Here is a 144,179-nt window from a genome sequence, read left to right as displayed (position 1 = left end):
CATAACTGTTTTCCGTTACGAGCTGCAGAATACATTTATCATAGCATAAGAGCAGTTGCTTAGAAAACTACTAAAATTAGAATGATTGGGCAGCATCATGTCCTGTGTGGAATTACCCAGATCTCTGAACCCCACCAAAAATACTGTTTATTCTATCAGAGTAAGTTTTGTTTCTCTCTCCAAAACATAATTCCTTATTATTTACTCAACACACTAACAATTTTCCTTATTAGAAGAGTAAGTTTTAAATTACACTGAAAGTAAGAGAAACAGAGTATCTAGCAAGAAAAAAGGATGGAATTTTCCAGAGGGATCCAAAAGGAGACTGGAAAGAGAGAGAATTCGAGATGGAAAGTAGAGAAGACATGTGAATGACTTGAGAAAGAGAATGGGCTGGCTTGAAATGCAAAAAGAATAATCATTTAAATAAAAAAGCTGATAGGAGTTCTGGAATATTTTCCAGAGTGCTTAAGGAAAAGTGAATGAGAAATCTCTCCTCTTTGCCAAAAGAACTGCAGATTTTTTTCTTCTGTTACTCAATTTTGCAAAATGCACATGTATTTTAAAAAGTAATTTGAGAAACCTGTGAAATTTGAGCTTTTATCCAGTACCTCAATTTCCTTCTATGCACCTGATCAAATCCATCCTGATACACTCCTAATGACTCCTAAGAGCATTTAACTTAATTTAGAGGCCTCCTCCCACAAAACCATAGTCTCACTGCAAGATGCTTAGGACATTGGAAGGGCTCCCTTTCCAGCCTGGCACAAGGACACAGAGGCTTGTACAAAAGAACTTTAATTCCTTCATTCTCAGGTTATGCAGGGTTGCAAAGAACTGCCGTGGGCAATCTCTATACAAGATGAAGAGAAAATAAAAACAAAGGTACAAGAGAAAGTAGGAGCTGAGCTGAGCAAAAGCTGGTGTCCAAAGATGTCTGTTTAATACCCAGTGCTAGTGTTAGCTCCTTGCATGTACTTGCTCCTGATAGACTAGGTGCCACTTTATGTCAGCTGCAGAAGGCTACAAGCCCCCATCTTGTCCCAACAGGAAAAATCTCTAGTTGATAGCTGCCTAACATAAAAGTATTAAGGATTTTATATCTATAGTAACATTTTCAAAAGAGCTGTCTCAGGCTGAGCATCCAGAATCAAAGGCTGCTTTTGAAAAGTTGACCCTGGCCTTTGGGGAGACACTGCAAAACTTTTCTTAGAAAGTTTCCTGAAAAAAAAACCAAACCCAGCTCTGGAGCCCTCAGCACAGAAAAGGCATGGACCTGTTGCAGGAGGTCCAGAAAGAAGGAGGGCCATGAAAAGGATCAGAGGGCTGGAGCATCTCTCCTATGAAGACAGGCTGAGAGAGTTGGGGTTGTTCAGCCTGGAGAAGAGAAGGCTCCAGGGAGACCTTATTGCAGCCTTTCAATACTTAAAGGGGACTTATAAGAGAGATGGGGACAAACATTTTAGCAGGACCTGTTGCGATAGGACTTGGGGCAATGGTTTTAAACTAAAGGAGAGTAGATGTAGACTAGATATATGAAAGAAATATTTTACAATGAGGGGGGGTGAAACACTGGAAGAGGTGGTAGATGCCCCATCCCTGGAAACATTCAAGGTCAGGCTGGATGGACTTCCGAGCAACCTGATGTAGTTGAAGATGTCCCTGCTCATGGCAGGAGGGGTTGGACTAGATGACCTTTGAGGTCCCTTCCAACCCAAACTATTCTATGACTCTATGATTTAGTAGTCTGGTCCTAACAAGCTCCGAAATAGCATTGAGATGAAAGTGCGGATAGGTTGGTTTGGATTTTTATTGTAGTTATATTTTGCTTGGTTTGGGTTTAGGTTGGGTTTGGGTTTTTTTTTCAGATCTTACTTTTTGATGTACTGAAACATTTGTCTCTCAAGCCCTCTGCAGTACAAATCCAGATGAAAAGTTCAGGAAAACAGGGAAAGATAGGAATTTGGTCCTTGTTTTTCTACAGGGCTTCAAAGCAGGCAACAAAGACCTCACAGACTCCCCCAATATCAGATTCATCAGCTAGTTTAGGAAGCATTTATTTGTCTTGATTTATCCTACTACACTACAGGTTTGTATCTGAGGTGGCACAAGTTGAATTTGTACTCCACAGCAGGTGTAGTCCCTGTACACAACTGCATACAACTTCTTTTGTATTTATACATCAATGATACCTTTAAAGGAAGGACATCTATGACCCAGTCTTACACACAGCTGGGACAAACCCAGCGTCTGGATATCAGATTGCAAAAGGTCCCACAAAGTGTGCTTGCTATTCAGTGTACTCCCAGCAACTGTGCCAAACAGTCAAGCCTTATGCCAACACTTAAACTGCTAAATTCCAAAACAGACATTATTTTTGAAAATTATATGTCTGACTCTACATCATTTGTATACCCAAATGTAAATACCTAAAAAATACAAAAGGTGATGCAAGATTTACTTTTTTAGGAAATTTGGATATTTACTAATTTAAGGATATTTGGCATTTGGCATGGTTTAATTTAAGTTAAACTTAACTCTTTTTAACAGTGTAGATGAACTTGAATGCAATGATCCTTGGAACTTCTATTATGACACATTCTGCTGGACCATGCTATGAGACCGTCATGTAGAGGTTATAATTTGCATAAACATATAGATAGCTTTTTAAAAAAACAAGCATTAACAACTAGATCAGCTGCAGTAGATACTGAACATTTGCAATTTCTTTTTAGACTACTGCTATCTGTAAACAGCAGGGAATTTATGAAATATTTATACAGTGTATAATGAATGACCTCTAAAACTGCTGATTATCATTCTGTTGCTCAATAACCCTATTAACGTCTCCAAAGACAAATGCTGAAACATGATCACATGCTTAAAGCTTTAGGATACATTTAGTTACAAGGACTGCATATTAATATGAAGGTTAAGTCAATGCATAGAGTATCAAAGTTGGTGATATGTACCTAACGTTCACTGCTATGGACTGGACCCAATATATGCAATTTAAAAGTAAGCAAGGACATGGAATGAAAAAAAAACCCCAAACCCAAACACGAAAACATGCCTCTCGAAAAGACAAAGTGTGTAATTGCTTGTTCAAGTCTGTGATTGTAATGGCTATAAACATGATTTTAAAAATGTGACCAGAAGAAATGAGATAAAAGATGAAGACACAGCCAGCCGTGTGAGGTCTCAATTCGTTTCAGCAATGTGTTGATTCCAAACTGTTATACACAGGCATATATTTTTCATCTTAAAAAATTGACAGACATGCCAAATTCTTGACTAACAAGCCATTACTATGAGATACAAAATAGGTTTTTCTTTTATTTTTCAGGATTCTGGCCCAAGAATTCTGATTATGTAATCCAGCTGATCTTACACCTGGGAGATGCAAAATGGTAGGTTGATGCAAAACCAGGGGTTACTTAAACTTCAAAACAGACAAACAAAAAAATCCAAGAACTGCTGGTGGTATCATGATTGCTTCTAACTCGGAAGGTCAGAAAATAAAAATGTATCTATAAAAATACGTAGAAATAGGAGGAATGTTTAAAGAATAGTGTTAGAAGAAAATCTGGCAACATGAATGGAGAATGTCATTCTCATGACATCTGTTATATATATGAGTCTGTGAATGTATATGCATGCATATGTATTGCCTGCCTATGACATTTCTACTGCTTTGTCGTCTATGGCTGCACGTAGTTAACAAACATTTCTGCATTGTATCAGTGGATAGTACATTTTTCGGTTTCATACTAAATTCACAATGTTAGCTCAGTGTTTTATGCTCCTCTACAAAGCAATTACTGATTTTCCTTCTTGCTAGATATACTTTTGGAAGCTAAGGCATTCCAATATAATCAAGGGTTTAGATGACAAGCACCTTTGTATAAGGAACTCAATTCTTTTGTAACATGTACCTTTAGGCTTATCTTATGTTGTCAGAGGCAGCAGCAGGCAGTAAGTTTTACTCACCATTAAAAATAAGAATGCTGCTGTTTTCTTTTAATCTGACATTTTATTACCAGCAAAAGTTCTATCAATATATGACTTCCAGACCCAGCACAGCTATCAAATAAATCCATGCTATCAATAACTCTTACACTACTGCTCCTACAGACAGATTCAAACATGTACACTAGTAAGTCCCTGCATCAGTATTAATAAATACTGCTGCTTACCAAACTTGGTTTCCAGACAGATAAGGTTTTAATTACCCAACATCAATCACATACTATAACAGTGCTACTGTACTTAGGGGCTCTAGTAAGATTACTGAAGAGAATGTAATATGAGAACCCCAGGAATGCTGACAGTTGCTTAGACTTTTGAAGACTATTTTTATCCAAATGAAAGACTTTGTCATTAGTTTCACAAGGATCCATCTACAAAGCGTATTTATTGACATAGTGGCTGCTATGTCCTTCAGGTGAAATCAGCCCTATGCAGGAGGCAAGCAGAAAACATAAATTATTAACTTCTTATTCTGAAGCTTTAAGTGGAACAAGAGTAAGAGTATCATCCTTCAAATACAAATGCATTACAGAACACAGAGTTTCTTGGGCTCATTATTTTGCTGAAGAACTACAGGTCTAATGATCCTGAAAGAGAGTTTCTTTTCTTTTAGTTTTGAAAATCATAATTTAACATAAAATTAACTTCCAAGAAACATTATGGAGTTTGAATTCTCAATTTTAAGTCAGTAGTGGTGGCATGCTGAAGTATGTTTTTCTGATTCTACCCATAACTGTAACTCCTGATCCCTAAGTACTGCTAGTAGCATTTGCTACACACATCAGTGCATGCACCAGCATCCATGCATGCACCAGTACAGGTTAGGGGTTGACCTGCTGGGAAGCAGCTCTGCAGAGAAGGACCTGGGAGTCCTGGTGGTCAACAAGCTCTCCATGAGCCAGCAATGTGCCCTTCTGGCCAAGAAGGCCAATGGTACCTGGGGTGCACTAAGAAGAGTGTGGCCAGCAGGTCAAGGGACCTTATCCTCCCCCTCTGCTCTGCCCTGGTGAGACCACGTCTGGAGTACTGTGTCTAGTTCTGGGCTCCCCAGTTCAAGAAAGACCAGGAACTACTGGAGAGAGTCCAGCGGAGGGCTACAAGGGGGATGAGGGGACTGGAACATCTCTCGTGTGAGGAAAGGCTGAGAGAGCTGGGTCTGTATAGCCTGGAGAAGAGAAGACTGAGAGGGGATCTCATCAATACTCATCAATATCTAAAGGGCAGATGTCAAGAGGATGGGGCCAGACACTTTTCAGTGGTGCCCGGTGACAGGACAAGAGGCAACGGGCACAAACTGGAACACAGGAAGCTCCATCTCAACATGAGGAAAAACTTGTTCACTTTGAGGGTGACCGAGCACTGGAACAGGCTGCCCAGAGAGGTTGTGGACTCTCCTTGTCTGGAGACATTGAAAACCCACCTGGACACGATCCTGTGCAACCTGCTGTAGGTAATCCAGCTCTAGCAGGGGGGTCGGACTAGATGATCTCCAGAGGTCCCTTCCAACCCCTACCATTCTGTGATTCTGTGATTCTGTGATTTGTCTCATGTCCAAGCTGTTCTAGAAATACACTGAAATTCAGGAAATTTCTAGGAAGATAATGGATCTATTATTTCCAGAAGGCAATACAGACCTCATCAATTAAGTAATCTTTTTACTGCAAATTAAAGAGTATTTTATATATATAAATATGTAGGTATAAATATATACAGAAAGATATAAATATACCCATATCCAAAATATATCTAGGTATAAATACAATAGAGACAGATAGATAGCTTATTGAATGAAGCAGCTTTACCTTTTTGAATTATCATTAAAAATAACTAAGTTACTTGCCATAGAAATATTATCTTAAATCTTTTCTGTTGTTCATAAGTAACACACTCCTCTCTGTGATAACTTTCAAAAAAACAGTATCTGACATTATCTAATAAACTCCAACAGTTTTTTATTGATCTGTGCAACACTTCTATACCTTCCAGGTTATGTGAAATCAGACTTTTGTTCTGAATGTTCTTCTTTTTAATACCCAATGTACTTGGCAGCAAGTACCTATTTGAAAGACTTCTAATTCTTTTTTTTCCCTGGAATCCTCTTTGCATCATCTTTATGGAACAGCAAATAAGAATATGAGTTAAATAAACACATGTATTTTGGCAGGTTACTAATACATATCATTGCAGCCTTCTGCAACCTTATTGAAGAGCCTGTTTGTTTGCTGGAATCCAGTGCAGCATTCATCTCTCTACAAAGTTTTCACACTGGCCACTTTATAGTATAGAATATATATGGTGCAGTCCGCACCTATACACAAAAATGTCGACAGTAAAGAAAGATATGGGGAACAAAGGTGTGATACAAAGCTGGAACAGGCAGAAGGTCCATCACCAGTGGAAGACAATATCAACTGAATCCATTATTGTTGTGCCTCAACATTTATTACCCCATGGTTTATTTAGTGATGTGTATGGAGGGGGAAAAAATAGGATATTAGTGAACTAAAAAATAGGATATTAGTGTACTAAAAGATTGTCGACTTAGTAACTTAATCTTGAAGTTGTTGGGAAGCAAGGTGCATAATATTCTTGTAAAGATGCCTATAGTCTGACAGAATCAGACCCCAGCAGAATGACTGTGAGGTACAGTATGAATTTAAGAATCATGACTGGACCTGGGAATCCTTTTAATTTGCCACATATTCAGCTATGGTCTTTCCTAGATATTATCAGTTAAAAATAAATATACAGACATCCTTAGATGTTGCAGATATTTTGGTGAGGGACAAATCCTTACTGCATTCTTCAGCTGTTCGTTATAATAATTATAGAAGCCTACAATATTATGGATTATATGACCAGGTTTTATTTCCCTCTATGGCACACAAGGTTTACTTGGGAAGTAACAGCCATGAGGAAGTAGGACAATCAATTACAAGAGCAGCAAAGATCTTAAACCTGTTGTTTCTGCATTCTAAAATGGTATTTAGAAATTCTATACTGCTGGCTAAATAAAATTTCTTGAACTTGAAGACACTGTACCATTTCTTAACATTTAACTGCTCCCATTTTAAGATGAACTGGGAAGAACAGTAGTGGGAAAAATTATGGGGAAATTTTGAGAACGAGTATGTGTAACAATAATGAATTTAAACTTTCTTGCCACTGACACAACATTCTTACAATTACTTGAGATTTTACATTTCAGATGACTATTTAAAGAGATGTACCCAGATCTCTGCCTAAACTGATCATGGAACCAAAATTACAAGCAGCATGTTTTAAAGAGTCTCTGACTAGGTAGCTATAGGCTAATCTGCTGTCTAATTAACCAGCTCGGGTTGGGATGCAAAACTTTTGTTTTGCACTCCAAGTCACAGGCTTCTGTGGCAAACTGTATGACCTTACTCTCGTTCCATGTGAACACAGCAATTATTTTTCTGGATGTGGTGGGTTGACCCTGGCTGAGGGCCAGGTGCCCACCAGAGCCGCTCTATCACTCCCCTCTTTCATTAGACAGGGGAGAAAAGGTACAATGAAAGAAAACTTACGGATCGAGATAAGGACAGGGAGAGATCATTCTCTAATTATCATCACGAGCAAAACAGACCGAACTTAGAGAGGGAATTCATCTTATTTATTACTAAGCAAAACAGAGTAGAGGAATGAGAAATAAAACCAAATCTTAAAAACACCTCCCCCCACCCCTCCCATCTTCCCGGGCTCAACTTCACTCCCGGCTTCAACCTCCGCCCCCCCGAGCGGCACAGGGGGACGGGGAATGGGGGTTACGGTCAGTTCCTCACGCGGTGTTTCTGCCGCTTCTTCATCCTCAGGGGGAGGACTCATTGTTCCCCCGCTCCAGCGTGGGGTCCCTCTCACGGGAGACAGTCCTTCACGGCCTTCTCCAACGTGAGTCTCCTCCACGGGGTGCAGACCTTCAGGAGCAAACTGCTCCAGCGTGGGTCCCCCACGGGGTCACAAGTCCTGCCAGCAAACCTGCTCTGGCGTGGGCTCCTCTCTCCACGGATCCACAGGTCCTGCCAGGAGCTTGCTCCAGCGCGGGCTTCCCACGGGGCCACAGCCTCCTTCAGGTGTCTCCACCTGCTCCGGCGTGGGGTCCTCCAGGGGCTGCAGGTGGAATCTCTACACCCCCTCATCCTCCCTCCATGGGCTGCAGGGGGACAGCCTGCTTCACCATGGTCTTCACCACGGGCTGCAGGGGAATCTTGCTCCGGCGCCTGGAGCACCTCCTCCCCCTCCTTCTTCACTGACCTTGGTGTCTGCAGAGTTTCTTACATCTTCTCACTCCTCTCTCTGGCTGCAGAAACTCTCTCTAACTGTTTTTCTCTTTCTTAAATATGTTATCACAGAGGCGCTGATTGGCTTGGCCTTGGCCAGCGGCGGGTCCGTCTTGGAGCCGGCTGGCATCGGCTCTGTCAGACACAGGGGAAGCTTCTAGCAGCTTCTCACAGAAGCCACCCCTGTAGCCCCCCCGCTACCAAAACCTTGCCACGCAAAACCAACACACTGGACCAGAACTGGCTTGGTGCTCCAACCCTGCCCCTGCTTTACTGGAAATACTGGAATCATGTTTCACAATTCAGAACTATGAGCTCTCTTGGATTAGTTTTTCTACCATGTAATTACATTCATTTTTACAATAGTGAAAGAGAGTAAAGAACTAGTTCCGTTATCTGTGGAAAATGTTACAAACGATGTTGGAACAATCAAAAAAACCTAGAGAACTTTATTAGCAGGTTTGGTTTTAACCAATGTGTGGTGGACAAAAAAATTACTGGTTAAAATTACATTAAGCTTTATTTCTTGTTAATATGGTACTAATGATATGCAGCATGGCTACATTATTTTCTTTTACTGTCACTCTTTCTAGTGTCTGATTTTGTAGGTGAATTTTTGCTGCTTCTTGACAGTCACAGAAAAATTAACTTCCTTGTAGTAAGACCCGATTTGTTAGAACAATGACAAGTTACTATTCAGGCTTTTTCATTTAGGCTTTCTGAAAAAAAGAAAATGGATAAAATACTTCCTATTTCTCAAATTACCAATACTAGGATAGTAAATTGCCACTCATGCACTCTACTGCTATGATGGTAATATCTTTTCTAATTTTTCCCTGTTGTGTTTTAATATATAAGCTTGTGGGTGGTGGAAGTATGAAGATAAGAATTTAAGAATCATTTACTATTCAGAGGATGCAGACTTTGTTTTTTGAATGTTTCTTTTTACCAAAAATATACTTATTCAGCTTTCCACATCTGACAATATTCCTGTCTTCACATTTCATACTATCATTAACTTAAATATTTTAAAGACACTAATACTACAATATGCATATGTTACAACTGATAACCTGAATGCAGAATTGCTGTTCACGTAATATGCTGGGGCACTTGAAGCTAGTAGAAGATCTCTTAAAAAATAAATGGAGTACTTCACACAGCACTGTCAACAGCAAACTTCTGGATCATGCTGCTACAGGAGACAAGCTAAAAAAAGGACAAGCTATGAATGTACTCTCTAGTATCCTAATACAAGAGCTATGAGAGAAAAGGGGAATAGACCACAGAAAGTATCTAGGCTCCCATGTTTGTCTAAAACAATACCTCTGTTTGAATCGGAATGAGGTAGATGCATCATTAGTCTGATCTGGTAGGGCATCTTACTCTCTTTTATATTTTTACATGCAACAGGTTCTCATCTCTTACTACTATAACCTCTTTTCCCTCTACTTCTGTATACTACCATTTCCGTGTCCCATTTGTAGGCAGGAGTCACCCCTTTTGTGTTTCCAAATACAGTTGAATTCTTTCTCAAAAGTGGCTCTAATTTATGATGAAGCAGAGAGCATGCTTTTGTGGTAGATAACATTAAAGAAGGCATTCCCGCTGCATTAGATTACTTGATCCAATACAGTTATCAATGCCAAAAGTAATTTCCCAAGATTGCATATCCTGCAAAACAGGTCACAACCCATGTCAGAAGCTGGGTTTCACTGCACTGTGCCATGAATGACTAACTTCCCAGTATGCTGCTTTTTGCATATGCAAGAGTAAAAGCCTTCAATCCTAGGTAAAAACATGGGAGGAGTGACCTAAAGATTTTTGCCAGAATGTAGGTAATGCTGCTTAAACTGGATTATAGCATCATAGGATAATTCAGATTAGAAGGGACCTCAGATCTCTGGTTCAGCCTCCTGCTCCAAGTAGGGTCACCCATGACATCAGACAAGGTTGCTCAGGGCTTGATACAGTCCAGTCTTGAAAACCTCCAAGGAATAAGACTGCACAACCTCTCTCAGCAGCCTGTTCCACCACTTGACTGTCCTCATATGGAAAAAGGTCTTCCTTATATCCAGATTGACCCTCTCTCATTTCTACTTACGGCTGTTGACTCGTATCCTGCCCCCATGGACCACTGTGAGGGGCCTGGCTCTGTCTTCCTGAAGGAATTGCAGGTATTGAGGAGCTGCTGTTAGGTGCCCCTAAAACCATCTCTTCTCCAGTATGAACAAGTCCAGCTCCCTCAGTCTCTCTCACAGGGCAAGTGCTCTAGCCCCAAACCATCTTGAGGGCCCTCTACTAAAATCACCCCAGTTTATCAGCATGTTTCCTCTATTGGGTGCCCCAAAACTGGATGCAAGACTCTAGATGTGGTCTCCTAAGTACTGAGGAGAGCAGAAAAATGATAACTCTAGACCTATCGGCCATGCTTCTGTTAGTACACTGCAAGAAGCTCTCAGCCTGCTTTGCTGCCAGCACACTCTGCTGGCTCCTGCCCAGCCTGCCAGCTACCAGCACCCCCTCCAGGTCCTCTTCAGCAGAGCTGCTCCCCAGGCAGTCCGGCTCCAGCCTGTGTTGTTACAGGGCACTCTTCCTTCCCAGGCATAGGACTTGGCATTTGTCATGGTCATCGTGGCTAAATTTCATAAGGTTCACAGTGACCCATTCCTTCAACCTGTCTAGGTCCCTCTGAATGGTGGCCTTGCCCTCAAGCATGTTATCACTCACACACTTCACCATCACCTGCAAACTTGATGATAGCACACTTTGTTCACCTCCTCCAGGTGATGAAGATGATAAACAGGACAGGTCTCAGGATAGCCCCTGCAGTACTCCATTTTTTACATGCCTCCAGGTAGAGTATAACCTATTAACCACTACCTGCTGAGGATGATCAGCCAGACAGATTTTTAATGTAGTTGCATACCCACCCATACCATAATGTTCTAGCTTTCATAAAAAAATATTGTGGGAGACGCTGTTGAAAGCCCTGTTCAAGCTGATGTAAATGATATCCGCTGCTCTCCTGTCATCCACAAATCCATTATTTCATTACAGAAAGCAATTGTGCCGGTCAGGCATGATTTGCCCTTGGTAAATCCATGCTGACTGTTCCAAATCATTTTCTTCTCCTTCATGTGCCCAGAAACATGTTCCAGGAGGACTCACTCCATGATTTTCCCAGCTGCGTCAGCTAAACCAGGACATCTGGTCATTTCAGCCTAATTCCACTTTCAAATTAAACTCATAGTACAGGTCATAATAAAGTGAAGCCAAACACTCACCTTCAGACAATATCGTCTGTCCCAGTGATGAAATGGGGACGATTTCACAAAGTTGGAGCACGAATACACAAGCATGGAAATGGTAATAAAGTTACCTTTAATAACAAAGAGTTATGCTTTGTAAGCAATTTCAGTGACTGAGAAAGGAACATGAACACTGGGGAGAGGGTCTAAACATTTATCAGCAATCATCTCAAGCACCCCTGCCTGAATTCCACAAACATATTAAAAAACTTATGCGCCCTTATATGATTATATGCTCCACAACACTTACACATTTTGCAAACAGAAATTCAAATGCGTTTGTATGTCTTCAAAATCAAGTATCACAACAGTATTTTAGAATCAGTCATGTACTGTTTGTAATGTCTGAAAAATTGCCTACAGAAACTATACCGACTTCTAGTATTTTCTCATTCCCCATATTCTCATTCTTCTGCTATGATGGCCATAAATAGGGAAGATGAGGGTGGAGTAATTTATCCAGAATGATAGTTCATCTGTGTTTGCAAGATGTTTGCAAGTTCATCTGTGTAACAGCTCAATATTATTTCCTCCCAGTACTTCAAGACTGGAGCAAATTGTTTATCCTATTATGAAAGACTTTTCTGTTCTCACTCCTACATTAGTGCAGTCACTAAATCTTTGGCAAGTCATAAGTACAGTGACGACGAGTATCCCCTTTGATTCATTTGGAACAGAAGGATAATGAGTTGACAGTTCAGGTTTACAACTTTTATCTGTGATTATCACACTCATTTTTATCTTTGAAGAACTTTAATTGTTATTTATTTGGAACATATTCCCAATGTATTTTTCTATTTTCTATTAATTAAAAAACCCATAAAGGAACCCTCAGGAAAAGCCTACTGAAGCACTCAGATGCTCCGATGTTAACAGAGGAAATAATGGCTGATGTGCATTTGTATATCTTTGCACTGCTCTGGGTTTTTTGGTAGCAAGGCACTGGTTTATCAGTCTACATAGCAACACGCACAATACGTAAAGTGTCAACTTGTCAGGTTTTAATGGAAGAATCTGGAACGGAACAGGAAAGCCTTGAGGAAGGAAAGGGGAGGGAAGTTTTAAACAGTTATGATGTTTGAAATGGAAAATTAATAGTATATGTGTAGGCTATTCTTTTATGTAGCTGTTTATAACATAAATGACTTCAAATCAGAATCAGTGTTAAGAGGGGGCATTGCATATTCTAGAGTGCAAAGGTTTCCCCTTTTTCTTGCCTATGATTTCAAAAGAGAGGCTTTGTGTGGCCACTTTATAACCACTCTCTTGCTACTGCATCAGTCCCTGAGATCAAAAATGTTGCTAGTCTCAATTTTGTAGCCAAAGTTCATATTAACCTAGAAGGTATTTACAAATGATCACAGCTCTGAAAAGCAGACTCTAATTGACTTATCATGTGTCCAAAAACGCTTTGACTACTAATTGCTATTAATTCCATAGCAAGTGATCCTGATTACTTCTTAATTCTCATATCTGAAATCTGTAATGCAGCTTGTAGCCAGTCTGAAACTTGCATGTGGTAAGTGATGCATTTAAAGAAAGGGTATATTAGATTGCAATATTGCAAAGTGCTCGCGGGATTGCTCATAGGATAGCAGTAAACTGAATCCAACCTAGAAAAATTACGACACTGGAGACACCACACCACATATTAATCTTTCTTGTTTCCCCTATGTCACACACCAAAATACTTACCTGCTCTACATTTTAACAACTCATCTGCAGAGTCTGAAAGGTATTTAAATGAAAAAGATTATATACATCTGTTGCGTTCTTTTTATTACAACCCTCAAATGAAGTCAATAACTATGATAGTCTATCAATCTATGTTAATAGCTGATATATATAAAAGGAGACAGCGTTCTCATTGGTTATGATGAGAAGGACTGTAATTCACCAAGATGTGAAGTATATAGGTTTTTTTGCTCCCAAGGACTTCTAGGGGAGCAATAAAGGCTCTGATTTGAACCAAAATTATTATGTCACTGTAATTTGTTCTCAGAATTACAATCAAGTAGCCTTGTTGCTGTTGATTACACATGCACAACCCTACGGTGTTCTTTTTCATATAGTTACTCAGTTATAACTGAAAACAATTTGTCCTAGTAGAGAAAATCTAAATATTTCACACTCTGATCAGTTTTTAATACTTAGTGTTACTTTTTTAACAACAAAGCAGGGCTTTAATGACTTGGTTTAAACATCATTATCATTGTGAACAGTAATATTCTTGGGTGCTAAAGCAGTTATGTTTCTCTGGAAAGCAGAAACAGATTGTCATATTTATCTTCTTTACAATGTGCATGAGCACAGCTCATGAACAGCTTGAGTTTAAAGGATGGAGTTCTCTACTTCTACCTACCATGCTTACATGCAGGAAATGATGGCCCAAATGAGACTTTAACTACCTCTTCACAGAATTGTCCTTCCCCGGTATCAAATGCTTTCTTAGTTTATGTTTCAAGCAAATTTTACATGTAGTTTTACATGAAATAATGAAGTAGTATGAAAGGGAAAGCAGTACTCAACATATGTCCTCACTGAAGAGTTCTCACAGTCACAACTTCATTTTGCGGAATTTATTTGTGGAGCTGATGAAAAAGATGAATAAAGGTTTCCCACCCTGTGATAAAAAATTAATCCTTTCTGAAGGTGTTCACATGTCACTAAACTCCTTCCATAGCGCTGTGACAAAACTCAGTGAATTTCAGTACGGATTCTAGAACTACAGAGGTTTTGGTGAGATATCTTTAATTGGTTTTCCCAAAATTATAATTATTGTATCTAATATAAAAGGATACAGGGTTGGTCTCAAATCAGTTCATATAGCCCACAGTTCTAAGGAATGATCTGATATCCCAAATTTGGCAGCGGTTTGGAAAAGACAGAGACATCCATAAGTAGTAATTTATGTTTCTTCCCTACATGCATAGGCAGACAAGGAAATGAGAATAACTGAAATATTTAGTCACTTCTGGACAAAACCTGTCCGTTAACTGGACTTCTCACATGTCACTACCAGCTGTATTTCATTAATGCAAGGATGTGATCCTACCTGTACTTATAGTAATTTTATAGAGGACTATTCTAATTCTTCATCTGAAAACATGGAAACTTTCGCTATCTTCAAAAATTTGAAAGCCTATAAAAACCAAGTATGTGTGTATATTCACATAAACAAACACCATTTCTACTTATATTTACAATTAAAATACCAAGATTTATATTACTTGGCTTAATGAAAAACAATGATTTGCAGTATGTCTTGTGTTTTCAAATGTAACAGCATTTTTACTGTAGCACCCAACTATCTAAAAGTAATGTCTTAACATTGGAATACTTTGAAAATAAATATCATCACAATAACTGCTTAAAAAATGAGGCAGATTAGGATAGCAGAATTCTGCAGTTATTTTACTAGTGCAGTATAAGAAAGAGATTATTCTAAAAGCAAAATGATTGCTGTGTTTACTATGTGCAGGTATCTGAAGTTGCGTATCATGACTTATGTTAAGAAAGAAATTGAAGATAATTATATAACTTAAATCTTTTTCTTAGAATGTACATTCCCAAAGCGGTAGAGGTTAAGCAGTTTAATCAAATTCTACCTATTTACCTTCTTTTGCATACAGTACTGAGAATTTCAAAGTTAGCTATTTAAATCCTAAACGTAAGTACTGTTTGCAACAGCCATTTGCAACTGCAGCAATCGATGAATGCTGCCACTCATTTTGTTAAGTTTGCCCAACTCTGCCTATTGTGAGGTCTCATTTTCACCTTTCCTAATTTAATCAGGCTTTAATCATTTGAATTCAATTATTTCATGCTGACTGTATTTATCATTCTGCTATAATTTATTCATTTATATGTTTTATTTTACAGCAAAATAGTGCCTATTTCTGAGAGCAGAACAAGGAGAAATATGTCTTGGTCCAGAATGAAAAACACTGCTGCTGTTTCAACTGAAATACTTTAATAATTTAATAGGTGAAAGCCTGCATCTGGGTGCTGAACCACCTTAAGCTGACAAATGCCCAGCAGACAGCAGCACTATGTTCTCTCAGAATTGCCACATGCTGCCTTCTGAGGCAACTTTCAAACTACTCCAATGTGCTCAGTACAGAGTTAAATTTCCAAAGACCTTGAATGGCCTGAGTATGTTTGCACCTTCTCACACTTTCTGGTGATGACCAGATTTCAGCAGTACTTGGTGAGCACCCTTTGGGGGTCAACACAGGAACACAAGAGGAAAAATGACAACGTGCCTTCTAACTACTGCTCAAAGATTTTCTCATCCTGGATGGGATCTTAATCTAATTTTGATTGGCTCAGGTATCAGCAGCCTGTGAAATGAAGGTATTTGATTTGTATGCAGAAGGGAAGCTGAGGGAAATAAGTAGACTGTGACCAGGAAAACATAGCAGTAGGACTAGAGGGGTATAGGTAAAGGCACAGAAAATAGCTGTACAAGAATTCCAAACTTGGAGATCATGAGTGGGAAGGGATTCTGAGACTAAAGGGATCAGAGCCCTAAAATACAGAGGCGGGAAAGTGAAGTATTTGAGAGATCTGTGCACAAGAAGATTGCAGTATTACATCATTGCCTTATTCTTTATACAGGATAGATAATATTTTGGTAAATATTCAGGGTGTGAAACAGAAGTGTAAATTACTTGTAAGATGCCCTCCACTGTTTGTTTCAGTAGTTGGAAATTACACAGCACCTGAAGCAGGACATTATGACAAAAGAAATACTATTCACAAAGATAAAGGAATTGAATATTGCCCTGAAAAATGTGCATGCCTCAAATTGCATTATTTTTTCACAGTGTTCTTATGAAATATGTAGTAAATCACACACACATTTTTCCAGAGTTCATCACTAACTTGATACTTCTCTATCCTTGAATGGCCAACTAAGTGGCCAGCACTTCTGCAAATCACAGCTCAGTACAATGAATGACTGTGCTCTAAAACAGTAACTCATCCTAAAAAGTTTAGAGGTACGAAAGATTACATTGAAAATTAGTGGATACTATTTCCCTCTACCTCTGTGTGTCCTTGAGCCTTATCTGTAAAAATAGGTCTAAGGTAAAAGCATATCTTGAGGATAAATGAATGTTCCTGAAGCATTCCCATATTACAGAAGCGAGCACCCCAAAAAATCTCATAAAACAATTACTTCTGAGTAGAATTTCAATGGTGTGCAGTAAATGAGGCATTTGGCATGCATTCAATAGTGAGAGAAAACAAGATACATAGCTGCTTCTAAAAACCCATGATTAATCAGGGTGTACGCAATAAACAGTAAGTCATCATGTAGTTAAGGACCATGCACACAAGGGAACCAAATTAAGATTAAAATTCTAATTTGATCATATCCTAACTGTGGACTGTTTGACTGTACCATCTTAATAACATTACTTGAGTTGGATGGAAATCAGGACCAATCCAGAAAATTTCTGATACGTGATAAAAAGAAAAAGAAAAAAAAAGAAGAAAAAAAAAGAAAAAAAGAAAAAAAGAAAAAGAAAAAAAAAAGCTGATTGTAAAAGAAAGTACAAAGGAAGCTGTACCAGTGATAAACTAGTAACACAAACTCTTGCACAGTGTTGCACATTAGATGACTGAGACCATGACAGATGGTGACAAACATAATGTAGTTCCTACTTTGCATACTTCTCTCCAAATGAGTTGCAAACCTACATAATTACATGGCCATCACTGGTTCTGAAAGTTAACAGTACAGTATGCATAGTCTTTTCCCCGATGTACATAGTGAAATAAAATAAAGATTTTTATTTTTTTTTAAGATTCCTCTTAAATACACAGACAATGCTTGAGGTGGATTTCAGAGCACTGAGGAGTGACCCTAATGTTAACACTGTTTCGCTGCTAACTACGATGATTATACCGACTATCCCTGAGTGCTTCATTAGATTGCTGGAAGACTGCACTGGACAGTCTGTTAGCTGTTAAACAGTTAGATGTCCATAAAACTGAACCTGAAATCTGCTAATTGTTTTAAGCTTTTCCTTATTAAAATGTTTACAGAAAGGATAAGGTAAATATATTTTCACACTGTCTTGGACTACGGTAGAAATTTGTGGCAGTTTCAATTTTCTGGTTACCCACTTTCCCTTGGCTTTTAATAAATTCCCTTATCAAAGCCAAAAGTATTTGCACATCTTGCAGAATTCTTCAACACCAAATCTATCCCAGAGGTATATCTGAATTAATTGTAATAGATTTTTTGTGCTGAAGAAATCATTCCACATTCCAGCACTCACCATCAAATGACAATGCTGCATACAGACATTTTTAATATTCTCTCCCAGTATACTCCTGTGGCTACTACTGCGAAGACTCCTTGCTCTACAACTGTTCCTGCTGGGGAAAAGGTGTTGCTATAGCTGCAGGCTAATAGTAACTGCCACGGCTGATTTGAGGCCATTTAGTCTCTATCTATGCAGATTCAAGAAAAAAACTGTCTTTGTCTCCCCTCTGCATCTTTGGAGCTAATCACTCTTCCTCATCAATATCAAAATTCTATTTTTTTTTCCCTGATGGAGCAGAAACACAGCAATTCATTACTCATATTCAGATGTTCACAACTAAACATTATGTTAATGGCGATGTTCAGATTTGTAACTCATACTTAAGGAAAAGAAAAGCACAACAGTATACAGGGTTTCAAACTATCTAACTAATCCCTAAAATAATAATTAAATTGTGAATGCTGTTTAAAACTGTGCCATTATTAAAGCTAAGAGAGGGAAGAAGTCGAACTAATGCATGTTACCTTCAACACATGATAAAGTATTTCACGTTATTCATTCTGAAGCTTGTAATAATTTGACCACTGACTGACAAAAGCAGGATCAGACTCTCCAGTACTAAGCCATGTCACAATCAACATGCCTAAGCCTTGCATGTCATATTGCACTACATATTTTCTTTTCCTCTTGATCATTACCTAAACTCTGCCCCTTGTGCTGAAACTAAGAAGTAGAATCAAAATTGTCTTCTTGTGTCAGGACTATAGAATAGCTCAATGCAAATTACTGGTATTTTCAATGTCTGACTGTTTTACAGGCTGCCCTTAAGCCCTTCGTTAAGAATTTTCATTTTTTCTGGCATAGCAATGTTTTCTGCACTTTCACCCTTCTCTTTCCTCTTCTTACCTCAGGATAACTAGTATCAGCTATCATGAAGTGCAAAATAGTCAAGAGAAAACACTTCAGTTTACCAGGAGGCAAGATCACTAAGGTCAACTCTGTACTACCACCTGGGGTTCAGCTCAGAAAGTTCACTTCACCTTCACAACTACATGCCTTTGCTTCAGTATCGGAATGTTTCCTTTGGTTTGTGGTTTTTTCCTCTGTGCATCTTGTTTGTTTCTTGTTTTACACGACTATGAACTGTTGATGTACGTAATTTATGCTTAGATTAAAATCATAGCTTTCTTTAGGAATGAAATCCTGAAAAGTTATAAAACTGTGACTCGGGCCACCTGCAGCTTGGTACGAAGGCTCCCTGCCCCTAGCACTGCGGCTGACAGCATTAGTGAGCTATGGCAACAGAACAAAGTAATTTTTGTGCATAATCTGTATTACTGTGTGTTTAAATTTCATTTGCATGAAGTAACTCTTTTCAAAAGATTGTCTTCATTTTGAAAGTCTTATGAAAACATGTCAGTACATCCACTAAATTAATCATCCTAGGCCAAGTAGAGATTGAAATTAGTTTGATATTGAAGATTTACTAAATCTTCCATTCCTCTCCTACCTTTCATGTAATACAGGATATCGTATATCCAGAATTCTATCAGCAGTTATGTTTTATAACACTGTTTGGCCTTTCAATGAGTTAAAGTAACTGCGTGTTTCTCTGGCACGGTCAGGTTAAACGCAATTTTTACATGTAAGAAATTTCAGTTAAGATGACTGCACATCTAATCCGGTTATGAATGAAGTAGAAATATTTCTTCAACTCTGCAAGCTGTCTAATAGTCATGATGCAGCAATCCTGTTCCTAGTGTTAGTCCTAGCTCATAAACAGCCAGTTTAAAAATCTTTGCAACATTCTCCATTTGCCACTTCCGTTCCAGAACTAGCTTTACACAGAAATGGCTTAGAACTTTAAATAGTATTATTTGAAGTCTAGGATTACAGACTCTAAATTTAATTCCCAGATTTGAAAGAACCACATTCTTTGAAATACTCACAACGACTCAAAGATTTCATGTAGAGCTTTTTTGTTATTTGTCTTTCTTATATTTTCATTACAAAAGACAAAAATGTGACCTTTAAACTGCTCAGTTGATCCACTGCGTAGTATTTATGTTAAAAAGAGAAGAAAAAAAAATGTTTGTTCTTAAACAATTTCTGTATCAAGGTTGTATCAAAAGAAATTGGATTGAAATAAATGAAGAAAAATATACAGAAGTTGGACAGCTGATCACAGGTGTGAAAGCGTGGAGGAGACATTGCATGTACTTTGAAAGTAGCTGCAGATGCAACACAGCACCACAAAACCATTTCTTACCTGGCATTAATTCCTTCCTTTTTATTCACTGTTATATGATACATTTTTAGTACTTAAGGAATTAAAATTTTATTTAAATATTGCTAGTGAAAATATGAGCTAAATTAAAATATCCTGAAAAAGAGATCCCATTCTAGAGATGCTAGAATTTCAACCACAGAATTGAAGAAGCAAGAAATGAAGGAGAAAACAACATACAAAGAATTTCAGATATTAGAAAGTTATAAAAGGCCTCCTTTTAGAAGTGACTTGGGGAAAACTACAATCAATATTATTCCCAGGTACAAGTGTGAGAGGTAATTAACACTCAAAGACACATGCTTTCGGAACTCAGAGCACCTTCCACAGAGGTTCTAAAGCAAAGGTACTAACAGTATTGCAATAACAGGGAGTCCAGATCGACCTTCTCTCATTTCCATTTGTGTCTGTTGACTCTTATCCTCCCACCAAGGACCACGGTGAAGGGCCTGGCTCTGCCTTCTCAGTGACCTCCTGGTAGGTACAGAGAACTGTTGTTACATGCCCCAAAGTCCATCTCTTCTCCAAGCTGAACAAGCCCAGATCTCTCAGCCTCTCTCACAGGACAAGCATGTAGCCCCTGATCAGCTTGGGGACCTTGTAACTAAGGGTGAATTTACACTCCAGATAATTCATTTGGGCCTTTCTTCTATTGAAGGGCCCAAAACTGGACGCAGGATACTAGATGTAGTCTCAGAAAAGCTGATGAGAAGGGGATAGTCACTCCCCTGGATCTCCTGGCCATGCTGTTGTTGGTATGCACCTGGTTGCTCTCAGCGTGCTTTGCTGCCAGGGCACACTGCTGGCTCCTGCCCAGCCTGCCAGCTACCAGCATCCCCTCCAAGTCCTTCTCAGCAGAGCTGCTCCCCAGGCAGTCCGGCTCCAGCCTGTGTTGTTGCAGGCATGTCCCTGTGAGAAAAACTTTGCATTTGTCTTGGTTGAATTTCAGAAGGTTGCTGGTGGCCTGCTCCTTCATACTGTCTTGGTCACTCTGACTGGCAGTCCTGTCCTCAAGAGTATCTACTCATACCTCCCTGCCCTACTTTGGTGTCATATGCAAACAACTATTAAACACTATTCAATCATATGAAGTTGATTATACTCTAGATCATTTTTTTTTCCCTGTAAAGTATTAAAAATACCTTGGAATTAGTAGTGATTGCAAGGTCATGAAGTCCTTGTGGTTAAAAAAGGAACACTATCAAAAGGTTAAGAAAAGTTTTGTAAAATGTCACCAGAACTTACTATCAACATTTTCTTCCATCACTGTTCAGCTAAAAACCTCACTGTTCTGCACCCATGTCTCCTACCAAAAGGACACAGTAGAACACAAACCGACACAACCATATGTGCTGGTTTTGGCTGGGGTAGAGTTAATTTTCTTCATAGCAGCTAGTATGGGGCTGTGTTTTGGATTTGTGCTGAAAACAGTGTTGATAACACAGGGATGGTTTCGTTACTGCTGAGCAGTGCTTACACAGAGCCAAGGCCTTTTCTGCTTCTCACCCCACCCCACCAGTGAGGAGGCTGGGGGTGCACAAGAAGCTGGGAGGGGACACAGCCAGGACAGCTGACCCCAACTGACCAAAGGGATATTCCATACCATATGATGTCATATTCAGCATATAAAGCTGGTAGAAGAAGAAGGAAGGAAGAGGGGAGGACCTCTGGAGTGATGGCATTTGTCTTCCAAGTCATCGTTACGCATGATGGAGCCCTGCTTTCCTGGAGATGGCTGAACACCTGCCTGCCCATGGGAAGTGGGGACTGAATTCCCTGTTTAGCTTTGCTTGCGTGCATGGTTTTTGCTTTAGCTATTAAACTGTCTTTATCCCAACCCACGAGTTTTCTCACTTTTACCTTTCTGATTCTCTCCCTCACCCTGCTAGGCAGGGAGTGAGCGAGCGGCTGCGTGGTGCTGAGCTGCTGGCTGGGGCAAAATCATGACACTATAACGTAGATTGGTCTGACATCCTCACACACGTGACACATTCACTTGAATACTTCAGAGAAGAAAGCTAAAAAGAATCAGCATTGCTTAAAGTTACACTAGTGTTCAGTCTTCAAAATATATTATCAGAATGCAAATTCTGGACCAGAATTAAGAAATCCTCTGACAATGTTATAAAGCTGCAACCAGAATGAATTTTTCAATTAAATAACTGCAGAAAAGACAACTGAGAGGATAACATAACATCTCATCAGGGAATGAAAGAGGTTATTCAGCCTGTCCAAGTTCTTCCATTCTTAGTACTCCACTCCCCCGTGGAAGGCATCTCATTTTTCTCATATGACCCCTGTGTTTCTGCCTGAGCAACTATGCCTGACAGCCTGTTTCACACATTTATCATTCTCTCCATGAAAAAAAGTGCTCCTGACACCTATTTTGAATGTGATTATTTTTCTTAAATCATCACTGTTTTCCTGCCTTTTTTATGTTATTCTGAAAATAAGCCAAATAGTATCAAAGTTCTTTACATTTTACATCCTTTACAGTTAAACTTTTCTTAGCTATTCTGTTCTCCTCATACAGGTTTTCCCAATTTTAGCTTATCCATATTTAGCTGCATCTTATTGCTGGCTTTAACCATTAAGTTGATATGTTTTGTATTATATTTGCTTAGTCCTGCAATATGAGTTTCCTGCAAGATAATTCATATTATTTTTTATCCTAATATTCTCATTTCATATAAGAAAACAATACAGAGCTACTGAAGCTTTCACTGGGTGTGATGCAAAGGGACAACTTCACAATTGATGTGAACTTCAGAATTTCATAAATTTCAGTTATGGTAATTTCATTTCTTTCTGCCCCAAAATATGTGGAAATGCAAGGAGTTGATTTATATGTTTGCACACTTTCAGTACGTTCAGCACATTTTTAAATATTTCTGCAAAAATTATACTGATTTCATAGACCTCTTTCTTTTTGCCTTCAGCTCAGTAGCTGTCGTCCTAATATACCTCCCTTGTCCAGGATATTTTTCGGCTTTATATTTCTGTATATTTTTTTAAATTCTGTCTTGGATGGCCATTGGAGATATCTTTCTAGTTCAGTTAAGAGTTTCCTTATGCATGAGTATGCCTTTCCAAATGGTTAATCAGCACATAAAGTAATTTACTAGAGAGTGGGAAGTGCTGTAAACTTTTTCCTTATTATAGCAAAGACAGATCAAAAAAGAGAATAAATCTCCTCCGAGACCTGATTTCCTACCAGTACTGCTTGCAAGAGGGTACCCTAGGTACAAGACTGAGAGCAGAAGTGTAATTTTACCTTTGGTAAAAATTTGCTTTATCCTAACAAATTTTCTTTATCCTAACAGCTCAACTTCTATTTACTTTCTGCTGTATTATATGCATGGACTATGTATTCAAAGGTGTAGTAATTTTAAAGTGCAATTGTGGCACTTTAAACACACTTTCATAGCTCACCTCTGATTAAAAGCCAGTGGAACTTCTAGAGTAACTAGATTAATTAAAAAGTTTGACCCTCTTCAGCTGTTGGTACATATTTATACCAGAGAAGTGAGTTACATTGCCTTTAGTCCATTGGGTTAAATTTCATATTCTAGAACAAGGGACAGATGTTCAGTCTTTCCATTTTTAAAATTCTCCTCAAGCCTCAGAAGAAGCACTTTTAAGTGTTAACTTGGGAAAACATTAGAAAACCTTTTGAAGCAGAGAAAATCCTCTTCCCTCTATTTTTGCAAGGACTGACTCTTGTTGAAAAAGAACTTCAGATTTACCCCATGGACTTACAGAGGAAAGAATAAAACCTTTTTTTTTTTTTTTTAAACTCTCCACTGTTTATTGGTTTTTATCCTCTGTTCAATAATTCCCATGGTTGCTCACATACATACTTTAATATTTCAGAAACATTTTCAAGGGCAACTATCCAACATTAAGAGATTCTGCATTGCAGCCACTTTTCTGACAGGCTGGCTAGTTAGGTTAAGGGTCCTCTTATTTACATTTGCTCTTGAGCTTCAGTACTTCAGATATTCTGCTTCCACAGCTGGAGTCACTAAATCTAATGCACATGACATTCCAGCAATCTTTTAACTCAAATACTCATTTAACACACAGAAATCCCATTTGAAAGTCATCTTTTGTATAATATGAACAGAATAATAAAAACATAATAATTACAAAATACCATTCAAATCTTACCTATAAAAGCTAAGTCAGAACAGAGTTCAATCTACTAAAACAAACCATACTTAGCTTCCTCATATTTTCCTTATTCACTTATTTCCTCATTTATTTAAATTAAAAGAAGTCAGAACAGAGTTCTATCTATTACAACAAACCATACTTAGCTTCCTCATATTTCCTTATTCACTTATTTCCTCATTTATTTAAATCAAAAGAACTATAATGTGATTTTAAGAGAAAAGGGAAAAAGATTTAAATTGAAGGAAAAAAAAAACTCCTCTGAAAAGCATAAGAAGTTTCTGTCCAGTATCACTAGCTGAATTTAATCCTCAAAGATCAGTCATTCCTAAATTTAAAATACTCATGTTCTTCTAAGGTAATCAATGCTTAGTTACCTATTAAAGGTTAAATCTGCCACACTATGCAACCTGCTGACAGAAAAGGCAAGGAGACTGATCCATTAAAAACTGGACCCAGAAGAAAGGAGGCCATTCCTCTCTCTTGTTTCTCTCTACCACCAGTATCAGCAAAGTCTTTCTTTGCAGAGTGCGGGGGAATTAAAAAAGAAAGTACTGTTGACCACTTTAAAAAACAGGAATAAAACAAATGAATCTGGCTCTTTCACTCTAGGGAAAGGCAATATGCAAGTGCAAGCAAAAGAGGCAGAATGATCATATATTCATTCTGGTTGTTTCTATAGGTGTACAAGGTCCCCTTCCTCCTCAATGCCTCTATAAATAGGTTCATTATATAAAATGTGGTGAATAAACTAATGTCAACAGCAGATTTACAGCACTGAGTTCAATAGTTTGACATGGCCTCTAATCTTTCAAAAGATATTTACTTAGAGAATCCCTTGAAAATATTTATGTCTAGTCTTTGTCATCAAGTTTTCTAAGACTGGCTCTGTCCTTTTAAATCATTTGTTGTTTCTCTTGCTGGGTACACTGGAGAAAATGCTGTTTCATAGGACCAATACAAAGTAATATGTTACTGTCAGACATGATTCAACACAAATTTTTTGAAAAGGAGGTTTCAAACAACACCTCATTAGCACGAGCAATCACCCAGTCAAAGTCATCGTAAGGCTGACTTGTTATCTGCGAACCTGGAAAGAGCTTTTGGTATAAAAAATGCCCCTTTTCTAATTCCTGCTCTCTCTCAAAGAACCACACAGATGTCTTCTGTCAAAATCAGAGGTCATCATTTCACCAGATTTGCTGTTAGAGGGACACAGTACTTCAAGCAACCCTGATTGCCTGTAAAGATCAACCTTGTGATTTTCTAGACTGGCAGAACTTTGCTCTGATTCAGTAGACTTTTTCTCATTTTGATCCGCAGCCTTTGTTTCATTTTTTTTTTTGCATCTGTTTCCTAGATTCTTGAGTATATTATAAAAATCCAAAGACACTTCTCTGCAAAAAATAAGACTTAGAACCCTAGAAGGATGTGGGTTTTCTTTGATTCTTTCAGTTCTCTTTTCTGGGCTCTTAGGAACAAGCCATTAACACAAAATTTTATGTATTGTTTCAATCCTGGGAAGAAGAATATAATACATAATCCACTTGTTCCTGCACCTCACAAGTAGCATTTTTGACCTCACAGCAGGTGCTTTTCGATCAAAATGTATCTTACAGAAGCACCTGCACTCTCTTCACCACTATGATTACAGTATGATTGGCATGCGATGGCTTTTTCCGTGAGTTAGCATTTAGTTCAAGGTTTCACAGCTTCTTGGGTGAGAAAGGCTGAACTATGGCCTATTGTTGACTTTTGTCAGTTTACCCACCTGTAAGCGATACAATCCATATAATATGAATCATTAAGGAGAACTGAGAGCATCAGCAGATACTGCTGCCCTCTAAGTTCAGTAAGTCTCTTACAGAATGTGAAAGCTCAAATCATAGTCTGAGACTACATGAATTTATGGATCTCTCTGATTTAACTCATGTCAACATCTGGCTTGTATCCTGTCTCAGTTATCTTTGTTCTTTTGTTTCCTGACACATAGAAGTATAACACAGACTGAATATTAATTTTTTCCCATGCTCAGTTATTGTATTTTATATTTCTATAAAATAGTATAGATAAATGTATATAGACAAATAGGTTTAGGCTGCAGAAGACAGCTTTCCAGGAAAAAGAAAACCAGACTGATGAGTTATAGAAGAAAAAAATAAGAAATTCAGAACTGAACAACAGCAGAGAAGTCTCGAAACCATGTAATCACAAAGGCCTGGAATAGTAAAGCACATTTACACAAGTAATTTTTATTTTCAGTTTAAGCAATGTCCTTATTGATCCTGTGTTTCTGATGCACTGCGAAGCAAACCTTAACTGTGTTCCCTGCTCCCTGGTTAGCTCCTTCATCCTTAATTTTAGTTTTCTTTTCCTGCTTCTCTTCTGTTTTCTATTGATCAGATTCTTTATACTGCTCATATATACCTCTTCACAGATTCATTTGAAAAAGCTTTTGCCTGCCTTCAGATCTGAAACATTTTCATCTGTGTGGCTTTATATGGATGAAAATATAATTTCTAAGAAAACCTAACAAAGTAAAGAACAGCATATCTAATATCAAGGATTGTGCATTTCATGACCATTCAGTAAACTTGAAGATTTTATTGTTGTTGTAATAGTTAGAGGGCAAATATAAATTCTTAAGAGCATATAAATCTGCATTTATTAAAAAATGCATCCCTTTCAGCATCGCCTTGTGGATGAGTTAATTGAAACACTTGGTGGAAACTGGGTCATTTAAACATAGAATTGCTGTTAAACTACATACTAAATTAAAAAGTTGACATTTGGGGAAACTATACATGGAGATTTTCCTCCTACTGACACTGTAAGTTCTTTTGAATACTGCTTTATGTGTCTGGAAGGCTAATCTTCTGCTGTCATTCTGCATTTATCAAGGTCACATTGCAAATGAACTTTCATTTACAGTCTGTGTGTTGTCTTACGTACACGCTACTGGATTTTGAGGATGGGTCTCCCATAACATTGGTTCTTTATGAGGTGTATTGCTGTTCCTTTGAAATGTTGCAAGCACATGCAGATTTGCCTTTATGTGTGTCTTTATGTTAAATTTGATACCAGATTAAATAGCATATCATAACTAGACTAGATTTTAATAGAGATTGTATTTTCTACAACTGTACTGTTTTATTTCTGTTGAGGGTAAAGAAAGGAAAAAATTTAAAACTCTATACTGTTACCTTTATGTAAAGTCCAGAAAGATCTCATACTGGAAATATTTAAGCCTCCTACTTCTGTAGAGACGGCCTGTGAAAAGTGTTAAGATCTGAGTCAGAACTGGCCAAAATTGAAATGAACACTCCTAAACTGGTTTCTAATTTCATTTGGAAAAAAAAAAAAAAAAACAATCAACTTTCTGCCTCCTCCTCGTTCTGATACTGTGGGGCTTGGGGGTTTTGTTTGCTTGTTCGGCCGATTAGTCCATTGGTTGGTTTAGTTTGGGTTTGATTTAATTTTTCTTGGTTTAGTACAATTTCACAGTCAATCAAGTGAATAGCTGGGTATCCACCTATAATGGGAATATTCTACAGAAACCCAATGGACCAGCTGCTTGGCAGACCTGCTTACTTGCCTTCCCATCTACTGCTTTCCATAAGGTACCAAGGTAGATGGACCTTTAATCTGATCCAGTATGGTGGTTTTATGTGCTGTCAGTTGTTGAATGTCCTGTTATAATACTTATTTACAGTATCTTTTGCAAAATGGTATTACACAGATACATGTAATTCTGCCAATTCAGCTGATTAAATATGTAGTATAGATTCAAAAAAAAAGAAGATCAGGACCAATACGATCCCCTGATTTTATATTCTGTACAACAAAGACACCCATAAATTATCTCCTGAGTGAGGTTCAATAGATGTGGATTAGTTAGAGTATATGTCCATCAGTAATACGATGCCTTTCACTGTCTAGAACTGCAAGTTTCTTGGAGTCAGTGGAAGTGCAATGAAATTAGCATTTCTTTTAAAACATGAGACAAACTTAAGCACAGAATTTGAAACTCTACGGATTGTTGTGGACATAGGTATTTTTGTAACATGAAAAAAGGAAGCATTTAGGATTTTTATGCACTTGTGAACACTACATTAGTCCTTTGCTTTTAAAGTTTGTTCCATTTTAAAATGGAAAAATTTGTTCTCTTTTAAAAAGAAAGAAAAAGCTACTCATAGGAATGAACTTAATGAGCTTGTATGCAAAATGCCTTTTTTTCAGCTTTATGAAACAACCTATTGTACTATCAGATGTACTGTTTGATGCATGTACATGCATGTACTAATGTAGGCTATAGTGCTTTCTGTTAGCAAGCACCAATATGTAGAAAAAGGCTGCTCAGTTGAACAGTGTAGTTTCTGTTACAGGAGATCCTTTTCCAACAATCAGCTGCCTTCTATTCATGACATTTCACTGTGAATTTGGAAAAAAGAGATTCCAAATCTATCAGATAAACATCAACGTATTTATATAACAGGAATCTCTCCCAGAGAGAGATCTATCCAAGAATGGCTTTCTGCTGTTGATTAGAGCATTTACAGATATCTGTGACAGTTCAAGGTACAGGAACATCAGGTAAGGCATGTTTCCATCAGACTATTAAGGATTTTTTTACCTTCATCCTTTTCTAAGCCTCACTACTTTATACTTTGAATATGTTTCAAAAAGTTTGGTTTTGCTTCAGTGCAGAAGCAAAGAAAGAATTTGAAATCTCCAAAGTTCAAATAGTATGAGAAAATATTTCTACACAGGACTCTGCTGGAGACTGCCATTCAGCAGAGACATGAATTGCTGTAGTTCTTGTCAGTAGAAACATGGCTTTTTAATAAAAGCACTAGCAGCTTCTTCTTTCTAAATCTGGTTCTGTCTCTTACTTGTCAGCCAATGGAGTTGCTATTACATAAGTAAAAGATTGTATTGTTTATAGAATATGACATTAATTTGTCACTAATTGTAGCAACAATTTTAAAAAGTTAATTATTTTAAACTTTTCACTTAGAAATAAATATTCTTCATTTAAACAAGCAGCTTTAAATGAATAGCATAATTGAAATGAATAGTGTAACTCTCACTAAGCAGTTTATATTGGATCAAGACTGAAACAATCATTCTCACACCCTGTACACATCATTTACTTCTAAAAATTCACCTCCACTGAGACATATTGATTTGACTACATTCATTCAAAATGTCAATACAAATAACAGAGATTTGGCAATTACAGATGAACATAAAGGACATTCTAGATTCACAGTTTGTGAAGATAAATCCCAGCATCTCAGAAACACAACGTCTTCATCTTAGTTTTCACTAACAAGAATACTTCTCCTGTCAGGTTCCGATACTTTCTTGAAATTCCACTTAGTGTACAAGAATGTAAACTATAATAGGAGCTCATTAGAATGAAACTCTCTTCCCTCAGAACCATTGTTCTCAATGTGAATTTAATTGGCTGAATGACAGACACGACAAACACTAGAGTTCTAAGAAATGTGAAAACCGAAGGCAGGAAATTTCAACCAGTATGACAGTCAAACAACTGAGCTAAAATTTATTTTAATCATCTTTTTGTAAAATAGCCTCACCACCTTACTTTTCTTTAGATAAAATGGCATTTTTGTCATTCATGGCAAAGGCTTCTGATGAAATGCTATGGCAGTTTACTTAACTAGAAATAAATACACCCGCAGAAAAAAGAAAAAAAAAAAAAAAAGGAAAAAAAAATTGTGGGAAAGATGTAGGAACGTGTTAATTCCTAAGCAAATCAGAATTTTTTTGTTTTCAAGAAAAGATGTAATTTATCCACTAGACGATATTTTTCTTTTGTTCTTATGGACTCTGCACTCTGTAGAGTACGGATGCATGTGCCTGTGAGCAAAGATGAGATCCACAGAAATGCATGATAGACAGGACTGTAGTGCTATCAGTAGAGGACATAAGCATCATGTTAGCCTCCTGTATGTGTATTCCTTTCTTTGCTCTTCAACAATGAGGCTCTCAACATTTGCATCACAGACTCAAAATAGCAGATGCTATCCAAAAACTGGTAAGGCTACTTCCATTTATTTCACTGAATCTCTGCCCCCGAGATGGTTTTCCCACAGGTGCTGGCAGCTCATTTCTATGAGCTAGAATTCTTATATAATGACACAAAGAACAGGAGAGCCCTTTAGATCTATAATTATTTCTCATTACCATCAGGTACTACAGATGCATGGCACAGGGTAAAGTCCCAGGTATGTGAGACCTCTACTACATCTGCTCAGTTCTGACTCATTAAACTAATCCAGTACAAGCTGGAAAAACAGTTAAGGAAGAGATTAACTTTGTTATGGAATTGTTGCTACCTCCTCACTTTTGTGACATATTTGGGGTGGGAAACCAGAACACGTTAGAAACTATTATGAAAACCATTCACTGACCTTTGGCATGGACAATGTTGATGAGACTAGCCTGGTGTCACACAACCTGCCAAGCCATTGCCAGCTTCTGCCAACAGTCTACTTTAGAAACCAATACATAGAATCATAGAATCATAGACTGTTTTGGGTTGGTAGGGACCTCAAAGATCATCTAGTTCCAACTCTCCTGCTGTGGGCAGGGACACCCTCCACTAGACCACATTGCCCAAAGCCTTATCCAACCTGGTCTTAAACACTTCCAGGGAGGGGGCATCCACAACCTCTCTGGGCAACCTGTTCCAGTGCCTCACCACCCTCACAGTAAGAATTCGACCCTCCTTCAGCTTAAAACCATTACCCCTTGTCCTGTCACTATACCCCTGATAAACAGTCCCTCACCATCTTTCCTGTAGGCCCCTTCAGGTACTGGTAAGCCACAATTAGATCTCCCCGGAGCCGCCTTTTCTCCAGGCTGAACAATCCCAACTCTCTCAGCCTGTCCTCACAGGAGAGGTGCTCCAGCCCTCTGATCAGCTTCGCAGCCCTCCTCTGGTCTTGCTCCAACAGCTCCAGTCCCTCTTGTATTGGGGCCCCCAGAGCTGGACGCAGTACTCCAGGTGGGGTCTCACAAGAACCGAGTAGAGGGGCAGGATCACCTCCCTCGGCCTGCTGGTCAACTGCCCTCTCGCCACATCCAAGATCCTGCAGAAAGCTGAGCCAGAGGTGCAAGTACTATGCAAAGGGGCCAGGCCACCAGCCAGGACTTAGGCCTGCTGAGCAGCTACAGTGAATGTCCAGTTTTCTGCATCCATGGTGCTGGTCAACACTAGCCCAGAGGGGCTACAGCCCTGGTCTCTGTGAGACTACAGCGCAAGTGCCATAAGAATAGAAGTCTTGGAAAAAAATCACAATGCACCACTCTATCCATCTTTCCTAGTAAATGAATTTTAAATGACATACCACTGAGTGCTTCTGTTCTTGCCTCTGCCCTACCTAGAAGTTCTCCTGTGACACACAATTACTCTTATTTTCTTTGAGCTTTTCGAATTTCAGACCTGCAAAATGATAAACCCATAGGAGATGGAGGAAACAATCATGGTGAGAGACTAAAAGAGGTTGAGCTTTTCTCTGATGAGATAGAAGGTATGAACAGCAAAGAAGTAAAACTTCTGAGCCAAGAAGCTTGCTTCAAGAATTATCACTCAGCCAAGCACAGAAGGAAGTTACAAATTCACCTCAGATTCATACATCGTCCCTGTCACTAACTCACGGCTCATTATTGTTAGAATGTGCAATGAGTTTATCATCTTAGCAAATATGTTTTAACAAGTTGGTGCAACTATAAGTTAAATTATGAGCTACATATTTAAACAGTTTGACAAAAGTCAATACAAATTTAAATAATCCAATTGTCAAATTCAGATAAGAAGTCAACCCTTTAAAATCAAAGAGTATCCTTAGGCTGAGCTTAGCAAGATTACCTTCCGTCTCCAATTAGCTGCACTTTAATATTATGAAATGCTCTTTAGGAAATCATAGCCAGCTGAATATGACCATGTGATTAAAGAACATATAGAGAAGACACCACATAAGAAAGCTGAGTGTGGTAATTATTCCAGTCAATTAATTGGTAAAAAAAATCAAATGTTTTAATTATCTACTTAAATGTTCTTTATTCTATCAGCCATTAGATACTTTAAACCAGAAGACAGCTGGCAGAATGCACAATGTTCTCTGTCTTCCTTTTCATGGAAGTCAAGCATGTCATGACTTTAAGGTCACAAAGTTAATTTTCTATTGAGTAGTTAAAAGCAAGTAATTCTGGTTTACAAATTCTCTGCTGTACCAGCATAAAGTTCTTCGGTCAAGGTTACAGGCTAAAAGCATATCTTAAAATGAGGAAAATATTTACTATTGTTTTTTATTTCACACTAGAGTTGATTTAATTCTGACTATTAAGTTGAATCACATGCAGGTAAGTATTCAGTTCTTGAAGATTTTTACATTATCTGTTTCTGAGGTATTCTTTCTATTCCTTATCTATCATTTACTTCCCATTATCTCCCCACTTCAGTAATTCCAACCATTATTATAAGATGCAACGTGAAAAAATGTAAATTTTAAAAATTGTTCTGTTTTTGACAAAAAATTAATCCAACATAGGTACCATTTACTTTTAATAGCCACAGTGATGAAGGATAACCTGAGAACTGGATCCTATTTGTTGAGCACTACAGAAAATTCACATTCCTTAAGGAGCTTATATTGCTTTTATATTTTTAAGTGGCCTTTTTATACTTATGTCACTATCTATCTGACTTATCAAACTCCCTGGAATACCTTCTGGTTTTGGTATATTTGCAAAAACCTGAATTAACTTTTATCCTTTCTGCTTTATTACAGTTTTATGTATAATAACAAACAGCATTTGAACATTATCATTTTTTTTATGTTACATTCTTACATCTAACAGTTTTTCACTATGTTGTTTAATACTAATGTTTGTGCACTCTTTTTTCTATTTTGGATTTTATTATATTTATATATTTCAGAGTATATGCATAATATCTATGCTATTAAATATTTACTATATCTAAATTATGTTTATGCATATTACATACACTATATTGTAAGACATGCACATATACATGACAAACTATTTTAAACATTGGTCACATTTCTATCTATAATTTATTCCAAACTATTTCATAACATGTCTGTAAACAGCTGCTGTAGCACTTGCAAATATTTCGTCCTTGTTCATTAATTATCCTTGCTCCTTAATTCTAACTAGTGTATAGGGTTTTTCATTTGTATGCAGTTTCACTTGTTTAAATAGCCACTTTTCATTCTAAAAAAAAGTTTGTTTGCAAACACGTTGTCATTTCTAAAAGAGTATTCCATACAACTACAGTTTGAAGTTAATCCTTGTGTATTAATGAAGATTTTGATTATGATGAAGATCAATCTGTATCTCTGATCATAACAGCTATTACATTTTGTACCAGATTTTGGTCTTTCTGCTTCACCACATTCTCATACTCTTCTTATAATTGTTCCCTCATCCTTTCAAAGGTTTTAGGAATAATTGTCAGTACTGAAATTCCAACAAAGAGTTTGGAGTTGCACAATTGAGGTACCAGATCAAAACTAGTTTTTGTCCTCACTACACAGATAAACGTGAAGAGAGCATTAAATCAAATGTGCTCAACCACTGAAAAGCCAAAGTTATTAAACTGCATACAGAAATAAAACAGTTGAAACATGCCAAATTGTAGTTGTTATGGCTACTAGTTCTTCCTTTGAAGTGCTCTAATATTAAAGTTAAAACAAAGTATAAATATAGATTAATGTGTAAAAAGGCCTTCATGCTTAAAGTGCCACTGAGTGACCTCAGAACCTATGAACTTCAATGAACAATAAATGTATACAACACTAAAGTAATATGAGGTCCTAAACTATTTACATGATAGTTGTGCTCCATCTTGGATGCTCACTAGAAACCATTTACTTATATAGAGGCTGAGCTGATTATTCTAAATAGAAACTGCCGTTAAAATTGACCTTTTATGGTAGATACAGTTTCCCTAATTATTGTTGTTGCATTTTTGCTGAGGCATGTACATATAACTAAAAATAGTTCACTGCAGTAGCTGATAGAAAATTGCCACTCAACTTATGGAAGAATACCAGATAAAGGGCAGAGGAGGATAGCAATGATGATTAAGGAGACAAAAAAAGTCTCATGTGAAAGGAAACTGAAAAACCTAGGACCTTTTTTTTTTAAAATCTTAGAAAGGAGAAGAGTAAGAGGATATACAACAAAATAAGAAAGTACAGAACAGAAACAATAACCTGCAGAACATTCTATTCCTATCTCCTAAAAGAAAAAGACAGAATAAAACACTGAAGGGAAATTAAAGCAATTAAAGCACTATAATTGAGATAGGAACATAAACAGATTCAGAAAGGGATATTCAAAAAAATAAAAATTTAACAGAAAGTGGGGTGCAGGTTGGGAGGGGATGGGGACATAGTTAAATTATTCAAGTCTTATGCCAGCTTTTAGTTATTGTAGCTCAAGATAGGGTCTTAATAGGGCTACTTGACTCTAGATATTTACATTACTAGATACTTGCATACAATCATGAAGCTTTTTACATCAGTCAGTATTACAGTCAGGATACTGGACTATAGAGACTACTTCACTTCTCCACACCAGGATATTTAAATCAGTTTAGAACAGTTTCAGAAAAAAGTTCAATATTCATTTTTGCCAAGTCGTCTCCCCTCCTCCCTGAGAATCTCTCTAGATCAGAGATATTTCTGCTAACAATTTATAACATATTGGCCATTATGAAGAGAATGGCTAACAAGCAATTAATTACCAAATTTAGCTTTACAGATCTTATAAGCTTATGAGTGATTGCAAGAAAATTTGAGTTTCAGTTTATTTGAATAAATAAAGATACATATACATTTAAGGTAGTGAATTTAATCTCTTTATTGTGAGAAAATAAATCAGAAATTACATAAGCTTTGGAACAAATACTAATGAAGTGGCTCTTCATAAGATATGCATTAGATTCTGAAGCTCTTTCACACTTTAGAAAAGAAATCATGGAAAAGAAGTCTGTAAGTAATTATTCCATCAGTTACTAAATGCAAGGACTCCTGGCTTCAGGAATCGTTGAACTGCCAACTGCAGAAAACAAGGAAAGGATGTAGGAAAAACATCATTGTAAGTTTTGTATCATTCTTGTATTATTTCTAAGTAGACAGAGAGGGTGCTGGGCTAGACAGACATTCAGTTTAAACCAATATGACTGTTCAAACATTTTCATGATGTATCTTATCATCTTCACTTCTCTGGCCTGGCAGTTGTAAGTTGCCCATATGCTGAATTTTATATATATATATATCCACACACACACACACCCTGCCCCATTACTGAGTTCTCATCAAATAAGAATTTATTTGATGGGCTAGCAGTTTAATGATTACCAGTCAAAATTTTTATTTTAGCATATCTGATGCATTTTGAGCTACCAGAAATTCAGACTTAGATGTAGTGATCTGGGCCTCTTCATTGTTTTGGGTACTTGAAAATCACTCTGTATGTTATCTTACTGCTTAGCACAAAAAATCAGATACATAATTCCTACAGCAAAAGGAATTCTTATAGGAATTATTTAGCAGTTCAAGCAGGACACGGGCATACTGTAGCAAATTCAGCAAAGAGCCATCAAGAATATTAGGGGGTCGGAGTATTGACATATGAGGAGAAACTGAGAGAGAGCTGGGACTATTTAACCTGGAGAAGACTCAGGGGAGACCTAATCAGTGTGTATAAATAACCAAAGTGGAGCTATAAAGAAAACTGAGCCAGGCTCCACTCAGTGGTATGCAGGGAAAAAAGATGAGGCACAAACTAAAATACAAGTAATTCCACTTAAACGTAAGAAAAAACTCCTCTACTGTGACAGTGAATGAGCATTGGCACAGGTTGCCAAGAGCGGTTGTGGACTCCCTATCCCTGGAGATATCCAAAAACCATCTGGACATGGTCCTGGGCAACTGGTTCTGGGTGGCCCCAGAGAGGGTTGGACTAGTCAGTCTCCAGAGATCCCTTCTAACAACGGCCATTCTGTGATTCACTTATTCAAGATTCAGAGGAATTGTGATACCCACAGAAAACGCCTGACTACAGAATCACAAAAGGCAGCAAGTGCACCAAAGAAGGCAATTTGGTGATTCTGTACTATGAAGAGGAAGTTAAACCTCACTGACAATTATGAAAGCTAAAGCACAGTATGTCAAGGATGAAAACTGGTGCAAATAAATGTTATCACTTTCTGTAATATAAAGTTTCTAGTATCTTTCATAACAGCTATCTCACATCATGTCTAACATCTGATATAATGCAAATTAGCTCCTCTTACCAAAGAATTCTGCTTTTTTTCTTTTTACACAGAAAATTAGAGTTTATGTAAATGTATATATACATGTGAATACCAAAATAAGCATGAAGACCTTTAAACTATGCAGCATAAATCAAAGAGTGTTTGAAAATTGTCACCAATTACTTACTTAGGTAGTTTCCTATGCTGTAATTCTCTTATTCGGGGGGGGGGGGGGGGGGGGGGGGGGGGGGAACCCCAAAACAGAAAACCTGCATGTCGACTGAGTCTTCTAAACTTCAATGGAATGCCACATGAGCTCTGAAAATTGCACTACTAGTGCACTGGTTGTATAACTTTCCACTATTTTTTTTATATACATATAATAGGAACAAGCAGTGATTTAGTGGATTATGGTATCTTTATGTTAGTAAAGTGTTACAAGATTATTTTAGCTTGTGGAAATTTTATCTTTAATTAATATACATTCTGTTCGCTGCAAGATAAACTTGACCTTGATTTTTATTCACAACAATATTAAGTTTTCTGGGTTTTTTCCTGGTTTGTTCTGTAGTTACTTTTTTGTGTTTTCATGAAAGACACTTTCTTTTTAACAGATCTTTAGGGATTTTGCTTATATTTATGGCTATATGATAGTATAAAATTGTAAAGATTAACAATCTTTGGGGATTAATGTGCTTTTTCATCAGTGTAATTGCTTTTTGTGAAGAAAAAAAACTTACAAGGAAAATTCAGGAGCTGGTTATAAGTATTCTGATTACATTCTGTTGAGGAATTTCGGAAGTGCCACTGCCTCCAGCAGCCTTGGGGCCCAGTAACTCTTCCTGCGGGCCCCTGGAGTGCAGCTCAGAGATCCAGAGATGTCCATCCCCGGACAATGGATGCAGCTGCGGCTTTCTCATTTGCAAGTTCAACCAGTCGTGACGCTAAGCGTATCCCACACGCGCACACACAGGGGACACCAACAAGGCCAGCTACACAGGCTGCCACAGCCAAGGTGCTGCCTGCAACATCACCTACGTGCAGGACTGACATGAACACAAGCACAGGCAGCCAAGTCCTCCCCTCCTCTTTGGATGGTAGAAAATGAGGCTCACTACTGACTGAGGCACCCACTCAACGCTCGCTCGATTCACATGCACTTCAGCAGATCCCTCAAATACTGGCATGACCCCTCTGTCCATCCAGCACCCCTGACCAGTTCCCAGGCTCTCTTGCCCTCCCCACTGGCACCCTACGCACTGGCTGGTCCAGCTGGGGGCTCGCTAGCACATACACATGTGCACTCGCACACTCACCTCGCAGGTACTGCACACTGTGCTTCCCCACCCAAACACCAGCCTGGGCCCTTCTCCACCTGATAAGCCTACCAAGACCCACAGCCTCTTACTCACCAGCTGATGACATGCTAAGTTTCTGGTTAGTATTCATGTTTTTTATTTTTTGTTTGTGCCAAATATCGTATAGAATTTCTTACTAATTTAAATTTAACAGTACTAAACCCTACTCTATTATCCAGGCCTGTCGACACTAAACCAGTCCACGTGAGAACATAGCTGCTCAGTGATGTACATCCTACTATCTTCCATTAAATCTCAAGCTTTTGAATAGGGGAATCTAATTAGCGTATAACAATTAAAAAAAAAATATAACTTGGCAATACTTGAGTCAGGCCCCACAAACTCAGGCTTCGCCTGTCTCATGCTCCAGTACAAAAGAAAACAATTAATAAAATAGTTGGAATGCAGAAGCAGGATAAGAGAAGCCGTAAATTAGGGAATAGTCCTTGGGTATGAACTAGAAAAGACACAAAGTTTGAGGCAACCTGATAAAGGGAGGCCCAACATGCCAACAAGCCTGGGACCATCTGGGCAGGATGGATAACAAGGTTGCTGAGCTTGCAAAACGGGGATAATGAAGAAGAGGTCACCCAACTCTGTACACTGAAGAAGAGGAGAAAGAGGAAGATTTGAGGAGGACGACCCCTGACGACCACCTGAGAAAGAAACTGCGCAGGCGTATCAGGACATTAGCATATATTCAGGAGTTCCCGGAATAATAATGAATATGTATTCAATGTATCAGAAACCTAATGAATATGTAAACTCTTTTGTAATATAAATCACGAACAATTTGTTTCTCGTCGAGACGCACGTTCGTGGAAATATCCCGGTGCGACTCCCAGCGCTGCAATAAAGGATACCTGCTTAATAGTCACATTGGCTATTGAGTGAATTTTCTTTGATTCAGATTGGCACCCCAGGTGGGACCCTCTCTGCCCGGCTGCAGGACCCATTGAGATTGGGACTCTCTTGGGTACCCCCGGGGATTTCTCCGGAGAGACTCCTCTCCTCAATCGGATCACTGCGGGGGCAGACAAGGACCATCTATTGAAAGGTATTCTTTAAAATATTTTGTTTTTATTTTTATTTGTTTAAGTAACTGTCTGGAGGTATTGGTTGTTTAGGAGTTTAACAGTTACTGTCACACACACACGCACTTGTAACTGTCTGGAGGTATTGGTTGTCTAGGAGTTTAACAGTTACTGTTACACACACACACACGCACTTGAAAACTAACTGTCTGGAGGTATTGGTTGTTTAGGAGCTTAACAGTTACAGTTTCAAGAATTTTCTTTTTTTTTTCTTTCTTTTCTTTCTCAAGTATAACTTGAGGTGTTTGAATTTGTGTGAGTGTGTGAGACGTACAATCACGTACGAAGCGAGTGTGGAGTCCGGATCCGCGGTTCTGTTATCCCGCGAGGGAAACAGCCGGAGAAGGACGAAGCGAATGATTAATGATACCCTTGTGGGTAATTATTTAGATTAATAGTAGCATTGACATGTAAGTTTGGATGTCCTTTATTGCTGTGTTAAAAGATTAACTAAAAATCCGAATGATGCAGCCCCTGAAGTAGAATTGTTGATAAATGTGGGAATCAGAATATTGCTTTTGACACCCCAAAAATATTGTGAATCAATAATCATTTTTGAATGTTTATGGTATAAACAGAAATTGTGAATTCAATCTGGGACAGACATAGAGTGTGCTAAGTGTAAAGTGTGAACCCCTTGAGAAAAAGGAGTGTGCTACCGAAATAGTAAAGATTGTTTGTGGTTGGCGAGATAGTAAAATGGGAAGTAATCAGAGTGGAGAAAGTTTTAAAAAAAAACAGCCCAAGAATAAGAATTTGGAATATAATACAGTGTTACAATTGATGTTGTTTTGTAGAAGGAAGTTAGAAAAGAACAACAAGAAAATGAAAGAGCGGAGACAGGCAGGGAGAGACAGGGAAAGAGAGGGTAATGTGAGAGCTGCACTGCAGGAAGCGTCAGCAAACTAACTTCAAGGGAGGACGGCAATACCAAGGGGGAGAGGCGAGACCCCTCCAGCACAAAATACCAGTAATACCTTAGGAGATCATCAGTGTGCATATTGTAAAGAACTGGGACATTGAAAATGGGATTATCAGAAATTTAAGGACCGTTTTAGGGGTCCTGTTCCTATCAGTCCAGAGGTTCTGGAGGAGGCACGATAAGCAGCTCCCTTTCAACCTCAGTTCCCCTGAACTAGGTCCTGAAGGGGACCGGGGGAAACCTCCCCAGCAGAACCCCTGGCTACAGTAGAGCTGGGAAAAAGGAAAATAGATTTTCTTGCAAATACCGGGGCAACTTATTCTGTTAAATACTTATCAAAGAAAATTGAGCGATGATACAGTAAACATTGTGAGTGCCACAGGGAAAGCGAAACAGTGTGCCTTTTCCATCCTTTAAATTTTAAGCTCGGAAAACAATGGATAACTCACCAATTTTTATATATGCCTGAATGTCCTATACCACTCTTGGGACGGCACCTATTGAGTAAATTGGAAATGCATATCACCTTTAAAGATGGAAAAGTTCAATTATTAATCCCTGAATCTAAAGCCATTGAGGCAAGAGTTTTTATGTTGCAGGAGCAACCTAAGACTAACAAAGGAATTCCCGAGGAGGTGAAGAATACAGTGACATTTTTGACACGGGCTAATGAGGTCCCGGGTAGATCCAGAAGAGCGAAACCCATAAGAATTAACAAATCTGGTAAGACAAAATAATACCCATTAAAAATAGAGGCCAAAAAGGAATTTAAAAGGTTAATATTCAACTTTATAGAATACGGGTTGCTCATATAATGTAAATCAGAGTATAATACCCCAATTTTACCGGTGAAGAAACCGGATGGGAAGAATTATCAGCTAGTACAGGACCAAATTTGGTTTACCGTACTGGACCTGAAGGATGCATTTTTCTGTCTGCCCTTGGCAGCAGAGAGTCAGAAGCTGTTTGCTTTTGAATGGGAAAATCCTGAAACAGGCAGGAAAACACAATTAACTTGGACGGTGTTACCTCTAGGACTTAAGAATAGCCCTACTATTTTTGGGAACCAGTTGGTCCGAGAACTCGAAACATGGACTCCTCCATCTCAGACAGGGACTTTATTATAATATGTGGATGATTTACTAGTGGCTACAACTACTAAGGAGGACTGCGCCCAATGGACAGTGAGCTTGTTAAATTTTCTAGGATTGAGTGGATACAAAGTTTCCCAGCAAAAGGCCCAAGTGATTCAGCAACAAGTCACTTACCTCGGATTTGAGATCTCGGGAGGACAAAGAGAACTCGGTAAAGGTCGAAAAGAAGCTATTTGCCGCACACCATTGCCGGGAACAGCGAAAGAACTTAGGACCTTTTTAGGTATGACAGGATGGTGCAGATTATGGATATATAATTATGGACTCTTAGTAAAACCATTGAATCAATTACTAAAAGATAATCAGTTAAAGTTGACCTGGACAGGAGAAGCAAAAAGAGCCTTTGAACAACTGAAAACAGAACTGATGAGAGCACCGGCTTTAGGTCTTCCTGACGTGTCTAAACCCTTCTGGCTATTTTCTCATGAGAGGCAAGGAATAGCCTTAGGGGTGCTGGCTCAGCAACTAGGCCCTTATAAAAGAGCAGTAGCTTACTTTTCTAAGCAATTGGATGAAGTAAGCAAAGGGTGGCCTGGATGTCTACGAGCAGTAGCTGCAGTTATCCTGAATGTACAGGAAGCACGCAAATTTACAATGGGCCAGAAAATTACAGTAATGGTGTCTCATACAGTTTCAGCCGTGTTAGAACAAAAAGGAGGACACTGGCTTTCCCCCTCTAGATTTCTGAAATACCAAGCAATACTAGTGGAACAAGATGATATAACTATAGTCACCACTAACATTGTGAACCCAGCTTCTTTCCTTAGCGGGGAAATCTTGGAGCCGGTGGTCCATGACTGTTTAAAAACGATGGAAGCAGTATATTCCAGTCGCCCCGATCTAAAAGAGGAGCCGCTCCACGATGCCGAGGACTCCTGGTATACAGACGGAAGCAGCTTTGTGAAACACGGAGAACGCCAAGCGGGATATGCTGTGACCACTACCCAAAAGGTAATAGAAGCAAAATCATTACCTGCAGGGACATCAGCACAAAAGGCTGAGATCATTGCCCTAACCCGAGCGTTAGAGCTGGCAAGAGGGAAGAAGATTAATATCTGGACAGACTCAAAGTATGCCTTTGGAGTTGTACATGCCCATGGTGCTATCTGGAAGGAAAGAGGACTTCTCACTGCTCAAGGAAAATATATTAAACATGCAAAAGAAATTCTAAAGTTACTAGAAGCCGTAAATCTTCCAGAAAAAGTAGCTATTATGCATTGTAAAGGGCACCAAAAAGGTAACACCGACCAAGAGATTGGCAATAAATTGGCAGACTCAGAGGCTAGAAAGGCAGCAGAAAAGGGTAAAGTGATGGCAGCCTTAATTCCAGATGGTAAACTTCAAATTCCAAATTCTGATTTGGAGCCAGATAAGTATTCCAAAGAAGATAAAAAATTAATCAATGATTTAGAAGGTAACAAAGGAAAAGATGGATGGTTTTATGTTCCAGATGGACGAATAATAGTACCCTCTAATTTGTTATGGAAATTAGTTTTAGATGAACATAAGAAAACACATTGGGGTACAGATGCTTTATATAAACAATTAAACCAGAAGCTAGTAAGTTGAAATTTGTACACTAGTGTGAGACAAGTAACCCAAAGGTGCGAAATTTGTTTAAAGAATAACCCAAATACCTCAAACAAGATTCAGATGGGTGTAACAGGAAAAGGTAATAGTCACAGACAGTTAAATATAATCGAACAGACTGTTCTAGTAACACGAGTTAGAGGATTAGATCAACCCATACATCCTTTTAAACCCGGAGACTGGGTTTATGTTAAGAATTTCACAGGTAAACCATTGGAAGAGAAGTGGAATGGACCATTTCAAGTGCCTGAGCCATGTCAGTCAGGTAGAAGGATGCAATCAAAATCTACACTTCTCTCTAGTCCAAACCATCACTCAGATGCCTAAATATTCCAGCCATGGAATATCCTTAATAGGAGTTCCGCTTCCATCTAATGTCTCCTGGACAAATCCGGTTTATTGGGCAAACACCACCCTTAGAAAAGATTCCCAGTCCAAATGGAACCAGGAATGGAAGGTAGACGTGATGATAGCGAATTATACCTCAAGTAATAGTTGTTTAGTAAGTTCAGGAAAGGGCACCTTTGTAGGAGAATATTCAAAATGTAACAAGTCCATTTCTTTAAATATGACATTGATTGATCCTGTTTTTCAAAGGTTGAACCATACTGGACTCCCGGTCCCATTAGGAACGGGATGGTATTGGCTATGTGGTACATTGGCTATGAAGATATTGCCCCTAGGATGGAAAGGAGCTTGTACTCTTGGAGCTTTAGTTCCTAACATTACTATCGTTGACAAACTATACCCACAGGATGAAAGAATAACAACTTCCCTCAAAAGGATAAAGAAAACTCATAACGCTATAGCAGATAGGTTTACTAAGTTCCATAGTTTTGTAAGGTGGTTTCTCCCATGGCTAGGGGTAAGTGAACTAGAAAAAACTATAGTGAACATTTCAGCAGTAATAGAAAACATTGAGAACAAAACCATTGATGCAATACAGGCCTTGCAAATTGAAATAACTAGTCTGTCAAAAGAAGTGATTCAAAACCGAATGGCCCTTGATTTATTATTAGCTTCACAAGGTGGTGTTTGTGCAACCATAAATATAAGCTGTTGTATGTACATAGACCAAAGCGGTAGAATCTCCACAGATTTAGACGAAATCCGTAGACAAAGCGAAATATTGCATAAAATAACTAAAGAAGATACCTCATGGGGTTTTGAAGAAATTTGGCACAAGTTAACTTCCTGGCTACCTAATTCGACCTGGCTCTGGCAGCTATTTGGTTTTGTCCTGCTTATAGGACTGATGATAATCCTGACTTGTATATTAATACAATGTGCATTTTGGTGTAGTAGGCGAACTTCAGGAGAATATGAGAACTGGAAACAAAATAAGATAAGACACGCAGTAGAGTCAGGGAAATACTTTAAGAGAACATCGCAAAAAGAGAATGTATTGTAGGCCTTCTTGCGAAAGAATTCGCAACTTTAATGAAAAGGGGGGAATGAATAGGGGAATCTAATTAGCGTATAACAATTAAAAAAAAAATATAACTTGGCAATACTTGAGTCAGGCCCCACAAACTCAGGCTTCGCCTGTCTCATGCTCCAGTACAAAAGAAAACAATTAATAAAATAGTTGGAATGCAGAAGCAGGATAAGAGAAGCCGTAAATTAGGGAATAGTCCTTGGGTATGAACTAGAAAAGACACAAAGTTTGAGGCAACCTGATAAAGGGAGGCCCAACATGCCAACAAGCCTGGGACCATCTGGGCAGGATGGATAACAAGGTTGCTGAGCTTGCAAAACGGGGATAATGAAGAAGAGGTCACCCAACTCTGTACACTGAAGAAGAGGAGAAAGAGGAAGATTTGAGGAGGACGACCCCTGACGACCACCTGAGAAAGAAACTGCGCAGGCGTATCAGGACATTAGCATATATTCAGGAGTTCCCGGAATAATAATGAATATGTATTCAATGTATCAGAAACCTAATGAATATGTAAACTCTTTTGTAATATAAATCACGAACAATTTGTTTCTCGTCGAGACGCACGTTCGTGGAAATATCCCGGCGCGACTCCCAGCGCTGCAATAAAGGATACCTGCTTAATAGTCACATTGGCTATTGAGTGAATTTTCTTTGATTCACTTTCCTTTTTTTTTTTTTTTTTTTGTTTTGTTTTTCCTTCACTACCTTGGACCCTACAACTCTAAGAATATTCTGGAATTTGGTTGAAACATGCTGTCTTGCCCATAAATATTTAAAACCAGCAAGTAATAACTACTCTTTTTTTCCACACAATACAGGTTTCATACGCAATGCAATGATATCTGGTCATTTAGTACACCTTTGAGAAAGAAAAGGAAAAATAAAACGTTATTGACAAATATGTTGTCAGCTGATGAGGAAAAAAAAAAACAATAAAGTATCTGTTAAATAGTTCCATATAATGAAGTGGAGGAAAAATTACTCAACTAAAAGTGGGAGGGGGGGAGAGCAAAACATACTATAAAGCAGTTATATTTCTGCATCCTTAAGACACTGTTCTAACTAGGCAGCTGTTTCTCGGGTGGCACACTGTATTATGGCAGCGTTTGAGTGGTTCTGAACACCTAGGAAAAGAAACAATAATGATGTGGCAAGGATTGAAGGCCATTTAACAATAATACCTACATTTCACTAGTGTCTAACTTTTGAAGTTTTTTCAAAAAAATAGCTAGATCAATAGCAGTAACTTCACGATTTATGAAGATCTATTCCTGAGCTGAAAGAATGGGGTTAGAGGCCCCTTAGCAAAACCGGAGAAAAAAAATTTGAAGCAGCAGTAGTTTCTTTATTTACAATCCCTGTATAAAAAGAAAGGTAATAAACCTGACTAGTGATTCTAGTATGCCTTAATTTTTTCTAGATATATTTGACAAGTGTTTACACTTGTATTTTGCTCTTTATATTTTCAAGGTGTTACATAAAAATCGCCTACTTAATCCTCATAATACGAGTGTTAAAGTTGGATAAAGTAAGTCTGAGGGTAAAACAACTCCTTGACTAGTGAATTAAAGATTTTATCATAATAAAAATTTGGGGGTTTTTAATACCTTCTAAGGCCATCCATTAAACACTGCTTGAGTCCTATGCCAACCCACATTAAGAGTATCAGCATAATTTGGTGTTTTGCTCAGTCTTTACTTCCCACAACCCTTGCAATGAATGCTGCAGCTATACACATTACATTTGCATACTACTGACTTCACTTACGAAGACGGTCTCTTATGTGAATCCCTTTACAAGCTCACATCTATTTTGCTTACAGATGTTATAATATTGACAGACATAAGACCTATATTATAGTGATTTATTACAGAGAGCATCCTTTAAGATATATTTGTGGGTATGTGAAAGATTACCAAGGGAGTTTAAAATCACTTCCCATTCAGTTTCATAATAGTTTGAAACTCGGAGACCTCTCTTCTCTTTTCCCATGTCAGGTTTCCAGTGTTTCAAGAAACAAATAGAAAACACCTTAATAATTCAAAGTGACATCCTGAAATTTTATATGAAGAGTAAACAAGGCCAACTTCCCTAAGCTTTCCACAGGTATTAGATTCTTTCTTGATGTTCTACTGATAGAAGCTCTACAGTGTTCAAAGTGCTTGTTTTTCCATTTCTATCACAGAAACAAAAACAAAGGAACCAAAAAACCTTCATCTTTACCAAGTTTTAAGCTAAGCAAAGTATGGCCTGTAAAAAGACATCAGATTAGCATTGCTCATGCTCGCTATCATCTTAACAAATATGTGTTATCACTCTTTTGCCTAATTCTGCAATCACAGCTTTAATTTTAAACAGAAAAATAAAGTTAATGCAAAAAATCTGAATGCTGAAATATGTATAGGACTATCATCAGTCTTGTATGGCCAGAACCCTAAATTCTGTAACATCCTAAGCTGTCCTGCTCGCCAACACATGACTCCTCTCAGTCTTTAGAGGTTCTAGTAAATAATGATAATTTATTTTGTGCAAATCTAAGCAAAGGATCAAAGATTTTCTACAAAGCAAATATAAATATTAGAGAACTTGCAAAAGAGGGTGTTACTAGCACTTTGTGATCAAATACGCAAACTAAAAACAAATCAGAAAAGATGCGCTACTCACATCCCTCAACCAGTGGACATGTAATTGCACCTTATGAGTTAATTAGACTGTTATATTGTGTATGCTTTGTGTACCTAGGAAGCTAGAACACAAAGAAAGGGTTCTGCTGTTTACCATGCAGAGCATATTGCAGCCTATTTTAAGAAACCATCATAGCATACAATTATTTTGTTTCGATTGTAATGTCTTATTTATAGAAAAAAATACAGAAATATTATCCCAGAAGGCATATGTTTCATATAAAGTTGATAAATGTGACCAAATTAAAATATCGTACAGGCAAATTACAGAGAAAATGAAACTGTTTACCAAAATGCCTGAAGGGAGCAACAGATTTTTTGATTCCTATAAATCAAGGCTGGATTGCTTTCTGGAAGGCATTTTTCTTTAGACTATTGGGCTCAATGATGAAATCCTATGGCCTATGCTATCTCAGCAGTCAGATTAGATGATCTACCAGTTTCTAGTTATCTGTGAACCTGTCAGCTATATTTAAATGAGTCCTTTCTTCATATCATCTGTCTATAATTGGATGTAGTTGAGGATTGCCTTAGACTACCCCAAGAGCAAGACTAGGTTATATTTACATGAATATTTCCTTCATATGATCCTTCTATAATTGAAATTGGTTGAGGGTTGTATTAGACTACCCCAAGAGAAAGACTAGGCTATATAACAAATTTTAAAACCTTTATGGAGATAATAAAGATGCCTAAAACTCTGTCTTTCTGGCCTTCTGTTGAATAAAATCAACAGAGCTAAGCATATATTGCTCCTGCTTCATGGCAGAAGCTACGGCTCTTCATGGCAGACATCAGATGCTGATGCTATAATGGCATCAGTTATCAATCATTTAATGTTTTTGTAATAGAAAATAGATTGCTGACCTTTGAATAGCCCAGAAAAATAATGGCATGTTTATTTCTTTCATTAAAGAAAGGAAGAGGTGGCTATGCAAACAGAAGATAATACGTGTAATGGCAAAAGATTTGGATCCTCCAAAATATCACAATTTACAGTCATAAATCAAGTAGACCTCCAAAATATTTCTGAGTCTCACAAGAATTACTTTTCTCAATCAGAAAATGCACAAAAATGCTAATTGTTGACAGACATATTACACTATATCTTTTTCTGTGAGCAGTCCCATTAATGCCAGCAGCTACCCCTAGAGATGTGTGGGCTTTGGTTTACTATTCTGAAATAAAAACAGATTTATTATTTTATTTTAAATGAAACATGTACATCTTATTACTGAAGAAAGTTCAATTGGCCATGTGTCTCAGGAAGAAGTTTACAGCTCCATTTCTCAGTTATCAGCTTCTCATCTATATAAATATCCAATGAAATGCAGACCATAAAATTACATTTTGTTAGAGAGAATACTAATCTCTCTCTAAAATGTTCTTAGAGAACACTTCCTATTTCATAAGGAAATAACTTGCTGCAAGACTGTTTCTTTTTCCTTTGCCTTTCACATATTTTAAGGAAAAAATGTTTCAGGGACATAGCTTTTACTGGTTTAATCACAGCATAGAATACAAATCTGTTAAATATAAATAACATATATAAGTATCTACAAAAATATCTATAAATACATTAAAATAGCCTCTCTAGGATAGATCCATCTTTCTAAAAAACATTTGACAATTTCACCTGCAACTTCAACTTTACCCTTCAGCCCAGACCCTGGACATACTATACTTTGACAACGATGCATTATATGCTCGTAGTTTCACAAAATACAGTGCAACATAACTCCTACCAAACTAATATTGCCCATGGATAGTGATTTTGTGTAAGATTAGCAAAATGTCCAAGATATGTGAAAAACAAAAAGTTAATCAGCAATCTGAAAGCAAAATTAATTAATAACTCTTTTAATGTCACAACTCAGTATGATACATCATATGATGGTACTATGTGGTTATATAACTAAAGAGAATTAATTTAGGCTGCTTTTGTTGAAAATGGACAGCTCGACAAAATATTTTACCTCTTACTGTGTGTTTTAAAACACTGTTGTAGAAAGAACAGAACTTTGGTATCTTTATTTTGCAGATATCTAGCCAGTGAAGTATGTGGAATAACAACAGCAACATAGAACACACATGCTCTTGACTACGGCATGCATATGCCAAGGGACACTCCAGAGAATTATATAGCCCACAGTATTGATTTTCTTGGTCTTTTTCAGTGTCTCCTTTTTCCTACACAAAAATTTATCCATCCACAGGCTCTATAAATTTTGATATCTGAATGTTCTACCTTTTTATCTTTATGCATGCAGAGGGAACATGACCTTAAAGCTAAGGAACTAACTCTACTAATTAGTTGATTTCATTTTGCACCTAAAATGGATTCATCTCACCTAACTTAATCCATTTTAAAAGCAAGTCTATAGTCTAAGCCAGTCTTCCAGCCTTAATCTGCAGTTAATGAAGACAGATAAATATCTATAGCAGCCTGTACACACCAACACACATAAAAGAAGTGTTTAAGATAAATAGGATAAATCATCCATTCTAAGTCCTTTCTCAGTTATAAAGGGAGCCTAGATAAATACCTGTCCTGGCTCTGGCTGGGATAGAGGTTTTTTCCTTCCTAGCAGCTGGTGTAGCACTGTGTTTTGGATTTAGGATGAGAATAATGTTGATAATACACTGGTGTTTGGTTGTTGCTAAGCAATGTTTACACCAAGTCAAGGACTTTTCAGCTTCTCATACTGCCCCACCAGGCACTGCACAAGAAGCTTGGGGGGGACACAGCCAGGACAGCTGACCCAAACTGGCGAAAGGGATATGCCATACCATATGGCATCATGCTCAGTATATAACTTGAGGAAACCTCACCAGGGGCTGGGACCACAGCTCGGGAACTAGCTGGGCATCAGTGGTCTGCGGGTGGTAAGCAATTGTGCTGCACATCACTTGTTTTATATATTCTTTTATCATCATCATCATCATTATTATTCTTTTCCCTTTCTGCCATATTAAACTGTCTTTATCTCAACCTGCAAGTTTTACCTTTTTTTAATTCCAATTCTCTCCCCCATCCCACTGAGGATGGGGAGAGAGCAAACAGCTCTGTGGTTGTTTTGCCTGCTGGTTAAACCACAATAACTTAACATGCAGGCCTGGTATATATGTAGCTGAAGTTAGGTGGGGTGAATTCATTCCTCATGTGGAAGATCCAAATATCATCACACACAAGACATTAACTATACAAAAAAAAAGATAGCTAACTATCTCAGTGCTAATTTACAGAAGTTGCAGGTTTACAAACAAAAGGGAATTGTATGCAAATCCCTACACATCTAACTAAATTCATACTTGTTCACGAGTCGCACTGTTTACACAATTCACACCTACACACCATTCACATCTGCTTGTTGCATTTCACAGAAGAGGATCCCTAATCTCTTTCATCCCTAAATTTCTGGTTATAAAGAAAAAATATATATCAGGTAAAAGCTGTTCGAGGAGAAAAACTAAAATTATCACATTCTTTCAGAGAGCAAAGTCAAATGCAGATCTTTCACACAGATTTATAGGAGGGTCCCCAAGCCAAAGTGCCTCAGGCCCATGCTGTGTAGAAACCACAGGAAGACGCAGAGAAAGCTCGAGTCTTCTTTCCTGTTCAACACACCCCCAACCCCACACTGATGATCTAGGCACACTGAATGGATTTTGTAAGACCATAGCTTCAATAGAAACTTCCAGGTATCCTCTCTGTATAAGAATATTTACCTGCATAACAAGTCTTACGGGTTTAAATATGACTAATTTCCAAAATGACTGATGGATTTTACAGAAGAGGTAGTTTCAAGCTATCTTTATAATTTTTCCACACTTCGTGAAAGCCTTTTACTTAGTTGCCATTCCATTTCATTTATGCATGGGGCAATAAAGACATGGGGCAATTCTTAAACAGAATTAATATAAATTCAAAATTCAGCATTAGTGCTAGACAGTGCACATTTGCAGATATAGTCAGTATTTATGGAATGTGTGGGTTATGTTTGTAGCTCTAAAGTTCCTCTTAAAGTTCATTTAATCTAATCCACTCAGTTGTCTCAAGAGATAAAGTTCCTCATTTAGTGTCATGTCAAGGCTTAGTCAAACTTTTGCAACGTCATTGGTTTTGACATATTGCTGAGATAGAACCATTGATTCAGAAGGCTGCCAAGTGGAAACATGTAACTGAAATGATTAATCAAATTATTGGGGGGGAGAAGAAAAAAAAGAAAAGAAAAAAAGTTAATGGTCTTCCCTGAATGAGACTTAGAGCAAAAAGATCAAGGACTTTCTCATTTCTTCAGCTGAATGGCTAAGTCACAATGTAATTTCTTGGCAAATGTACACTAAAAAAAATATTGGCAATGTAATTTTACCATTTTATTAGACATGATAACTGCTTTATTTACAGAGGAAATTACTTATCAACCTACATATTATCAGAAACAAATGCGATTTTCTGCAGCCATTTCAGAGACAAGGGGCTTTTGTTTCTTTATTTGTGCTGAGCCTAACATAACAAATTTATAAGTGTACTTTAAAATTGATGTACAACTTTCTTGTGTTCAGATGAATGTTTTACAATAAGGCCTCTTTTTATGTTCCATGAAAGGAGAGGGGAAGGGAAAGAGAAAGGGCTTATTGTCTGAAAAATGCATACCATAAAAGTTCGTACATATGTTTGACATGTTTAGAGTATCAAATCAACGGACAGATTTTGTCATTAATCTCAGCAAGTAGGCTATTAACATTTCTACACCTTACTTTTCTTTCAGAACTATAGTACTAAAGATTAATGGATCTTCAACTGCTGTATTAAGCATCCTCTTTCAGTTAGGCAGCCATGTATACCTCTTTATACATCATCATTTGGGCATAAGATCATCTTTCAGAATCGTCACTAAGTTTTTCTGTATGTATTGACTGTAATTCATCAGTCTATACAGAGCTGTGAAAATGATATAACTCACTGTCAGGATTTCTTGTTATGCTTCTTTTATACCATGTACAATCACAGTGTACTTCTGAGCCTGAAGTTTAAATACTATGTCTATTTAAGGCCCCCTTTTTGGATTTTACAGTTTTTATGTTCACATTTTCAGGAAGTCCAGACTTTTAATTTGCATTTTTAATGTATAAATATTTTATTTAATGTATTTTGTTTCTTTCCAGTAAAGTTCCTTCTGCACTTACAGAACCTAGGCAAATCTGTTAGACTAAACAAGATCTGACATCACATATTCCATTTATTCCTGTCTCTGTTAATGATATCTCTAGAATAGAACTACCAAAAATGTAAGCCATATCTGCTTTGTTTCCTTGCATGTTCTGCTAGATAAAAATCAGACCTTCAACAAAAAAGCCCAACCTCTTTTCCTACTGACTCAATCAGATGGGCAGAAGGTGAATATGGCACAAAGATGCAGACCATAACTTAATAGCGTGCATATATTTATTTGACAAATGTATGTCTATTATATACATATATTCTTTATTCATAGAAATATTCTTTATCTTGAAAGTAATTATTTGAACAAAGATAGAACATACTTGGTTCACTGGATCTAAGGCCAAGCCCTCTCTAAAAGATTCTCCATTAATGCCTTCTTGTTTCTTCATGGAACTAGGCTTTGGCCAGAAGTTTGTTACTACATATTTTACCTTCAAAGACAGTTCTCAGGCACTCAACGATACAGAATTTGATTATTTGAAGTGACATGCATCATTTGACGTGGCTATTCAACACCTGACCAAAGTGCTATTCTTCCTCTTTCAGAACTAATACTGTTAACTCTTATGATTTCTCCCAGGGCTACTGTAATTGCCCCTCTATAATCAGATATTATCCATGTCAACCTCTATACCCACATTAAGATTCTGCTTTCTCACTGTGTTGGTTTTGCGTGGCAAGGTTTTGGTAGCGGGGGGGCTACAGGGGTGGCTTCTGTGAGAAGCTGCTAGAAGCTTCCCCTGTGTCTGACAGAGCCGATGCCAGCCGGCTCCAAGACGGACCCGCCGCTGGCCAAGGCCAAGCCAATCAGCGCCTCTGTGATAACATATTTAAGAAAGAGAAAAACAGTTAGAGAGAGTTTCTGCAGCCAGAGAGAGGAGTGAGAAGATGTAAGAACATCTGCAGACACCAAGGTCAGTGAAGAAGGAGGGGGAGGAGGTGCTCCAGGCGCCGGAGCAAGATTCCCCTGCAGCCCGTGGTGAAGACCATGGTGAAGCAGGCTGTCCCCCTGCAGCCCATGGAGGGAGGATGAGGGGGTGTAGAGATTCCACCTGCAGCCCGTGGAGGACCCCACACCGGAGCAGGTGGAGGCACCTGAAGGAGGCTGTGGCCCCGTGGGAAGCCCATGCTGGAGCAAGCTCCTGGCAGGACCTGTGGACCCATGGAGAGAGGAGCCCACGCCAGAGCAGGTTTGCTGGCAGGACTTGTGACCCCGTGGGGGACCCACGCTGGAGCAGTTTGCTCCTGAAGGTCTGCACCCCATGGAAGAGACTCACGTTGGAGAAGTTCGTGAAGGACTGTCTCCTGTGAGAGGGACTCCATGCTGGAGCAGGGGAACAATGAGAGGAGTCCTCCCCCTGAGGATGAAGAAGCGGCAGAAACACCGCGTGAGGAACTGACCGTAACCCCCACTCCCCGTCCCCCTGTGCCGCTGGGGGGGGCGGAGGTTGAAGCCGGGAGTGAAGTTGAGCCTGGGAAGATGGGAGGGGTGGGGGGAGGTGTTTTTAAGATTTGGTTTTATTTCTCATTCCTCTACTCTGTTTTGCTTAGTAATAAATAAGATGAATTCCCTCTCTAAGTTCGGTCTGTTTTGCTCGTGATGATAATTAGAGAATGATCTCTCCCTGTCCTTATCTCGACCCGTAGGTTTTTTTTTTCCATTGTACTTTTTCTCCCCTGTCTAATGAAAGAGGGGAGTGATAGAGCGGCTCTGTTGGGCACCTGGCCCTCAGCCAGGGTCAACCCACCACACTCACGTGCCATGTTAACACCCACAATTGCTTTCCAATACAAATAGCTTAGTACTATACCCATTTTAGCAGTATTTCCAATAAGCAAATAATATGGCTGGCAACAAATGAGAACAGCCTAAAATTCTCATGTGTTTTCTCCTTTAAGTTTACTAGTTTTTCTCCAGTTGTTCTCACCAAGCACACTGAAGTGTGCTTAAACAGCTGCTCTGCAATATGTGATTCACAAGCATGATCTTGCATAGTCCCATGCCACTGCCATTCCACTATTTCACAGTGTATATTTCTTCTGGGAGCTAATCCGTGTTTTCCCAGATACAGAAAAAGATAAGATTCCTACTACACAGCTGCATGGTTTCAGATCAAGCTTTGCACCCTCAAACTGAGTCACTAAGAAAAGAGTAAGTGTAGGATATCTTAACCATTATTAAAATCCTCTCACTCAGGAAGGACTTGCAAAACTTAAATCTTCATCAGCCCATTGACAACTCTTGATCCAGCTGACAAAGCTAATCTCTTTGGAACGACTGTGTGCCAAAAAACACTGAAGGTTTAATTTCTCAAAAGCTAAAAATCACTAATTGCATTAATAGAAACATGACGTGGAGAATTAAAAAAAACACTAGAGATTCTTTGTCCTGAGACATTAAAAATTAAGAAGTGCTTGGACTTGTCTAGTCTTCAGGCTACTTCAACTATCAGCTTTTATATATCTGATTAATTTTAACTGCCTCAGCCAGCTCTATGGAAGCTGGTAGCAAAAGGACATCACCTACCCTTTTGATTCTTATGTATCTTCTACTGAAAGCTGAACTGGCTTACCTCCTAATGACCCAACAAATGCTGTTAAAATAACTTTTAAAGGACTGCCTTCTTTGTGAAACTACAAGTATCAGTAATACCCTGAAGACATTCAACAGCAAGCCAGTGTCCACCATCTTAGGCTCAATCTTTCATAGTTTTTCGCACTAGTAATACCAAGTAAACCCACAGTTCATGACAAAACCTGGCAGCCTGTAACAGTGAAGCTGCCAGGCCTCTGCTAATAAGGTGCAGAAGGTCCTCCACATACTGAAGAGTTCAACCATGTTTCTGAAATTCAGATACATATATGCTGACTTTTTTCAAACAATATGAGCATTACCCTTAGATCACTGGTGCTCTGGGAGGCTTCCTCTCTTTCTCTCATCCTGGAAGTGCAACAAAGCAGCTGCTATGCCATTATCTAGTCCCAGTATGCATTCTACCCAGAACAGGATATTGTATCATAAAAAATAAAGTACAAAAGCCCATACCAACCTCAGGACTCATAGGACGTTTGCCATCTGCTTTTTAATCGTGTGGGCCACAAACTGATTGTCACATACACAGAAAAGAATTTTGCTGTTAGCTGACTTCTGATATACCATCACTGCCATCAGAAAGGGAATAAGAGTTATGGCCCTCATAATACATGCTTACACACACCTCTGAGCCCCCGTGTTCCCCATAGGGAACAGATGAGTCCAAGTGTACTTTCAATTCCTGCTCCTTATTGATCTCCAGCTGTCATAAGGAAATCATATTCTATCATGTAAGGAGGGAATTTCAAACTCAAATACTCCTCAGATCACATAGACGTCTATTTTTCTGTTCACACAGTCCTGCTGCAGCATGAAATACCTTACACAGCACTACCAACCTGTACTCAAAATAGAAGTGCCCCAGAATCTCCACTGTTATTTTACTTGTCTACAGATCAATCTGTTACTACCTCTGGGGCCACTGGGAAGCACCACACTTTTATTTCTGCAAGAAGTTTTTCTTTCTCTCTTTTTTCAGTATCCCCATTACCACCTTGAATGCAGTTAAAAGATTAACTTTCCTCCATTTGAAATCTTCCTGAAAAAAACAGAGGATGAATCCTGACTTCTCATGTAACATTCAGATGTCAGCAGTGAGCTGAATTTTTCTCCTACTGTTTGCTCTATAAAACTGTAGAAGCATAAGTAAACAGAAGTACAGCACAAAAAAATGCACTGCCTAGCACAAAGAAACACTGCTTCCAGAACTAAAAACCATACGGACCTGCATCATGAGCCTGCATGAACAAAATGCAGTTTAGCAAGCCACACATTAAAGCCAGAAGTTCTGATTGCTGTCAGGCCTAAGTACTGCACTGAATGTGGCTGTAATTTTACCAGATGTACCTGGAAATAGAACAGGTAGTAAATCACCTCAAAGCCACCTGCCACCTTTTGGACACAAGATTCAGAATAAAGATACGTAGATTCCTATTTGTTAAATTATTGAAGAAAAACAGCAACTCTCCTTATGGTCACTTTGTCCATTATTTTTTTGTTTATCACTCAACCAATTTCTAATTAAATTTCAGATTTCTCACAACAAAATGGCTCATAGCTGCATTACATCACACTTCAAAACAAACAAGTATGCATATAGCTCTTCAGTGCATAATTCATTAGTGCACTTTGCTGAATGAAACAGGGTGGGTTCTTTATAACAATCTGCTTTATCTTAGGTCCTTCGGCAAGTGAACGAACAAAGGTGTCTTCATCTGAGGACTACTTCTACTCTTCACAGCAATTGAAAGGCTGGCTTGCTAAATGCAGTCAACATTGTAGATGGTTCACCCTGTGCCATGCATTCACGTCTGCTACAGCACAACATTCAGCCTCTCAGACTTAACACGATCCATTCTGCTCACCACTGCTTAGAAATTTCCTGTCACCAAAGGGTAAGAATATCTACTATGGTCTAACAGTCTGGATTACATTTGGTGTACACTTTTTATGTTTTTGCTTATGGATTACCTCCACAGAGGCAGTGGTTTTGTAGCATTTCTGCCAGTGATTTGTTGGAGTGAGGGTTCCTTTGAGAAATGCAATCACCATGATTTGCGCTTGATGATTTTACATAGTCATATTGTTTGACAATCTGTGGTCAAATAAAGTCTTTCCCCATGCTCTGATGAAGTCAACTTGTCTTAACAAATATGGTCATCTTCGCTTACATTAAAAGCAGCAGAGAGTTGGTGAGAACTATTAGAGGGACAATGGTTTAGTTTTTCTTATTGTTTGGTAAATGAACGTATAAGCTCATGGTAAAAATATTCATAAGGGCAAGTAAGAACTGAAAATGAAGCCTTCTAAAATACAACCATACGATTCACTAAAGATGTCCCATCTACAAAGACAGCTTGAACCACAGACTTAGTAAATTTAGTATCTCCCTTTAAAAGCCTTGTGACTCTACTGCAGTAGTTGTTACAAGTCACATACTTTGGATATATAATCTCCTCACTTTGACAATACATTACTCCATGAAAACCAAAAGGGGAAATACATAATCATAAGGAATGGGTTAATCAACATCAGATTGTGTACAGAAAATCCAGCACTTTTAGAAAATCAGAAAAAAGCGCTTTCTCAAAAGTGAAAGCAGCAATAGCTTTACTAAAATTCAATTGACAAAATATCACAATAGTCACATTCAATTTTGTAATTGCTAACCCTTCCCCACCCAGCAGAGAAACTGTAAAAAGGCGATGCAAACCCATGCAAACCCAGGATGAAGGATCTTCTTTTAAATTAAAATGAACATTCAGAGAGACCTCATACTCCATGTGCTGGGTGCTATCTGCTCTAAGCAGAACCTCCCAGTTGGAATCATGCAGCACTCTCCTGGCCAGCAAACCGGCTGGCCATCTGCCTGCATCTGTCTCTTCTATGCTAATTCCCCGCTCCCAAAAGTACACACTGCAGCTTCAATTCACTTCACTTTGCAGTTGGCTGGACCGTGTTTGTAAGTTATTTGGCTGGTACTGATACATCATTTTTTTAAGATACTGGAACGTACACAAGTGCCTGTTCTTTAAACAAGCATAAATTACTGAAAGTAGGCAAAGACGACTTGATTACAAGCACATCTAAAAAAAAAAAAAATAGTACTGGAGTTCTAAGAATGACAACTGTCCTGGTTCTGGCAAGGATAGAGTTAATTTCCCAAGGAGCCAGGACAGGTGAGCCAAGCTGGCCAGGGGCTATTCCATACCATGTGATGTCATGCTCACCATAAAAGGGGGCCAGTCGGGCAGGGGCGGGTTCGGCGTGTCGGCGTGGCTCCGGGACGGGTCGAGCGTCTGGTCGGTCGGTCGGTCGTCGGATCGGTAAAATCGTTCTCTGTTATCACCCATTGTTACTATCTGTTATCAGCACTGTTGTCGATTGTTTCCCTCTCCCTTGCTGTCCCAGTAACCTGCCCTTATCCCAACCCTCGAGGCTTTGGCCTTGTTTTTTCCGTTCTCCTCCACATCCCGCCGGGGGAGGGGTGAGCGAGCGGCGCGTGGCACTCAGCTACCGGCTGGGGCTAAACCACGTCAGTCCTTGTGGACTGCCCCACCCCCAACGTGGGGCCCGAGGGGTTGTGATAACGAGAAGTCTGACCCAAGTGTGTTAAAACAAAGTTGTTATAAGCATTTATAATGTTATTGAAACAGTCACTGGTCATAATGATGTTCTGTTTGGTCACATGGCTCTGTTTTGTAAACCCGTGTTTACTCTATGCAATCCCTGTGGTGCTGTTTATCACCTCTGGGAGAGGGGTTTGTGTTCTCATGTTGTTGTATTGTGTGATAATGACTTATGATAAGATATCATTGACAGTCATGGGTCTGAGCTGGTATGTGTATGTAGCATTTAGGTCAGGCCCGTACCTCGGTCAATATCTTTCAGAATTGATTAATAATTGGACCCAATCTATGGGGAAGACAGGGGGGGATACCTTCTCCCACTCTTTCACCTCCTCTTTTCCCTTTTGGTTGGTTACAACAATTTTTGAGTATTTTGAATACCCTTGGAATGTTCAGGCCAGTATATTCCTATTGCTAGGTCTCCTGAATGCTTTCCCACTCCTGTTCAGGGTTAGCAAAAATCTTTTCAAGAGTACCACCCAGGGATCTTCCCCAAGGCTGAGTGGTCAGGGCTGGCATGGCATGTGGGAGAGTATGGGTGGGTATCTAGAGACCTTTTCACCCCCAATGGTTTGGAGCTTCACTCCTGAACAACTGCAAGACCCTGATAAAATGGTAGAATATTTGAAAGGAAAATGCTGTGGGGATTCTAAGGAGACACAACTTACTGCGCTGTGCTGGGCCCTGGCCACAATCTATCAAACACTGCTTGATAGTAGACAGCACCATCCAGAGGGAGAGAGCGGACCCACAGGCACTGCAGCTGCCCAGGCCCCTGCGACAGGCACTGCAGCTGCCCAGGCCCCTGCGACAGGCACTGCAGCTGCCCAGGCCCCTGCGACAGGCACTGCAGCTGCCCAGGCCCCTGCAACAGGCACTGCAGCTGCCCAGGCCCCTGCAACAGGCACTGCAGCTGCCCAGGCCCCTGCAACAGGCACTGCAGCTACCCAAACCCCTGCGACAGGCACTGCAGCTGCCCAGGCCCCTGCAACAGGCACTGCAGCTACCCAAACCCCTGCGACAGGCACTGCAGCTGCCCAGGCCCCTGCAACAGGCACTGCAGCTACCCAAACCACCGCAACAGGCACTGTAGTCGAGCCAAAAGATCAACCCACACCAGTATCAGTTGCCCCTATACACAAAAAGAAATACACAAGGAAATCAGTTCGCTTAGTGAAAGATGATGATGAACCGGGGCCATCACGAGAACAAGAAGAAGAGCCAGAACCAGAAGTGATCACTTGATCCCTGTCCCTGAGTGAGCTGCGAGATATGCGGAAAGATTTCAGCCGCCTTCCAGGGGAGCATATTATTACCTGGCTGCTCCGCTGCTGGGATAACAGGGCCAGTAGCCTGGAACTGGAGGGCAGGGAGGCCAAGCAGGTAGGATCCTTGTCTAGGGAAGGGGGCATTGACAAAGCAATTGGGAAGAAGGCACAGGCCCTTAGCCTCTGGAGGCACCTCCTGTCAAGTGTGAGGGAAAGGTATCCTTTCAGCGAAGATGTCGTATGTTGGCCAGGCAAGTGGACCACTATGGAGAGAGGTATTCAATATCTGAGGGAATTAGCTGTGTGGGAGATGGTTTATTATGATCCGGACAACGCACAGTTGCCCACAGACCCCGATGAAGTCCACTGTACCCGACCCATGTGGCGAAAATTTGTGCGAAGTGCACCATCATCGTACGCCAACTCACTGGCAGTAATCGACTGGAAAAGTGAAGAGGCACCCACGGTGGATGAAGTGGCGGGCCGACTCCGGCAGTATGAAGAGAGCCTTTCTTCCTCCCTAGTCTCGGCTGTGGAGAAACTGTCTCAGGACGTCCATCAACTCAAAGAGGATATATCTTACTCCCCACCTGTACAGACCCGCATTTCAGCTGTTAGGAGTAAGCGTTTTTCTGCTCCAGAGAGGGGATATAGAGCATACACACCACGAGGTATCCTGTGGTTTTTCCTGCATGACCACGGAGAAGACATGAGGAAATGGGATGGGAAGCCCACTTCAACGCTGCGGGCACGCGTACATGAGCTACAAGGCAAGACAGCTGTAAGAAGGGACTCTTCCAGAAAGAATGCTGCTCCAGTTTCCACCGGGCAGCCCCCCAGACCAAGTGAAAGGCCAGATCGCACTTCTGATCCTCCTGAAGGGACTTCTAAGTCCTTTTTGCAAGACGTGAGTAGTGACTATGACGAGCAGGACTAGAGGGGCCCTGCCTCCAGCCAGGTGGAGGAAAGGGACAATAGGGTTTATTGGACTGTGTGGATCCGATGGCCTGGCACATCGAACCCACAAGAGTACAAGGCCCTAGTGGACACGGGTGCACAGTGTACCCTAATGCCATCGAACTATGAAGGGGTGGAACCAATATCTATTTCTGGTGTGACAGGGGGATCCCAACAGTTGACTCTGTTGGAGGCTGAAGTAAGTCTAACTGGGAATGAGTGGCAAAAGCACCCCATTGTGACTGGGCCGGAGGCTCCATGCATCCTGGGCATAGACTACCTCTGGAAAGGGTATTTCAAAGACCCAAAAGGTTACAGGTGGGCTTTTGGAATAGCTGCCTTAGAAGTGGAGGAAATTGAACCATGGTCTAATTTGCCTGGTCTCTCGGAGGACCCTTCTGTTGTAGGGTTGCTGAAGGTTGAAGAGCAACAGGTGCCGATTGCTACTACAACTGTGCACCGGCGGCAATACCGCACCAACAGAGACTCCCTGGTTCCCATCCACAAACTAATTCATCAACTGGAGGGTCAGGGAGTGATCAGCAGAACCCGCTCACCCTTTAACAGTCCCATATGGCCAGTGCGGAAGTCCAATGGCGAGTGGAGGCTGACGGTAGACTATCGTGGCCTGAATGAAGTCACACCGCCCATGAGTGCTGCCGTGCCGGATATGCTGGAACTTCAATATGAACTGGAGTCAAAGGCAGCCAAATGGTATGCCACAATTGATATCGCTAATGCATTTTTCTCGATCCCTTTGGCAGCAGAGTGCAGGCCACAGTTTGCCTTCACTTGGAGGGGTGTCCAGTACACCTGGAATTGACTGCCCCAGGGGTGGAAACACAGCCCCACCATCTGCCATGGACTGATCCAGACTGCACTGGAAAAGGGTGAAGCCCCAGAGCACCTGTAATACATTGATGACATCATTGTATGGGGCAACTCAGCAGAGGAAGTTTCTGAGAAAGGGAAGAAAATAATCCAAATCCTGCTGCAGGCTGGCTTTGCCATAAAACAAAGTAAGGTGAAGGGGCCTGCGCAGGAAATCCAATTTTTAGGCATAAGGTGGCATGATGGGCGGCGTCAAATCCCAATGGATATTATCAACAAAATAGCAGCCATGTCCCCACCAACCAACAAAAAGGAGACACAGGCCTTCTTAGGCGTTGTGGGTTTCTGGCGAATGCACATTCCGAATTACAGTTTGATAGTAAGCCCTCTCTACCATGTAACCCGGAAGAAGAATGATTTCAAATGGGGCCCTGAGCAATGACAAGCTTTCGAACAAATTAAACAAGAAATAGTTCATGCCGTAGCTCTTTGGCCAGTCCGGGCAGGACCAGATGTAAAAAATGTGCTGTACACCGCAGCCGGGGAGAATGGCCCTACCTGGAGTCTCTGGCAGAAAGCACCAGGGGAGACTCGAGGTCGACCCCTGGGGTTTTGGAGCTGGGGATATAGAGGATCCGAGGCCCACTACACTCCAACAGAAAAGGAGATATTGGCAGCCTACGAAGGGGTTCGAGCTGCTTCAGAGGTGATTGGCACTGAAGCACAGCTCCTCTTGGCACCCCGACTCCCAGTGCTGGGTTGGATGTTCAAAGAGAGGGCTCCTTCTACACATCATGCAACCGATGCTACGTGGAGTAAGTGGGTTGCGCTGATCACACAACGGGCTAGAATAGGAAGCCCCAGTCGTCCAGGGATTCTGGAAGTGATCACAGACTGGCCAGAAGGGAAAGATTTCGGAATGTCACCAGAGGAGGAGGTGACACGTGCTGAAGAAGCCCCACCGTATAATAAACTAACAGAAGATGAGAAACCATATGCCCTCTTCACTGATGGGTCCTGTCGCATTGTGGGAAAGCATCGAAGGTGGAAGGCCGCTGTATGGAGTCCTACACGGCGAGTTGCAGAAGCTGCTGAAGGAGAAGGTGAATCGAGCCAGTTTGCAGAGGTGAAAGCCATCCAGCTGGCTTTAGATATTGTTGAAAGAGAAAAGTGGCCAACGCTGTACCTCTACACTGACTCATGGATGGTGGCCAATGCCCTGTGGGGGTGGTTACAGCAGTGGAAGCGGAGCAACTGGCAGCGTAGAGGCAAACCCATCTGGGCTGCCCCACTGTGGCAAGATATTGCTGCCTGGCTAGAGAAGCTGGTTGTAAAGGTACGTCATGTAGATGCCCACGTACCCAAGAGTCGGGCCACTGAGGAACATCAGAACAACCAGCAGGTAGATCAGGCTGCCAAGATTGAAGTGGCTCAGGTGGATTTGGACTGGCAGCGTAAGGGTGAATTATTTCTAGCTCGGTGGGCCCATGACACCTCAGGTCATCAAGGAAGAGATGTGACATATAGATGGGCCCGTGATCGAGGGGTGGACTTGAGCATGGATGCCATCTCACAGGTCATCCATCAATGTGAAACATGCGCTGCAATCAAGCAAGCCAAGCGGGTAAAGCCTCTGTGGTATGGAGGGTGGTGGTTGAAATATAAATATGGGGAAGCATGGCAAATTGACTACATCACGCTCCCACAAACCCGCCAAGGCAAGCGTTACGTTCTTACAATGGTGGAAGCAACCACTGGGTGGCTAGAAACATATCCTGTGCCCCATGCCACTGCCCGGAACACTATTCTGGGTCTTGAAAAGCAAGTCCTGTGGCGACATGGCACCCCAGAGAGAATTGAGTCAGACAATGGGACTCATTTTCGGAACAACCTCATAGACACCTGGGCCAAAGAGCATGGTATTGAGTGGGTGTATCACATCCCCTATCATGCGCCAGCCTCTGGGAAAGTTGAAAGGTGTAATGGGCTGCTAAAAACCACCCTGAGGGCAATGGGTGGTGGGACTCTCAAACACTGGGATATGCATTTAGCAAAGGCCACCTGGTTAGTTAACACTAGGGGATCTGCCAATCGAGCTGGCCCTGCCCAGTCAAAATTCCCACGCCCAGTAGAAGGGGATAAAGTTCCTGTAGTGCACATGAAAAATATGTTGGGTAAAACAGTTTGGGTTATCCCTGCTTCAGGCAAAGGCAAGCCCATCTGCGGGATTGCTTTTGCTCAGGGACCAGGGTGCACTTGGTGGGTGATGAGAAAAGATGGGGAAGTCCGGTGTGTACCCCAAGGGAATTTGATTTTGGGTGAAAATAGCCAATAAATTAAATTGCATGATATTAATAGCAATATACTGTATCAATGGTATGACCATAAGAATCACCCAAAACTAATGAAGGACGGACTTTGAAACCGAACAAAGTGCCACGATGATGGAACTAGAACTGCCTTCAACTGGTGCCCAGAAACTTTATCGGAAAAAAAAAAATCACATCTTTGGCATCCAGACTGTGAGCATGGACCATACCAGATACATCGGCTGTGAAGACTCCGGATGCAGTGTGCAACAATCCAGCTGCATGCACCATTGCTCCTGCTCTGAGACTGTAATGGCAGATGGAACCCAAAACTATGGACTAAATGAACTCAACAGACATTTTAGAGCGATAGCCCATAGAGTAAGGCAATGAGTTCTGTAAAATAATCTGGGCATGACGTAGATGGTATGGAATAAGGGGTGGATAATGTCCTGGTTCTGGCAAGGATAGAGTTAATTTCCCAAGGAGCCAGGACAGGTGAGCCAAGCTGGCCGGGGGCTATTCCATACCATGTGACGTCATGCTCACCATAAAAGGGGGCCAGTCGGGCAGGGGCGGGTTTGGCGTGTCGGCGCGGCTCTGGGAAGGGTTGACCGTCTGGTCGGTTGTCAGATCGGTAAAATCGGGTAAAATCGTTATCTGTTATCACCCATTGTTACTATCTGTTATCAGCACTGTTGTTGATTGTTTTCCCTCTCCCTTGCTGTCCCAGTAAACTGCCCTTATCCCAACCCTCGAGGCTTTGCCGTTGTTTTTCCGTTCTCCTCCACATCCCGCCGGGGGAGGGGTGAGCGAGCAGCGCGTGGCACTTAGCTACCGGCTGGGGCTAAACCACGTCAAGAACATACCTGATTTGGCTGATCTTGAAGATCAGGCCACTCTCCAAGCAAGTTGCTGGCTGTTGATGATTCGAAGGAGAAACAAAAACCAGGCAAAGACAGCCACCTGTTTTACTAATAGAATCATTTAGGTTGGAAAAGACCCTTAAGATCATCAAGTCCAACCCTTAACCTAGCACTGCCCAGTCCACCACTAAACTATGTCCCTAAGCACCACACCTACGTGTCTTTTGAATACCTCCAGGGATGGAGACTCAACCATTTCCCTGAGCAGCCTGTTCCAATAATAGACAACCCTTTCAGTGAATAAATTTTTCCTAATATCCGATCTAAACCTCCCCCGGTGCAACTTGAGGCCATTTCCTCTTGTCCTATCGCTTGTTACTTGGTCAAAGAGATCAACACCTACCTCGCTACAACCTCCTTGCTACTCAATGTTACATTACAAAGGAGAGAGATTTTCCAATGTTGCTTAAAATTCAGGAGGGGAAAAAAAGGTTATTTTCCCTCTGCAAATAGATTGTTCTACCTTTATTTGAGTGACCAGATGAGCTATCAGAAGAATATTTCCCATCCTCTGCCTCTCCTCTCTTTGCAGACTAGTGCGGCCAATTTATATAATTACTGTGCTGTTACTGATTGAAGTAAATTCTAGAATACCTGCTAGCACTAGAAGCAAAAATACAGGCGAATGAGGTAAAACTCACAGTTCAGTGCTCTCAGACATCATGATGAACCTGACCTAGATGAGAAGAAAATTAGAGCTAATAGGTTTGGAGATATTTAATTAACCAGAATTTGGTTGGGTTGCCCAAGTTAATCCCGACTTTCTTATTAGTTCCTATGTTTAGTGTGATTCAAATTCAAAGAGTTGTTGAAGTACCCTGTATCAAAATTCTGACACTCAAAAACACAGGCTAAACAGCATTAGTCACATTAAGAGTTAACAGAAATTCAAATAAACACCATCAGAAGAGGTACTTTGCAGTATGCATGTATATAAGATGAAATATGAAGATAGTATCTCTTCTAAATACAACACTGGAGAGACTATTAGTCTGCCTAAATCTTCAAAAAGTTCTCAAAAAATTGGAAGAAGTTCAGACAATCCTCATAAGACTGATTCAAGGTCTGGAGTTTGAGATTTAAAAAGCTCTATTCACTTACTTTTCAAAGGCAAGGTTTTTTAATCTACTAAACAAAGGCATAACAATAGCCAATGACTGCAAGCTGAACTTAGATAAATTTCCAGCTATAAATAAGGTACAGTATTTCATAGTAAAGACAATTATCCATAAGAAACAACTTTGTAAGGAATGTGATTGACTTTCCATCACTAAAAAGTCTTGAAATTAGGACTAAATATTTTTGTGGAAGACATACGAAGCTCAAACAGAAGTTAGAAACTTGCTACCTGAAATTAGAGACAAAACTCTGTTCTATTTTGAAAATTAGACTGGTTACATACAATGGCATCTTCTTGCCTTAAAATCTACAAAATGTTTAATAGAAGAAAGAATTTTGTTCCACTTTGGTGTTATTATTTCCACTCGAGGAAATGGGCTAAAAATGTTACTGAAAATTAATTTCTTTTCCAAATATCTGAACAACCACCAAAATGGCAAAAGAGATAAAAAGTGGGGCCATGCTACCTGTCACAAGACATGCATGAGACATGTATCATCACCAGTGTCTATCAATTGAAAGGTAAATCCTGTAAAATCAATTCTTTTCTTCCTATCTTCCATTCAGTTCAGCTTTACTGAAAGAAATCCTAAATATAAGAGAATAATTTCCATCATCACTGTATTTCTCATTGGTTATTGGTACAGATATCCTGAGAATAAATAATTTCTTCATGCAGGACAAAAGAATCTAAGGCATGTTTCCCTATCAGCAGTCTAAGGTTTGTGGGCAGATTCTGAGCTCCTGACTCCCAAATCTCTAATCTCAACTAGAGCTGAGAGCCAGGAGTTGCTGCCTCTGAGAGTTAAGCTTTTGTTTTTTTAAGAGACAAAGACATTCAATCCCCACTGAGGTCTAAGTTTAGCAGAAAGATAGAAATGCACTACTGCTATGTATGACTAATTTAGAAAAGAAAATTTTGTAGGTTTTCTTCCCCCACTTAAAAATTGCAGCAGCAAATTCAACTGTTATGAAGTCCACACAATTGTAAGTTCTGTTCATCATCTGTAAACTGTGACACATATTCCAAAATAAACTTTGCTCTTATATTTGGCATTTTTAGCTTACTGTGGTTAACAGTCACCTCGTTCAAAACTATTACTTAAAGATCTTTCTGCAGAAGCTTTTAAAGCAGTTTCTAGCATGATTTAATACAAATTTAATTAAAATACAGATCTGAAATCTAAAACATATTTTATCTCTGCTAACAGGAAATTCTATTTAGGACATGACTGACTATGAAACAGATCCTGAAATGCACCTTCTTTCTAAAAATACACTGAAATCTTTCAAGCTTGATATTCCTCATTGTCTAAGTCTACACAGAAGCTGACAGTTATACACTACCATTCTCTACTGGGGTAGCCAAGAACCAGTGGAAAGAGGGACATTAAAACCAGGTATTTCCACAGAAACTACTTCCAAGAGGTCTTAATGCCAGGACAGACTGGTTAATACTTTTTGTAAAAATGGAAATCAGATTTACATCTGCATTGGAATTCTCCTCTGCAAACTGGGGCAGGCATTGTAAAGATCTTCAGTCTGTATTATGTCATTACTGTTATGGTAAAGCAGTTGCACCAGACCAAGAAAAATCTTTAGAAGAGTAGCTTGTGTTTATTAATGCTTATTTTTCAGACTTTATGCTTGCTAACAGCAGCAGCTGATTTAAATCATTTAATCCATTGCAATGGGTCTGGCTGGAATGGAGTAAACTTTCTTCATAGCAGCCCATATGGTGCTGTATTTTGGATCTGTGGCTAAAACAGTGCTGATAACACACCAGTATTTTGGCTATGGCTGAACTGTGATTGCACCAGCATCAAGCTTTCTCATTACCCTCGACCTGCAGCACATAAACTGAGGATGGACAACAAGCTGGGAGGTGATACACCTAGGAGAGCTGACTCAACTGACCAAAGGGATATCCCATACCACGTAACATCATGCTCAACAATAAAAACTGGGGGGAGAGGAAGAAGGTGAGGAGTTTTTGGCTTCCAAGGTGGCTGCTGTTTGGAGACCGGCTGGGCATCGGTCTGCTTGTGGGAGGTGGTGTGTGACTCCCTTTGCATCACATGTTTTTTTCCTCTTTCCTCCACTTAAAAAGCTGTCTTTATCTGAACCCATGAGTTCTCACGCTTTTTTTCCCCTATTCTCTCTGCTTCTGGTGGGAGTCAAGTGGGGAGTGAGCAAGTGGCTGTGTGGGTGCTTAGCTGCTGACCAGGGTCAACTCACAACATTCATACTCTCCCACTATATAAATGAGCTCAAAACAGGGCTAAAACTTAATGATTTAAAAAAAACAAACAAAACCAAACACAAACATAAGGCATTTCTAGGCATGAAAGAAACATGAGTAACTGTAAACAATGTAAGTAGCTGTCATAGTAATGTCTCTGGCTTAATAAAGGGATTTGCCCTGTATGTCCTAATCCTCTCCAAATTTGCATGATGATACGCAATAACCATTATCCAGGAATAAAGGTGGTGGCAAGTATTTTTCTCTTCTAACTTTTTTCTTTCCCAAGGAAATGTGAGATTCACATTTACCTCATTTTACAATCAGTATAAACATGCTAGTTACTAATAGGTCACATTTTGCACTAACATTCATGTACAGCTCTAAACTAGATGAACATGATGATTTGTATCAGTTATTTTCGATTACAGAAGCTCAGGATATGCCTATTACAATCAACACTTTCTAACTCCTCCCTGGAGAAGACAAACATACTTGACCTTACAGAACTGTGTTTACAACAGATTTCTAATATTGCCTGCTTGCATTCCAGCTGTCTGAAAAATCACAAAATTGTAGTGTCTCCTGAAATCACGCACAGAGAAATTCTCCTTTTGTCCCCCAGTATAGCAGGTAGGACAGGATAGGATGGTAGCATTTTCAATAGTTAAAAACTACTTCTTAGCACTTCGGACAGAAATATGCACGTGAAAAGCAGTCACAGTAGAATTTCACTGTGCTCTGTTTACATATTTCTGTTCCTCTCACAAAGGGTAAGAGACCACTTGGCTATTTTAGTATGTCATTCTCTGTTTGCCATCCTCAGCGTTGCCCTCAAAAGAATAAAGAATCAGGAGACAAAATTAACCTTAGGTCTTCCTTTCTCATCATCTTGTTTCACAATCCAGTGCAAAAAAAAAGGTAAACTTCACTGATGGTTGAATCCATCAGGTTTCAATGAGAACCCATGCAACATTTTTGTGCCTATCTTAAAACTAGCCATTGTTAGGAGGCAAAGACATATAAAAAAAGAGACACATTTATTCCAGTGATTTCTTAGACTTCCAGCAAAACATTCCACTTGTGGAAAGATTAACTTTCTTTAAAATTCCATTTTACTACACAATCCCATTTACTTCTGCTAGTCATAAACAAATTAAATAACAGCCATTGACATTTTGACAGCACTGAAGAATTTGTAGGTAATTTTAATGATGGAAAACCTACCTCATCACACTTCTCAGAATTCCAAATTGATCTTTGGCAGTGAGGCTAATAATTTGATTGTTCTGTAATGTACAAATGCATAATTTCAAAACCAGAAATCATTTTACAGAGAAACTAATTAAATGAAAATGAAGTCCTTGTACAAGATGTTAATACATAAAGTGATATATACAGCTATAATTTCATATGAATAATAAAGAATATAGCTCATCTAAATATCCAATTAAAAGGCGATTTTCACATCAAAACATCCATAGTGGTATGATATAGTCTACTGCATCATTAATCAGAAATATAAGATATTAAATAAGTCTTCCTTTCCTCCTTGCAATCTTTATATTCCCTCTTAATTTTAGGTTCAAGCAATCTTTTAAATTTGCTGTGTTCAGTGGCAGTCCTATTAAAACAGAACTAAGACATTGTCTATCACATAGGTAGACTGCCCAAAGAAATGGAATATGGGACAGTGCGTTATAAACCTTATGTTAATGTTTCACTTGAAATTACCAGTGGACAAACTAACATTCATTTTACTTTGTCTCTTATATAATATAAAGTCCATAGTTTCCCTGAAAAAGATGTATTCTTCATGCATTTAAATATTTCTGAATAGTCCAGTATTATTAAGCCAACTTAAAGAAGTTTGCTGCCAGAAACAAATGGGAAAATATATCACCTTCAAGATAAATACAATATGCACTGTGAAAGTAATGACTTAGAAATCAAATCTTCCAAATATTTTAGCTCTCAAGTCTTTACAATGTTACGATGCTCCCATGTTTTAATAGCAGTATGCATGAAGTATGCCAAATGAGAAACAGTATACGGTACTGAATTACCAGCGGTTCTAACTACTTTTAGGAAGAGGAACTTGGATATCATGCCACATAGTATTTCCAGAAAGAAAGTACGTGCCATCCAATTTCTGCCAGAGCGCCGCAGGGCTCGGTAGCTCCCTCTTGCCTGGGAGCAGCAGGCGCTTCCCCTGCAGTCGGGCCGGGCCGGGCCGGGCCGGGCCAGGTCTCGCAGCCAGGGCCACTCCTACCGCCCCGGCCAGGAAGGCAGCGGGTACCTGGCCGGGGACGGGCCGAGGCTGGGCCGCGACGTCAACCCGCAGGTCGGGGTCTGGCTCAGGGGCCGCGGCTGAGCGCAGACCGGGCTGCCGTGCCGTGGGACCGATACTCCGGCGGGTTCCGAGCGCCAGCGCCTCGGCGGCAAGCAGCGCCCACGGCCAGCGGTCGGCCCAGGGCGAGCGCGGCCCCGCCGGGGAGGCCAGGGCCCGCTCCGGCCGCCAGCCAGAGCCTGCGTGGGGAAGCGGGCCCGCCTAGCTGGCTGCGCGGGACGGTTCGCAGCTCCGGTTCAGGCGGAGGTCCCGCCAGGACAGGGGAAGGCAGCGCCGGGCGTAGCCTAGGCCTTGGGGGATGTGTCCAAAATCCAGCGTTGTCCCCAAAACCTGGTGTATGCCTACGCTGGCTATAGAGTTGTCTTCCGTGGAAACTCTGGTGTTGCCTGGAGCTTGGGTTGTAAATCTTCTGGTGTGCCATTTCTGTAATCCTGCATGGTACTACATGTAATTTTATTTGCTATTTTTTGTTATATCAGCCTTTTGACTGTTACTAGTGCTTTTTTTTCTTCTCTGTTTTTTATTCTCTCACTGATCCAACATCTCATTTAAGGCATTAAATATGTGTATTTAATTCCCTGAATTTTATTTTTTTTTTTTCACTATTAAGGGCAAAGGAAATTCATTCTGACAGGAAAGATTTGTAATAATCTTAGTACTCAAATAATCAAATCAGCCAAAAGTCTAGTAAAGGCAGTATGATTACGTTCAAGTGTAATCCGTAATCAAGTGTAATCCTGATCTAACTGATCAGGAAAAAAAATTAAAAAATCCCTGAATCAAGAAACAGTAAATGTTACAGACCAGAGACAGGACTGAGCAATTCACTGGCACATTTCTTTTGCTGTTTCAAAATGCAAGAGATATAGCTGAGGTTCTTCTGGATGAGTTTAGACAGGATCGATCAACATACGTTGTATTCTCTTTTTTTTTTTTTTTTCTCTGATTAATTGCAGTAAAGTTCACATGCATATTTAAGCAGAATCATCTGTATAGAGTTAATTTGTTTTACTGATTAGCACAAAGTAATTGTTGAGATGATTCTCATTTGATACAACATGGTGGTCTGGTATCCAGAAATACACTACAAGGAGAAGAATCTCCCTTTATATTTTCTATACCTTTTTCAAATGGCAATGCACACATTTTCTAAGGATTTCTATATTAAGCTAATTGTTATAGACTGCAGAAATCATTTATGTCAAATTTGCATGAGTACCTATTGTAAAGAGTGGTTTATTATTATAGCTTAGCTGTACACTTACTACAAAAGTAAGTTCTAGCAAATCACTTACACTAATCTGAAAAAGATGTGGCATCTATTTTAATGACAATTACTCAGCAGTTAATTTTACTATACCCTTAAAGGCAGAGTATTTGTTCATGTATTTCAAACTGCTCACTATTCAACTTACTTAATTGTGTGAACTGGAGTGTTTAGGCCTAAATTTTCCTTGTTTGGAATTCTACAAAGCTTTAAAAATATAGTAATAGATCTACTAAGTACAAGAAAAGAGTTACTGACTACTCTGGCGTAGGTAACATAACAAATAGAAGTAACTGTAAATTTTATGGACTATTGGATATATAACAACACAAGGTCTTAATTGCTGCTGTACTGAAAAGTCACTTAGGTACATAATTAATCCTGCTGAATATATTGAGAGGGGCTCGTGATTACTTAAAGTCAGTCAGGGAATTTGCTAAGAAATGCTGAGAATCCATCAGTGGATTCTGACTCCTGGAAAAACAACATGTAGATTACAAGCCACTATTAATGAATTAACTTCTATATTTATCAAGAAATACTAACTGTATTAGTAGGTAATAATGGTTTCTATACCAATAAGGTAGAAGAAAAGATACATTTTGAAGCTGTTGGTGCAGAGCACATGAAACCAAAACCAGAGCTAAATGAAAGTCATCGCGACACCTCACAAGCTTGTGAAAAACAGGAGGTGGTTACCCATAGCATTTTTACAACAAATGAACGTGAAAAATCAAAGGCATATCAGATACAGGAAAAATACAGGTATTTAAAAGCAAGACTTTATTCTTTGTGACTGATTCATTCATGTCATAGCGCTTCCTTCAATCATATTAAATACTGAATGATGTTGGCAAAAATGTTTTGAGACATTAAAATTGAACATCTCTTTAAATACTGGAAATAAATCAATTACAAAGCAGTTTAAGATTTTTTTTTTCCCTAGTTCTTGATAACGTTATTTATTTCACAGGTCTCCTCTTGTTAATATTCTAACTTTCTAGATAATCATCTTATTTAGATTTGCTTATCTAGCTAACTGCCTCCACGCATGTCTTCAATGGAGAATTAGACTGGTAATTTAACAGCCAGGACTCTTCCCTAATCCTGTTGATGTATGCCCAAAAATTAACAATCTGTGAGCAGCTGCATTGTTGGATGTCCAAATAGATTGCACCAAAAATGATCATTTGTATGTTGTGGTCTTAGTGGACCAAATGAAAAAATATTTTTTATCAATAGTTACACTTTTTGTACATTTTATGAGTTAATAGGGTTCAATTAACATTGCCAAGTTGTGTGCTTCTTGCACATGTCTCTGGGGCTTTGCAAACTTGTGAAGAAAGCTTAATGAATGGTTGAACAGTTATACTGGTACCCTAGTAATTAGAGAACGGGTAATTAATGTGCATCTGTGGTAGGCTCTGGGGTACTGTCAACGACCCTGCAGTGTGGTAGAAAAAGGAAATTATGAGCTTGGCAAGGGAATACAGCTTTTCCTATTTTCTTAAATTTTAGATCTACATCTGTGTTTAATTAGAAGAAGAAATGAATTACCATTAACACCATTAGGCAAGGAGCTATGATTGGTTAAGGTCCACATGGACTGTGAAACTGAAGAAAACTCAGGAGATCAGATAAGATTTTGTTGGGATTTTTTTAAATGTCTGAAGGACTCTTCACAGAAGATGCCAGACATTTAGAAAAGAAAAAGCTTAAAGGCTGGAAAGTGGACTAGGGAAAAACAGCTGTATTTTTGTAAAACTTCTACAGTTACCCTTTTTAAGTTAGAGCGCAGGTGCCCAGGTGCTGGCAGTGGGGGCTGCAGGGGCTCTGTGAGGAGAGGTAACAGAGCCGGTTGCAGACACCGCTGGTTCCAGCCGGTTCCAACAGAGCCGCCGCAGGGCACGGCTCAGCCCCACAGCCAAGGTGATGGTGCCTCTGGGAAAGTGCCTTTGTGAAAGGGCAGAAAATAAGAGAGAGAGAACTGGTAGAGGGAACACCAAGATCAGAAGGAGGAGGTGCTGTTCCATGGCACCAGAGCAGGTATTCTCCGTGGCCTGTGAAGCCCCTGTGCTGGAGGGCACAGGCTGATGGCAAAGCTATCTCCCTGTGCTGCTTCAGGGATGGCATGGGGGAGGCAGGCAGAAGAGCTGGGAGTGAAGTTGCGCCTGGGAAAGGGAGTAGGAGTGGTGTTGCTTGAATGTTTACCTTTTTGTTTCCCTTTACCTGAATTAATAATTACATTCTTATTCTGAGTGGTAATTGGCTAAGTTAATTTTCCCTAAGTAAAGCCTGTTTTGCCCATGATGGTAATTGATAAGCAATATCCCTGTCTTATCTTGACCCACAAGCTTGCTTTCTTCCTGTTCTTCCTATTTTCTCCCCCTGCCCTGCTGAAGAGGGCATGAGCAGCTGAGTGGGAGTTTGGCTGTCAGCCAGGGCTAACCCACCACAGGATGTTGTAATTTTAAATCTGATGAGGTAAGATCTGTTCACAACAGCTACGATTTAGTCTTATTTAGCTTTAGAAGAAATATAAAAAGTATCTTCTTCATGAAACACTTAGTTTGTACAAGCCTTGCTCAAATTAATAATACTGAAGAACGCTTATTGAAAGATAGCCCTCACAGATGTTACAGATGACTAGGTAAGCTGATGCACTAGTTTCTAGAGGGATTCAGATGAAAATTGCTTTTATCTCCTGAAGCAAAATAACATTCCATATTTCACATGATAATAAAATGTATCCTCAGGGTAAATAAGTTGTCTCTACTTTTAAAACAAAACACAATTCAATTAGTATGCAAAAGTGAAGTCTTATTTTATGGGAACAAGTAACTCTCCTGAGCTTACTATTCTAGCAGTTTCTAATACTTTTGTAACAGTACACTAGTTGCAAATTAACTCTGGTTGGCCATAACCAAACAGATTTATAAGATTCATTGAAATGTTAAGCATCAACTAATCACAAGATATTCCAAGACATGGTGTTAGTTAATTTAGAAATGACCTTTAATATAGGTAAGCTTTTGAGTATCTGAAACTTTCAGCTTGCTTGAAAAGCATATAGGTACATACTTTGAATGATTAGTTTAGCTGGGCATGTAATTAAAAGGTACCTAATAGCAAAAAAACCCCCAAAAATTCTGATCTCAGACATTCCAATTTTAAAACACCTAAATACAAGTTCAGTTAAGTTTATTACAGAAACACTTTGAAATACAGGTTAATAATACCTCAGGAAAGCTGTCATAGATGAATTGAAAAGCAGCTTTACCTTGCAAGAGCAATCCAGATGGAGACAACACCCTAACTAAATTTGAGCATTCCTGATTTTTCTTTTGCTTTTATTTTTTAGTTGACTAAATATAAAATTGTCAGTTTAGGTATATTTCCAGGAAATGTGAAACAAGCCATACTTACAAGCTGGATAGCTACAGTCTAAATTGCCTAAACATAAGTTAATTTTGTACCAGAAGGCATAGGGTTTTTTCCCCAGAGTAGTGCTGTTCCCAAGCTAACATGTTCTGCCTCTCTGGTAAACAGCAAGTAGAGAAAAGCTACTTGTGTCTGCCCATATCAGTAATAGATGCTTCTCATACTCTAATATTCCAGGGCACTACAAATCAGAGTGTTTCTAACATCAGGGTTTTTTCATTATTATGTAAATAGGGTGTTTACTATATAAATAGGAGATAGATATATATACACGCACCTAAATCGGAAGAACTGCTATGGCTAGCTTTTTAACCAAAACCTGGTACACCTCTACAGCTGGTGAAACTCATACTCTGGAAAAGACAAATTGTGCAGGTAGGCCATGCAGCAGGCCAGGGGCAGAGGGAGATCTGTAGCAACGTCAACAATGAGTTACACAAAGTGCTGTGGATCTTCATGAAGTAGACTGAAGTTTTTAAATGTTTTTGTTCTTTCAGAAGCTTTACATTTTCTGTTTCTTTCCATCTTATAAAATGAGTCAGAGATGAGAGAAAAGAGATTCCTAGTTCATTTAACCTATATCTATGGTGTCACATAGAGCCCCGGTATCTTCAACAGCAGTGGAGTGGAATGTTTCTAAAATGTGTATCCTTATAAATATAAATTTATAAAGTAGTGATAAGAGGACAGAAGTGGATCCCTGAGTCTGCCTAAAGATCCTGTTAATAGGAATGGGAACTATCCATCTCAATTCTAATGTTTCAGATTAAGTATAGACTTTGGAAGAGTAAAGAAAGAAAAAAGGAAATGAAAAAAAGGAAAGAAAAAACACCAGGAATTAATTTGGAGGGAGGTAGTGGCACACAACTTATCTGCAAGAAGTTTGTTTGGATTTAAGTTGCCGTTAGGGGGAAAAAAAAAAAAAGAATTATTAATGTCATAAGCAAAATGAAGAGATGAACTAAACATACTAAACCACAACACCCCAAAAAGCCAACACTGATCTTTGGCCTCATAGACAAGTGGCTATATCTGGTAAAGGATTTGGGAGTCTTCAAAGCAATATTTAGTAGATGCTGAAATTAGCGTCTAGTCATGGTGTTGCAGTCACAAACCTGAAGCTGTCTAAGGCTTTCTGGAAACCACAGGGAAATTTTTGGTATGTCAGAAAGCTGATACATAACACATACCTTATAAGCAGAAAAACTTACATTGTAACAGGATGCTGAGAATAAACCCTACCTGATCCTGGAATTTAGGAGCCTTAACTACACAAGTGGTTCTACATACTTGAAATTCTCCTAAAAATCTTCTCCTGAGTGCTAAAGCTTATATATACCAGCATACAGCTTTTGGGTTATATTTTTGTATAATTCAGCCACAGGTGACGGTGCTGCTTCTGTGAGGTAGCTGAAATAAAACTCTTGTTTACCTAGCAAAGAAGGTTGTATAAAAAACACCGGTTTCTCAGCCGTATTTCATAAATAGCATATTCATAAACACTGAAGGATTTCTGCCTTACATGGAAGACATTCTCTGAGTATTTCTGCATGACTGAGAGTGATTCTGGCTTGATTTCTAGATCCCAGTCTGGTTTCTCCAAGAGAAAGGGAGAGAACCACAAAGAGAAGGCATTGGAATCAATCGGCACTAGTGGATCTGGCCACTGGCGATTACCTGGTCAGACAATACCATGTGCTAATGTGTTTTCTAGTCAGAGAGGTACCGAACAATATGATCCACCAACCCTAAGAAATTACTGATCAGGGGTAAATAACAACGTAGACATAGAAGTCTAAACTCAAGAGCCTTTTTTTTCTTTTTTTTTCTTTTTTTTTCTTTCTTTTGTTTTTCCTTTTTTTTTTTTTTTTTTTGAATGGAGTTATCTTGAATTTTTGCTCAGTATCTAGAAACCAACTGGGGCTTCCAAAAGATGTTGGTCAGTATCTTGGTCATTTGTCTTTTGGCCACTCATATAACACCCGCTTAGAAGAGTCAGTGTTTAAGTGAATCTGTGAGTTCAAATGCACTATTTGAGCAAAATGGTAGCAGTGTTTATTCAGAATGCTACTTCTACTGTTTCTTTTATTTTTTTCTTCTAGTATTCCTTAAAAGTATTAAAATGTGGTTTGGGATTAAAGCCTAAAGAGTAAAATATTTCTTTCAGTTTATCGCAGCTTCGTTTGGAAGGTGAATCTAAACAATACTTCATTTTACAATAAATGCAATTATTTTTTGTTCTTCAGTGTACGGCCACTACCTTTTAAATATATTTATTTTGATTCTTTTCACATTCAAAAATACTTTAAAAAATAACTTTGTGTCTTTGGTGGTAAATCACAGAATAGCACCTTGCGCTGTGCTTTCACAGAGGTCTGTTGAACTGGCCTAAACAGAGGGCACACTGAAGGGCTATTGGAGACGAGAGGACTTGTTTCTAGTTGTGATGAGACAACTTGAACTTATCTAGGCTTCCTGACATGGCTTCCTTCTTCCACTTCTCCAGTCACAGGTAACTCTATCTTGATTTCCATAACTGATATAAGCTAAGAGGCACTAACAACTCCCTCTTTTTATCCTAGCTTCCCCTTTCCTCCTATTGGACCAGATAAAAAGAATGGAGCTGAAGGGATATAAGAGAGTATACTAATACATGCACAACAGTGTCTGTGACTTTGAGATTGGCATCCAGCCTCTGAATTGCCGTGCCACAGGAAGGCAATGTGGGGCAAATGCATGGAGGCAGAGAGCAGATGACAGAGGGGATGCGCCCTCAAACACTTTGCCCATAAATCTTCTATGTAGCATTCTGCACCAGTTCAGAAGGTTGAGATGGTTACTGCACGGCAGTATTCGAGGTAAAACACATTCGGGGTTGATGCCATGTTAATGGCTATTGTTAGGTGAGAAACAAGTCATTTGCTGGCTGAAATTTACAGGATTAATGACACTTCTATATTATGCTGCCAAGGGAAGTTAGTTTAAATATGTATGAACATACACTTCCATACAAATGCAACAGCATGCCATTCATAAAAAGAATGGAAACAAAGTATGCAAATAACACTGCGTAAAAGCCTGGTGCTATATCAGTTGTGCATTTAGATTCTCAAAATTCCTCGTCCAGCAGTGCATTTCACATTTTAAAAAGCTCATAAATAAATAAACCAACAAACAGTATTAATGTCTTTGAATATGCAAGGTTCCTGACAAAAGATCTGACACAATTAATTCTTCTCAATATATAAATTTAGTAATAGATTATTTTTAGTAACCTAAGTTATTTTTTCCTCCTCATATGTTCTCTATATATTGTGTATAGCTCTTCGTTGCATGTCTTTTCCTATCATTTAAAAAAAAAAAAGTAAGAAAGTGTCAATAGATTTACGAACAGATTTACTCTATATTGGCCTTTCTTATAAGAAAGATACCGTCTATTAAAAAATGAAAATGCAGTTGCAGAGTCATTTCAGAGGAACTTCACTGCCACAGTAAATTTGTTCTCATTGCCTGCAAACTTATTTCATCTGTGCAGAGGTGTTGTGCACATTTGAAGTAATAAGTGTCATCTTTGGAGACCTTTGAGTGTGGTGAAGAGTAAAATAATAAGAATTAGCAGATTCTCTGGAGTGAATCTTCAGTACCACGAGAAAAAAAGGATTGATAGTGCAAAAAAAACCCCACTTTATTTTCAACCTGGAATGCAGATATCTCCCTAAAGATATTACATATTGATTTCAAAACAACAAAACCAGCTTCCTTTGGTTAAACTAAATGAAAATAAATGTAGTCTCTTATAGTATCTTTTTTAAGAATAAGTTAAAGCTGATAAATATGAAGAAAGAGTGAAACAGTGCAGAAAAAAGAGAGGGAAGGCATAAGAAAAAGTGGAGGAGACAATGAAATTAATGAAATAACCAGTTTGTTAATTAAATGTTGTTATGGATTGTTTCAGTCCCTGAAATAACAGTTTTCAAACTAAGCATTTTACCAGCATACTCTCTGTCATCTCATACATTTGTTTACTCAGACAGGTTTTACCACAGTGTTTTTTCCTCTGAGATCTGCATGTTACAGATTTTGTGCATATGTGACATTTAATTGTATGTACAGCTCTGAATGACATCATACTATTAAATCAAAAGATGGAAACAAAATTCAGACATACTTGCAATTGCTGCAGTTGCAATTATTGTAGCATTGGGCATTAACGTCCCTGATTACAAACAGTTTTACCACAAAATATGATTGGTCTTATGAATGCAGTGTTGTGGTAAGAGTTATGGGCAGTAGCTTGCCATAAATGAAGACAAACAACAACAGAAGATTTAAGATAAATGCAAAAGTTTACTATATGTGAACCCTTCTAGCCTTATCAATCTAATTAGATCCAGTACAGAAAACTGCATCATCTTCTTTGAGTTTTGGAAATAGAAAAGAATAAGCTATTTTTGTTCTGTCATTTGTAAAAATTTTCATCTTTGTGGAAGGCACATGCTCATATCAGATTCTACAATGAAGACCACAGTATAAAAAAAAATAATTTGATGTCTGAGATGAAATATTAACAAAATTGATTTTGACAGTAAATCAAAGTAGATGCAAACATATAAAGCGTTATGAAACAAAGTCTTGCCTACAAGCAACAATACATAATTCTAATTATTCTCATGCTTCTAAAAGCCTTGTTTACCAAGTAATTTCACCGATTTCAACATTATTTTCCCAGAATAATACCATCATAAATGAGGAGGATTTGACCTAAGTTTATGGAAAACTTACTACACTAGAATGTAGAAAGTAATGGAAATCTTGAGGTTAAGATGATGTACAGCATAGATGAAGAGTGAATCGAGCAAAATGCAGACTGACTTTTGAAGAAATAAAATAACCTTTAACATAACCTTTTATAAAAGGGATAAGTTTTCTAATCCTTTGTTACTTACATGAAATAAGATTTCATTTAGTCACTTGTAGGTGATGTGTTTGCATTGTGTCAATCAAGATACTCAATCAGATCTCTCATTTCCTTTCTTACCAAACAGAAGGAAATCAGATGCTAGGAAGAATATACTTCCTTAAACAATCAGTCCAACTAGTGATAGATTTTCCCATTCATTGCCTCTGTTTATTTAAAATTTATACCATTAATACACTACATGCATGGTGTGCAGTGAGGGTGAAGAGGAACACAGAGAGGGATGTGATTCTGTATAGTATAGTTAATCCTTTGTCATGTAACAGAGCTGTTTAAGTCTTCTACTGCAAAGTTCTAATTTTCCTTCTCTTTCTCCGCTATGAATGTTTTCAACTTCAGCTAATATTTTCAGATGGCAACTAAAAGCAATCCAGTCACACCAGACTTGCACATGGTCACTATTGTCCCATTGCAGTCAAATCTGGGAAGGATCACAAGAAATTTCTGGCTCAGTTCCCCTAGATCGTGCTGTGCTTCCTAACAACAAAGTAATTATGACATCTACTCACCTGAAGAGCTTGCCCTGTGTAAAACACTATAGGCTACCAATCATTTCTCTCTCCCCAGTCTCTGGAGTGAAGCATTACACAGCTAAATAAGAATAAAGACATATGACAATAATTTGATCAAGACCCAATTATCTTCTTACTTAGAAAATAGAAGGGATATATGCCAGTTTTTCTAAGCTACAAAATAATAATAAAGCAAATTTGGAGACAAACTCCTCATACCAGACAGTTCATATCTGGATATTATCTTCATAGAACATTATGGACCTTCCCTTCTTATTTATAATAAATTATCTTAGTATTCTCAAACTGGAATAAAAAATGGATTTCAAACACTAAAAAGCTCTGTAAACCATGTCAAAAAAAATTAATAAAATAGTTGAAAAAATCTTCCATATTACCAATTCAATGCAAACAGACCTTGGCGATCTAGAACATCTATTCTGTTTCATACTGGTAAAAAATTATGTGTATAGATTGTTGTATTATTGTAGAATGTGCTGTGGTGCACAGTATTAGTACTAGATACTTCATAGCACCAACAGCAAAATCTGGATTGTTTTCATTCTTTTCCTTGTTCTTGCTTCTCCACCCCACTATCCCCTGATGGAGTTTTATTCTTGTATCTAATTCAGGGCAATGGAATATATGTGTGTATGTGTATGTATATGTGTATTATTATTTTTTAATTTAATCTTTCCTGTTGCAAAGTTGCCACAGAACAAGAGAAAATTATTTTTTGTTGAAGATTCAATGTTTAAATTATGCCTGAGTGATAGGGGTTTTTTAATATTCCACATTGTACATGCTCAAAAGAGTTACTCTTTTCTTTCTATAGATGATTGTTTGATGTCTTAGAAAGTGTTATTTATGATTAATTTTATACTTTCTGAATTTTTTTATTAGCTGTCTAAATTGTTTTTACAATTGTTTTTTTCTTATAGAGTTGATTAAATAAGAAATTTTTCATGTGCCATTTTTACTTTTCCCCATAGATGAAGCTGCTCCATAAGCCAATCTTATTAAATCAGACCCCACAATGAAAAGTAATACCTACTGTTGAACAAACTGAAAGCATTGTACTCTTTTAGGTTCTCCAGTCTGAAATTCTTCTTGTCTACTGCATTACTTTAGAAATGTTACTTGGAGCTCATTCAGTTCTTATATTTTTACATATTTTTATTCTGTGTGAATTCTAGTTGTATATATGGACTTTGCAGCACCTTGATCCCATCTAAAGGAAAGCTTAGTCTGACACAAAACAAAAATAAGTCTTCAATTCTGTTCTTGTAGTCATACTTGAATTTGAGCAGATGTTGGGTATTTTCTGTCTCTTATTTTGTTCTTAGAAAGAATGAAAATGTCCTTAAACTTTGCATATTTATTTTCTATCTAGATAGACTAAGCATCACACAGTTTCCATCCTAACCAAGTACTATATTTCACTGCATCAAAGAAACAACTTTTCAGCGAAGTCTAGGTAAGACTTCAGGTTTTCTAAAAACAAATAAAGAAAACATGATTTCTGTGTTACAGTTTTCATTAAACAATATATACACGGAAACAAAATTGCAAAAAGGAATCACGAACAAAGTCTCCACAAAATTTTCTCACTGCAGTCTATAGCTGAACAGAAATACAATGACAGCTCCTAAAATTATTTTACACAAAATGATTTTACATCCTCTGTGGTTAGGCACATGCATATAACATGCCTATTGCTGCACAGCCACAGAGACACAAGTCTATATTTTTTTCCTGTCTGGCTAATTGAGTTATAATTAGCATATAATCTATCTGAAGAAGTAACCTTTTCTGTCTAGGACATCAAATTATTGGCTCATTAGTTAAGCATTCTCATAAAGATGCTGGATTCTCCCCAAGCGTTTTTGTGTGGAGAAGAGTCTTTGGCCACAGAAGAACCTACTTAAGTTTCGCACGCAATCAGTGGCACATCAATTTCAAATATTATTCATTCATCCTTACATGTGGTTATTGGAGAGAAGTTCATACTTTGACTGAAATCAGCATGTGATGTTAGAACAGATGATGATAACAATAATGGGTAAAGTAGGGTTTGTATGATTATCCTTTTTTAATTTTACTCCAAGTCCTGCTAGAATTGTAACAGTAGATTGTAATTTGTTAAAGTGAAAAATACATTCTTTGTGGAGGAATTCTAATTAGTTTTATTACTTAATACCAGCAGATGTTATGCAAACGTAAATAATATGTCTATTAGAATTAAAGCTACTCAGGAAAATATAATAAATATTTGAAATTTACTATATTATATTATATTATATTATATTATATTATATTATTATTCAGGGAAACATTTATGATAATGCAATATTGATAGCACTTCTTCCATACAGGATTTTATTTTCTTTAAAATGATAAATGTATAGTATAATGTTTAGTATAACTTTTAACAATCTAGTGTTCAGAAGCTATTTAAAGTACATTATTAGATACTTTCTTTTTGAGGACAAAGGAAAAATAGGGTGGGAAAAATCTGCTTAATCTTAATCTTTGAATACATTGTCTGACATATTCCTTTTTTTTCTCCCCCACCATTATTTATTTTGTACATCCACAAAATGCCAACTTGAGGGAACTCATGCAGTTTTACGGATGCACCTGCTTTCTGACCTTTTAATGCCAGTGCTGCATTTAGCACAGGAATACTCCAAAGAGTTTTAAATACTGAAAATCCTTCAGACAAAAGGTAGCTCCTGAAAACAACATTTATTTTACTTACTTGGGTCCAGATCCTCACAACATGTAAACAAGTATAATTGAGAATGAACGTTTATAGCTTTCAGCTGCTATCAGAAATATGAAATAATTAGATTGATAGCTATAACCTTGTAAGTGTGTGTGTGCATAGTAACTATAATATTGCATATCTTGGAGTAATTGCATGAATATTTATGTGACAAGGCAGAGTTCATAGTAACATAATTACACACATAGTTAACTTGAAACACTGGGAACTCCTTGAGTATTTTTCAAAATTAGCTACAATTACCATAGAGTTCTACAGAGCAATTAAGTCTTGCTTTATCATTTAAAATGTTATAGTGATGCACATATATACATTTGTCTCATAAAATGCCATTAAAGTATTAACTAAATTATTAAAACATTTAGAAAGTAGGTAAAAGCAATTGATATAATATCCTTTCAATCTATTTCAGGCTCCTCGATCCCCATTGTAAAGTCCTGAAATTGAAAACTACTCCATTCCAGGAATTTCAGCAATTAAAGCAGAAAGCTCTATCAGCCTTTTTTTTCTTTTCTGATTTTTGTTGATTTAGTAGCATACATGACATTAGTGGAGATAAAATTGGAAGAGCTTCAGGAAATTTACTGCAGTACAGAAAGCTTAAAGAAAGTACCCTGGCCCCAAAACTTTATTATCTCTATATATATCTATTAATAGTATCCCAACATTATGCTAATAGATTATGTCAAACCAGAACAGCTACCTGAGAATTACGTATTCCCAGAGTGAATTTTGGTATATTAAGAACATGGAACAGATTTTTGTTGGTCTGCATTCTCTGCGGTTATTTGTACTAAGATAGCTTTCATACCACCCATGCTAGGATGTGTTAAGCAGGTGTGAATGCTGTAATCTGTTGACATGAAACACTGTGTTTCTGTAAATGATAGCAAAACCGATAGGAGAAGAAAGTTGGCCTCAGTTTTTATTTTCATTTGACAAAAATACCCAGCCTTTCTAATATAGAATAATTAATTTCTTACTATCAGGTTTAGCAAAGATAGACCTGAAAATTACTTTCCTTTTTTTTTTTTTTTTTTTTTTTCTTTTCAGAAAAGCCCACACAAAAGCTTTCTTGACTGGTCCCTTCATAAGCAATCTATTTTTTCCTAGGTCGAAAAGGAGATTTAAGCTTGCCTTTTTTTCTTTTTTCCCCTTTTTTCCTTATTTTTCTAACTGCTGCTTAGAATTTTCTCCTTCTCTACCTTTTTACCAGTAAATACTGCAACTAGTACTTCAGAGGGGGCACACAGGTCTCAGCTGAGTAAAGATCATCTTCTTTGCCTCATTGGCAGTACTGATAAAAGAAAAGGATCTGTAGGGAGTGAAAATTCATTCTGGCAGCTGGAATAAAATGTTGTCACTAAGCCAGAAATCATGGTGATTTAAGCATTATTTGTGGTTTGATACAATAAACTTAGCTTGATTTTTTGGAAGGCTATATTTCTTCTAAATGAGGAAGGCATGATTATATTGTAGAAATCTATCCAGGCTATAAAGTAAAACTTTATACCACAGCATAGTATCTTAAAACCTGCATGAAACATATTACTGGAAAAAAATTCAGAAATGGTTACTTTACTTTTTTTAACTGTAAGTTATAGTAATATTATTAATTGTTTTATGATAAAAAATTCAGCGTTATTATCCGAGTCCCATTCTGCTCATCCAAAAGAGAAAATTACTGATTCATGAACATCACAGTTTAAAATAAGAATGTAAAAAAAAAAAAAAAATTTCACTTTTGAACCATAAGTCCTATAAAATATGACACATAGGTATGACACCAACATTGAGTGTAAGCTTTGCCTTCAGTTTAAAAGAATATACTCACCACATTTTTTTTCTTTTTTAATGTCATTCCAGTTTCTATAGTGCCATCACAAGAACAAGGATTGTCTTCTGTTTCAAGACCTAAGGAGATGGTGGTGGTCCTTAAATTACTGTGAGAGAAAACCTAAACAATTGTTAAAGATATTTTTAAAAATCCACAGTGCTGATCTAAAAATATGGTTTGAAAATGTCAAATGCTCTTGTTTCCTGTTGAGTAGCTTGAGCTATCAGGATCTGCAACTACAGATTTGCTTCTCATTTTCTCTGGGCTTTTGTTATTGTTGTTGTTTTTTAACTTTATTTCTAAATTGTTATACTGGAGGCAGGAAAAAGACATTCTATGTAATTTTGGGGTTTTATCCAAAATATATCTCTATTTCTTCATTTCCCAGTTTTCCCAAGAAAGAAATTTAATGTTGAGTTCAAAACCTTGCTGAAGGTAGTTTTAGCAGATTATTAAATTTAAATATCCATCCCTTAATTTTTTTATAGTAAATATGGAAAAGTAAAATTTATGTTGCAAAGTTATTTTGCTCCGACATCACATGATAAAAGGTCTTGTTTGATACTTTATTTCAGTTTAAATATTTTTTTAATGACAGATGTTCTATATTGTTTAGATGATCATGTTCAACACAGTTGTGCACATTTTAAAAACTAAAGGAAATCAAAGAATAAGAATTATGTATTAGAAAAAATTTTTTTTTCTTTTTAAATTTAACTTTAAAGCAGGTTTTTCCTTGCCTTTTAAAATGAGGATGTTAGGTCAGTTCCTCTCTATCTGTAATAAACAATGTTTCAGTGTTTATCTCCTAGACCAGACTTTTTTCTATTGACTTTTACAGATTATTAGTATGGTCCCTTGCCACTGTACTAATACAAATTCTAAATAATTATTTGAGTACAAAGTGGCTTATTGACCAGTGCCAAGTAATACACAAAAGTGTCAGGATAAAATAAGAGTGTGACTTATATATGCTAATCTAGCATAATTTTAATTAATTCTTTGGTCAATCTGATTTTCAGGGATTTTGAGAGCTACATCTCTCAATGACTTCAAAAGAAGTTCTCACTACTTAGTATTTCAGCAAAGTAAGTCCATGCTTCCTACTTTGTTATTTCTTTCGACACATTATACTCCTTAGGGATAAGTTCTGCTACTTTTCCAGTTTTCTTGACACCTAAAGTCAGAAATTGTTTCTGGCTGCAAACAGATGGTGTTTTTACTCTTATGCAATGTCCCTAACTAAAATACACAGAGTGAATGTGCTGCAGTTAACTCTTACTTCAGATGTCACTTCTCTTCACAGCCTGTACTAATTCTACCTGATTTCTCCTTCCAGAGAAAATTATATTCAGTTGCTATAACCTTTAAGTAAAAAGAATTTGGCAGTACATTTAGCTTCATTGTGGTGTGCAGATTATTTCTCATTGTTAATGTTTGAAGGAAATTAATGTCAGAAATTTGGCCCAAAAAATACTCTGTTGCTTTGTCAGTATCTATCCAGGTATGTATTTTTTCTTTCTGCCAAGGGAATAGTAATCCACTTTGAATAAAAAGTGTTGTGTTAATTCAAAAGAGCCTACAAAACATTGATTTTTGCTTCCAACTCTTCGTGATTGGAGCATATACAAATGCAAGATCAGTTTGCCAGTTTCTTCCATTTTGTGTATAAGCAGAAATGTCACACAACCTAAACTAAGGCAGGCAGGAGTAAGTACTCTAATACAAATGGTTTTGAGATAATTCTGCAGTATTTAATCAGAAAAAGATAAAAGGACACATTTGGTCAGTTTGTGGAAAATTTGCTGAAAGGTCATGAAGAATGGCTTTTTCTTAAGGACTACAATATACTTAAAACACAAATATGTCCAGTGTTCCTAGACAATGATTTTTAAATTTCACGGAACCTAAGAGCATTTATGTGCAATTTTTATTGCTTATAAAAGACTTAATGAATCTGAGCAGTTAAAGGTTCTTCACACATCTGTAATAAGTGGGCAGCAAGATTTTTCCTTCGCAGAGACATTTATAGCATCAGTGCCAGTTTTAAAGAACATCCCTGTCCTTCTATTTTGACCCCACTTGAAAAGAAATAACAATGTGTTGTTTTATTAGCAAATACTTTAGTTTTTTTCAAATGTTCGTCATGAAAGAGAACTATTATGAACTCAATTACATATCACTGGGCAAAAAAAAAAAAAAAAAAAAAGATAATCTTTTGAACACATAAGCACTTCTCTTGATCTAGGCCAGGAGCAATAAACCTTGAGCTGATCATAGACTGCAAACCTTTTTTTTTTTTTTTTTTAAACAATATGTAATTATATAGCTTAAGTAAAAGGCATTTGGGGGTTGTGTCCCATATTACTAAATTACCACATAAAATAGTTGAGTTTTGTAAAAGTTGATTTTTAGATCCAAGAAGGTTAGGGCAAAAGGCTTAGGATTGCAAGTGCATGAATTCTTAGTCTGGGTTGCAATGAGTTTGAAATTCCGGATCGTGCTGGAAAAACTGATAATTTCTGTGAAAAAGGAATCTTACTTTATTATTCAGTATTGACTTCCAGAACTTTATCAGTGTGATATTTACACCAAAGCAGAGTGCTAAATAGATTGAGAAGTAAGAAACTAAAACTGTTCGAAATACTGCTATGAAATGTAGCTGTCTAAAGTTTTCCTGATGAATGTCCTTTTATTAAGGAACTGTATATCCAAAAAAAAAAAAACATGCAGAAAGGACCTCTTTTGAAACACCATCAATGGTTATGGAAAAAAGAACCAGCTGTAGAAAAAAAGTGAGTATAAACTAAAACTCTCATTTTTTAATTAATTATTTTTTTAAAAGAAGTCTGACAAGTTTTATTTGATCAGTGTTTGCAAATATCACAAGCATTTCATAGATATCTTACTGAACAGAAATACCTTCTTTTGTTATCCTCTACAGAATTGTGAATATACTTGCACAGAGATTTCCATGAGATATATTACTGTCTGATTTGCATCATGATTTCCTCTGCTACCTATACAGAGCTAGAAATCATTAGGTAAGCATTTTTCTTTCACTTAAGATCAACAATTACTTTTTTTTTAAATGTTTTATGTGGCATAGATGAAACCATAAAGTTATCTTTGTCAGTCATCTAATAACTTATAATTACTTTAGAACAGCAGAATCAGCACATTTCTTTTATTCTCTGGACATAGGCAAGACTGAGAAAGGACTAAGTTGGCAGCATCTTAAGGGATTTTTTCTGTATATTTTATATTGGAAAGGAGATGGCTTTTTGCATTTTAAAAGGAAAAAGCTAGCAATACGCATGTGGATTTTTTTATTTTTATTTTTATTTTTTTTTTACACAAGCATAGCTATAAGAACAAATATATAGGATATACAGGATTTTTTTCTTTCACCTTTCTGATTTAGGCTTAGTATTAGTATGTTTGGCTGAGAAACTTTTAAAATTAGTGCTTTGTTTTATTGTTGCTCTTCTAAAGCAAAGTTCAAAGAGCAGGAGTATATCTCATTGCAATTTAGATAGCTGTGTAATCATTAGAGGAATATTAATTACAGAAATTATATGATGATTTCATATTGTAATTCTGAAAGATTAACATTAGTCTTTATTATTTTTGTTTCTTACAAAGTCAAACTCACAGGAAGCTTAATTTAGGAAACCATGCTTTCAGAAGTATGCAAAACTCATTTCCAATATAATAGATACCCAAGCACAATCTTTAATGCAATGATTTGCCTTTGCGTGGTATCAGGGCAGACATCTGTCCCACTTATGATCTAGCACTATACTAGCTGTGAGAAATATCAAAACAACTGGATCCATGTAATTACAGATTCATCTCCTGGGCTCACTCCTATTTTAATAACAACCTAGAAGAGATCAGCCCAGCAGGTGAATGAGCACTTCCGCATGACTGATTGCTTACATTTAAGAGTTTAAACCCTATAAGCATCCATAGTATAGAGGTTATGCATTGACTCTCGGAGCCAATCGGTTTCATTTTGTGCCTTTTCCTGCAATGTTGAACAAAATAGATATGTTATTCAGCAGACTGGAAAACAAACTTCAGGAAGGAATGAAAAAAAGTAACAAAACTTTTTGATTTTCTGAAGCAGTCTCAAATCCTCTGAAGTTGAGAGCTTTCTCCACTGATTTTAATAATTCCTTTCTTTCAGTATTCTCATAATAGACTACTAAAGGGCTTCTTAATTGAATAGTTAAAAAGAAAAGAAAGAACTAAAGACTGAAAGCCAAGGGTTTTATAGATTCTAAGTGTGAAAAGAAGCATCATTATTAAAAGGATGATTAACCTTTGGTGTAAATAATCAAAGTGGAGTTTCTTTCTACTAGCATAGTCTGGGTGACAGATCTTAACTGCACGTTATTTTGAAACTGTCTACATGTGGAGGTTAATGAGGAGAAGGAATTTATTTATTTTACTGTTGCCATTCTTACAGTCGCTCTCTCTATAACCTCCTGTTTGGCAAAGAAAACATCCTACTAAAGAAAACTTTAATGCATTGTATCTTAATACAGTTCCAAAGTATAATAAAATCCATTTCACAGCAGCACTCTTACAGCAGAGTAGGAGTGCTCTTCTGGAGAGCTAATGAGAGAAGTTAGTGGCCTATAATTTCACGTTCTAGCTCATTCCACATTTATTTCCCCATGTGGACAAGTCCCTAGTCAAATGCAGCTTTTTTTTCTTTTATGTATGAACAACTGTTAGATTATTTCAGCCTGTGATAAATAGAAAATGAGACAAATAGTAGCTTCTAACCTTCAGTTCCCTGAATATATGCAATTCTTGGCAAAGAAACTAAATCAGTATTTTTCATTACCACTGATATTTTCCTGTGTGTTACTGAATTCCAACAGTATGCCTTGTTAATGTGGTTGCTGGAAATACAGATTAAGCAATGCACTTTGCAAGGCATTATAAGAAAAATGCTGCTTTGTTAACATTATTTGCATGTTTATTAACAAGTGATTCTTTGGGTACTGACAACACATTGTAGCCACTCTCTTCATTACAGTACTGGTATGAGCTGTGCTGCCTACTGAGGAGCAAGGTTTGTTGGCAGGGGAAAGTGTTGCGGGTTTTGTTTTGGTTTGTTTTTATTGTAGCCCCTCTAATACAGATCATTCTGCTACTCTGACACCTCTAGTCTGTGTTTTTGCATGATGTAGCGCAGTCTTTTAACTAATTTACTTTTGTCTGATGTAGCAAAGGATTCTGTAGCTTTTAAACCAATACTCAGGAACTTCTGATTGGTTGAGAACATTCATCTGCAATGAATCCTTCCAAAACATACTGATACTATCTTGAAACTGCAAAATATCTCCATACCAAACTAGTAACTAGTTTAACCTCATAACTGATCTGATCACTTCTGTGTTTCATAAAACTCAGCTGCCTGAAGCCCTCTCTTTGTATAAAAATCTTGGGTTCCCAGTCTTTTTTTTCCTTGAAAATCTAATTAACAGTATTCTTTTAAATAAGAAGATTACTTTCTGTGAGCAATTAACTGAAATTCGGTCTGCTTTAAACTTTTCAATATAGCAATGAATATTTATAAACTTAATACAACTTCACCCTGGTAGGCAATCCCTTTAATCTTATTTCAAGCAGCGTGGGGGCCCAAGTCTCACTGGATTAACATCATATTTTCTTTTGGCATATACACACACAAAAATAATTTCCTTGAAATGAAATATCTGACCAACTGATATCCAAACCTATGAGAGTTCAAAGTCTGTTTCAGTAAAACTAGAGTGTATATATCCATATTATCTGTGGCTCCACGCTGTGATTCAACAATGATCTCTCAAGCTCATGTGCACTTTTGTGCACTTTTAGCACCTGCTGGCTTGCAAATATCAGTGATGGAATAAAAGGTACAGTAACTTTGGTCTTAAAATATAAGCCAAATAGGGTAAAGATCTGCTACAGAGAAAAAATAAAAAAAGAATTAAAAAAGAAAAGCAGACATCCAGGAAGCAAAGTAGTAAGCTGGAGTAGAACCAAAGAAATATTTTCAGTATTGAATTTCCTGTCTAATTTTGCTTTATCTCTTCCATGTGAAAAGTCATTATTATGAAATTGCTTTTGAAGTAAAATCTGGCTTACATTCTCAAAACAAATGGATACTGCAAACAATTTTCTAGTAATTTCTATATTATTGCCGCATCTGCAAAATGCATGAGAGCTGGTTTTACTGCTTTTTTTTTTTTTTTTGCTTTTCCTCTCATTAACTCTGCCATCTCATTTGTGCTTGAAGAACTGTCTTGACTAATTTTACTATCTGTTTTTGATATGTTTACTAGATGAATTCCTTTTGTTTTACTTCTCCTCTGTGTTTCTCACTTGTCTGAGCCTATTCTTCAAGATTTTCTTTTCATATGTCCTTTTATTCTGCAGTCTTTGTTTTGTGCTTTCACTGGGGGTAAAGACATCCTTGTGAAAAATGTGTTCTTTTTAATGAACTCTCTTGTTTTTGCAGGTGATTTGACAGTAGCTGCCTATCAAAAAGATAGGTGGACGGCAGCTTGATCATCTGGTGTAAAAAAGAAAAAAGTAGGATCCAGATCTTTAGGAGCATATCATAGTTATGTTTTGTGTAAGAGGCGATTTTGATGCAAAGGACTTTTCAAGAGTAACACAGAGCAAGCGTACAGCACTCATTTATCTCTGTGAGAAGGGGCTGCTTTAGGTGATGCATGTTCCCAATGGATCTGCGCATATTCTACACGTCTGATGCATACAGAGTATGTCAGACTTGGTGCACAATCTGACCCTTTTTCAGAGCTAGAGCAGAATCAGTTATCTTGCAACCAGTTTGAAACTGAAGAAATCTCAAATGGGTAATGAGGTGATACAGCCTTGGCCAAAACCTTGTAAACTCAGGCCACATAGGGAAGAGTACTGCACGAAAACATAGTTGATGAAGACAGGCTAGCCAGGCTAGAAAGGGATGGACATGAAAACAAGAATAATTCTAATAAAGGTAGAAAGAGCTGTAGAACTTACACTCTATGGGTTCTTAGAAAATAGTCATCATGAACAGTAGACACCCCTTGACCTCAGTTAGGGACATATATGCGTAACGTAGTGCTGTACGCAACTGTATACACTATATTGGCAATCACCAAAGATACCTGCTGTTATCCTTCCATTAAACCGCAGTTGTCACATGGAAGCCAAGCTGTTCTTTTGTTTCAGAGTTCTAGGGGATTTTGTGACAAGCTCCTGTTGATGGTATATATCCTTTTACAGGTAGCACTGTGCAACTATAAAGGTTGCAGTTCACAGAGGAAAACAAATGATCTGAAACCTCAGACTTTAGACCTGTTCTACTGAAAAGCTGCGTTCTCTTCTGAAAAGCCCAGGTTCAGTAGGGTTTCAGTAATCTCTAAACAAATAATTGTTGCACATGGAATCACGCTGTTACTACTTTCTCAAGTGTCAAATAGTAGTCAATACTAAAACCATAATGTACAAACTCCCCATTATGCAACCAGTATTCAATTTGAATTTGCAAAACAACTGTGTGCAATACAAACTCTGAGAAAGAATTTTGCTTCCTGATACAGTCAGCATATGGAATACAAAATGCCAGCCCAATCTCTAGAAGATGTAGCTGAGCAGAGATGTTCACGAAAATGTGCAAGGACAGAAAAGCTGATGTTAATTGTGCATTGCTTCTGTAATGTTACATATAACCTCATTTCTTCCAGTATCTCTACAAATTGTGTAGAGACTGTTTGGGTTTGGGGTTTTTTTTCCTTCCTCTTTCATCCTTTCCTCATGCTGCAGGTCACAAGGAGGGAGAAAAGGAGTAACATATGGGAATATCACACGTCACTTGAGATGTCATTTGTGACCTCTGCAGCACCTACTTTTTAGTTAATTCACAGGTAAATTCCAAAACATTATTTTTCCTGACAAAAATTAAGTATTTAAGGTAAAATATTATAATCTATTAGGGTTTTTTTCTCAGATACACAAATAAAAAGAATGGTTAGCTAACCTCGTTATACTAGCACAACACAGATTTCTCTAATGTGTAGGGGATTTCTGTTACTGTTAATGTGAAGAGCTATCGGTTCTCAGATTTTGGCAAGTAAGGGAGGAACTTCCCATCATATGAGACTTTGATTCCCATATGTCATTTTTTTCTTGGAAATGACATCTCTTTTCTAAATGGAAAAAAAAAAAAATTAGTTGATATGTGTTTATTTTACAACTACTTTTAAATGTGTAATTTTTCCATTCTTGTTCCTGAATAAAACCAATAGCACTCACATGGAGTACCTGAATAGACTTTTGGCATAAAGGTCATTCAGGATCTTTAAATGCAACATTTCAGGTTCAAGAAATTGGATTTTGCTAATGAAATAAAAATTCATAGGAAAAAAACCTAACCAGTGCTACCAGCAGCAGTTAACTTTCAGATGGTTTGTAGACTATGTCTTGATGCATACTGTTCCTGGTATGTTATCTTAACATGAGATTAGAACTTTGCCAAAAGTCTAACTGACATTAATTCTATACTACATGTCACCCAAACCTTAACTGAATTTCAGAAGAAAAAGTTGTGGTTTTTATTTTTTTTATCATCTCACAGTTGTCTCCAGGCCAAATTTCAAAAACTTGCTTTAAATAGTGAAGGTATAAAGCTTTTCATAATTTAAAAAGTTCTTTAAAAAATTTCAAAGGCAGATTTTCTAAGATGTGTTATTCCCACAAGCCAGCATAAACTTGTTCTGCTGTCCTCTAGGTCTAGGATAGTTCCATTTGCAGCCCTAATGAAGATGGGAGTAAGAATTATCCTTCAATCTTCATAATATCCATAAAGTTCAGAGCTTCACTCTTAATGAGCAAATGACATGAACTGATAATTAGAGCAGTCTCAAACACTCTCAAAGAGATGTTGAGAAAAAGCTTCCTTTTGGAAAGTTTAACTGCTTGCCATTTTGTAGATAAGACTGAGTTTTCATTGATGACAAAGTGATAATTTCTGGCTTGAGTAAGAATGTATACATACATACTTCTTTCAGATAAAAAGAAGGGAAGAGAAAATAGCCATAGTGTGATGAAATTAGTCCTAATTTACTGTGATCACAATCAAACTTTTTGATTCTAGCCTTAAAATTGTTCCTTTCCTAAGAAAGCAAATCTCCTGTTAAATCAAATCTCCTGTTACATTTCCTGATAAAGCAAAGCTCTATGTCTGGTTATTGTGTTCTGTTGTTTTCTTTTCTTTATCCCATATCTTCACATGCACTGGCTAACATTTAAAAACTAGGTAAATTGATAATACAATAACTTCCACTACTAATTCCAATGTTTTTTACATGCCTATGTACTTTATATGTCCTTTCAAGGACAAAGAGGATAAATGTTATATTTTTAGTATCCTCTAATGTAATACTTCTATTACTGAATTGTTTTAAATTGATTGCATAGACAAAGTCCCTCGAGATCTGCATTTTTTTCCACCTTTAATCCAAGTCTGTTGTTAGCTTCAGTAGTCCTTGTCCAATTCCAGTCATAATTCTGACAAGACTATTACTTTGACTGATGTTTGATTTTGATAGCAACACAGTGTGTCATTTTATTACCAAAAATCTGCACGTTTTATTTCCTATCATTTCTCTAGTGATGTTCACTAACTTATTTCAGATGCCACAGTGTTTTAAAACTGCCCAGAGGGATGACTGCCCTTATTTTCAATTGTCTTTTAAAAGGAAAAAGAATTCAATATGGGATAACTCTGTTAGCTGAATGCATTTCCTTTTTATTTTTTCCCTATGTAGTAGAACAAATGTATTGTTTCAAGATAATTCTGAGTCTTATAATTGCACCACTTATATTCTAGAGACATAATTCATCATTGTTCTGTTTGCAGTTGCCAAGGTGTTTCAGTCAAACTCTTTTTAAGTTTTACTTATGAAGTTTATTTTCATTTTCACTGTTGGTCCATGAATAAGACAAAATACACAATTTCATCTTTTTATGTGCACCACTATACAAAAAATTACTGGATTTTCTACTGATAGCTAATTATAGTACCTATTGTGTTAAGAATGCACTTCTTAATTAAGAATATGTTCTTAATACTAATAGTTCTCTGAAATTCTTATTTAAATTATAAGCATTATTGTTGTTATAATGCTTTATAAGAAAACTGCCATAAAGTTTGTGTTTAAAAACCTAAACCTTTTTTTTTTGTCTTTATTTGCTAAACTATAAATATTCATTGCTGCTCTACATGTCCTGGGCAAAAGTTCAGAGAGAAATAAGAGTGTATCAAGAACAGAACAGAGATTCAGAAAATCTGAATCCAATTTGTGCATGATGAAAAATTCCTACAACAGCAAGCCACTTACTTAATTGCTCTTTAAAACAGGAACCAAACCCTTCTCTCTTGTCTGACTGTGAAGTCTAGGACAAAAAGTCTGTCTCTTGTTCTGCGTATACAGCATCAAATCATCATTTGGGATTATTGTATAAAATAAGATAGTCTTGACAATCTTTACAGGAAATAATAAGCAGACCAGATATTGTTATACCAGATTAGCACTTCCATGTGTCTTCTGATTTCTACTTTTTAAGCATTTTTATAATGTGTTGATATTTAAATACTGATTTATTTTTTTTAAGGGACAACTAATGGCCTATTTATGAATTTGTGGTCTTTTTTGCAGTGGCCTCAAGGAAATTATAATGGAAAGCACTGGTTTAGGATTCCTGTCAAAGGAATTCAAAGAAAGTTAACTCCCATAACTAGTTTGAGGATGTAAGTACTATAATGAAGAACTTAACACAAGAAGAGTTGAAACCTCAGATATGCTACCCAGTTACAAGCCCTCTAGTACTGTAGATCCCTCCCTTGTTAAAAGGAGAATTTAAAACTCCAGCAGGATATACCTGAAAGATAGAATCATAGGATCATAGAATCATGTAGGTTGAAAAAGACCTTTAAGATCATCGAGTCCAACTATAAACTGCCAAGTCCACCACTAAACCATGTCCCTAAGCACCACATCTACATGTCTTTTAAATACCTCCAGGGATGGTGACTCAACCACATCCCTGGGCAGCCTGTTCCAGTGCTGATATACATGATCTAACAGTTCTTAAAATTTTGCATTACTATTACAGTCAGTAAGGCGCAGGAAAATACAGTATAAGCAGGAAAATTCTATGACTCAGATGGGCCACGTGAAGTGTCTAATATGAAATTTACACATCATTAGCCTTTATTCAGCCATTTAGATTTCCATCTACTTTGAACTTGTTATTTTAGGAGTCCATTGCATGTGCTTATACCTTTTTTTTTTTTTACTTCAAACAGATTACCTCTTCCAGCTTTCTACAGAACTAAGTATTTTACCTTTATTTTCCTACAGGTGAGTGAAAAGGAAATCAGTTATAATTTTAGCATAGCATTGCTTTTTTTACATTTAAAGTCAAATGACAGCATAGAAATAATGATTTTGGTGTGGCACCATTACATATCAATTTCAAACTGATATCTTAGTATTTTTTAAATTGTATTCTCTTTACTAATGCCATTGATATGCTAACAGATACATTTCTGTCTGAGAAGCATATTTAGGGGTGCAGGTTAGACTTCTGTTACTCCTGGGCATAGATCCAAAAGGTAGCATAAGCCTTCCTTTCTTTAGTGCACTTACCACCTTTTGCAATTGTGTAGTCCAGCATTTTTTGTGGATATCGTAAGTCTTCTCACCCTTGAGCAAGTGAATCACAGAACTGCTGAGGTTGGAAGGCACCTCTGGAAGTCATCTGGCAAAACACCCTGCTTAAAACAGGATTAGCTAGAGCAGGTTGCTCAGGACCATGTCCAGTTAGGTTTTGAGTAACTCGAAGGATAGACTCCACAGTTGCTCTGTGCAATCTGTTCCAGTGTTCAACTACCCTCACAGTATTTTCTGTCAGAATTTCCTGTCTTCCAATTTGTGCCCATTGCCTCTTGTCATGCCACTGGGCACCGCTAAGAGTCTGGCTTCATCTTCTTTACTCTTCCCATCGGGTATTTATACACATTGACAAGACTCCCCATGAGCCTTCTTCAGGCTGAACAATCTCAAATATCTGGGATAGTAGGATTATCATGTGATCTCTATATAAATAATTACCTCCATATTACTTTACAAACATCTGCAGCAAGTTAATCTGAATCACAGAAGTTAGAGATGACTTTGTCTCTCTGGAAGTGGTAGTTATGAAAAATTACCATGAGTAGAAGGTAAAACTGAGTTACACTTTTTGACTACAAAAAGACAGAAGACAAGTGGAAATCAAAAGAAAAGACTGAAATAGTAAAATTCACAGCTAAAAAACTTAATAGAATTTTGGGGACACTACATTAAAAATTAACGTCTTTTTCTTATTCATCTCCTAGCATTTGCAAGTGACACAGTATTGTCATAATTAAGAGTCCCAAAGGAAAGTATGTAACTATAGTTACATACAGTAACTATAAAATGTTGGTAAGCTAAAGTTAAGGTAAAATATAACTGCATACTTCTACAAATACTATTTTAAAAGCTCTCCATTATAAATAAGAACATTTAACTTGAAGAAATTAAGACAATAATGTGTTGAAAATCAGATCAGTCTTCCAAAATGCTTTAAAAAGTGCTAGAAAACATTTAGAAATGAAGGCAGAAAACATCCTCATGCTCTTACATATTGCACCTTTAGCTCCTTGCAATTTCATTCACTGTTTCAAATGAGACATGGTAGAATTAGAAATGTTATTAAGACGAGAGACAAGGATGATCAGAGGTATGCAGTGGTTTCCAAGTGAAAATTCTCACATTAAAAAGCCTAATTGACTAGCAGTTTGGAGAAACAGACAAACTGAGGGAGAGAAGACACAGACCCATTAGCAGTATGGAGTGAGCAAAGCAAATGTTCACTAGTTTTTGTAATGTACTAGGGGAGCATCCATTGAAATTACATAGAGGGAGTTTTAAAACAGGAATTCTTTGCAAAATGCATCATTGTAGTCCAGATAAAGTGCTGACTGCTAGAAGCCAAGAGGACACACTAGGTGAAAGGTATCTTTGTATTTGTCCCGTTTCTGTTATTCTTTTCCTAAATACCTCTGTTCTGGCCTCTGTTAGAGATGGAAGAATGAGGAGAGAATCTCTGTTCCATGGCAATTCTTTTATAAGTCTATATGTGCAGCTACTCTGGGAAATAAAAATACTGCAATGTTACAGAGGAAAGCTCAATCCATTGAAATAAAATGGCTGGATTCTAGTTACACATTACACATTTCTGTCTTCATAAGATTTCTGAGTTTCCATCAGGAATGTGGTCTGATATTCCTGGACAATTAAAGGTATATACTAGGATTAGTACTTTTATATTGAAAATAAGTAAGTATTAAAATAAAGTAAGACATATCCATCTAAATCATTTAATGTTGTTTATGCATTCTGCCCATCATTTCAACATTTAATTTTGAATAGTATGATGGTTTTGGTCAGGATATTCAATATTTTCAGTAGTAGTGAGGATGAAGACAAAAACAGTTAAGTTTGAGAAATGCAATCAGAAAGCTTTATCTGCATCTGTCAAATTTACAGTATTAGCCCTGAAGTGTCATGGATACAGGTTTTCTTTTGAAAAACATAGAGGGAGGTAAAAATCCCTCAAATCTATCAAATTTATCTTTTAGGATATATTTTATCCTGATCAGCATAATGATATAATGAAATGGAGATAACTATGGTTAAGTATGAATTAACTATAAGCCAAACATCAAAACTGGTTCTGTCAAAGATCAGATGGAGAATTAGGTGAAGATGTAGATCAGTTCTTGGATCCAGATCTAACTGTACGCTTTACAGTCTCAGTGACAGGATAAATGCCTTCCATTTCAAGAAGATACTGTTATATTCCTTAATTATGTACATATATGAATAATTCGCTTCATGTGGGAAGAACTGTTCATATTGACCAAGCAGATTAATAGATGTCTGCAAGAACTGGCCTAAGTAATGTAAACATGAGAGAAAACCAGGCCACTAATTACATGGGTGTACATGCATTTAACGTATATATACTTTGCCCATGACCCCTTTTATAGCCACTTCTCACTTCATATTTGTGTAAGGGAAAGTATGCGCCTAATGAGGAAATATTTTTGTCTTACATACATATTTGACCATGCTTTACTCTGATTTATTTTGCTGAATGTAATCCAACTGCCAGCCTAATTACTTCAATAAAATTTTCTACTCAGGGATTTTTTTCCCAATAGAATAGAGCAATCAGTTGTAAGTCTTTTTTCTTTTTCCATTTAGCTACAATTCTAGAAAGGCAAATGCTTTTTTGGGCCCTTGTTATAAATTGATGCATTATAATATATATTTCAGCAGGGTATTAAGAGATTATTGTTATTCTTTGTATCAGCATCATTTTTACAATCAGGTTTTCTGACTTGTTGAATAATTTTTGTTTTTCCTAGTAAGACCTTTATAATTATTCGCTGACTTTAGCCAGCATTCTTGCAAGTCCAATTGTATCTTTCAATTGCAAAGCCATATTCTGTAATTTAGGAAGTATTTTAAAAGTCATTTCTTCTGTCCAGTATTAGTTGTCATCATATCATCATTCTGTCTACTAAATGTTTCTTTCAGGCATATTACAAATGCAACATTGTACCTTTGGTGAAATACTGCATATTTGCTATGCTGTTGAGAGTTATTTATCTGGCTAAAAGCGGTCTAATGGCCTCTGGTTACAGCTCTTTTTCACCTCAGGCTATTTCATATTTATGTGATGTTGAGAATATGCCTCTCTTTTGTAACCTGTATAATACATTTAAAGTACTATGTGTCCTTCCCACTTCAAGAACTAAAATAATCTGGGCAGTTTGCCTTGAAGTATGTTGGTCTGCCTTCAAGTTAATAACATGCACGTTTACAGTGCAAGTTCCTGAGACATTTAAAGTGGTTACTGTTATCCAGTGTCCTTGTCCTTCGTGATTACATTTTGAAAGTCACATTTGTTTCATCTTTTCTGATGAAAAGTGTTATCAGCAAAATGAGATTGGTACACAACTTAAACATCTCTTTCTAGTACCCCTACAGGGATGTGGTGGATGTCATTATGTGGATCTGAAATGTGCATTCTCTGCATTTTTTCCTGATGCTTCCACTGACTGCTTTTAATAGAAAACTGTAATTTATAAATCCTGCCGGGTTTCCAATTGCTAGGTAAAGTGTAAGCTGTTTGAATTAATAACTCCACTACTTTTTAATTAAGACATTTAATCCTTCCCTGTCAACAAATTATTTTCTTATGCATGTTTCTTATATATGGTTTCTTTATCACTTTATTTAGCACTTTGGTCTTTTTTTCTCCTTTTCCTGCTACTTATGATTTTTTATTGGACTGAGGAATATTCCTGCTATGTTAATGTATTTTTTCCATTTCTGTTTTAGTTGCTCTCAGTAAAATCAACTGTTTCAATTTGTTGTATCTGTATAAAATGGAGTGATATTACAGTATTATCTTCTTTGCAGCAAAAGCTGGTATCCAATTACTGTCATTTTCTTCAGCACGAATGTCAGATTTGTTGAGGTTGATGTGATCTTGTTACTTTCTAATAATATGTGTATTATTTTTAAAGTGACATGTAGAGAAGCAGTTAACTGTGATGACCTTATTCATCACTAGCAGTACTTTATCTCATGAAGCGTCACCTTTCACTTCACTAAGACTTCATATGGTATAAGCTAAGTAGGCTTAAATGCAGCACAATTTGGCAGTCACAGGGGATTTGGCATTCTATACTGGAGCCAAAACAGCAACTGTTTTCTTCACCAGTCCACAAAACACAGCACAACAACAAAACCTTATGGCATAAATTAGAGCACCATTTATAATCATGTTATCTTTAATATTTTACCACACCTCAGCTGATACACAGAAACCGGATATGTACATGATTCTAATCTGTTGTAATTCAAAGTAATTCTTCAGAAATTTCTTAAGTGAACTCATTTTATATTACATTTTAACAATTACTGACTCATTATCAGTGTAAGTGCAATTACTAACAGGTGCCATGGTACTTTATTAAAACAAGATGAGTTCAATTAATTGTCTGTTCCTTTATTAGTCACCTCCTATAATTCAAATTTTTGAGGGTTTGGGGTTCTTTCATGTTTATATCATCTGTGCCCCTCAGCTAGGGATCAGACTGTTCTGAGCTACGTATTTGGTTACAATCTCTAGCCAAAAGATTCAGGCTGCGAATGTTATCATACAACATAGGTCAGCAAGATACATTTCTTGTTATTACATTGTAATAAAAAGAATACCAGAGTACATCAAACACCCAACCATAGCTTCAAGTCTTACACAGCTTTGGTGACTTGCATAAATCACTACTTGCTTTCTCTGATTTCTCTTGAAATTTGTGTCTTCCTCTACACTTTTTCTCCTTCTAGGAGACAGGTGTTTCTGATATTCTCAGAAAAAACAACTGATCAGATTTCTCATGTTTTTCTCTTTTCTCATCAGTATAACATCATGCTGCTTTGTTTTTCTGGTTTCTTCCAAAAATTTCCCAATACTGCTCTTCCTCCTTCTTATCTTCTTCCCTAGATTTTCTTTACAACTGGAGTATGTACTTTTAAAATACTATCACGCCTTGGTATCTCTATCTCTAAAAAAGCCCCCAAACTAAACCAAAACCAACAGAAGGCACATATATATTCCGAAATCATCTGTCCTTCTTTCCTAAATCTCTATTTCACTATCATGTGACTCTTAGGATTAGGTTCCTTCTGCTAAACTCTTGTTCTCTTCAGCCTCTTAGAACCAAGCAGTTAATAACAATTTTTTTCTGATAAAATTCCTGAATTCTTTTTAAAACTCTCTAGTCTTATCAAAAAAGTATATGAAAACCAGTTTACCCCTTCCTTATTCATGTAACTGTTAACATTCTCAAAAGATCAAGCCTTCCCTCCATCTTCCCTTCTCTACAGTAATTTTGGCATAGATGATTATTAGGCCTTGCATCAATTTCAGGTATTTTTACAGTGCAGGGTAGAGCAAAGGAAGATCTTAAATACATTAGGCTCCTGGCATCATATACTGGAAGATTACTTATCCCATGTTTATCTCACTAAAAGGAACTAGCTTTCTCTGACAAAAATAAACTCAAAACAAACCAAAAAGATACTTACAATGTTTTCAGTGCACCAGATTTTCCTCAGGATTTAAAGGTTTCACCCTAGTCAGCACTAGGGCCTTCATCTTTAGCCATGCCTTCAGTATGAGGACACAGCTGCAAATAAAGTATGCTCTATCTTCCGCAGACAAACAAAACCTCAAGTACAAAGCCATTTTGTCTAGTTCCCAGACAAAAGAAAGCATACGCTTATTTTTCTAGTAAATCAGTTTTTCCAAAGGTGTTTCACAATGGAACCGCGGTGCACAATTATGTAAATCACTGCTTTTTAACAAAAGGTGATTGAATTGGGATTCGTGTTCATGAAAAAATGAACAAATTCATAGCTGCACATAGGGAAATATGCAATGTATCGGGTTCAAACTTAACTAGATTCAAAAAGCTTTCCCAGCTTTATTCTAGTGACATTGACTGGGTTTAGCACTATACTTAACCCTGTGTACATTGGAGAAACAGCGTGAAAAAATGCAAAACTGCTTTTACAAAATCATCTCACTTACTTGTGAAATACACATGCTTCTTGTGCAGTGTCCCAACAGTGTCTACATTAATCCTATAATACAAAAATGTCTAATTAGAACAAATTTGATAAGCAGTTATCTGCATTTAACATACATGTCACCATTCTTTGTATAAGTAAACCTATTATTTCTAAATGAAATCAGAGCCATTAGATCAGAAAGGCTTACTGAAAGAGAAGTTTCTTCATTACTAAGCAAAATTGGGGATTTCTATTTCAGAAGGGAGCACACATATAATTTCAAAGTAAATGACAGTAATAGACATAATTAGCACTATAAAGTGTTCAAGAGTCTTGAGGAAATTAGTACGTGTTGAGTTTGAATGGACTAGATTACTTCTTAGTTATTGCAAATAGGTATTAAGTATATTAGCGTTTTAAACAGGCTTAAAGAGAAATAGATATTCTAAGAAGCAACACTCTGGAAAACGCATCTGAATAGATTGTGAAACTCTTTACATGATTAGAGACTGCTTAAAATTAGGTTTCCTCCCTGGATCTTTCCTCAGTCATGAAACATTATTCATTGGTCATGGAAAGATATGTAAAACAGGGCTCAGCGATACTGTTGTTAAATGGATTTTTATATAGCAGTCATTATGTGTGACAGAAACAGTTTAACAATCTGAAAAAAAAAGGGGGGGGACTTTATTCACCACTTTGCATTCTTCTTTGTGGCTGCTAGGTTTTGGATATCCACAAGTATTAGTGATTTCCATGGACAATAAGGAATAATGCTATTTCACCAAGACCTGTGACATCACAGTTCATGATGACTGATCCAATATTTGTCCAGCCAATTAGTGGGAATATTAACCAGCTTAACTAGATATCTGTTTCTAATCTTTGTTTGAGTAACTACAGTACCTTTGGAGTAACACTCAGATAAGGCTTTATAAAGTCATATGATGAAGCTTGGAATTCAGAGAGGCAAACTAAGGCAAAGCAAAGGTGACCAGGAATTTTCCCAGATCCTTGGTTAGCCTTGACCAGCTACATTCCATACAGGTAACAGATGCATGTTTGATTTTCAATCACTAAGAATGCTTCTCATTTGAAGGATAATGTGTGTTATGTGCCTTCCCTATCAGGATGAGAAAGGAACAAAGACATATTGAGCTTTACTCGCTCCTCTCTTACCCTTTAAGAGGGCAGGCAGCCCCCTACCTAAGTAGCAGAACTGGAAGCATAGTTGGTGAATGAGACTTAAGATAATGTTGACTTTCAAATACATTATCCTTCTTAATCACACTAACCAAAACTGTATTTCCATAAATGTGGAATTAATATACAAATGAGATACTGATTATTTGGCAGCAAAAAAAAACAAAAAACCCAAACCTTGCTCTGTGTTTCAGTGACAGCAATAACCTCTTTCAGAGATTGAACATGGCTTGAAGTCACATAATCAGGCTGCCTTTAGCTAGGATGCTATCTGTAGGCGTTCAGCCATTTTCTCATGGGTTTTTCTGACAAGCAGTTTTGCTCAGACTGAAACTGTATATTTTTTTGGCACAAAAATAATTCACTTTCCTCCCTCACTTCTTTGTTCAAAAAAGTTACTGTTTTCATTCCTGGGTTCTGCTATATATTTGTGTGAATAATCTGAAAAAAAAAGTTTACTGCTTTACAGTGGCAGAGGGAAAAAACAACCAAATAAACCAAAGCTGAACGATTTCAGTGTGTGCTTTGGTGGAAACAATTAAACCTTAAATATCTGAAGGTGTGTTTCAATACCCATGTATGCAGATCAGAGTGGCATGTGGAAAAAAGATCCTAACCTTACCATTCATTCTACATAACTTCTGTGCTGCATAAAAAAGTGAAGAGTTTTTCTCTACAGTAAGTGACCAGTATGTTTGGAAAACCCAAAGTCTTTAAAGTTTGTGGATGTTTAGGAACAGGTTTTATGGGGTTTTGGTACAATTTTTCAGGAGGTATTTTGGACTATATGAATGTACTTATTGCTGTGAATATTTACGTCCCCAGATATTTTATCCATGCACTTTGATTTCTTAGTTCTGCCTTACTGAAAATTGACTTCCTTTTTTTGTTTCTAGACATTTATAAACAAAACCAATTACAACACACTATGTTTGCTGCTACATATTTTCATGATTGTTTACAGTATTTTGAGCAAGAATACTTGGTGAGAAATAGCCACACACTTCCATTTTCACATGTATTTTGCACACATTGCAAATATTTGCAGGTATGGATTTGCATTATCTCACTTTAAGGTTCTTGGTATAATTTTGCGACTTTTTCCATTTATAGTGCCTCCTTATTTAGTTATTTTGTTCATTAATTTTGCATAGGAGAATATAGTAACAGGATTTATGGCAATTGAGATTAGCTGTTCTGACTCCAATTTTCTTTGATAGAAAACAATGCACAAATTACACAGAAAAATTGTGGTTAGCGTTTAGTCCCTTAAGTTTATAGATATTGGTTTGTTCTTTTGGCAGCTCTACACACACTGAAAACCAATGAATTATGGGCTGTTCCCATTCTACAGAATTGCCCTATTTATTCCTTCTTTATTTTTAGTAGCAGCGGGTTTTTTTGTCTGGACTTATTTATCAGAACCTAACCACATTGGATCCACACCTCTTATTTTCATAAGTTTCTTAAAAGCATAGGGCAATAGCATCTTATCTTCTCTTTATGTAAGGATATTCTTTAACAGTACAACAAAAATCTACAGAGCCCTCACCATATAATAACTGACAGAAAATTGGTTTATTCAGAAGTTAAAACCATTTTCACATTTATCTTCAACTCAGTAGAGATGAACAGTGAAATATTAATAGCAAGAAAGTTCTCAGAATGTTTTCCTTATAAAATGACATAAGTTTTATTTTGCACTTTTGATCAGAGCACCTGGGGGGGGGAGGGGCGGGGCGGGGGGGGAGCATTTCTGAAGTTAATCTTATGAATCAAATGAACTGACCAAACTGTTTCCTGTTGAGGTGCCCATAAAACAGAAGAGATTTCCCCTTATAATAAGCATCGTTTGGGCATCAGTGTTGCAATTCTAATGTTTGGGTTAAACTGGAATATCACAAACAGCAATCATGCTGACCAGAGGTCCCAAGGCCAAGGATCCACATGCTTTCCTGGGACTGTCTGTGCCAGTGAAAACCTTCCTGCCCCTCTGACTGTCTCCAGCTACTAGTTACGATCTTTCCCCCATAGGTTACGTCTCCCTAATGCATTCTAAAAAACTATTCCACCATAATCCATCTCAGTCTGAGATGCTAACAGAGAACTGTTGTTTAAGTTAAATTAGATCACTTTGCTTGACAGTTAGGAATCATCTGTCTGCTCCCCAGGTGCATGATTTGCAGTTTATACTAGTAAGTTACATCCCATTTCCACTAGCTAGTTTAAAGTGCAAATCATCATCTTCAAGATCATTCACTTCTGACTATGTGGATATTTTGACCCCTTTATCTACTGTGTTCTCCAATCTTCAGTAGAACTTCATACTTCTGTGCCTATCTAAAACTATTGTATGAAATTGGTGCCCAGACTGATCACTGAGAAACTTTGTTACTAACAGCATAGTGAGAGTCTCCTGGTTTGTTTCATTTTTCTCCCCCATTCATTTACTTTTTCTCTGCCAGAGTTGTAACTTTGAGTGCCTGTCTGCTTACTAGAAGGGTCACACAGTGGCAGTGCTTTCCCAGTCTTGACATACACTTGGTTTTTATTAATGAGTGCTATGTTTGTTTTGCAATGATTATTCTAATGAATAAATTAACCTGTTAATATGTCAGTTGACATTTATTTGCATTTCATACATTCATGACAGACCACCTTTTGCAATTAAACTAAGGTCAAAGATATGACTAGTGCGCAGTTGCTAATGCAACAGCAATACGTAAGTGCAAGCCCTCAGAGGATCCTCTGAGGATCTAGGCTCTTGTTCCTAATTCAATCTTTAGCCAACAATTGAAAACTGTAGGATTAGAAAATGAATTTCAGAGCAATTACCTTGGAGAAACTGTTACAATCAAGAGATTGGAGAATAGAAATGTCTCAGAAGTGTCAGTGAGTTTTGCTCTTTCCACAATTTGACTGAAATGTATTAAATAATAATCTCTGCATATTGAGAGATGAACAATTGGAACAATACTCTTCTAAAATACAGTCATGTTAGAAATGAGCAGTCTTTAGAAACCCCAAGACTATGACAATTTTGGTGAACTAACATAAATGCAATAAAGCTTTAATTTAAAAATAAAGCTTTAATTTAAAGCCTTAATTTAAAAATTACTTCTTTCTATTCAGTGCTGATTAGACTAAGAAATTTACATAAGCATAGTGACTACCATTAAGACGTCCTCACTAGAAGAGCTAACATTTACCAGCAGTTACTATTAGAATCTAATAATAGCCATGAGCCAATATAAAGAGTTGCCAGATAGTATCTGAGAACATATTCTTGTTTTAGACTTATCTAGGTGTGCAACAATTAATTTGACAAAATAGTTTAAGAATATTTGTATCATTGGAAGTTTATTATTTCTTAAATGTTCTCTGAGCCTCTATGTGTTTGAGCATACTATGTATCTATGATACTCCAGAGCCAAATAACACATTCTGTGTTTGCATATTGGTCTGTCTGAATTATGTTTTCACAGGATTGGATTTGATCTAAATCTTAAATTGAGATTTGGACTCTTTACTTGCCATTGCTCTAGCAATGACCATTCTTCACAATTATGAAAGGGAAATACAGATCTGATGAACAAATTGTGTCGGTTTTCCTGTACAGTAGGATTTTTGTCTTATATAGCAGCTTTCAAGATATTAGTATTGCTAAAGTAACGGAAGGGACACTTCAGAAAGCCCACTGTCAGGCTTCTCACATGCCTCACACGGGCTCAGCCTCCTTCAAACTGCCACTCAATGGCTGCCTGACCTCATACCAACTTCTGCCCAGTATATCCCTGTATTTACCTCGAACCTTATTATCCAGTAGTCCTTCACATGGGAAGAATTCCTGAGCCACATGAAATCTGTGTTTCATGTTATTTTATTAATGGACTCCAAAAACCATGAAAAAGCAAATTGCATATTTGATCCACCCTCTAATAAGACTGTCCCATTTTTAACAGCCATTTACTATTCAGCAAGATCAACTTAAATGTCCAGAATGCATTATAGATAATGTTTAACATATTATCCTATAGTGTAAGAAGACTTGTGTTCTTCAAGCAAACAAGAATTTGAAGTCCCATATCCTGTCTCATTGATCTAACTCCCTGGGTATTAAATAAAAGACAACTACTTCACCTACATCTTTCCTGAGGTCCAATCCAGCATGACAGTTCTAAGTACAAAGGATACAGATACACAGAACAATAGCCATGAAAGGAACTTCAAGAGGACAATTCTAATCCATCTTCCTGTCCAACACAGGACCAACATAATTCCGTGTTTTCTAAGATATTATGTCAAGTCCGCTATCCTAATAAATCAGGCCTGCAAATGAGATATAGACTAATTTGCGGATCATAATGTGCTAGAGACAATAGTGGCATAGCACAAAAGAGTGGAAGTCAACATCATGACACCAGGAAAGTCGCCCGTCTTCAGTCTTTAGTTGTACAAAACTGTTACCTGGAGTTTCTAGTAAACAACTGATGTGCATAAATTACATTATGAAGACAACTCTCATGATCTGGAAACATAAATGAGTTGTGAGTTGCCTTTAAATGCTAAAGAAATGCCCTGCTTGCTTGCTTCTGTCCACTAACGTTGTAGTGGCAAATAATACAGAGGCTTTAAGTAAGCAGCTTTCTGGCTACAAACAGGCTTTATGAAAAGCTTTAACCATAGCTTTATGCTTTAGTTCAGATATATGTGTCCTGGTTTCAGCTAAACCACGACAATATGGAAAGCTGCAGTGGACACAACTGATTCAGTCTGTGTATGATCTCTTTCCTAGTCATCCTGACATCACTTTGTCAATGGGTTCAAGTCATGAAACCAAGAACATGATCAAACCTTTGTTAAAAGCCATTGCATGGGTCTAAAACTGAAGTGGAGTAAAAATGTTCACACGTATCAGCAACAAGTATGGGTAACCACTATCGTCGAACGTGACTATTAAGCACCGTAAATGCTAAAGCAGTTCTAGAGATGCCTGGGAACAGACATTTTACCAATGAAAAGTTTAAAATCTTTGCCTGTGTGCTATAGGTGATTCTAGAATTAAAAGACAAATGGACAAATGTTTTGAGGACCTACATTTTAAATGTATGTGCCTAATACTGGTGTTTGAGGGCTAACATCTTCTGTAGATTTAGCCATTAGTCTTGAAGCTAAATTCAACTGAGATAAACAGCAACTCTATTGGAATAACAGAAGAGAAATGCATTTGCTAGATGTATTTGGCACATAATCGTTAATGCTCAGAACTATATAGAGTACAAGTGCCTACATTTTTACTGAGAACAGTTATCCCTCTCAAAACCTATTTAAATAGACCAATGTAACAGTAAATTGCACTTCTCTTTCATGAAACATATCAAAGCTTTATTTAGAAAAACTGTTGAAGTAAATCTAAATTGCCTAACCTGAAATTGTGATACAGTTGATAGCTTTCTTTCAATTTTATTCAGCCTTTTATTTTCCCCTGAATATATTCACTAAAGAAAAACCATTAAGTATTCAGGCTCATGATTGTATGAAAAAAGTTTTTCACTGAAGACAGTATTTCTCCACTGAAATCAGTTGTTATGTGTGCTCAGATCAGTATTATTGGACCTTGCCATAAGTGGTCTGTGCTTTCAGGAAGATTTCATCCTGTTAATTAAATCATTAATGCTCTGTTATCTAAATTTCAATTGACATATTTACATTTTAATGAAATTATTACCTTTTTTGCTTGACCTTATGTTAAGAAAAAGAAAATACCTTATGTAATTCTTTTAATCACTACTAATTATGTTAAGCAGGACTTTTTCATTAAAAAAACAAACAAAACAACAAAAAAACCCCACAAAACAAAACAAGAAAAACCCAAACCCCTAAGGCCTCAGCTGACAAATGACAGGCAATGAATACTCAGGCTCTTTTTGTTACACAATGTAATTTCCAAGTTCCAACCCGTGACTGCAAATTCTGAAATTCTTGTATTTGCCATGGCTGACTAAACTAACAGGTATAAACTAACAGGTCCATCACCCATTTATAGTAACAAGTAACATCAAAAGGTTGGCAAAAGAAAAGCATACAGATAGCAGTCATATTTTGGTGCTGAAAAGTATCTATGACCAGAATTTTTTCTGGATCTAAAGCTATGCAGCATATTCTAAGGTGTGACAATCCAGGTGTTTTGCTTTTAAGAAAAACAGAAAAGAAAACCAGAATTTACTTTAAAAGGAATCATCTTCTACCTTTATATATTTCTCTTTGAAACAAATAATAGGGTAATTTGAAGATTTTTGTACATCATAACACCGTCTTTCTTCCAGCTAAATTCTTATGAATGCATCCTGTAATTCTGAGAGAATTTTAAGTCTTTAGTTCCATTTCACTGAGCATATGGTTGAACCAATGGAAAGAGGAGCAATCTGGTCAGAGATACAGCCTGTCAAATACACAAAATACAGGATTTACGATTATTCATTTCAATTACAAAGACTGTTTACTTCTATCATATTCATATCCTATAATTTTCATAAGTATAAAGTAACATCGCTGGTATTGATTAGGGAGACAGTTATGCATGTGAATTAATACATTTATCCAGTATTCAGTTGTTGAAATGATATGATTTTCAATTTCAGTTGATGAAATTGCAATTCAGTCCCACCTTTTCTTCCTGTTTTAATAAGTTTGTTATACCATTAGAATTAATTTCACATTATTTTGGTAACTAGTCACCAAAACACTTGCAAATAACAAAAAGTCATCAAACTGAATAGACATAATTCAAAGTATTTTGTGTAAATTTACACAAATCTTTTAATCAACAACATTTAACAGATACCCAACTTGATCCAGAGCCATCTTACTATTCACGATAGACCAAAAGAACACACTGACTTTTCCATGAACTTCCAAGGAATATCACTGCATTATAGACCAATGTGTAAATTGCAAATGGAGTTGCTTAAGTGTTGATGTCTTCAAAATGGACCCAGATTTACAAATAAATTTGACTTTTGTCATTATACTGTGAGAAATATAATTGAACAATCTTCCCTTCAGGTTAAGGGAGGGTTTCTGTTTAGTTTTTTTAGGTGGGTAGCATTAAGCTCACAAAGATATCCATGTACATTGTCACCTTTTTTAACTTGCACGCGTACAAATTTAAGTATTACTCAATATGGGAAAAGTTCTAATATTGTTGCTGAAAGAATAAAAAAGTTTTACATAAACATATTGAATAGACAAGGGAATATGCCATAATTAATCACACAGGTTTACTTTCCTATGGCAATGGTTGTCCCTGTATGCTACTTATCTTTTAAGCTCTCCAATTAACGGCAACAGTATTCAGGATATGGTGTTTTGGTCAGAGGTTAAAAATGCAAAATAATTCATTGGATCTTTGATCTGTTTCCAAGCACTTGTTCTAAGTTTATTGTGCCCTTGAGGTTGAGCCATAGTATAGCACACCCAGCAATCATTCTCAAATCCTTTTCATCTTTCTGGGCTTATTTCATGAGTAAAAACCAGAACAGATGTCAGAGGGTTTTTATGTTTTCCCCCATGTTCCCCTAGACATTGTTTTCCCTTTGCTGACAAAACATTTAAAAATGAGAAAGTGTATTGTTTTGGTAAACAGGGATTGTCATTAACCTTTTAATTTCCCTTGATGGAATGTATCATACGTACCCACTGTGACATTTACATGGCCGTATGTTTCAGTCTTACCTCTTCACACATCTCCTTCTACAGCTTTTGCCATGTCAGACAAGACAGCCCTGGGTAGTTGTCACTCATAAAATTACTCTTCTGTTCAGACATACAAATTGTATTTCATGAAACCAGTTGTATCAGATAAAAATTTCTCTCCCTCTCTCTTTTTGAATTCCACACTAAAGGATCTCTGAAACATTACTTCTTCCTCCTGCTAGAATCACAGAATCTCAATGAATATTTGAGGGAAATTGACGGGAGAAATTGAGTAGAATAACAATATTTAATTTTTAAAAACCATGATCATTCAGTATTGGGATCTCTTCCTAGGACTTCTGTCATTTTCTGTCTGTCCTTTCTCCCTTTCATCTGTATTCTTCTATCAAATTCAGTTCTGTGATGACTGCCAGTTAAACTCAACAAAAGCTGAGAAAGTTCAACTCAGCTTTACAGCTGACATATTAAAAGTTGCAGGATGCTTATTTTTATTATTTTTGATGATACAAGGGGTTACACTGATCTCCAGAATCTTAAACTTCATTCAAAATCAATTTATTCATATAATTTTCTTTAAAACCCTTTAGCTTGAGCATGATTACTATATTTGTTCCATTTTTCATGGAAACAAAATGTTTACATTTAAGTGAGTAGTGATATTGATATTGCTTTTTTAATCCTCTCCATTACCTTAACCATTATAACTGGAGAAAAAACACTATTATTATATGTCGTCATCATCAATAATCAGAAAAAGGTTTGCAGGAAGAAATACAAACTGAAAGTGAATGTTTTGGTTCTCCCTATGAACACACCTGAATGCCGTGTCTGGCATTCTTGGATGTTTTTAAGCAGTTGTCTACCCATATGTCATCATCTCTCATCCTCAGAGATAACCATGCTCCTTCTCACCCTTCGTGCACTTGCTCTTTGTCTTTCACGTACGCATTTTTTTCCATTTACTATTCCTCTGTTCAGATATCCTTTGCCTACTGATCATTTGCCAGAAAATGCACCTCTTCCATTGGCCTTCTCTCTCACACAATACTACACATGTAACATTTTTTGTGCACAGCTGGGTAACACCTCAGATACCTGCTAGCCTTTTGAGACCTCCAAATGACAACATTCGAAATGAAATCCTACATCAGCATAATATCCGAAACATTTGAATGTTCAAGGGTTTCCGAACTCTTAGCAATTCTCCATCCACGCAGATCTTTAATAATACAACACAAAGGTAAAAAGTAAAGAAGAAAAAACCCCAATGTTTCTCAGAACTTTAATAACTCAGTATCTAGTATCCAGTAAATAATATATCTAAATTATAAAGAGGAAAAATCAGTCCTAAAAAAGAAAAAAAGAAATACTCTAAAAATTTAGTTAAGATGCCATTGCACATGACATATCTAAGAGTCAACATCATGGAAATACTCTCTACTTTTCAAAAACAAAATTTTCTCTCTGGTTGCTAATTTACTATTCAGACATATAACACCATGCATTCTGTAAATTAAAAAAAGTTTCAAGCAAGAAAATAATTTCATTCTACCCATTTATTAAAATTACAAATTTCTCTTCAGCATCCCCTTCACTGCCACTATATCCAGCCCTATTTCCTTGAATATCTTTTTACTAAATTATCCTCTTATTGCAAACCAACACTGTATGCACTTAAGTCAACACAGAGACATTAATGGGGTCTCAGTCCCTCCCTCCCTCCCTCATACGTAACACAGTGATGATATTAGGGAAAGCAGGACCAACTCCACACTAACATGTGTCATGTTAGATGCAGGTCCTCAGCAGAAAGTCCTCCAGCAGAGACAAAAAAGTTAATCCACATTGATGTTGACTATCTGTGTCTGCCACACAGGAGACCACAGCAGCTACGATGGGATGTTGGAGCCATAGCAGTGCTGCAAAGAATGGAGAACCATAGAGAGAAAGGGAAAGGCAATACATCTCCCCCATCATACCACAGAACGCGTATTTTTTGCTTATATGCTTGTTTCGAGTCTTTTTTCAATGAAGCGGAAAACAGTTTACCAAGTTTTCTTACCTGATAAATTATGTGTAAGGTTCCAATCTAGTTTCAGAAAAGAACGAATGTTGCTTCTGGTACGGTAGTTAAACCACGTAACTATCTAGTATGTATAGGGTTCACTTACAGCTAGTAAACATCCACACACTTTGGATTTGACTTTCAGAAATGTCAGGATATATTTTAGCACTTTCATTAAGCAATTTTTTACTACTCTGGTATTTGTACCAAAAGAAAGAACTAACTTGGGGATCTTTTGTTGCTTCATTTTTTGTTTCTACTTCTAATGCTTCAAAATAGACTGAGGAATCAGACTATACCTCTATTTTAGATACCGTATTAGCTTTCCAGAAGGCTTGATAGAAAGCTGAAATCAATTTGGAAAGCCTTGTGCCACATGGTTAAAATTCAGTAAAGCTCCTGACAGACGTGGTTCTTAAACCTTTTTTTTCAGTAGCATATTCTTAGACCTCTCTACTTTTTCCACTAGCATAAGGACGTAGTTGCTCAGTCTGTTGGGAGTTTTTTGTAAGCATATATGCCTGCATATGCATAAGGCAGTAGGCAAAGTTTTCGGAATAAAAATGCCATACGACCCATTTGTATTGCATTGATGTTTTCAGTATTTTTGTCTTGAAGTCATACTGTGTTGTTAAAGACCATCTACATTGACGTGTATTTCAGAACTGTTTTAGCACGTGAGATTTTCCTTGCAAATTGTTAGAACTCAAAAGCCTTCATATCCTGCCAAAAACTGCACATTAATAACCCCACTGGTGTGTTACGAAATTCTCTCAAAATAAGATAACCTTTACTCTGAACAGAGTTTGTTTACTGGTGAATAACAGCTATATTTTCAGGCTCTTAATACTGCAAAGTTCTTGTAACCTTCCAGACATTTTTTTTCTTTTGGACTCTGGCAAAGCGGCTCTCATTAACTCCCCATATGACTGATCCATCAGCCTAATCTGCTTCCCATTCTGATCCCAATTTACTTCCCGGTTGTACACACGGTGAGCCTTAATCCCGTCCTCAGTAGTTCCACCTCTCCTGCAGGCAGTAGCACCCTCTGTGGCAAGGTAAAAAGGCTCTGCCTCTTTGCCCAGTTCCCCGGCATTCCTGGCACACCAAGTTCACACATCCAGTACGATGCAGGCAAACTCAGTGAGGCTCTTCCCAGTGCTTTCAGCTTTTCTTTCTCTCCTTTCCCCATACAGAGAGATTTCAGCTTTGATGAACTCTGCTGAGGTACCGGATGACCGGGGAAGCGCTCCCATATTCAGACACCAGTGCAGCTGTATGCAGACCTGCCTCCTTATACCATACTGTGGCATAAGTTTGTGAACTTAGCTGAGACTATATGTACTGTGCACAAATTTGGACAGCTACTGTCGTAAAATTATAATGTTTAACCTTCTGAGGAACTCCAGTGACATTCACATGATTTGCTCTAGCAGCTTTGCATAATATCGTAATCAAGTACTTTGGTAAAATGGCGATAGGCTGATTTGTAGGCAAACTAATTCATACATGTTTGGAATCCAAGTATTCCAAAACAGGAGGTGGAAATTTGGGTATTTATGAGCCTATTCATGATCATAGTGACACCTTACCATTTTTCTGTCTGACAAAGTAACTGACAGAGGTCAACTTCAGTCAGTCAAAGCACTGCTTTTTTGTCTTGTTTTTACTGGCAGCAGTTGCTTGTAAGGACGAAATAAATTCATGATCTGTAACTCTTCCTGCTGTTAACATTTCAACAGCAGTAGGACTTTCCCACATAGGATATCTTCTTACTGGGCGTATAGTCTTGTTATTTGGTTGGGTTCAAGATTTGCTTAGAATTGTGATGGAGGTTTTATTGATTCAGTACCTGAGTTTAAATAGCGTGACTCTCTGAATAACATAGCAGTTGTAGCTCACTCATGCAAGAAATGCTTAAAAGTACAGCTCCTTTGTAGGCAAAGTAAGAATTTCTTTCAGTAAATACTGTGCATACATTCAATTAAAAGATAATCTTTGCTTCAAAGAACTTTAAAACCTCCAGAAAGCCTAAAAATGAACAGTATGGTGTGCTAATGACCATTAGAGAATGATTTTTTTTGTAATAAAATCCTTAACATAATTAGGAAATTAAGGAGAAAGCTTGAGTCATGTGTCCGCCCCCCCCCCCCCCCCCCCCCCCCCCAAATACCCTTATTTCAGAAACTGGTTCTCTAGTTATGCACAAAGAGAACATTTTCATAGATGTTCCAGGAATGTGCTGTCTCTAAAATTACGAAAAAAAATGAGTCCTTGGAAGGACTCTCCCTGTTCTTAAGGTCAAAAGATGAAGGACCTGTTTGCAGGTTAGCATTGAGCAGATGAGTGGAGACACAACAGCTGTGGGGACAAGCTCCCCTACACCCTGATTCTGCCCCACTCCACCCCATCCAGCCGATCAGGAAACACCAGGGAGGACAGGTACATTCCCAGATCAGTTGCCTAAGAGGGCTGCCCTAATACCATGAGTTATCAACCCATAAGATCTTTTCTGCATTGCTTCAGGAGCTGGTTTCTCAGCAGTTGGGGATATTAGCATCACTCTGCTGGCCACAGGTGTTCAGGTTCAGACTGCTTCAGACTTTTAGGAGCAGCAGCAGCGAAATCTAATAGGTGGATTTATGGTATGGAAAGCTTAAGTTCTGAGAGTGCTTTCTGTGATCTGACTTAAAAGATTCCTTCCTGGAAATATCTGGCCTAGAAATCTTCAGTACACTACAAGAAGCCTTACAAATATTTTATGAAGGTGAAAAATGCCACAGTGTGGATGAATCGGGCTGTGAGGCCACTGGTAGTGAGACTGCACAGCTCCAGCCTTTTCTTAGTCACATGCACTGCACCGAGCAATACTAAAAATGCTCTATAGCCTTTTTAGTTTCTCCCTACCTCATAAATTTGTGCCCAGTAACAATGGGAATACTGAGCATTCAGAAGTTGCCAAACAACAAAATTTAACATATTGGATTTACTATTAAGGGAATTTGAGTGAAGAACTGTGACTAGAATTAATCATTATGTTTCAGTACTAGCAAATATAGGCATCAAAAAGGCATCAAAATATTGCCTGTTCTTCATTAAACCTAGCCGCTTCACATCTTTCTCCAAGTCTGGCATCAGCATTTTGAATGTGAGCGCAGTCCAAGAATGCCTGCAGCACAGATTATTTTTTTTTAACATTCAACATTTTTGTAACATTTTTAAACTTTTTTTTTTTTTTTTTTTTTTTTTTACCATTCTTGTCCATCCACATACTGGCTTTATGAATTATTGTGGGGAAAGATTAATTGTTTGACATTTCATTCTGATGGGTACTGAATCACCTATTTCCTAGAATAAACAGAGCAAATTATATTTTAAAAGCTGTAAAAGAATCACCTGTTTTATAAGATTGTTCTGGAAATAAAGAATTTGGCTCCATAAACTGAATGTGACTTGGAGCACACAAACCAAACGCAGAAGAGCTGTCATTTCTATCACAAGATAAGCACCTATGATAGCACCTCCAGGAATGCTATTCCACCCATCTGAAGATAGGGTTCTTAGAAAAACAGATTAATTTCTATCAGGAAATCTTCCATATCTCTACAGTCTATATGACTGCAAATATGAATGTAAAATGAGTAAAGAACATAGACAAACCTGCAAGCCCCAGGAAAACACTAGGGAAAACTAGAATATTTTCTAATAAAAAAACAGCTTATTGAGCCTGACATGAAATACAGTTACCAAAAGTACTCGAAGACAAAGCAGTGAGAGGAGCATGTACTGCTTAGCAATACATTGACTTCTGAAACTTCTTAACTGTGTAGAGGGTGAGACTGGAGACAGGTAGACCAAACTACAGCAAAATGAACTTATAGTGCAATCAAAATTTCAGTCTGAGTACCACCTTGTAATTGTGAGATCCACTTATTAAAGAGCTAGAGTGGGAGTACTCAAAGCTATTACTGCCTTCATAAACGAATTGGAACTGGTTTTCACTGTTCCATCAAAAAAGAGAGTAACAGCTGAAAAAATTTTTAAACTAACTTTTCCTGCATTTCAAAATTTCTTTGACAATTAGAAAATAGATGATTCGCCTCCTTTCAACTGCTACTCAGATTTTAGTCCCATTCTGTTGAAAGGTAATGGAAGAAATCATTGTCTTAACTGTATTTGGAATCATGCATTTTTATAGCATCTTATCCAATTAAGATAGGAGAACTTTATCTTAATTCCCAGATATTACTTTTAATGAAGAAAGTGACACTGCTTAACAGCAAGACTTTGATGTGTCTTAAAACAATGTTTTCTTTTTCCCTCTGTTCAAATAGTTGATGTCCAGCGTTAGTAAGGGAACCTTAGACAACTGAGACAAAGCAAAATTGTATTCCTTTCATTTAATTCTAGACATGAGTAAATATAAAAGATGTTAAGAGACTCCCAGAAAAGAAAGTCTCAAGCATATGAATTTATACAGAAATAAAAATCAAGGCATTAATTTGTCCATACTGTAGTACAGGCTGTGAAGTTTCAGTGCCCCAGAAAGTCCCACATACTTCTCACATTCAGCTACCATTTGGGAACATTTCCTGGCTAAAAATGAAGACTTCTGAGATACAATTTTCAGAGGGAACCTAAATGTCAACACAGGAGTGCTCTGGGAGAACAGAGTGACCTTGAGTTAGAGCAGTGCCTACTGAAATGCAGACATTTCCTTTCCTTACCAGCTGTTCAGATGAGGTTGCCAGACCCATCTTCTTGCAGTGCCTTTGCAGAACAACTTTGTTCAGGTTTGTTTTGTTAAGAGAAGAATTAACATGAAGCCTTTCTCCTGCCATTTCATGGTGTGCTAGAATTTACATAGTAAGCCTAATAGTCAGACATTATGTTTTGATCATTTTTGTTAAAAAGATCAGAAGGGCCGGTGGCATGAGAGTCAGTGCTACAAAGTCAGAAACACAAACATGAGTAGAGTGGCGTCACAGAGTTCAAATACATTTTCTTATCTTTATGTCTATTTAGTTAATCTTCCAGGTATACTACAAATTATATAGTGTAGCAATAATACTTGTAGCACATTTTTAAAAAAGATATAAGGTGTTTTATGTAGTCCAGTTAAGAAACTTCTAGAGAACACCAAAGCACAATAGATATTAAGAAAAACATTAAAATTACACACGATACACATTCACTCCTTTAATCCTGTGTTTCAATACATATAATGACATCAAGCTACAGGTTGTTTGTCCAATTAACTAATTAACAAAAAAAAAAACCAAAAGGGGACCACAACTGAAAGGCAGAATTACGTGATTATTTTCGTGCACTTTAAAATTATTGAAATTTTTTCCATAGTGGTAGTAATTCACATTTTAGAAGCACAAGCACCATACAACTGTCCCACTGAAAACAAGTTAGAAGTAATATGCACATAAAAAGATCAAAACTGAGCCTTCAGATGTTTCACAGAGTATTTTTTCTTGAAACTGAGGTGCTTTTAAAGTTCAGAGTTTCATGAAAGGCAATCTTTGGCTAAAATCAATGTACCAGCAAGATAAAAGGTGCAACAATATGACTGCAGTGATCAAAGCTTTTCAAAAGAATGATCCACTCTTTTGAAACCACAACAAGTCCTTTAAATGCAATATGGCTTATACCAAAGGTAGAAATGATGAAACTCTGTAAATCCACAAGAAATATAGCAGTTATGTTTTACTACATTGCGTGCTTTAGAAGTGCCAATGACTTGACAAAAAATAGGTTATTTCATATACACTGTAAAAAAAAACAGGCAATAACGAATACAGCTAGTAGTAAAAAATAGCTTAAGAAAACGGGTTTGTTGCAAAGTCCTCTGCATAAATTGCACAGCCTTCTGTTGTAGTAGAAAAAAACTTCAAGTAAGTAGGTTGATATGCTCACTTGTGAGAAAGAAACCTGTTTTGCCCCTTAAGTAGCAAAAACACAAGGCTGACATGCAACTGCTGGAAAAGTAGGCTGGTAAAAAACCTTATTTAAACTCATATGCCATAAATAGTAGAAAAGAGGACAGAGGATGACTGCTTAAGTACCACATTTTTTGTGTGAGTATTTTTACTACCTTTGTGTTTGCTTCACAGGTCAATAGCAACTCAGGCTTCATCATCTAGATTCTTCTGTACGATACATGGGATGATGTGGTGGCATCAATCCCTTTCTTTTTGGACACATAACTGTATCTAAGAAAGCTCATCAGAATTAACATTAATTGGCCCCTTTGTCGCTAGGCTCCATAATAAGGAGAAAAATTGAATGGCACAAATAAAAAAAAAGAAACACTAATTCCTAGAATGTCTCCAAGCAAAAGGATCAAGCCATATTTGCATGGAAATGTTGGAAAACTTCATAGCTTCTAATTAAGACTTCTGCTGTTTGAGCGCACTATTTTTCATAGAATCATAGAATGGTTGGGGTTGGAAGGTCCCTACCCAAAAGATCCCAAAGATCATCTACTTCCAACCCCCCTGCTGCGGGCAGGGACACCCTCCACTAGACCATGTTGCCCAAAGCCTCATCCAACCTGGCCTTGAACACTTCCAGGGATGGGGCCTCCACAACCTCTCTGGGCAACCTGTTCCAGTGCCTCACCACTCTAACAGTAAAGAATTTCTTTCTAACATCTGATCTAAACTGACCCTCCTCCAGCTTGAACCCATTACCCCTTGTCCTGTCACTACACTCCCTGATAAACAGTCCCTCACCATCTTTCCTGTAGGCCCCTTCAGGTACTGGTAAGCTGCAATTAGATCTCCCCGGAGCCTCCTTTTCTCCAGGCTGAACAATCCAACTCTCTCAGCCTGTCCTCACAGGAGAGGTGCTCCAGCCCTCTGATCAGCTTCGCAGCCCTCCTCTGGTCTTGCTCCAACAGCTCCAGTCCCTCTTGTATTGGGGCCCCCAGAGCTGGACGCAGTACTCCAGGTGGGGTCTCACAAGAACCGAGTAGAGGGGCAGGATCACCTCCCTCGACCTGCTGGTCACATTTTACATTGAGAGATCTATTTTTCAGAGTATAAAGTGGAATAGGCCCACCCTCACATGCTGGTCAGACTAGAAGAGAGGGGTAAGGAATGTCCCAGCCTCCTCCCGTTTGCTGACTGAATGGGCAGGGTAGCTGTGTTCTTCAGGAGCTAAGAGTTCAGGGATTAGTAAGCCAAAGGACTTTCATGGCTGATAAGGGGTGAGGGAGAAGAAAAGGCTATCATCTTTGATTATCTTTTGATATCAAAAGTTTGATTGCTACTAAGTTGGTGAAGGCATGGGATGTACCAAAATCAAAACCAGATTAACCACAGGTCATGTATCTGTTGACATACCTCCAGCTGGCTCTGGAGGAGAGACTTCAAAGACATAAGCTGCAGAATACAGCACCTCCATAGTGAACAAAGCAAAAAGCAGACAGACTATGCTAGGATACTGCAGAATGATTTGATTTAAAGAGCAAATGGACTCTGCTGAAAGCTCCCAACCAGTACAGCAGTGCCAGGAATTGCAGGTGACAGAAGTCAGAAACCAGTCCTCAGCATCAGGAAGTATTCTGAACTGCAGGGAGAGGCCAATTCTTAGCGAAGTCCATAACTATTACTTAATTCCACCGATACATTAATTGCTTGTAATGTCATTAATATACATATTTAAATACCGGGAATACTGTATTATGGCTAGAGAAATTGTACAACTTCCCCTCAGCATGTCACTTTTAATATTAACCCCTGTTAAAGGCTCAGGGTTTAGATGAAAGTTCTGATTCATTTCAAGAGCACTGATACGGCATCAAACATTCCTGGATTTGCTTACTGCTTCTCCAGGGGTGTTAGTACGGGACAAGAACATGATGAATTTGTGAACAGTTCCTTAGATCTGCTAAAAACTTCATAGTCAACTCTTCTCAAAGATTTTAAAAGGAGAAAAAAAGACAGAGTGATTTCACTTAAGATTATTGGCACCTGTTCAAGGTAAATGAATGACAGCTTTCTGTCATTCATTTCACAGACCAATGCCATTGTGCTTCTGCTGTTTTCCTTTTTTATTTTCCCCCCAGCAACCTGATAAAACATAACCTTGAGACCAGTCAAGGGGCATTTACAGTTCTATCCACAGGTTACTGTAAGAAATAGCAAAATCTTACGTTGAAATGAATCCACAGAAGTCTGAGATCACACGTACGCAGCCCTCAGTGAAAAAACCACCCAACAGTGATTATAGAATTCAATCATTTTATCAGGAAGGTTAGAAAAGGACTCAATTAGAAACCTTTAAAAGATCTGCTGTTCATGGAGCATTATCGGTGTAATACAATATCTTTCATCAAACAATGGACTTCAACATAATTGTGTTCCCTTCAGTTTATTAAGATGTAGTAATTGCTTAAAATTATTATTTCTCATTAATTTTGTGCTCTTCATTTGTATCTTGCATACTTCTAAGAAAAAAAAGTATGAAGAAGAAAGAAGATTGAAAATTTATAGACTTAATGACACAATCAGTGAGTGAATCATTTGATTTTGTATCTCTGATCCTTCCTATGAAGATAAAGGCTTACACAAGATATTACTCACAGAACAAGTTGTAAGATTATATTAGACAACCCATCAGCAAGCCGTGCACTACTCGGGATCAGTTCACTCCTCTCTCTGAGGGCACCTGATCCAGCATCTCCTCAAAGAACACTCTTCCAACTTCCTTCAACTTCTCTTCCTGAAGCTTCAGCATACAGCAAAGAACTATTCAATAGGCCAAACGAAGTGAGAATGTCTGTATATATTAGAGTTACAACATGCTCTCCCTAGAAAATCTGGCAGTCTGGACGTAAAGAGAAAGCAAAAGGACACTCTCGCTCTTTTGCGATAAAGTGGTTATCAGGACATTTCAGATCAAGAAAGTGGACCCATGGGACGAGGTAATAGATAGGTAGAGTAACGGGTCTAGCTATCATTACAGGCTCACTTGAGCTTATTACCTCTAGAACATGCAGTTGGAGAGAACCCCAACTGTGCAATAGTACTCCCTGTTATAAGTAAGAACTCACTGTTTTATTATGGAAGAAAGACATGGAAGAAATGAAGTTTCCTTTGCAACCGCTATTAATTTCTGCCTGCCTGGATTCCAGTCGATGCGCTGTGGTTCACTCCAGCTTACATCTTTAAGATTTGTCTGTATAAACAGAAAAAACAGTCTAAGGAATAAGAAAGGCAAGTTAACTACTAACAAAATATCTCATAAAGAGAAAAATATGTTTGATTTTGATGAATTGTGAAGAACAAAAAGCTCACAAAATCTAGACTTTTTTGAAACTTAGGAAATTTATACAAAATTGATACTGCTCTAAGATTATTTTTTTTTAATTAGGAATTATAAGATGAAAGCTTTTTAATGTACTGTTTTGGCCGAGAGAAGCATAAATTTGATTTCAGGTCTTAAAAAAAAAATAAATCAAAAAGATATCTTTTTAAAGCATATCATCTGAGGACAGATTTTTGTTGCAAACATTCTTTCTTTCTCCTTGGCATGAGCTACTTCACTTTTTGTTTCCTCTTTCACATCACCTTTGAGGAGACCTAATTTCTTCAGCCTACAGGGATTTTCACTAATACCCCTGTGAGATTATCAGGAAGCCTACATTCCTGCCCTGTGAAGGTTGTATGTGGATTTATTCTTCAGAAACACTTATCATATATTTCTCCCACCCTAAAAATAAAGACTGCCAACCCTATTTTGAGCAGATAAGAGCTTATTCTATTTTATTGCATTTTTACCTGGACATTTTGTTACCTTTGTGTAGTTTCATCATATCTCAAAGAAAGGTATCTGTCTATTGCTACCAGCCCTTACTTAATAACTGTACTCCTATGCTCAGAAAGGTAAAGGACTTCTATGATTTCAATATTATACAGTATATGTTTCAGATATATATCTCTATCAGTATATTTTCAGAAAAATATAAATTCTTTAATCTATGGAGGATACCTTTCCAACAGGACTTGACTATGATGCATTATTCATTTCTAATTCCCAGTCAAAAATGCAAACTTGAACCCACTTCGGGTGTTTTGGTTTTTTATAACTTGTTAGCATTGGTTATGCTGAAATATGATTTTTTTAAACACACAAAACTTCATAGACACAAAGATTCAATCTCAAGACTTCTTTCTATGTCATTTTATTGTGTCTTTTGATATGTGCCTCTGTCATACATATTCAGTGTTCCTCACACAACTTCAGTGTTAGGCACCTGGCTCTTGGAGAAGTGAGTATTGTGGTTTAGATGTTGTTTTCCTCCCACTTAATGAAGTTACTACTTATTTTCATTCTTAAAACTTATGGGTTTTGTTATCAGAACTATCCATCAAAATTTAAATCTTACTAGAACACTTCTTTTACCCTCAAGGATGGGTAAAAAAGGAAAGTTCACTGAAGACTGTTTTAAATTAAGAAAATTTTTTTTTTAAAGATCTTCAGTTTTAGCTCTGAAAACAGTCAAAAAATAATACTGTTCAACAAAATCCAGTCCAACACATCTTTTAAATATAAGGGCATCTATGGGAAAAACAGCAACCTCTAGAAGTTCCCAGGTAATATACAATTAATTAATTCAACATGTAATGCTTTTATACACATAGCTTATTTGGATCCATGATTCAGCATTTCTGATATTACAAATCTGTATCAAACTGATAGTTCTTTTTGTTTCTCATAAACACTTTTTAAGAGCAGGATGATAGTGAAAAGAGTTAAGTGTATGCAGAATGATAGAGTGCTCTCATCACATTACTTCAAGCTGCTATGGTTTATCACTTTGCCTCAGAAAGCTTGCAAAATACAGCAAATCGAATCTGTTTGTAAATGCCTGTCTACCTCTGATTTGTTCCACAATTCAGGGAAAAATTCTTCTTGACACATTATATTTTTTGGTGGTGCCAAAGACAAAAAACAATCATACATATGACAGGCGACACTTTGTGGTAGATAGTCAGGATCTTCTAGATAAAACTAAAAGTGAACAGTTATGTTTTTCATGTGAATTCTCCAAATTTGGAATATGCACTGTACAAAAGACTTATTTTCTTAAATGATGGTATTCTTGAGAAGCCTGTCTGTCTAGTGTGTATCCATTATATAAAAAAGGTGAACCACATATGTTCAATTTAGCTTGACAAAAAGTATGAATGACCCTTTCGGGTAAAAAAAAATTTTTTTTATGCAAATAGATTACCTACCTAAGAACAAAGATTTATTTGCAGTTTGGGAAAAAAAAGCATAATCAGATCCATGCTTATATTGTTAATTTCTACATTGAAATTGAATTAATATTTTATTCCTTTTTCCATACGGGTGTAATAACTTCTTAAATCCTTTTAATAGCAACCTTCAAGTACTTAAAAGGAAGTAATCAAGAAGACAGAGCCAGACTCCTCGCAGTAGTGCAAGCCAGGAGGCTGAGACACAGTGGACATTGAAGCAAGAGAGACTGTGACTGGATACAAGGAAAAACTTTGTGAACTGGAGACTGGATACAAGGGAAAAACTGGGTAGTGGAAAAGGCTGCCCAGAAAGGCTATGGAGTTTCCAGCATCAGAGGTTTTCAAGACCCAACTGGATCAAGCCTGAAGCAAATAACCTAGGTGAACTCACAGCTGGCCTTGCTCTGAGCAGGAAGTTGGGCTACAGCCCTCCTGAGATCCAGTCCAATCTGAGTTATCCCATGAAGTTTTTGGAAGGACTCGCTGTCTTTGATGAAGTCTAGGTCATAGCCTCAAATATGTCATAGACTATTCATGCATTCTAAACCATACCTGTTTCCATTGAAAATTCCCATAACTTTCAATTGAATCAAGAAACTGAAATGGACCAGAAACCACATTTCAGTTGAGGTACCTCTCTGGCCTCTGAAAAGCACAGTATTTTTTCAGGGACATCACTCAGCTTCGTGGTGGCAGCCTCCTTCACCAAACTACACTGATCAGGATTAAATATCTAACTGAGCTCCAGTACCAGAGACATCCCTCACTGCTACCTGCTCTCCCTAACAGAGTTCTGGTGCAAGACCATAGTGATACCTGTGAATATTGAAATATTAAGATCAATTCAAGCAATTAGAGCCATTGCTCAATAGATGTAACCACACAAAAGGGAAACCATTGTAACTTAGAAAATAATTAGTTGTAAGATAAGAAGCTCTTGAACAATCTCATTTTAAACAGCTCGGCCTTGGAAGAACAGATGTGCAAAGATAAGAAAGTTACAAGGTGATCACAAAACCAGCCTTGAGGGATATGTGATACCAGGACTCAGTCTGAAGACCCCCAAGGACCACCCAGAGGTGCCAACAAACGTGGGTGAAAGACATTAACATATGCTAACGAGTTCCTGGAAAATCCATGAATGTGATAAGCACTACTCAGAAATATAATGAATACGTATATTAACATAGTATAAATACTTGCTAGTTTTGTCTTTTGGGTGTGCACATTAGGTGGAGTTATCCCCCATGCACCCAGCGCTGCAATAAAGAATGCCTGCTTTCTAAAACTTCAAAATAAGTCTTAGAGAGTAAATTATTTTGCTGCTTTCTGGTAACAATAGTAGAAATGCTGCTGGAGAAATGAAATCTCACCAAGAGGTGGACAAGCCAGAATTTGATGACGGCACTGCAAGTCACAGTTAAAGAGTATTTAAGGGTCTGGTGGAAGATCAAAGTAAAGGTATCTGGTTGCTTAGATTTTCTAACGCACTTGCAATCCAATTTTAAAATAGTTGCAACACTTTAAAAGTTCTCGTGTATAAAGATAACATGTTTGTGTACATATTTAACCCAAAAGAGGTACAAGGATGTGTAAGAATGGAGAAGTAATAATAAGAAACAAAGAAAAATCAAGACTAGTTCACATGGTTAGAATAATTGAGTATTAACCATATTATCTTCAGTGAATCTAATTTTGATCAGATTCTTCCAAAATTGTCTCTTAATTTTGAAAGAGAAATTAGAAGTGTTAAGGTGGTAACCCTGCAGCCCAGAAGCACAGTAATTGGCTACAGGCTGCTGAGCTTACATGGCCTCAGGACTAAGACTTGTCAGGCTTGCTCTGCCTGAACTTGTCTTCACCTGTCTGGAGCTTTGTTTTTACTTAGCTTAACTACCAGACTTTTTTTCTAATTTCTTCCCTTTAATGACCAGGTGACTATAACTACTTCTATTTACACTAAACTTTTCATGGTACAACCGTAGTTTTTATACAGATAGTAACAAGTAGCCATTCTGTGTAAAATGAGGTATTTATGATTCCAACATAATAACGGAGTGAGCAGAAATAGAGGCCTGGTAGAGGCCTTGAGAAGTGGGAACACTGGTCATGGTGTGCAGGACTACTGACATGGGATAAGAGATGGAAACCAACTAACACTGGAGACCCCAAAGATGGGGGTCTCATTGGTGGTCAGTTAAAGACATGGAGTTCAGGGGAGAAAAAAAACACTTTTAGGGATAACAAAGAGGAAAAAAAAGAGTAAGTTAACAAGCATAAAAAAACCCACAAGTGGATCCTAGAATAAAAAAGAAACCATCAACATCACATTCCTCCCAGCAAAGGACTGTAGACGCCATACTCCCCCTCCACCAACATACACGCACACAGGAGGCTGAAACTGTTGACCTTAGGACCCAGAAAGGCAGTGGCAGGACAAGCGCAACACCAGGAGAAGGGGTAGGTACCAGCAAGCCCATACGTAATAGTTTTAACTGGATTGCTATTACTGAGACTTTTCCATTCTACTTTTCTTTCCTTTTTTTGTAATAATTAGATGTGGAATAAGAATGATTTCTTGATTAGACCGTTAAGATTTCAATTATACTAATAATAAATTCTTGGCTTTATATATGTAAGTTCCTTCTTGCTCATAACATGATTTTGAGCATAACAAGTCATATGAGTATCTATAGAGTTCTTAGTAGTAGTAAAACCAGAAGCAGCTTAGTTATTCTGTATGCAAAGCAAATTCAGCACGATTAGTACAGCTTTCATCTTATTCCAATAACTATGAATTAGAGATAAAAAAGCATATCCCAGTTGAAAGAATAATGTTTTGTTCCTCTAGTTCCTCTGCAGATAAATGTGATTTTATTCAGTTGACCTCCAACGTTTCTGCAATGAAATTGTGACTAATATGCTGTGCATATCATTTTAACTTGCTGTGAAAACGAACCAGCATATAGTTAAACAGCCTTCATCACTGCTGGTGAAACTTTAGTCAGTTACTAGAAATAACATGGAACCCATAGCTGTGTTTTATGAATGTGAACAGATATTAGTCTACTTCTCACTGCATCTCCAATGAAAATGAACCATGCTAAATAATACTTTACCCACTTTTTACTTCGGATTATGAATACAATTTGAATAAAATATAACAGATATAGTCATTTTTCAACAGTGAAATGATAATCAAGAGGAATAATATATAACTCGTAACTACAAGGATTATTTTTTTTCCAGATGTACTCATAAACAAAATCATAACCTGAGAAAGTGTTAAACTGGTTTCCTGAACCTATGATTTTAATTTGTTGCACTGAATTTCTCCTACTTAACATTCTGTTTCTGTGATACATAAGAAGAAATACAACTTTTCCCACAAACATTTAAGATTTAATGCACAGAATTTACTGGGAAGAAAACAGCTTAGGAATTCTTCCTTCAGATATCAAATAGGCTTGTCAATGTGCTCATGGGTCTTTCTCAAAGGTCACCTTATAGAACTGCTCAGGTCTATTTTGCTGCATTAGGATTCTGAATGAGGAAAGCAGCAGATACAGCATGGAAGTAAACAAGAAAGCATTTTCTTCATACTGTTCTGAAAACCAGTATTGGCATCCTGAGGCTGTTCCACAGTTCCTTCTTCACAAGTTTTATTTCCCAGCTAGCATTCAGCAGCAGCATAGGCTTGTATATCTGATAGCCCTTGTGGACATTCTGCCATAATCACAAGCTTATTGAAGAGACACTTTGGAAATTGTGTATTGATACATAGTGTCTTCCAAAATAATGAAGTGGAAGAGCACAAATGCCAGTGCCTACACAGTTACTCCTCCATAAACGCAGTGGTAGTGGTGACCGGGGGAAGAGTTAATAATTTTATTGAAAAAAGTATGAACTGAAAGAAGTTTCCATAGACAAAATATATACAACTCTTCAAGCACATAGTCTTGTATATAGAATTGTAGAATCGTTTAGGTTGGAAAAGACCTTTAAGATCATCAGGTCCAACCATTAACCTAGCTCTGCCAAGTCCACCACTAAACCATGTCCCTAAGCACCACATCTACATGTCTTTTAAATACCTCCAGGGATGGTGACTCAACCACTTCCCTGTGCAGCCTGGTCCAGTGCTTGACAACCCTTTTGGTGAAGAAATTTTTCCTAATATCCAGTCCAAACCTCCCCTGGTATAATAGAGAAATACAGAACTGAAAGTTCAACTTTTTTTTTCCAAATTTTAGGTTATAATTAAATGACCTACTACCAAAACAAGTTGAAATCTGCATTACAATAGTACAACTTTCTAAAAGATACATGTCAATATAAATCCTCCATCTGGCATTACATACAGCATGCAAACAATGATAATCATAGTCTCAGCCATGAAGTCTCTGATGCTCATCATAGAATCATAGAGTGGTTTGGGTTGGAAGGGACCTTAAAGATCATCTAGTTCCAACCCCCCTGCCATGGACAGGGACACCCTCCACTAGACCACATTGCCCAAAGCCCCATCCAACCTGGTCTTAAACACTTCCAGGAAGGGGGTATCCACAACCTCTCTGGGCAACCTGTTCCAGTACCTCACCACTCTAACAGTAAAGAAATCATGTTCTAAATTAAATATCTTTCATCAACCTCCAAAAGATTAACCTCTTTATTCACTGAAAGTATCATCTAAAAACATAAGAAAAGCTCTATTGGCTTAGATGAATGCTCTTTATGCTGTCTCTGATAGCAGCAACAAGACACTCCATTTAAGGACAATACAAGTGCCTAACCTCTATTATTTCCCTCACATCCCCTAAGCAGTCACAATCATTTGAGATGTTAGAAGGCACATTCCTGCATATTCACTTTAGTAACCCCGATAATGGATCTCTTGTCCATGAATGTGCAATCCCATTCTGAACTTGATGATATGCTTTGGTATCCAGATGCAACTCTAGAAATAATTTCCCCTTCTGCAAGATGCTAAATATTACTCCCTTTCCTGACACCTCTAGAATTTTTTCTTACTTTTCTTCTGCTTAGTGTTCAACCTTCTTCTTCAAAAGGGTCTTAGAATGCAGCCCTACATTTCTACTTATCCATATTCTGTCGAAAATAGACAATCATGAAATCTACAGTGAAGGTACCAATCCACAAAATGATGACTATAAATATCTGGCAGACTTTTGGCAAAATGATCTTCAAAGATCCCTCACACAGATCATGACAAGAGCAGATATTCTTAGATTCCACCACAACTTATTCCTGGCCTCAATTAAAAAAAAAAAAAATTAATCTATATTTTATTTTCACCCCTATTCTAAATACTAGAATTTTTTGAAACATGCATGTTTGGTTTTTTTTAAAAAGAAAATAATTTGAAATGTTAGATCTCCTCTGAGTATGTCATTCTCAGCAAAGGGAAATTCATAATGAATGTTCATTAATGTTCTTTATCAGTTCATTAAAGCTGCTTGTGCACTATGTTTATGAACATCTTTGATAAACATTTGGATTTGTTGTGCATGAACTGCTGATGAACAGTCATTAAACTGTCCCTAAGTTTATTCATTATGACTGCTTATTAATTTCTCATGAATTATTATAAAATTCAAGCTGCTCTAGCAGTCATCCATAAACAAAGAACAATCACTCACAGTATGTACTACTTATTAGCAATAAATTTAAAATATAAGTTTATTTCTAATGATTAATGCAGAGAAAATGTACTTTGTTCTGGCAGTAACTTAATCAAATCTAAGGCATTTCAGAGAAAACTACTGAAAATTATATTATAATTGGGAGACACACTTTCACTTACAAATCATGACAGCCAAATTCGATCCATATTGCTGCAGAGTAGCACTTCTTGACTACGTGTGTAGATCTGTCTAGCTTGTTGAACGCCTCTCTTCTCTATAGTACTAATATTAGGGGAATGCGTTCTGCTGGAAGTATAGGTAGCTAACACAATCTCTTCATACACTTATATTAACTAAATGTTAAGTAATGCAAAAAACTTGTGCTCAAAACAAATCCAAACACATCTGAATTACAGCCACCTATGTAACTAATTTCCTTGTCCTACGCACAGATGTCATTACTCAGTCACATAAGTTTTTCCCTGTCAAATTCCATAGCCTCCAGTGCCAAGTGGCTCTATATTACTTTGACTGTAGGACAGTGCAGAAATTTCTGAACTTGATTTATATTATTTAGACTGTATACTGGTAAAAATTTAGGCCTTGCTGCGTCTATGCCATGACAGACACATCAGTGCTTAGCATCCGGATAGCTCAGCTATAGAAAGCTTGAAGCTAGCTCAGATATGTCTACCCTATACTTATAGGGTATTTGTAATCATCTCCACTGTACTCACACCCATTATAAAGCTGTTCTCATTAATATTTTATGTTATTAACCAATGATAATTTAAGGTTTGTCCAGTTTTGATTAATAAACTATCTTCCACCTGGACTCTCGTTTTTGGGTTTGATTGGTTATCGTAATAGATACTATTTTTCACAAACATCACAAAGATACACTTCCCATCCTGTTTCAATTCAAAGGAAGTAATGAAAACAAAGTGCAAGTAAAAGACTGTAGTAAGTCACTGTATCACAGTCTCACAGCAATTGCTGCAATTGGAAAAAAGTCAGATAGGCTAGTCATGATAAATGCTATAAAAAGGTCAAAAAGGTCAAAAAGAAGCTAGCAAATGCTAAAGTGTTCACACAGCGTAGTTTCTGAAAAACTGGACAGTAGCAAAAGAGAGGACTTCCAGCACAAAGAACACAATCACCACAAAGGGCTCACGGAACAAACAGATAAGGTGGTTTTGTTTTTAATAAGCTCAAGCTTGATGAAATTCCCTGTAACAGAATTCAAATTGAGATGAGATCCTTTGGGCCTCATCATCAGTGTATTACTTTCACAGTAGGGTATTTCCACAGACTTCAATCGTAACTTCTCATCTCCAGCAATACGTATAAGTATGTGCTGTCTACACTAATAAATATTCAGCCATTCAGTAACGTCATTGTTTTCTATTCCTCAATAGACTACTCAGAAGTAATTTAAAACAAATTAGACAGAAAACATGTACTCTTCTTATTTCTATTTTATAAAAATGGTACTTAGTATTCCCTTTCCTCCCTTTAAGGACCTGATTTATTCACATAGAAATGAGGTACAGGATTTCAGGCTTTAGGCTTTCCTCTCCCGCGGCCCATCCAGGGCCATACACATCTCAAATCTGATGCCCGGAATGTGTGTTACTCACACAACCATTCAAAATCACTTGTAAATAAGAACATCCATTGGAGTTCTAGTACATTTCCATTAATGCAAATGAGAAGAAAATCTATATTGGGGAGGGTTCAATCTAATTGCTTCTCTTTCCTTTATTTTCTCTTTTATAGCCCTTTTAAAATTATCTTTTCTATTCTTACTGGCGTCCCAATTTTATTCTTTGTTTTCCCCACACAGTCATTTTTCTGCTTCCCTTTTCTTTTTCCAAAGTCTAAACCAGAAAGCAACTCAGTGTCTTGTTTGAACCCACTCTTTCACATCAAACAAGACTAATAACTTTAATTAAAACCCTGTAACATTAATATTCTAAAACTAAGACCATACTAAGAAATTTAGGTGGGCATATGAAAACTAGTAAGCTCATCAGCAATAACTGATCTGTAAAGAAAGAACTTCTGACTTCTCATTTTGCAAAAGCTATGAACAGGGAGAGAAAGGCAAGGACCTGCCAAGCAACAGAGCAGTTAGGAGGCAGCACCCATCAGCATCCTACCTCAGCGCCAGAGACATCAGACTCTAGGACTCCTACCTTATGGGGAGCTTGCAAACACTTCATGAAGGGGACAGTCCCAGCTCACATCTCCCCAACAACATAATGAAACAAAAAGACAATTATAACAATTTTATTGAAAAGTTCACTTTTAATACCTAAGTATATTTATGTCAGTATACATTTGATTTAAAAAAGCTAAGAATGTGCTGCTTGCAAAATCTCATTTAATAATCTAAAAGCTTTATACCATTTTAGCATCTAGTCCATAATACAGAAATAAAACCAGGTATTTGCTTTCAGTATTTGAGGCAAAAGCTGTGTTAATGGGAGTTAAGATCATACATCAAAAGGCAGTATGAGCTAAAGCTACCTAATTTAATAAATTAAGAACTTTTGCCATTAATTATCTAAGAGTAATCAAAAATGGTAACTGCGTTTTCATAGATAAGGAAGTAATTCAAGAAACAAGGCTGATTGAGCAAGACTGCTTCATGGATTCTTTTTCTAGAATAACTAATTTGGTAAGTATCATTTGGAATAGCAAATCATTAAAATGTACACATGTGGAAGTGGTAGCTGTAAATTAAAGTAAAAAAGACTTAAGTAATCAGAAGATATACTTGGAAAGATTTTTTTTAACCATCAAAGAGCTGTGTAGAAATATGTCCCTTCACATGTGTTGGTACTTTTTTTTTTTTTCTTGTATTATAACCTAACCTTTGCTTTGTTTGCTGCTTACATGGTTAAAGACAGAACAGATAGTAGCTCTTCCATATTTATCCAACACTTACGTAAAATGCTTTTTCAGGTGCTGAGAGTTTTTCCAAAGACTAGACTTATTGGAGGGAGGGAGATTTGTCTGATGTCAATTGGAAATTAGAATTGTTCCAACACCTTCCACACTGGTTCAGGTGGGAGAAGATACTGGGATTTAGAGACATGTTAGATTTTGAACCCTGCATTCATGCATGGTTTATCTACACTAAAAATGGAGCATTTGTGTTGGTGAAAGCACATCCTTATTCAGGCCAATTTCAAAAGGTGACAAAACATTGTTTCCATTTGCTTGTGTCAGAAGTATGCATTCTCTACCAGGAATTTAAACTTAAGTCAATACACTTCCATGACACGGACATTTTAGTTTCAGTATGTTTCTTTAAAAAAAAAAAAGTAAAAAAAATTACACTTAGAAAAAGTTGCTGAGACACGTACTCCAACATCTGAAAACATCAAAAATACTTTCTATACAGTAAGACCTGATGTTTGCTTAACTGAATTAGTGACTATTCGGTTTGTCTTTGCCTTTTCATTAAGCATTAGAAGCTGCACATTCTTCAAATACTGGTGAAATTTTAGATTTATTTCCTTTTCCATGCTGTCCAGTCCCACTCAGTGGGTAAGGGTGAGGTTAACTTTTTAATTCTCTGTGCAGTAGTCAGGAGTAACAACAATTACTCCAGAGGTTCAAACAAATCACAAATTTACTTAAAACTCAGTGGAACTACAAAAGATAGTGGCTTGGCAAAACTTGTAACAATATTACTCTAATGTGCTGAAAATCAAGTTAAAGACAAAGACAGTGGCAGAGAGGAAGAGAAAGAGAGAGAGGAAAAAGAGAAAAGATACCACCACCCCTGGATCCAGCGATGTTCTCTGCTCATAGCTGTAGCCCTCAGGTGGCAGGCATGCCAAAAACTTATGCTTCCCTTTTTATAACCCAATGTGCCTGTCTCATAGGCAGGGGTTCATCATCACAGAGCAGGCACAGTATGTGCTCAGGAACGTTCTAGAAATGAGTTGGTGGGTTGTGGGGGTCTTGGGGGGTCTCACAGTCCCCCTCCCCGCTTCAGGGTGGACCAAGTGATGATCTTTCACAGGCACACACGCACAGAAGCCAGATGGTCTTTGTCTGCATGTTTCAGGAATAGGGAAGTTGGCTCACAAGACAGTATCTTGCCTCTGCAAGTTCTGTTCATTTGTCCTTGCTTGCATCAAGACATATTTGTGACACTCACTCGTTATCAGAGCTCTACACATGCTACATCTAATTCTCCATCCTGAGGGACACTGTGCTCTACACATGCTCTCTATAACATGTAATGCTAAACTAAGGTTTAGAAGAAAAGACTACTAGGAGATTGCCCAACTGAGAGGATTCTAGGAGTAACAAAGCTTTGGAAGTTCAGACATAGGCATTTTGGTGGAAGGCACTGGGTGCAATAAGACACCTACTTCAGACTACAGCTAAGGAGCAGAGAGGCACTGCTCAACAAGTGTTTCTTTAACCCCCCTGACACCACTCAGAAACATCCAGAGTTCTGCATCTACTCACGTTTCTCACCCTCTGCTCTGGAGTTCATAAAGCATGGTTGCATTATGCAGGACTTTGCACAAACAGATAAAGGAGAACCATTGACCTCAGAGTACAATTACCTCCACTCTTACTAATATATTTAGGTAATTTCCAGTCTGAAATTAGTTTTTTCTCTCCCTTGATGTTTGCCTTCCAAGTTTTAGAAGCCTTCTCCTGAGGACTGAATGCCAGTTTTGGCCTTATCCCAGCAACTGACAGCACACTATAAGAAGGGAAATGCCCAGATAATTCTCTGGGTGGTAGAAATGACAATTCTTTTGTCCTTTTCCTTCTGAACAGATTATGTGAGTGTCCAAAGACAGATAACATCATCTACTCTGGTAAGAATATGAGTTCAGACACTTCTGTAACGTCCTTTAAAAAACTGTTGAATCACCTCATACAGCGGGTCATCCAGCTGAGACAAGAATAGATAGTAGTTGATGGCTAACCTCTATCTCAAGCATGAGTGGATTCATGCACGGTGAGTGAAGTCTCCCTTTTTCCCCCATCCTCAGTGTTGCTTTGATTTATGAAAAAATACAACTATGAAGTCAGATAACCTTAGCTCCTGAGCACTGAACGAATTCCTATAGAAACTTAGCAAAATAGCTTATGAGATACTAGTTTAAAATTGCTATTTTCTAAGGTTTAGCATCTACCATCAGTAGGAATTTTTTTTGTCCCAATTGTTCTTTATACTGAAATATTGAGCACTCCTCAAACTCTCTATGTAGTCTAAGGTAACTGACAATCTGTCAACCATCTGAACTAAATTACTAATGAACTAACTGTTGCACAAATCCATTGTTTAGAGTAAGAGAAAGAGAATACTAATTCTGAGAATACTAGTTCCTCAGAAATTGGCAAGAAGAGTCTTTGTATTATGACTGCTTCCAGACCTGGAATATGTCTAGTTCCAGGAATACGTATTAATTCTGGTTCAGCACACAGCAAGTTCACATCAAGAGTAATATACTCAAACTTTCATGCTGCATTCTCCTTCGGGAGTCTAAATATAGGACTTCAGACTCTTCAGATAGACTTTTAAAGATGCCCTCTCACTGGTCCAGATCAACCAGAATTTCTCTCTGCCACTGTGCTGCTACTTAAGGTTAACTGAGCTCTAAGTAATCACAGAGAACAATTTCCAGAACAAAAAGGGAGTCCCGAGCTATGTCTAATTTACCATCCTACAACTGGAAGCCTGGGATATCTAAACTTCCCACAAATAGTATCAGCTTAACTACCCACTTTCTAAAGTAGCTACAAAGACCTGCATTCCTTTGTCTACTCCAACAATATTATGTTATCCGCTACCCAATTTTACATCTGAGAGTCATTTACGTGTGGGGAAAAGAGAAAGGATTTCAACATGGAGAAGAAACAACAGGATGATGCCCTGAAGGTGCTCAACTTGTGGCTTTTGTTTCTCATGTTTGTAAGGGGACTTGGGAGAGCAGTTTTAGAGAGTCCAAATAAAGGTTCCTAAGCCAGTACTTCCCATCTCCATCACTTCCTCCCATGTGCACTCTTGGGTGAATCACTTTGGGACTTGGAAGTATTTGGAAATAAACTCTCAATGAAAGTTACTTTTTAACATGTCCTTAGTCTTTTTGAGCTTCCATTTGTGTAAGGGACGTAACAATCCTTTTACACTTAGAATGACATTGATGTTGAAATGCATGAGTGTTCACCAAGAATATAGATATGACAGAAATAGATAACTAATCCACCATCTGTGCATGTATTTCCTTAATGCAGAAGATTTACTGTAGAAGATCTAGTTGTAACAAATTTGTAAGCAGGAATGGTCATAAAGTTTTATGCAAAGTACTTAACAGAAACTGCAATTTGGTCAGGACAGCCTCAGTATAATACTCAAACTAGCACAAATAATCCTTTGTTTTCCACATTAATTTTAGAAAAAAGTTTCATTTCTATTTTTTTCCTTCAGACATTCAGTTCTTCAGTTGATGAAGTAGAATTAATCATATTATATTTAACTTTTCATCAAAGTGCACTCCTAGATTTGAGTTACCTAGCTTGCTACTTTGTGACAACTTGTATGTCTGAGCCTTAAGCCTCTCTTCTATTCTGTGAAGCTTTTTCCATGTTTCAGCATAATTCATGGCACATTCAAGCCTCCAGTTCCCACCTGGCAGGTAAGAGGAAAACAGCCCTCTTGTAGGTACTAAGGCTGACCTACTTCACTTTGTATAACAGTCATAGGAATCTCATGGGTTCCTGATACTTTCATAGCTCATCATCCCCCGCCCCCAAAATCCCTCATTGGATTATCATTCCCTAAAGCTCTGAGCTGTCCCCATGAAAAACTGCAGGTGACTACAATTTAGGAAAAACTAAGATGGCAAAATTTTCAAAGCCTATTATAGACAAATTATAATAATTGCAATAAGGAGTCAAGGGCCTGACATTTCTACAGTTCCCCTCCTGCCTTAGGGACAAAAACTTCACATCCAGCCTCTGAGTGGTCCTGGATGGAAAACTTATGCTGAAACATAAGACAGCCCTGGGTGCAGCTACCTGGACCACATTCCCAGACCCAGCTCTTCTGGCAAGATATGCAGGAACTGTTACAGGATACATATGCCCTTATTCTGCTCCTCTGTATGTCTCTCTGCCTTCAACTTATAACTCCAGTTGCATATAAGCCTCACAGGTATTCCCACCCTACTGGAAGCAGAGTTATCTGAACTGCTGGTGCTGCTTCTCCATGCTGACACTTTTGTCTTGCAGAATTACTGCCTTCACTCTGCTATGATCTCCACTGTCTCCAGTGTTCAGGTTCCTAGAGAATTATCAGCTATTTCTGGGTGACGAGCAAGCTTTACCCATTCAAAGTTACCCAAACAACCATCACCGAACTTGAGCTGTGGCAGCTACGGATTTTCCCAGGCTGAGAAAAAAGGGGAATGCAAGGTCTGAAAAACCTGCTGGCACTGAGTATCTTGACATTTTGCCATGCCTATACAGCATGGCTAATTGATCCACTGACATGGATCCTACTATTCTCAGAAATTAGTGACAGTGTCTTGCCAATCCACCAGTTTCCCAGTTTATGCCAGTCTCCTCCCACATTTCAGAGCTAACCCGGCATCTGTTCTTCACCATTATATTAAAACATACCCTAACTAACTTTACAGCCACAGTATTCTAGTTCTAGCACTACAGTCCATATCTCATAGGTAGCCTTTTCTTTCCCACATTCAATTTGCGGAGAAATTGCTGAGCCTTAGTATTTAACACCTGGTGAAGATCGATCAAATCTATCTTAGATCTCTGAGTCAGCAGCAGCAGGAAGAGAGTATCAATGGACTGGCAAGAGCAAAAAACATATGCATATCAAGAAACATCACCTGAATGGGTCACAAGAAAGAAGGATTAAAATTAAAAAGCCAAAAACACCCGCAAAAAAAAAACCCCAAACGTACTTTACTGGTATCTACCACAAGCTTAAAAAAAAAAAAAAAGGCAGAAACAAAACAGGAATTCCCCCATACACCAATCACCACAAGGCCCTGAAACAACCAATTTTCACTGAAATCTCATTCTCACTTATCTACAATTTCTGGCTGCTTTGGATGTAATCCAAACACAAAGCAGGTGATAATTCTGCAATTTATGAAACACCATTTACAAGTTGTTAAACTTACACCACATGAATTTTCATTTTAAAAGCTGAATGACATACAGTCTTTACAACTCATGTAATATTTATTGTATTTTAAAGACCAGTTCACCATAGAATTCCACAAATATATATTTTCACTAATTAAAATTCAGCCCTGATTATTTCAGACAACAGCTCTAAAGTGGAATTTAAATACATGTTAATAGAAAAGGACAACACATAAAAGTACAGCACCTGTTTTAGTATCTCATTAACAATAATCTAGTTTTACAGTATTTGAACTACTCTTTCATGGGGACCTGTGAAGTTCTGTAATGCTGTTTACATTCTCATACTACACTGCTGTAACTTTAAATGTAATATATTAAGAGTAATAAAATTAAAAATATGTATTTTCTCCTCACTGCTATTTAGCATTTGCATTTTCAAAAACCTGAGTGCTTTTCCAGCTGTGACAGCTGGAACCCTATTAATACTGAACTGTCAGAGTCAAGAAACTGAGTGTATCTTCAGTCTCTGCCAGTGTAGTAGCTCTTAGGAGCTCAACTTTGGAAAGTATATAAAAACTGCTGGACAGCAATTACTGTCACTTGCACTAGCTATAGACGCCTCTGTTACAAACTGCAAATTGTATTCAAAAATGCAGTATGTTATGCTATCCCTTTAGAAGGAAGGCACGCTTAGTACACTACTGCAAGAGCCATTTCAAGGCAGGCCCATGCAAGTCCTGCAGCAGAGGGAAGGACATGCAGGTGCCCTAGCAGAACACAGAAAACTTTGAAGGCTTCAAAATAATTTTGACTCGAAGAAGCGACTACTTCCTACCTGATTTTACCATTCATTTATTATTCTTTTCTGGGCGGTGTAACTTACACACATAGTATGTCCTCATAATAATTTCTTACAGCACATTGTAAGTACCATAGCATTAAAAACAGTCTTTAAAAATCAAGCAGACAGATTGAGAGCCACTGGGACTCGGCCCAGCGCCCCCCTGCATCCCCTCACCTGCCGCCTGCCTGTGGTGAGGGGAGATGGGGGGCTGCTTCCAGCCCGTCCCACCACTGGAGGCGTTCGTGGTGCTGCCAGGAAAAACTGCCTCCACCTCGGGTTTTGGCCAACCCCGGGTTCCTCAGGCTGGGAAGGTGGGTGCTGCCCCTCAGACACTCACTAAAGCGCCAAGCGGTGGATGCGACAGGAAAACTGGAGGCACCAAATCCCCCTTGGTGTTATCAGTCTGGGCCTAAGAATTATTAGCACTGTTAAGTGCTGACCCAGGCGCTTCAGTCACATTTTGGTTCTGCAGGGGTTCCTGCCTTGAGAAATCATTTTGTGTGCCAGGCAGAGAATGCAAGGCCATGGCAGAGCTTTCGACACCTCCAGAGGACTGTCCTGGTTCTGGCAAGGATAGAGTTAATTTCCCAAGGAGCCAGGACAGGTGAGCCAAGCTGGCCAGGGGCTATTCCATGCCATGTGATGTCATGCTCACCATAAAAGGGGGCCAGTTGGGGCATGGGTGGGCTTGGCATGGCTCCAGGATGGGTTGAGTGTCAGGTTGTCCAATTGGTAAATCGTTCTCTGTTATCACCCATTGTTACTATCTGTTATGAGCACTGTTGTCGATTGTTTCCCTCTCCCTTGCTGTCCCAGTAACCTGCCCTTATCCCAACCCTCGAGGCTTTGCTGTTGTTTTTCCGTTCTCCTCCACATCCTGCCCGGGGGGGGGGGGGGGGGGGGAGGGGTGAGTGAGCGGCACGTGGTGCTCAGCTGCCGGCTGGAGCTAAACCACGTCAAGGACTAATAACCTGCTCAGCAAGAGGTCGGAGTGTGGGGCCTTCCTGGAAATTTTTCTCAGTTTTGTACCATGTTACTGCGTCTCCTCTCCCCAGGCACTTTGGGAAGACTGACCTGATACTTTGATGAAAATGGCTGAAAAACAGAATCCTGTTTCTAAGCCCAGTCAAGCTCCTCCGTCCCCTCTTTGTGTTGTGCTGCTGCCTGGACAAATCCTTCATTCTCAGTTCACCACAAGATTTCACCTCAGTAAAGGGGGAAATGCAGGCATTGATGACAAACACTCCTCCAACCAGGTAAAACAATAGAGTGCTACTTAAACTAACAAAATGCTCTTAGCTCGTTTCCCCCCCTCCCCCAAGGCTTATTACTCCATCCTGACATTCAACATCCTCATTGCAGGATTTTTCTTTACAGTGGACAAAGCTTAGGCCGCAGTAGAAAGATTGTAGGATATGACAATACATTCACAAGAGCTTTCCAGAGATTTAACTCTGACAGAAGAACTATAAATGGAAAAAAAAAAAAAAGCTGACTACCACCGAGTGCTCTGTAAGAGTTCAAATAAACATATGTAGCACTTACGAAAAACATAAACATCCTCAATTCTGTAACACCATCACCTGGAGCTCTATTCACACATCTTTAAAGTGTTATGAATCCTTGCACATTTTGTGCAACAGTTGTCAAAGCTTTCTGCAGCTGTTGCTTACATGTCTTGTCCATAGGCGCTGTTCACACACAGAACTATGTACAGGATTCCCTCTGAGCCCCAAGTCATTCTGTCATAGCAGAAAAGTGAAGCATAGCAGTAGTTCGCTGACGGGGTGAAGTATACAGAAAGAGCAAGACAAACAGATACAATTGTCTACAAAGCATCTGTGTTAGAATACATAAAATGTTCCTGCACATGAATATATAGTCATATACATATGTCTGTCAGTTATATTAAAAAAATATTAGTGTGCCAAATGAGGACGCTTTTGAACTTTCAAACTAAGCCTTACAAAGTTCTTTCACGACGAGCACACTTACTGCTGACGACTAACTCCTGCACAACACTAAGCACCACCACTGCAAACACAAACCTCTGTCTTTACCCGCTCTGTGAGCGCACCGTCCCTGGCTGCGGCGGTGCGGGTGAGCTGGCGGGAGCCGAGGTCCTCCCTCTCCTCTTCCCCTCTGGGTTTCCTCGCTAATGCCCGATGTTTCTCGGCTGCTGCCCCCTCCCCTGCCCCTGATGCCGCTTACCTGGCTCCCCGTTATCTTGGCTGTGCCCCGGGGCAGCCCCTCCCGCCCGCGGCCCCCCTGCTTGTGCCGGCCTCGGCCCCAGCCCCGACCCTGCCGCCTCCCGCGGGCGGCGGCACCCACCCCGTTTGCCCTTTGGCCACCACATTGCCCCCATATATGCCACTACAAGTTGAAAAATAAATAGTTACAAGGTCAAAGCATTACACAGCCTCTCATACTATGAAGCACTAAGAGCAGTCTTTGCAGAGCCCAACACCCTCTAGGCCTGGCTCTCTTTGGTATTTCAGGTGAGAAGGGTGTAACATTTAATATCAAATTTACTTATTTCAAGACAGTTGGTGTTGCACAGGATGTCTGATTTAGCAAACTGATACAAAACATGCTGAAATCACAATTACAAATCTAAGTTACACATAACAAAATGTATAGCAGTCACAATACACGGATCAGTGACAACACTGATGCAATTAGTCTCTGTAATAACCTCACCATCACAACACTGGGCACCACCAGGAAGGAATATGTAGGCTAAAACCAGCACAAGCTCCTTAATGACTTCAAAATACTTTTGCTAGTTGTTTGATCTTTATGCTAGACAGAGCCACATACTTACTCCCCCAACCCCCATATGCTCATCTGCCTAACTCAAGGTCACGGTCACACTCACACCCTTTAATGAACTCAGGGAGAAACATTGGCACCACCTGTTGATCCACTCTACTGCTCATAGCCGTTCAGTGGAAACAAAGGCCACTGCCCTCCGGTCCCCTTTGTGTTGAGGTACAGTCAGCCTCTTTGCAACAGCTGTGGGCAGTCACAGCCTGCGTTATTCCCTGGGCTTCATGGGCTCACCTCCCTTGCCCATCTCCTCTCAGCGTTCTTCCTTTGTAGGGGTTTCTTGGTCAGTCACAGTCTTGGATGCTTGAGTGAAGAAAGTATAGCAGGCTCTATAGATAAATTATTTATTTTGGGGTTACAGTGGTTATATTGTTTCCAAATTAACATAAAATTTGCTTCCTGTTAATTGAGAGAGACTTCTGAGTCAAATATGCATTTGGAATTTCATCAGACTTCAGTTTTTTAAGGAATGCTGGTGTGAATAACCTATCATGGCAAATTTATAGAGTGATTGTTTTCTGTAGAGCTATAGAAACAGCAAAATTATCGTTGGAACCAAAAATAATACACAGTAAAGAAAGATATACTCTGTGCAGATTAATTAAGGCAGAGAGCTGTTAACCTGTGAAGGCAGTAGTGGGTTTTTCTGATAGGTAAATACTGGTCTTTATTTGCCAAAAACTGCAAAGCCTAAAAGTATCTAATTATTATTTCCTTGAGATCCTGCCCATTTTTTTAGATATCTATTTTCTGTATTGAATGGTAGCAAGTGTCATCATCTTCCATAAACATTCATACCATCTCTCCTCTATCAAATGTTGCATGTATATGTATTTTCTCTCAGTTCATAAGGACTGTTCCTCGCTGCTCAATGTTTCTATTTCTCTTGTATTACCTAACAAGGTTGGAATCACAATTACATTCTTTCCATAAATGTCCACTGAATTCTTAATCTGCAGTATTCAGAATTTTTTTGAAGGTCAGAGAGTCTATAGGAATATTGACTTTCATGAATATATTCATGAGGTTTTTGTGACAAACTTTCATTTAAAAATCATCTCTTTCCTGACTCTATACTACAGTAGAATATCTGTTTTGAACGAATGTGCCTCCAATTGTACCCACATGGACAAAGAGCAAAGAAAAATGTGGACTGTGCCTAAAACGCAAAAGGTGAGAAAATTGCATATGGATATAGCTTATGACAACAGAACTGCAAAATATAGCATGGGGTTTAACCATCCCATCCCACTGGAATTTCTGTTGCTAAAAAATTCTGGTATCTTCTAGGCAAGTAAAGATACCTCATTTGTGATGCACTGAAAGAGCAAGGTTTTTGTTGTTGTTTTGGGGTTTTTTTTGAGGGCATGAAATTCATCATTTATTTTTATTTCTGTTAAGCACAGAGCTCTGCTAGTTTGAGGAGCAAAACAGATGCAAGCTTGTTTTCTGTTTTTTAGAAAGAATAGCTTC

Source organism: Balearica regulorum, chromosome 4 (genome assembly GCF_011004875.1).
Source record: "Balearica regulorum gibbericeps isolate bBalReg1 chromosome 4, bBalReg1.pri, whole genome shotgun sequence".
NCBI classification, from domain to species: Eukaryota; Metazoa; Chordata; class Aves; order Gruiformes; family Gruidae; genus Balearica; species Balearica regulorum.
Note: the sequence above shows the minus strand (reverse complement) of the source record.